At 35.0% G+C, this 144,179-nt stretch overlaps 5 protein-coding genes and 7 long non-coding RNA genes across 14 annotated transcripts; 9 read left to right on the forward strand and 3 right to left on the reverse strand.

Annotated features, from left to right (window-relative positions):
- Positions 1-4,521: 4,521 nt before the first annotated feature.
- Positions 4,522-78,837, reverse strand: LOC133195594 (uncharacterized). 2 transcript variants are annotated; one of them, XM_061331478.1, is made up of 12 exons: positions 78,790-78,837; positions 37,375-37,501; positions 29,528-29,712; positions 17,276-17,477; positions 17,001-17,037; positions 15,647-16,111; positions 15,283-15,525; positions 14,399-14,968; positions 10,673-10,773; positions 9,135-10,316; positions 8,938-8,974; positions 4,522-6,709 (listed from the first exon to the last, which is right to left on the reverse strand). In XM_061331478.1, the coding sequence occupies exons 2-12, from the start codon at positions 37,438-37,440 to the stop codon at positions 6,126-6,128; spliced, it is 3,672 nt and encodes a 1,223-aa protein (XP_061187462.1). In that variant the 5' UTR covers positions 37,441-37,501; positions 78,790-78,837; the 3' UTR covers positions 4,522-6,125. The 2 variants fall into 2 exon arrangements, with proteins under 2 accessions (XP_061187462.1, XP_061187464.1); XM_061331480.1 differs by lacking the exons at positions 17,001-17,037; positions 17,276-17,477; positions 37,375-37,501; positions 78,790-78,837 and having other exon boundaries at positions 29,528-29,697.
- LOC133194221 (uncharacterized) lies at positions 20,009-28,643 on the reverse strand. The gene is made up of 10 exons (XM_061330224.1): positions 28,399-28,643; positions 27,351-27,595; positions 26,652-26,832; positions 25,634-25,719; positions 25,395-25,532; positions 24,729-25,125; positions 24,311-24,566; positions 23,363-23,502; positions 23,063-23,247; positions 20,009-20,858 (listed from the first exon to the last, which is right to left on the reverse strand). Exons 1-10 carry the CDS (start codon positions 28,641-28,643, stop codon positions 20,059-20,061), a joined length of 2,673 nt encoding a protein of 890 aa, XP_061186208.1. The 3' UTR covers positions 20,009-20,058.
- Positions 50,166-52,202, forward strand: LOC133194483 (uncharacterized). The gene is made up of 3 exons (XR_009722092.1): positions 50,166-50,467; positions 51,311-51,705; positions 52,086-52,202. It is a non-coding gene; the product is annotated as an uncharacterized LOC133194483 (long non-coding RNA).
- LOC133194484 (uncharacterized) lies at positions 54,166-56,202 on the forward strand. Its single transcript, XR_009722093.1, has 3 exons — positions 54,166-54,467; positions 55,311-55,705; positions 56,086-56,202. It is a non-coding gene; the product is annotated as an uncharacterized LOC133194484 (long non-coding RNA).
- On the forward strand, positions 58,166-60,202 carry LOC133194485 (uncharacterized). Its single transcript, XR_009722094.1, has 3 exons — positions 58,166-58,467; positions 59,311-59,705; positions 60,086-60,202. It is a non-coding gene; the product is annotated as an uncharacterized LOC133194485 (long non-coding RNA).
- On the forward strand, positions 62,166-64,202 carry LOC133194486 (uncharacterized). The gene is made up of 3 exons (XR_009722095.1): positions 62,166-62,467; positions 63,311-63,705; positions 64,086-64,202. It is a non-coding gene; the product is annotated as an uncharacterized LOC133194486 (long non-coding RNA).
- LOC133194488 (uncharacterized) lies at positions 66,166-68,202 on the forward strand. Its single transcript, XR_009722096.1, has 3 exons — positions 66,166-66,467; positions 67,311-67,705; positions 68,086-68,202. It is a non-coding gene; the product is annotated as an uncharacterized LOC133194488 (long non-coding RNA).
- Positions 70,166-72,202, forward strand: LOC133194489 (uncharacterized). The gene is made up of 3 exons (XR_009722097.1): positions 70,166-70,467; positions 71,311-71,705; positions 72,086-72,202. It is a non-coding gene; the product is annotated as an uncharacterized LOC133194489 (long non-coding RNA).
- LOC133194490 (uncharacterized) lies at positions 74,166-76,202 on the forward strand. Its single transcript, XR_009722098.1, has 3 exons — positions 74,166-74,467; positions 75,311-75,705; positions 76,086-76,202. It is a non-coding gene; the product is annotated as an uncharacterized LOC133194490 (long non-coding RNA).
- An 8,101-nt stretch (positions 78,838-86,938) lies between the features above and the next one.
- On the reverse strand, positions 86,939-107,742 carry LOC133195595 (pre-rRNA-processing protein TSR1 homolog). Of its 2 annotated transcripts, none has more exons than XM_061331481.1 (20): positions 107,592-107,742; positions 107,435-107,505; positions 105,820-105,906; positions 105,485-105,597; positions 104,891-105,086; positions 104,455-104,525; positions 104,044-104,200; positions 103,595-103,753; positions 92,373-92,523; positions 91,810-91,904; positions 91,321-91,428; positions 90,463-90,533; positions 89,803-89,895; positions 89,309-89,453; positions 89,135-89,186; positions 88,805-89,010; positions 88,422-88,524; positions 88,126-88,266; positions 87,489-87,563; positions 86,939-87,169 (listed from the first exon to the last, which is right to left on the reverse strand). In XM_061331481.1, exons 1-20 carry the CDS (start codon positions 107,704-107,706, stop codon positions 86,979-86,981), a joined length of 2,400 nt encoding a protein of 799 aa, XP_061187465.1. In that variant the 5' UTR covers positions 107,707-107,742; the 3' UTR covers positions 86,939-86,978. The 2 variants fall into 2 exon arrangements, with proteins under 2 accessions (XP_061187465.1, XP_061187466.1); XM_061331482.1 differs by having other exon boundaries at positions 107,435-107,501; positions 107,588-107,742.
- A 51-nt stretch (positions 107,743-107,793) lies between these two features.
- On the forward strand, positions 107,794-116,627 carry LOC133195596 (histone acetyltransferase KAT2A-like). The gene is made up of 17 exons (XM_061331483.1): positions 107,794-108,001; positions 108,230-108,353; positions 108,819-108,964; positions 109,116-109,205; positions 109,438-109,619; positions 110,033-110,224; positions 110,561-110,667; positions 110,895-111,059; positions 112,027-112,172; positions 113,044-113,252; positions 113,482-113,608; positions 113,915-114,025; positions 114,682-114,825; positions 115,104-115,252; positions 116,051-116,117; positions 116,210-116,294; positions 116,397-116,627. The coding sequence occupies exons 1-17, from the start codon at positions 107,807-107,809 to the stop codon at positions 116,588-116,590; spliced, it is 2,433 nt and encodes an 810-aa protein (XP_061187467.1). The 5' UTR covers positions 107,794-107,806; the 3' UTR covers positions 116,591-116,627.
- A 12,216-nt stretch (positions 116,628-128,843) lies between these two features.
- LOC133194222 (GTPase IMAP family member 4-like) lies at positions 128,844-130,198 on the forward strand. The gene is made up of 2 exons (XM_061330225.1): positions 128,844-129,030; positions 129,588-130,198. The coding sequence occupies exons 1-2, from the start codon at positions 128,844-128,846 to the stop codon at positions 130,196-130,198; spliced, it is 798 nt and encodes a 265-aa protein (XP_061186209.1).
- The last annotated feature ends 13,981 nt before the right edge of the window (positions 130,199-144,179 follow it).

The raw sequence follows: 144,179 nt of genomic DNA on the forward strand, positions 1-144,179 counted from the left end.
TATCCATGGCTTTTCCGATTTATCATTGTTACATTTTATGAACAAGAGGCCCGAGGGCCTTAACGGTCACCTGAGTATAATATAACAATTTAGAGGATCCATAGAGTATAAATGAACTGAAAGGTGAAGTTTTGTTGCCAACAGCAAGAAAAATAGGGTGATCAAGATCAACAAAAAAAATTAGTCTAGTGTTCATTAACAGATCATAAATTAGGTTCTAATCTGTTCCCCATTTATCACTATCACCATACAGTATATTAACAATCCATCAGTGCTTCTGTACTATTTTAATTCCTTGTTGAAATCTCTTACATTGGACTCTCTTGGTCTTTGATGAACATTGAATAAGACAAGTTGCTTTTGTCTCATTTTTATTTATCTATTACTTACAAGTCTACCTGATCATTAAAACTATGAAAATACTTTTTGTATTATACAATAAAAATTCTTGCATAATTCTCTTATTCTATTTACCTTTCAAGTACATTATTTACAGTGATTAATTATCAAAAGTAAATGGCAAAGGGGAATAACTCCTTTCAGAAGAATACAAATTAATAGAGCCCTGGCCAGGACCAGAACACTTGACCAAATGGTCCAGATTTTCAAAAATCTTTATCATAACTTTTACTCCTTTTAGCCTCCGATATGCAGAAAAGATTTTTAAAGAAATAATGCATTTTTACTACAGATTCACGATATTATCAATAGAGCCCACCCAACCCCCCCAACCGAGAAATACCAGAGCCTCTCACCCTGGGACCAGAAGTTTGCTCATCATAAGATATGACTTTGTTTATCTTCTTAACACTAAGGAGCAGACAGGATTATTTAACAATATTAATGCATTTTCACTATATTATCAAGAGCCCCACCCTTTCACCAGCACATCTGACCCATGGGTCATGCAATTCACTACTCTAGAAGAAGCACTCTTCCTCATCATAACTATTCACTTAGCTTTATGCTTTTTAACCAGAAGCAGAAAAAACATTTTCAAAGAAATTTTGCTTTTTCAGTATGTAATCAATAGAGCCCCAACCCCCATTTTTCCATCAGAACCCTTGGCCCTGGGGCAATGAAATTCACAAGTTTGGAAGAGGCAATCTTGCGTATCATAACAATGTACTTAGTTTCTTTAAATAATACCCAGGGGAGAGAAGAAGATTTTCAAAGAAATAATTTACCTTCACTATAGGATCTATATAGCCCCACCCTAGGGCCATTAATTTCACAAGTTTGAAGGAGGCATCCTTGCTTATCATAACTATGTCTTCAGTTTGTTTAAATAAGACTCAGGAGCAGAGAAGAAGTTTTTAAAGCATTAATGCATTTTCACTATATGATCTACAATGTATATAGCCCCTCCCTAGCACCAGAACCCCTGACCCTGGGGCTATGAATTTCACAATTTTGGTAGAGTCACTCTTGCTTATCATATCTATGTATTTAATTTGTTTAAATAATACCCAGGAGTAGAGAAGAAGATTTTCAAAGAAATAATGCATTTTCACTATATGATCTATATAGCCCCGCCCTAGCACCAGAACCCCTGATCCAGGGCCATGAAATACTTAATTTTGGTAGAGTCAATCTTGCTTATCATATGTTTTTGGGCGTCTCCATATGAGTGAAAAACTCTCGAGAGGGACGTTAAACAACATACAAACAAACAAAATCTATGTATTTAATTTGTTTAAATAATACCCAGGAGTAGAGAAGAAGATTTTCAAAGAAATAATGCACTTTTACTATATGATCTATATAGCCTCACCCTAGCACCAGAACCCCTGACCCTGGGGCCATGAATTTCACAATTTTGGTAGAGTCACTCTTGCCTATCATAACTATGTATTTAATATGTTTAAATAATACCCAGGAGTAGAGAAGAAGATTTTCAAAGAAATAATGCACCTTTACTGTATGATCTATATAGCCCCGCCCTAGCACCAGAACCCCTGACCCTGGGGCCATGAATTTCACAATTTTGGTAGATACAATCATTTGGTCAATACAATCATACCAACAGTTTGACTGCTTGATGTTCAAGAGTAAAGAAGAAGATTTTTAAAGATTGCATTAATTTTGGTGGTTTTAGCCCCACCCCTATGGTCCCAGGGGGGGGGGGGGGGAGGGGGGGGGAACATGAAATTCACAAGGTTTGTTCCCCTTCACATATAGATGCCATATGCTAAATTGGCTGAAATTGATTCAGCGGTTTCAGAGAAGAATCTGAAAATGTTCAAATATTTTAAAACACACGACGGACGACGCACGATGACGGACGAAAACAGATAGCAATAGGTCACCTGAGTGACTCAGGTGACCTAAAAAAATCTAAATTGGCCGAAGAATGATCTAGGTACTGCCTCAATATACCTGCGTTGGTGTCACAGCAGTTTTCAGTAGCACGTCAGTGTTGGTTGCCACCTGTGTTGAAGAGGAAGCTGGAATGTCTGCCCTCGTTGACGTGATTGTTTCGCTTGTGTGCTCTCGAAATTTGTGACAGCCCTCTCTGAGGAACTTCGAGGGAATTGAGAATTTTTGCAGATACTTGTGTGATGAGATTTTTTACAATTCCTGCATTTGAAATGTGACTGACATTCATTTACTTTGTTTTCCAAAGCAATTTAAGCAGACTTTCTTCTGTTTGATGATCGATATTCTCTTATCATAATACTGGATCTTATGGCAAGTTATGGTGAATGATTTCCATTACAAAACAAGCATTGCTTCACAGAATTTTCCAGCATGCTAGTCTTTTTATGGCTTGACCCAGCAACAAAGTTAGCTGTTGGAATGAATTCCTAGGTTTCCTGTTTTGATTCCATTGCCTGTCCAGCATCTTGAACACATAGCTTCTTCTTAATGGCTCTCCTCACTGAATTCAATTCCCATTGATCATCTCCGTTGTCCCGGGGAATGTTCTTCCGAATGTCTGCTGGTGGTTTGTTGTATATCATTAGAGTTAAAATTGTTCCATACGTGGTTTCATCAGTTCCTAGAGATTTATAATCCTCTAATGCGGCACTCCATTTTGTCAAAGAAGTTTCTCAAACTACATGTATCAGGATTAGACTTGGGGTATGGTTAGTCAATTAAACTCTGGATATGGGTATTAATGATTTTGTGATTTTGTCCATGAAACATATGGAGATAACGAAAAGTATTCAAGCTCAAAAGTCCATTAAACAATACAAAATAGGAGCAGAGCAAACACGGACCTCCAAACATTAGAGGTGGGATCAGGTGCCATGGAGGAGTGAGCATCCCCTGCCGACCGGTTACACCCGCCGTCTGCTCCTTGTCATGATCGGGAAATAACGGAAAAATCCGTCGACAATTCAGCGAGTAAATAACGGCCTAACAATTAGTATAAAAAACGTCAGTCAGCATTTGACTCAATGATAAATTGTATTTGCTGACAAGGTCATTGTATCGACCATAGAACTTGCGATATGATTACTTTAAACGAGACAGCTGATATTCTTGTTTCATCAACTTGTTTGTCAATAATTTAACTCGTTTTAGAAATTTTACATACGTAGAGCATGCTCTTGCGTATCGAATCAACTGAGAGATGTATACCCCGTATGCAGGTGATGAAGGTATATTGCTGCACAAGTAAGATAAGTTTACGATTGAAAAGTTAAAGTCATCACGTTTATCATAAAGCTTGGTTGTTAGATTACCATTAACGTCTTTTTCAAGTAAAATATCCAAATATGAAACAGATGTGTCAGACTCTGTGGTATCTTTTTATCTGAAGCTCACCGGGATATATCGTATCGACATAAGAATGGAAATATCCATATCTCTTGAATAAAACATCTATTGCTTGTCTATAGTTGGTATCAGTCAAACTAAATCCTGATAAAATGTGAGGTGCATCCCCACATAACAGCGATCGAAGATAGCTAAATTTTTCTACATCAGATAAACTGTTGCTTCCATGGATACTTGTTTCAAAACAATCCCAAAATGTTTGCCATTTAAGTAGGTCTCCAGAAAAAATGGCAGGTTTAGTTTTGATTATTTATGACTAGGAGTCTTAGGGTTTCCTATGCTAAGTTCTAATGAGACATTGCTTGGAATGAACTGCGGTGCATTTACATTTAAATTCATGGCTGTAGATCGATGAAAATTCTCAGAAGCCTTGTTAGATGAAGCATTCTTTGTCAATTCTGCTAATTTTAGTCTAAAATCTAACATGTACTCATCTTAATCATCAATCTCCGTTTGAATCTCCTCTTCATTCATTATTTTTTGTAGAATCTCCCTGTTAATTTTCTCTAATATGTCCAACTTCTCCTCCAGTGCCTTGATCATTTCAGCTTTCCCATTTTCATCTCTATTCTCAGAAATTCTCCGCAAAAACCCTTGTAATTACTCTAATTACTCTTACTGAACGCATCGCCTTCAAATTAGATACATCCATTTTGCATATGAACTGTAATCCTAGTCACAGCACCAATATCGAGATTGTACAGTGGTTAGTTACTTCGAGTAAGATAAAATGAAAACACTTTGACTTGTTTATCTAGACTGCCTATTCAAACATAGCATGGCATTGTAAAGTTACCATAATGTCATACTTATGATGCCGTTATAATAGGAGTATAACTTAATGTCACATGCACTTTAACGTTACATATAGGAAGATTTTCATCAACAAATACTGTAAACCAACTATTATTCGCGACATCTATTATTCGCGACACTTCAGTTTGAAATCCATCCGCGACTACTAATTTTCGCGACTGTTTGAGGCATCATTGTACATACATTGGTGAATAATTGGTTCGCGACGAGAAATATTCGCGAATAATCGCGAAAATTTCTTGCTCGCAAATAAAAGTTGGTTCACATTAATGATAAAAAAGAATTAAAATAAGAAAATAACACTATAAAAGTATTTTTAAAAAGTATAAATTAAGTTAATGTAAAAGAAAATTGAGATTCTGCGGACTCTTTTTTAGTCTGAATTTTAATTTCGAAATGGATAAGCGTCAGTTCACAATCATATTACTGACACATCCTAAAGAGAATTAAAGCCAACACATGTGCAATCGTTATACATTGTAATTATGCATTAATTAGACCAAATGTCTGTATATTTTCGATTGAATTGAAAATAACTTGCCTTTAAACATTAAAAAATACATTTGAAAATTAAATAAAATAAAACAATTTGAATTTTAATACGTGAAAATATCTTAATTCACCATAAAAAATCTAAAATAGATACTAAACTTTTCTCTGAATACCTTGATTTATACAACAAAAACTTTGATATTGATTAATTACAAATGGTAAATTACAGTTAACTGTGCTAAACTAAATGCAGTCTAATTTTATAGAAGGAAAACAATCGTTCGCATTATTTATTGATTTGGATTAATTACAGTACATTAGCTTCAGAAGAGCACTTTGTATTGGAAACAAATTCTTATAAAGTAGTTCCTTTATAATCCTACAAGGATAGGGAACTGAACCTTATGCATGATAAAAAGGTATTCAGATAGAATGTACCCATCACAGGTAAAGTTTTAGCGTACACATGTATGGGGGGGGGGGGGGGGGGGAGAGAGAGAGAGTGTGTATCTGTTTTACTTATCAATGTTATTATTCCACATGAGCCATTTTACACCAAAAACTTCTATTCAAAAGGAATTCCGAGTATAATATATTATCTTTTGGCTCTATATTCTTCCTTTTAACAATTTTATCGTCAGATATTAATGATTTTAATTTACTGTTCTGGAATATAATGATACATTCAGGAAAGTCTAGGAATTAAAGTTTTATAATCCTTAAAACCTGTTAATTAAACCTACATTCTAAAAAAACTAAATGCGTCTTGAACCATTACTTTTGAAACAGATTGGAATACACGTTTAATGTTCTTGTATCCGACACTAGGGCACTCAATAACTTTTTTTTTTATCAAACTGCAAAATAATTGCTTTAAGGGCACAAGTTAGAAAACAAAAATTGGAAACATGGATAAGTGTATCTTTTTGGACTTATTTCATTACAAAGATATCACAATTTACAAAAATATATGTGATTAAATCATTTAAACCAAATAAGCTTATCGTATTTCCCCGTTGAAATGCTAGCAGTCATATGACAAAATCGGTGTTTCGTTTTTTCCAGTCGATATTTAATTTTTCTATAATATCTCTCCTTCCTATGTAATTTAAAGCAGCGCAAAGATTTTGTCTATTTAAAACGTTTTCTTCAGAAAGACACTTCAGTGACTGGAGCATTACTTTCTGTGGATTCCTTACTTCTTCTTCTATTCTTTCTCTTTCATACTCCTTCAAACCTAAAAAACGCAAGAGTCTTTTCCGTTGTTTTGTTACAGTTTTGGCTACTTGCTCACACTCTGCTGACTTAATTAGTTCCCGTGGTCTGACAATTGAGGGGAATGAATATTTCTCCTTAGTGAAACATTCAATATCATCTACAAGCTGTTTATTTTCGAAGGTATCAAAAATAAGGTTTTTTAATTCTCCTATGTGGTTGATATGAGGTTTCATCTCCTTCCACGTCTTCAAAATTTGGAAAACCTGCTCCTCTGGAGAAAGCGTCATTTGCGTCATCAGGGCGTCAGCAATGTGACTATCTCCAATCAAACAAGTACATAAAACAAATTTTTCCTTGCACAGCTTTCCGGAAACAAAGTCGAATAATAACATCGTGTCTGAAAATTAGAGATTGGTAATTAATGATTTAACCATCATAAAAATAACGAATTTTCGCAGGTGTATTAAGGGAACATACAGATATTCTAACTTGACTAAATCAGTGATACATTATGACCTCATAGTAGGCGAGATGTCGTCAATTTATTTTTAAAACACAAGTTTTCATAATATTGGTATTTAGAGATGTATTAAACTCCAGAAAATGAATAGAAATATTGAAATATTAACAAAAATAAAATGCTTTTTTTATGCTGTATCTGTCACTTTGATTAAAATATTCGACCGATGACGTCATAAGTGTTCATCAAGTAACTTGGGAATTGATTGATTGATTGATTGATTGATTGTATATTGTTTTACGTCCCATTCGAGAATTTTTCACTCATATAGAGACGTCACCATATACCGGTGAAGGGCTTCAAATTTTGACCTTTACTCGGCACTCAGGGCCATTGAGCAGTGAGGGATCTTTATCGTGCCAACGCCTGCCGTGACACGGGGCCTCGGTTTTTAAGGTCTCATCCGAAGGACCCGCAACTTTCACTTCAAAGTGCCGAGCGCATGGCGAAGGAACAGTTGCTACCTATTTTTTATCGACTTAGGTCTGTCGCGGCCGAGATTCGAACTCACGACCTCCCGATCACGGAGCGAGCGCTCTACCGACTGAGCTACCGTGAACGGTACAACTTGGGAATTGATCTTGTTGTGTAAAGAGAATTTGGCTAAGACGGCATGTATAAAGATACATTAAAGGGCGTTTAGAAGCAAATACCGTGAATATTATTTGCGATTCATATGGAGTTAAAGTTTATTAAACAGGTATGCTAATTCATTTTCATCGATTATATTTTCGTTTGAAGACAGTCAGATATTTACGTATCCCGGTCGGCCTTTCTCTGTCATTCGAGTCAACAATAACGCAAAAGAACAACACTAAGCTGCGTCAAAACATAAGATTTATACAGATCGAAAGCTTGCCTTCCATTATATTTGGAAAGTGATGCTACAAATCGCGAGGTGAGCATGGTTTGAAGAAAAATCTCGGGTTATATGTATAAAATTCAAAACATCGGGTAAGGTTTCGTGCGAATGTGTGGAATAATTAATTTTACCGACTGGACAGTGGAGTCCTAGCAGCACTTTTTAGGCATAATAGATTTTTTTCAACTATATTATTTACTCATAGAAGTTATTACACCCCGGGGTAGTGTTGTTCTGTTAGCTTTTTTATTAAGGGAGCCGACTGGGGTTTTATTGTGTGAAAACTACTATAGAGAAACTCATTAATTTTATACCTTATGTACCTTACATTGACTTCGGTATACATGCCAAGTTTAGTGAAAATCTACCGTCTGGTTATTTTTTAGGGACCATCTCAAAATACAGATACATTTACTATAGGATTATATAGGAAAATACCATTTTTTCGCACTTCGGAGCAAATTATACAAATGCTACTATAGACTTTTTGCTCAAATTATATTATTTGATGGGAAATACTATACTGTACATTTGTGCAAGAAACACAAAATTCTACCGTCTGGTTTCCAGAGGGGGCATCTAAAAATGTCAAAATTCATGATATTTTCCTGTTTTTATGGAGTACAACAAAACATGACAGATACCACAGATTTACATAAAAAAATACAAAAATTATTGTTAGATTCTCAATTTCCTGTGTTTAAAATTTCAAGAGCATGTATTTTATACTTTTTATTTTATGGCATAATTAATGACCCCGCTTAAAGAACTTCGGTTATTCATAACGCCAAAAACACACTATGACGACGTCTATCTGGCCATCATTTGAAAAATCGTTTAAAAAATCAGCTATTTTAAAACGTAATTAGATTTTTTAACCTGAGATTTCCTAAATTTGTTAATTTTTATAAATTATTTAAAAATAGTTGCTTTAAAAGAGTAAATACGCTTTATTTTAATATGCTGCGCAAAGTATTGCGCAATTAAAACCCCAGTCGGCCCCCTTAAGTAATATTTCGCTATTAATAGCAGTCACGTGATGACGTAGTGGTGGTGCACTTCTTTGCCTCAGACACTCTTTTGTCTTTATACAATAATTAATAATAGTTTACGATTTATCAGGGGCTTTGATAAATTATCAAACTTAATTTTCTTTAAAAAGTCTAAATTTCCCGAGAAGTGATTTGAATGCGTCCTTAACATATCCGCGTTATAAGGAACAATTCATTTCTATCAAAATTACCTTCTTTGTCAGTCATGCTAGAATCTTCATCTTTGATCTACCAAAAAAAAAAATGTCAATTATGATAATAATATAGTTACATAAATAATGCATAATCATGATGTATGTATTAATTGCCTTTCAGTATTCTTAATTTATATAGGACACATTATTATTACTAGCATTACTATTTACGAAGAAGCATTTTCCCTACATACCATTTTCCAGTCTGAAACCAATTCCTTGACATTTATCCTCCTTTTTTCTCCTACTGGACAACCTTCACAAGTAATGTACTCTTTCGTGTAATCGATATCATTTTCAGGTATAAAGCAATTGTTAGTCTTATCGCAAAAGGTTGTATTTTTGCACTTGTATCCACAAACAAATGAAAAACTGCAGTGGATTGTATTTGCTATATCATTTAGTTTGGATGTGATGGCATCCTTTACTTCAATATTTTCTGCAATAGATTTTCCCTCATCATAACTAAGCAATTGAATCTGTATGATATCGTGCATGCTTCCTACAGCAATCAGTCGATGATTATGATCAAATATAACCACATTCTGGTATAAGCAAAAATTTCCCTCTGCTTTTGAAATTGGCCATAGTTTATTGGCAAGCACAGTTGCGAGTCGCTGGAAGATCAGATTCGCAAGAGCAGGTAGCTGAATACAGAATATCGAGGTTTTCTGACAGTTTTTGAATATTTCAGGTGAAAACTGAACTGTATTCATGCATGGAACTATCAAGAGTGATGCGTCCTCTGAATTTCTTTTCGTTACTTCAGTAAGTAAAGAAAGTTCTTTCATGTACAGAAGCAGATCCTGCTTGTGTTCCATGAATGAAGGATTCCAAATTGCATCTAAAAGAGAATGAGGAAGTTCCCCTTTCTCTTGAAACGCTATCCACAGTTTGTGGAAACTCCTGGTAACTTTTGGTATAGCATTACTTTTCACTGTAATGATACATTTAAACGCATCTTTGAAAAAGTTTACATCAAGTACAAAGAATTTCTCTAGATCCTTAACGTCAAAATACAGAATAAATAAAACTTCATGAAAGAACTTCAACATGAACTTTAGATCCTCATTTTTTAATCTCATGTCCTCTGGAAAACTGACTTGTAGCTCCTGAAGGTCTTCAAACGTCATTAATTTTGTATTGTGGTTTGTCCTAATTTCTCTAAGTTTTTGTTGAAAGAGGGTCCATACATTAGGAACTCTTCGCTTCCAACACTCATTTTCTTTGGCAATTGTTTTAATACACTCTTTGATGTCATTGATAGTGCGGCTGGTTTCAAACGAGACTGCAAAATTTCTATCATACGATAGCATATCAAGGAGCTTTTTTGCTTTAACTCTGCTTCGAAGGTAGATGAAATATTCAGAAATCTCCTGGTAATAACATTATTGCAATTTTAATTATTATATAACACAAAATGTACAATGAGCATTCAGAGCCAATAATTAAAATTAAAGTTAATAAATTTACTCTTGATTTTCCCTACTTGGAATAAAAAAATTCGGTTCAATTTGAAGATTACATGTAATTACATAATATATGTCATGCAGAAACATTTCGTTATCCGTTGTCAGTACTAAATATAATTATTTTTTTTCAATAAGATCTTGTCAATAGCTCCAGCAAAAGTATATACAAAAACCTGTAAAATTACTCATATTACTAAACATCTGAATTTATCTAAATTATGATTTTAAATCATCGGGAAAAAAAAAGAAAAAATACTTACGTCCTCTGATTTGCCTTCTGCATGAGTGCACACCAAAATGACTGATGGTTTGCTACCTCCAGAGAAAGCCTGTATAGATTCTAGCCAGAAGTTTAAGTATTCTGTAACCATATATGTATTTGAATGTATTAAAAAAGTAAAATATATAAATAAGGACAAATTAAGCAAAAAAAAAAAAACAAAACAAAACAAGAAAAAAAAAACAAAAAACAAAAAACAAAACAAAAAAAAAAAAAAAAAAACAAAACAAAAAAAAAAAAAAAAAAAACAAGAGGCCCAATGGTCTTAACAGTCACCTGAATATAATACAACAATTTAGAGGATCCATAGAGTATAAAATGAACTGAAAGAGAAAGCTTTGTTGTCCAAAAAGCAAGAAAAATAGGGTGATCAGGATCAACAAAATAATTAGTTTGGTATTCATTAACAGTTCATAAATTAGGTTCTAATCTGTTCCCCATTTATCATTATCACCATACAGTATATTAACAAACTATCAGTTCATCTGTACTATTACAATTCCTTGTTGAAATCTCTTACATTGGCCTCTCTTGGTCTTTGATGAACATTTAATAAGACAAGTTATTTTTGTCTCATTTTTATTTATCTATTACTTACAAGTCTTCCTGATCATTAAAACTATGAAAATACTTATTGTATTATACAATAAAAATTCTTGCATAATTCTCTTATTCTATTAACTTTTCAAGTACACTATTTACAGTGATTAATTATCAAAAGTAAATGGCAAAGGGGAATAACTCCTCTCAGTAGAATACAAATACACAGCGCCCTGGCCAGAACCAGAACACCTGACCAAATGGTCCAGATGTTCTGGTAAAAATACCCTTCCTTATTAAAACTTTTACTCTTTTTGCCTCTGCCCAGGTGCAGAGAAGATTTTCAAAGAAATAATGCATTTTTACTACAGATTCACTATATTATCAATAGAGCCTCCCCCCCCCCCTCCCCACCGAAAAAAAAAACACCAGAGCCTCTGATCCTGGGGCCAGAAGTTTGCTCACCATAAGTAATCACTTTGTTTATCTGCTTAACACTAAGGAGAAGACAGGATTATTAAATAAAATGAATGCATTTTCATTATATTATCAAGAACCCCAACCTTACATCAGCACATCTGCCCCAGGGGTCATGCAATTCACTACTCTGGAAGAGGCACTCTTGGTCATCATAACTTTACACTTAGCTTCTTTGCTTTTTAACCAGAAGCAGAAAGGAATAGTTTCAAAGAAATTTTGCTTTTGCACTAAATAATCAATAGAGCCCCCCCCCCCTTTTCACCAGAACCCTTGACCCTGGGGCCATGAAATTCACAATTTTGGAAGAAGCATCCTATGTATTTAGTTTGTTTAAATAATACCCAGGGGCAGAGAAGAAGATTTTCAAAGAAATAATTCACCTTCACTTTAGGATCTATATATCCCCGCCCTAGCACTAGAACCCCTGTCCCTGGGGCCAGGAATTTCACAATTTTGGAAGAATCATCCTTGCTTATCATTACAATGTACTTAGTTTGTTTAAATAGTACCCAAGAGCAGAGAAGAATATTTTGAAAACGTTAATGCATTTTCACTATATAATAAATAGAGCCCCGCCCTAACACCAGAACCCCTGATCCAGGGGCCATGGAATTCACAATTTTGGAAGAGGCATCCTTGCTTATCACAAGTATGTATTTAGTTTGTTTAAATAATACCCAGGGGCAGAGAAGAAGATTTTCAAAGAAATAATTCACCTTCACTTTAGGATCTATATATCCCCGCCCTAGCACCAGAACCCCTGTCCCTGGGGCCAGGAATTTCACAATTTTGGAAGAATCATCCTTGCTTATCATTACAATGTACTTAGTTTGTTTAAATAGTACCCAAGAGCAGAGAGGATATTTTGAAAACGTTAATGCATTTTCACTATATAATAAATAGAGCCCCGCCCTAACACCAGAACCCCTGATCCAGGGGCCATGGAATTCACAATTTTGGAAGAGGCATCCTTGCTTATCATAACTATGTATTTAGTTTGTTTAAATAATACCCAGGAGTAGAGAAGAAGATTTTCAAAGAAATAATGCACTTTCACTTTATGATCTTATAGCCCCGCCCTAGCACCAGAACCCCTGACTCTGGGGCTATGAATTTCACAATTTTGGTAGAGTCACTCTTGCTAATCATAACTATATATTTAATTTATTTAAATAGTACCAAGGAGTAGAGAAGAAGATTTTCAAAGAAATAATGCACTTTCTCTATATAATCTATGCAGCCCCGCCCTAGCACCAAAGCCCCTGACCCTGGGGTCATGAATTTTAAATTTTGGTAGAGGGTTCAATGCGTATTCAATCATGCCAACAATTTGACTGCTTGATGTCCAGGAGTAAAGAAAAAGATTTTTAAAGATTGCATTAATTTTGGTGGTTTTAGCCCAACCCCTCAGGTCCCAGGGGGACAGGGACCATGAAATTCAAAAATTTTGTTACCCTTCACACATAGATGCCATATGCTAAAATTGGCTGAAATTGGTTCAGCGGTTTCAGAGAAGAAGCTGAAAATGTTCAAATGTTAATACACGACGGACGACGCACGACGACGGACGAAAACAGATAGCAATAGGTCAACTGAGTGACTCAGGTGACCTAAAAAGAAAGAAAGAAAGAAAGATGTCCATGGAATACGAATGCCTCGGTCAATGGTGAGCTTACAAGCAAAACGAATATAAAATGAAGTTCAATGTCATGAAAAAATCAGATAATAAAATCTCGTTAAAGTTGAACTGGTCTCACCAATTTGGATCAGTGCCTGTAGTTTGATAAAATATCTTGAATACATGCAGTGTGGTTCAGGGTCATATATAAAATTTCATCATATCATATATTTGCATTTTTCTTTTAAAAATCTACTTTTGTAAGAAGTTTGATAAAAATGTGATTAAAAGTCCAAGGTTGAAAGAAATGTCAAGTTCAAAAAATTATATTATGGGCGATTTTTTCCATTATGTACATGTATGTATCTTTGTACAAAGTTAAAAAAAAACAATACTGTGAAAAGTGTAGATCAAGGCAATACGAAAGCACATCAAAAGTTACCAAACAGCTTACCCTGAACTACTCTTATAAATATGTACCTTTGTTTAAAGTTTGATATAGTCCTGATAAGTTAATATCAAGGTTTTCCGAAAAGTTAAGGTCAGGAAATAAATCCCAAATGACTTCTCACCAATTTGTATCAATGTATGAAGTTTAACTGTTTCATCAAAATATCTAGAACAGTTTCTTTGAAACTAAAGTGAAGACGGTATGATGAAAACTTGGGTCATGGTTATAGACAGTAAAATATATATATGCTACTGATAAATTGCTCTCACAAGCAATTAGAATTAAATATCGCTTAATTTCGCGAGAAACGTCACTCGCGAAATAATATTACTCGCTTTTATTTTTATGGTGCTTAAATCCATGTAAACTCTCTTGATTAACCAACCACTCGCGAATTGTTGTTCTCGCGATTTGACGTAAAGCCATTTCGCGATGACAAGTACTCGCGAAAAAATAAGGAATCAACAGTTGCATCATGTTAAAAATTTCAATTTCTTCGAAACTGAGCTAAAACCAATCCAGTTGAGAGTGAAATCTATATAACCAAAATAATATTGTTATTGTCATGGAATGATTTAAGTGGACTCAATGCAAACTGTTCACTTAGAAAATCTTACGTTCATTTGTCCAGCCTCTGAACATCATATCTCCCCGATGATCCTCCAGATCAGCTTTTTCTGTCCACCTTTTTCTCATGTCTGTTACCAGAATATAAAACGCACTACGGCGTAGATATATCTGATGTGTAGCATAGTACACATATTGTCCTGCGAAATCATAAAAGTCAATGGTTTGATTAACGTCGCCTTCTTTTCCTAATACTTCTGGCATAAGCTGAAGGAGAGCATTGGATTTCAATTCTTTATTTTCTTCTCCTGGCCTGTCTTTCCCGCTTTTTGTTCTACTTTCACTTGTGTTTCGCAAACATTCCATATTCTGTGTACCTTGTACGTTTTTGTTTTCTGTATCATCGTCATTTGTGACGATAGTATTTTCTAATTTCAGATCATGTCCGTAATTAAAATTTCTTAAGTTGTCCATTTTCTTCGCGATTTTGTCTTCTCGTTTTGATTTTCTGATTGAAATGTTCTCTTTCTTTGGTGATGTTCCAATCTCTTGATGTTTATCCGTATGTAAAATGGTAGAAATATCAATTTTCATTCGCTTGTGATCATCAGATTGCAAGGCTAAAAGACAAACATAATATATAAAACAAAATTCTAGTAGATAATATCAAATTCAATTTAGACCTGTCTACAAGAGCTAGGTTATTTACTGACAGTATTGAAAACAAACAAGTATTTGTTAACAGCATTTATGATCTACAGATATTTTCTTAGATGCAGTGATGGTGCCTCCTTCCAGATATATTAGATTTTATGAACTCTTCATTCCCATTTTAGAGAAGTCTTTATTATTGCTTTCCATATGAACCGACACTATTCCTGCTAGAGTCAGAATTAACATATTTTGGTTCAGATATATGTGAAATGACAATTACCAAGTAAAGAGCAAGCATTAGTTTGATGAATATCAACACTTTGTGTAGATTGCGTGGACGCTCTTATTTCGTCTATGCTCTCCTCTGTAGTCAATCTTTTAACCAACGTTGTTTTACCGGCGCCCCCGCATCCAAGTATCATCACTGAAGCATGAGAAATTTCACTTTCTTCTTTTCTCAAAAGGTCAACAAACCTACTATAACCTTCTCTTCCCAAGGTGAGAATTTCTAATGGAATGCACACTAAAATTTGGTAGAGTAAAGAAACACATTAGCATACATGTACCATAATTAGATAAACGACCTTTCTGAATTTTCCTTTTAGCCATTATTCATAAATTAAAATTCATTTAAATGTACTAACATTTTTTAGATATCATTTGATGTATACTGGAATCTTCTATGGTAGGATGATCCAAAATTTCTAAACCAATGCGGTCAATCAGGTCTTCGTTAAACGTTGAGTCAATGCGTAAGATTACTTCTCCGGGTTTTTGTACATACTGTGACGTCCTGCAATACTCTATCACTGAATTTCTGTCCGCATGCATCAAAAATATTCTCCCATACTCTGGACAGTCTACAGACTCAATCACTAGATCCCGTTCACGTTTAGATAAGAAAGTGACGACTCCATCTGCACTGACTGTCAAGTATTCATTCAGAGGACGTACTCGTAAAGTATTCACAGAGTCTGGTAAGTGCAAGGCTTTCCTCAGTTCCTCGAGATTCGAAAGCCACTGTTCATCATTTTCCCTTCCTGTATAATTTGTCATCAGCAAAACGGAATAAAGAAGAAGTTTAGTATTTTCTTCCAGATTAAATGTTGCTGAAAAACAATAACAGTTTTAATCCCTTTTCTCTGACAGACTTTTAGATTATTTCTATCCAGTGCATTTTCTCAGCTTAGATTTGACACAATCTTCTAAAAAAAAAAAGGCATAACAAAATAGTATTGCAAATAATCGTTTCAATAAGAGAGTATACTGTTTACAAAAACAGAGAAAGGAAAAAAGCAAAAAAAAAAAAAAAACAAAAACAAAAACAAAAACAAAAAAAAACCCAAAACAACTACAAAAAAAAAAAAAAAAAACAATAACAAAATAACAAAAAACAAACAAACAAACTAAAAAAAAAATAATTGTGAAGAAATAAAAACTAAATGTTCAACAAACTGGAGTTTTCCTGGATTCCCAAAAATCATATAGTGATAATTGATTGCAGAGCTATGTATGGCAAGGGCCCTTATGGGGTCTTTGATTTCCTGTTTGAGGAACTCTGTCTGATAGCATTTCAAAAGTTTACTATAAGCTTGTATTATAGAACTGTTTTACAATAAAAATGACCATTTCATTGGTGATATAAACAAAGGTCTCAAGAACATCACTATCTTTTTAAATTTCAGTTTCTAAATTTTTATTTTTTTATATAAATCTTAAAGTACATTTTAATCCAATGTCATAGACCAAAAACATTTTTTCTTTAAAAAATTATATATTAATGCAATATTTGAAGACTCATTTTGTTTTGTTTTTAATCAAAGATAGACTCTATAAGCTTAAGATACCTATATTTCATCTATCTAAATATTACATACCCATTATTTAATCATGTTTATTTAAATAAGCTTTATTTATGCACTGATTTTATTTTTCTAATGAAATTGATTGATTTGAAAACGAGAAAAATTGTGCAAATGAAAAAAAAAATACAGATACCTTCTGAAGACAAATCATCACTGCTTGTGAAATTGTCCTACAACAACCAAATAAAATCATTCATTAAGAAGAATGTACATGTATGCAGAATACAAGTCCTAAGAGAATGAAAATAATGCACAATGTATATATATATCGAAGTTGCTAGAATGTATGAAACACAGTACTGATATTGAAACGAGTTTCTGGTTAAATTTGCAATGATTTACTGTGAAGTTATCTCCCCTATACATATACATGCCTTTTTAAAACATGTGTATCTTTAAAATTAATACCTGAAGCTGGTAAACTTCAATAGTTCCATCACTCCGACGTTTCCTTGAGAATTGTGTTTTTGCTCTAGGTGTGTCAGCTTCTATGAATCTGTTCTGTTCTAAACATTGTAGAATTGCTGGTTTGTATTCTTTTTTTCCATAAACATTAATTTTGATTTTGAGGCAAGACATAGGAATGGTCCTATATTGCGGGCGAGTGTATCTGTGTAATGATTAAGACAAAATGATATTCCAACTTTACTTGAACCATTTTTTTTTCTCCTACCAACTAAATTTAGAAATATAGACAACTGAAATGACATGTGATATACCGAACAGTACTCATTTTCACAAGTCTAACTTAAGCCATACATATTGAGAGCTGAGCCAACATAGACCTCTAAAAACATCAGAGTTAAGAATGGGTACCATGGAGAAGAAAATATTCTTTGTTGACCTGTCACCTTCCCCGTGAGCTCATTGTTTGATCGGGAAAACAAGCAGTCCATAGACAATTCAAAAGAAAATAATGGCTAACAATTTTATGAAATATATGAAATACATATCCACATTCCACCTACCGACAGGATGTCATTGCAACAAGGTCGTTGTATAGATTTTGTGAATTTAAAAGTTCAAAAAGATTGTAGATACCTTTGTAACATCAATTTATTTGTCATTAGCCTGTCAGGGTTTAGAAATTGTTCATAACACAGAACAGTTTTTTGTGTATCAAATCAACTGGGAGATATGAAAACCTTATATGCACGCTATAAATGTATAATGCTACATGTACATTGTACACAGATAGTCAATGAGGAACATTAACAAGAGAAAAATTAAACAGGTTGTACCAATCTTGTGCTCAATCTCAATCTAACCCTTAAGCCTTTGATGCTTTCTATGTTTAAGCTGTAAAATTCTTTGTTGAAAATATGTTTTATTTTTAAAGTAAAATATGTATATTCTGTCTTCTACAAATGCAAAAAATGTATTAAAAAAAAAAAAAAAAAAAAAAAAAAAAAAAAAAAAAAAAAAAAAAAAAAAACCTAGTAATTATAGAATTCAAAATTTTTATTTTTGGTGACCTACGTTATCTGTTTACCTTTAATACAGAACATTTAAGGAATTTAAATCATTCATTTAAAACTACTTAATTTAATTTATCAGAACGACTTCAGAATCCTGTAATTTTTTTAAGGGTCAAATAATCACCTGTTTTATGAATTACGTTACAGTGATTTACATTACATTTGATTCATGTAATATCATAATTATCCAGGGCCTACTTCTTCTGTTACAATTAGTATTTAATCTTAAGGTATACCTTTACTCAGAATAAAAAAAATTCCACTGATAGGAGGGACAAACCAACAAATGTACATTAAAGAACCCCAATAGTAGTGTCATTTTCCACTTTGGAATATCTAGGTCAATGACCTACTTTTTTTGCTATTGGCCTCCCAAGATTTCCCGGAAAATTCCTCCAAATTCTACACTATAGCCATTTTTTTCTTTTCAAGCAAAATATGAGTAGTATCATAAATCTTTTGGAATATAAAATGTATTTTATCATAGTAACTGGTGCAAAATACCAAATAATTTTCAGATTTGGGTCAACCAATTTAAAATTATTAAAGTCCGAATTTCCTCTATTATTTTCAAAATTCCACCAGTTTTTCATCAAGAATTTAAAAAAATCCCACTGATAGGAACAATAAATAAATCATACTTTTATAAGACTTAAATTCTCTTTATTTTATTGGTATAAAATGTATATGGGGTCAATGGTCAAATTTTTCAGAAATTTCCACTTGAAAATTTTTTAATCAGTTTTTTTTCACATTGCCAACCACTATATTTTTATTTAAAATAAAGTATGAAAAATATTGATAATTTTTTAACTAAATAAGATTTTCAAATGCATCACTGTATTAGAAATATACAGCTTTGTAAATATATAACAAAAAATCTTGGTTTTTCATTAAATTGAAAAGTTTTAATCAGAATTTCCTCTGTCATAGCTTGATTAATAAGTGCAATATTTTGTACAACAACATTTTGATATACATTTTTTGATGACTTTAAAATGTAAGAAAATGTAATAAAATATTTATACATGTATTTCAGAGATATAGTACTACACCTGTTGCAATGTTAGATTTCAAAAAAGTTATGCACATAAATATGAATTAAATTCAATATCTATATGTTTTCTTTTTGTGACTTTTTTTAATTACATAAGAAAATGCCAGGAATAAAAAAATTCAACATGTTAATTACCTAATCACATCTTACAAGATTGATATGGATTTAAAAAGTGTAAAATATCTTTAGAAACAGACTATAACTTATAAATTGGAGGCAAATTAACTTATATAATGGGCTTTGCACAATTATATTATCAGTCCATTACCTCTTTGGGAGGTTATATCATACTACATAAGACTACATTAGGCAAGTCTCAATCACTAATTACATGTAGGTATAAAATGTAATTGTGAGATGAATATTGGTAATCTATTATTTAACAGCACACATCAAAAACCTATACAGATCGATGATTTCAAAATGAAATCTTCATACATAATGGATTTGTCAAAAAAATTAAATTTATTTATAATTTCACTTAGATTGATTCTCTATTTCAGGAATTATCATGAACATTCTAGCTGTCAATTTCTTACATAAACTGGTAAATAATAAACTTGCTAAATTTGTTTTAAAAAAAACTGATGGAAATAAATTATTAATCAAATTGAATTGCTTTTCTTTAAATCAAGACATTGCACATTATAATATATTTAACTTTCATTTAACGACAGAAAAAAAGAGCTCACAGCCTCAATAATTTTGTTCGACTTTGTCACCCTCACAGAACTGTTGCTACACACTTCAGTAAACAATGCATGGATACCAATCTGATCTCTAGAGTAAGCTAGTTTCAAACTATCAAAATCTAATCCACTTCCAGCTATTCTTTTAGCCATACACACACTCAACACCTTTTTCTGAACAAGAATTTGTAAGGAAGGAAAATTTTTGTCAACTTCCTTTTGGTAAGATAGTACATTCATAGCATAATCAAATGAAAATGTTGCACACTTATGCTTATCATCTGATAAATTCACTAATTCTAGCAACTTTTGCAACACTAAAATATCTTCAAGGGCATTATGTGCTTCATATGAACATGCAAGAAGACTTTCTGCAAGATTTTGCTGGCTATAAGAGCTCAGGTTTGGATGGGATATTCGAAATAAAAGCTTTGTATCCATAAATCCCTTCACTTTTCTTGAAAATCTTGATAACATAGAACATGATTCAAGAGCTCTAAAAAGCACTGGACAATCAAACACTTTAATGTTGTGACCAACTAAAATGATATTGTTATACTTTTCGAGAAATTTCAAGAAAGAATCCAATGCAGCCATCAGAGAAATGCCAGTCACTTCTTCGTTGTTATGGTAGAGTTTTCCATTCCTAACAGAGAGTCCTGTTATCTCAGAAGCTGTTGGCGTTATGGACTTCTTAGGAATAATGTATGTAGAAAATCTATCCTCATTCTGTACAGCTGCCAACTGAACAATATGAGAAGTGCGAGCTAAAAGAAAAATATCACTATTTATGTCTAATGAACAAATAAAAAACATTCTCACAAGGCCAACTGACATTAATAATTGCTAGTGGAGTATATGGATTTATACAGAAATAAATTCCACCACATGGCATGCCTATAAACATTAAATAGAGACTTAAAAACATCATGAGTAGTTGCTGAGAAAACAGAGACAAAAATTTATTGAAAGGTGCACACACAGAAACTGACAGAAACTTTACAGGGGTAAAACTGTATACATCATTTTCTTCCGAGCAGGGATATAATTATGGTTCTTTTGAATAAACTGAATTTGAGAAAATATCTATATAAACTTCTTGCACAAAAAACATAGGTAATCAAAGATTACGAAGCTCACCTCGACGAATGTTATCTACATGTAAGGCAAATTTCACATCATATTTTTTTTCTAGTTAGGGTACATCCCAAGATCAATATCCATGCAAGTTTGATTTAATTATAGACCTGCTCAAAAAACTTTTGACCTGTTTAGTAATCAAGAAAATTTTGGTCAGTTCCAACATCCAAAGCAAGTCTGGAAGTTTTCATCCTTAGATGCACCATCTATGCAAGTCTAATCATAACCACATGATAACAGGCCATAATATTATATAGCTACTCCAAAAAAATTACCCTGGTCATTCATCTGGAAAATGTACGTCAGATTCAGAATCCAAGACAAGTCTGGAAGTGTCCATCCCTAGATACATCATCCATGCTAATTTGGTTAAAATATGGCTAAAATTCACTCATGTGGAAAATCTAGGTCAGATCCAGCATTCAAAGCAGGTTGGTTAGTGTACATCCCTAGATGCATCATCCATGAAAGTTTGGTCCAGGTAGGGCTTATAGTTACTTGGGAACGAGACTACTCCTAAATCTAAACCTGGTCACTCATCTGGAAAATCTAGGTCAGACCCAGCATCCGAAGCAAGTGTGGTAGTGTCCATCCCTAGATGCATCATCCATGCAAGTTTGGTCCAGGTAGGCTTATAGTTACTTGGGAATGGACCTGCTCCTAAAACTTTAACCTGGTCACTCATCCAGAAAATCTAGGTCAGATCCAGCATCCGAAGGAAGTGTGGCCATGTCCATCCCTAGATGCATCATCCATGCAAGTTTTGTCAAGGTAGGGCTTATAGTTACTTGGGAATGGACCTGCTCCTAAAAATTTAATCTGGTCACTCATCCAGAAAATCTAGGTCAGATCCAGCATCCGTAGCAAGTGTGGTAGTGTCCATCCCTAGATGCATCATCCATGCAAGTTTGGACAAGGTAGGGCTTATAGTTACTTGGGAATGGGACCTGCTCCTAAAACTTTAACCTGGTCACTCATCCAGAAAATCTAGGTCAGATCCAGCATCCGAAGCAAGTGTGGTAGTGTCCATCCCTAGATGCATCATCCATGCAAGTTTGGTCCAGGTAGGGCTTATAGTTACTTGGGAATGGGACCTGCTCCTAAAACTTTAACCTGGTCACTCATCTGGAAAATCTAGGTCAGATCCAGCATCCGAAGCAAGTGTGGTAGTGTCCATCCCTAGATGCATCATCCATGCAAGTTTGGACAAGGTAGGGCTTATAGTTACTTGGGAATGGGACCTGCTCCTAAAACTTTAACCTGGTCACTCATCCAGAAAATCTAGGTCAGATCCAGCATCCGAAGCAAGTGTGGTAGTGTCCATCCCTAGATGCATCATCCATGCAAGTTTGATCCAGGTAGGGCTTATAGTTACTTGGGAATGGGACCTGCTCCTAAAACTTTAACCTGGTCACTCATCCGGAAATCTAGGTCAGATCCAGCATCCGAAGCAAGTGTGGTAGTGTCCATCCCTAGATGCATCATCCATGCAAGTTTGATCCAGGTAGGGCTTATAGTTACTTGGGAATGGACCTGCTCCTAAAACTTTAACCTGGTCACTCATCTGAAAAATCTAGGTCAGATCCAGCATCCGAAGCAAGTTTGGTAGTGTCCATCCCTAGATGCATCATCCATGCAAGTTTGGTCCAGGTAGGGCTTATAGTTACTTGGGAATGGGACTTGCTCCTAAAACTTTAACCTGGGACGCCGACGCTAACGCCGACGCCGACGCCGACACCGACGCCGACGCCGGGGGTATAGCATAAGCTCATCTCGACTTCGTCGAGGTGAGCTAAAAATTGAAACATTTAAATTGTGTTAAATGCATTACCTAATCCTGTTGTTTCTAAATCAAATAAGATAAGTGTGTGATTTTCAACATCAACTGTTTCCATCTGTGGTCTTGGGCGTGGGACTGGAATTTCTGTAATGATGTTAGCTTGTTGAGGAGCTAACCCTATTCCAGATTCATATGTGGATCCTTCATGAATTTCTTTACTAGTTGTACACAAGGATCTTTAAGAATGAGGAAAAAAATGCTTAGTCTATAAATATAAATTCATGTATTTCAAAAATCAAACTGATAACTAATATATGTTTGCATCATTCAAGAGAGCTTATTTTACATTACCTCCTAGCCTTCAGCTCACGTCTTCTTCTCTTCGCCTCCTTAGTTTTGGCGATCGCCTTTCTCTTCCTGGACTGGGATTCCCTGAGATAGCACAACTTCCTAGTAAACCTTCCAGGAGATAACCCGATCTTTTTGTTTACCTGTTAGGACAAAAATAACATTAAACATTAGGAGGGAGGTAGTGCTACAGCTTAGTGCAAAAGCTATATGGTTTGCTTGTAATGTTAATTTAATTACAAATATTGCTCATACACATATTTATTATATAGTCTATTTATAGTCCCTATATAATCTATACAAACACAAACAGTTCAAAACACTACATATTCACTGGTTTTGAAGCTGTATTCACCGAAGGGTCGGTGCGCGTTCAGCGGCATTGCGACATCACAATCAACACCTCAAACAACGTTCTAAACAATTGGTTGCAACGGCCGGAGCCAGCTGTGTATCTGAGCAGGAAAAACATTAGCCAAGCCTATTGCAGGGTTATTTTCTTAACATTTCGATGTCTTAAAAACAGCAAAAAGCTATAACTTGTGATCTGGACATTTTTATTTTAATTTTTCCACGACAAAAGTTCGTAAATGAAAGTTGTATCATCATGCAGCCTTCAATGTCTTATTTATTCAAATCCGGACTATATAATAAAACAATTATGGACTCTTTCGGTGGTGAATATGGTTTGTTATTCACCAGAATAATATCAATATTGACCGAGGCAAAGCCGAGGTCAATATTGATATTTTTCTGGTGAATAACAAACCATATTCACCACCGAAAGAGTCCATAATTGTATAATATCTTATGATCAATTTTTTTCTATTTTTTAAGCATCTTTGTCAAAGTTTTACAGCTTGAGATTATTTTCCATTTAATATTTATATAACATTTTGGTACATAAATTTTCATAAAATAATATTTTTTCATAAATTTATATATACTCACAGCAACAAGATAAGATGCTCCAGAGTTTTTTTCTGCTACAGATGCTGCTACTCTGTAGCTTAAGCTAGCTGAGCCGCTAAAGTAGTGGTTTTTCGGAGCTTTCAGTGACACAGTCCTATTGAAGGACTCATTTGGTTGGGTGCTTCCCAGACTGGAGATCTTACAGCTGTTCTGCTTCCATTGGTTGCATATTGAATGTAGTGAATCTTGAAGGTCCGAGTCTTTTAAGGGCTTTCCATAAGGCAAGGAAGAGTACCTTCAATTTATTTTGAACATATACTGAATCAATTAAATCAGGGTTAGGAAATGGACGAGATGAAGCTTGCACATAATAAATGTATATGCAGATACATTATTTCAAATTGATACTGAATTACATACTAATTATGTCCATACATAGTCATATGTATAATAGTACCTTTGCTTCGGATTGTTAACATGCTGACACCAGGAATCGCTGCATGACTCATGGTTTCCAAAAGGGTGATTACAGAGGGCATCAAGTGCCTTTTCTATTCCTCTTGGGTTTCCCTGGTTTTGTGCTAGTAGATAATTGAAGCACTTTTGAAGGTAGTGGATTACCTTTGTAGTTAAGGACTTGTGTTTTTTCTGCAAAGCATATAGACTTGAGGAAAAATTTTTTCTAATGTGGTTCTTGTCGCATTTTTTTTTAATGTTTGGGTTTACACTTTGTTTCAAGCGAGAAATGGTGGTGGTGTCATCATCAGCTATAACAGTGGACACCTTTATTCCTTTGTCCTGTTTTTTCTCTACCATGCTGATAACCATACTTGGCTCCATAGATTTAGAACTTCCTAAAAAAAAAAATCAAAAAACAAATTTAAAAACTAAGTTAATGAAATTTTAAGTAAGATTAATATTACATTTGAAAATTAAATTCAAAGATATGTACAGGTGCATTTCTCAGTTTCAAAAATTGCTATTTTAGCAGGTTAGTAAAAGTTCATTCAGTTTATTTAAAAAAAAAATAAACAATTACATACATATAAAACCAAAAGGTAACAATTAAATCCTATTCTTAATCTCAAATATAAACACTCATTTCAATTGAAGTATCTAATACCTTGCCAATTTTGTCTACAGTCATGTTCCTTTGCTTCTTTCCCATTCCTCTTAGCACTCTCACATATCCTGCATATCTTGCTACGAACTTCATATCCTATTACTTTCCCGGTGTGTTCTCCAATCATTGAGCAATGTCCTTCAATTAAAATGAAAAGGAATTTAAGGTAAAATTATTACTTGGACCTCTCATATCATGTAAATTGCAGACATTATGATTACAGACTAACAGCTAGTTACCAGAAAAGCTATCAAATGAGTGACCACTCCCCCTCTTCTGCCATCCAGCATCTACGCTTACCGTTAATTCTTCAGCTCCTTCAGTTCTGAAAAAAAAAATGCTTTTTTTTTGGTTTTTGTTTTATTTTTTGAATTTTTCTTTATTGTTATTATTATTACTCCTACTATGATTATTAATTATTTTGAAATACTGATTACAACAAGAGGTCCATGGGCCACATCACTCACCTGAGCACTGTAGCTAGGAAAAAAGCAAAAATCAGTTCTGTATTGAAAAGCTTAAATGCATTAGTGGTCTCGACCTACCCCTAAAAAGGGGAGAGGGTAGGATTTAACAAACTTAAATTTATACTAAGTAAGGATGCTTACATATTTCTTTGACTAACTGTGGCTTTTTTCCTGTAAGTTTAAACTTTCATTGTGGCCCCACTCTTCCCATGGTAGTCATGATTTAAGCAATCTTGAATCTACATTACCTGAGAATACTTCCACATAAATATGACCAATCATGTCTTTGCTGTTCTTGAGAAGATTTTTCCTATATGTTCCTATGTAAAACTTTAATCGTCCATTGTGGCCCAACCCTGTCCCCAAGGGTCATGATTTGAACAAACTTGAATCTACACTACCTGAGGATGATTCCACATGATTTTCATCTTTCCAGGCCCAGTGGTTCTTGAGAAGAAGATTTTTAAAAGATGCCATTAATTTTTCACTTATTCGTAATTATCTCCCCTTGGAAGAGGGCGTGGCCCTTTATTTGAATAAACTTGAATCCCCTTCACCCAAGGATACTTTGTGGCAAGTTTGGTTGAAATTGGTCCAAAATCTGAAAAGTTTACAGACAGATGGACAGACGGACAGACAGATGGATGCCAGACGAAATGTGATCAGAAAAGCTTACTTGAGCCTTTGGCTCCGGTGAGCTAAAAAACCCAAAAATTAGCTTTGTGAGGAAATATTGTGGCATATTAGATCTACCATCACTTTTTATGGGTGTAAACATGTATATACTTACTCAACTGTTGCTAGGATTTCATCTTGTAAGACCTGTTGGATGGTGTCCTCAGCAACTTTTTCAATGGCCAGCCCTGTCTCTGTTTGTCTATTCTGGATGGTCTTCGTACTTATAGCAGGGATATTTATAGATGTTAAAAGGTCATTTACTTGAGCTGGGCCAATGCCAGCATGAATCATTCCTATTAAATTGTAAAAAAAAAAATGTTACATGATGATGAAAATTAGGGCTGGGACGATATATCGAGATATCGATAATATCGATTCTTTGTGAAGACGATACGCATATCGATACATATGTAGAAATATCGAAATATCGCAAAAAAAATTCTGACTGCTGTTTTTCTCTGTTTATTTAACATTTGGCCAGGGGTTTAATATATAAAATAAATAAGCAAAATATAAATATAGATATGAAATAAATAATAATTAACACCACTTGAGTAAAATATTTTTGTTTTACAACATATAAAAAACTATTTTGAATAAATAATTTTTTTTGCAAAGAAATATTTTGTTTATTTCAATGCCAAAAAAGATTTTATAACCAATTACACATATCGTGATACATATCGTATCGTGGCTCAAATATCGTGATACATATCGATATAGAAAAAGTTGTATCGTCCCAGCCCTAATGAAAATCAATTAACACACAATTTGAATACATACTTTTTAAATTGTATGCATTTATTTATACCTGTAGCTAACTTAGTATTAGCATCCCATATGCGACCATGGCGTTTTCCTGTTGGAATCACATTGACATGTCCACACCATAAATTTCGACACCGAACCTGAAGAAAGCTACCTAAGCCACAATCGCGTATTCCTTGGGTGTGAGACAACTGAAGTGGCAATCCACACTGTTTACAGCCAGACAATCCATCAGCCAGAACCCCAAGCTCCACCACCCTCCTTCCTTCCCTCCATGAAGAATCATATCTAATATAAACATTTAGATAACTTTAATATTATATTTTTTTTAATCTGTTTTTGTTTAGGTAGACATGGAGTTCTGTTTATCATTTTGATGGCTGTGCAATTTATTATCCTCATCTAAAAATTATCATATGATAAAGTAGAAATATGTGAATAACATTAATTTGCGCATTGTAACTAAAACTACAATAATTTTTAAAATAATAAATGAATTACAAAGTTCAATATTAAAATTACCCTCATGATTTCATTTCACTAGTTCAGTACTATAATTAATATTATTAAGAATTTGCACACAAAATTTACAATCAATTAAATCATTTAAATTCAATAAAAATTTAGGACTTTGAAAAATTGGTGAATTTTTTTAAAAAAAATCATACATGTGTATTGTTTGAATGCATGTTTTCAGCTGCAGATCCAGTGTTTACATATTGTACTTAATTTTTTAGTACACACTGACACATTAGGCCTATTTCTAGTCAGAGTAAGACAATGTAAGACACCAGCTATTACCATCACACTGTCAGAAACTCTCTCTCTCTCTCTCTCTCTCTCTCTCTCTATTATTTCTCTGAGGAAAAAATGTAAGATATTTTTATTTCAACATAATTTTGTTTTTGACTGTATTATTTTTTTTATTAGGCAGGAGTGCGTGAAATTAAAATTGAGAATGTTTAGCTCGTTTACAGCATGCATGCATTCACCCAACAGATAGATCGTGAAATTGAACAAAAATATATGTGATAATCATATGAACGCAGATACATTAGATCACATGCATGGTCAATATTCATGTTGCTTACCCAGAACTCTCTGAATGAACAATCACATCGCATCCAGCTGTGTGGGGAACTTCACGATCGTTGTACGTGTGGGGTACTTGATCGGAATTAGTTTCCTTGTTGTCCGTGTGGGGAAGATGATGATGATCGGCCTGTGAATAACTGTGGTCGTCCCGGACGCACTTCCACCGAGATTTTAAGATCTCTGAGTTTTTTGTGTATTTGTTATTCTGTTTTGAAAACCCCTGTCGTTTCCACCGCGTCATTCTTTCTAACAGACGACTGTTTACATTCGCCGCGAAATTTACGGCATGTCGCAAATAACAAATTGCATATACCGGATTGTTAAAAAAATTTATATTATTCTTTACTGTTACGTTTAATTTAATATCAACACTTTATTTTCTTAATGTTTTCTATATTTAATATATCATGACGTCACCGATTTTACAACATCATATTCTACGGCGACCCGTTTGTGTTAACTGTAACGTTGAGTAAACGTAATCCTTAAATGGTCATTGGCACAACTTAAGTGACGTAAAGTCATCGCTTTTAAAATTACGGTTTGTTGTCAGTTTGCCTATAACGTCTTTCTCTTGTAAATTTCCAAATACAGATGCCAGACTCTGTCGTGTATCTTGTTTAAAGTTTAGTAGGATATGCCGCATCAACGTATGAATATACATGTAAGTGAATACTACAGCATCCTTAACTATAAAATGTCGATGATATATCCAAATGTCGAACTAAAAGAGGACGTTAATATAAGAGTACAAAATCAGGTCTGCTGATAAAGGGGCACAATAAGTGTTTGTGAAAATTCCACCAGATAGTTGGAAGAACTAGTCTCTAAAAATTACATAGATATTGTCAATCAGAAACTCAAGCATCTTTTTAAAATAAATACTTCATTTGGAATCAGAATAGTTTTTTTTTGAAAAAAATGTAGATGACCAATCACAAGATATGAAAATCAAAGAGTTCCATTTTTATTGAAGAAGCAGTTACCTGTAATGTCAAAAACTTGATCCTTAATTTATCATGAAAATTGGTTGTTCAAAGTGTTAGATTGAAAAGTCATTTATAGAATAAAATCATTTTTTGCTTCTTTTTGTTGACAACATCAGAATTCCCCAGCAATACTTACACGATGAGGTGATTGATTTGAATGACGTCATCTTTAAGTAACTGTGACAGTGCCGCAGCTAGCTCTTTAAGGAGATGTCCCACCATATCTCCCTCCAGACTCCTGACCTGAATAGCATTAGGGTCATCTTCATTAAATGGATCCCTCCACAGTACAAGCTCTGTATTTTTAAAAGAGATGTTGTCCTGCAATAGCACACAGAAAAGCATAGAAAATAAGCTATTAAGCTAGGAAATTCGAAACAAAGTTGATGCTATAGACGTTGCGCACGGTGTTGGTACTATAAAATCTGACTCTTTAGATGTCATAAAGAAACTGGCGTTTTCAAGATGATAAAGATACTAGAAATTAAAAATGAAATTAATTATTTTATCCAAGGTAATAAATTATTCTAAAAATTCTCTTTTTAATAATATAAAAATATCTTAGCTATGATATGGCTTTATTCATTATTGGTTATTACGGCGAAATTCCCGTGTCCAACGTTACATAAATTATTGTTCGCGCAACTACAAGATATAAAAAGATCCACTTCCAATCCTCTAAATTAAATAAAATTTAGGAAATACAATAATATGTATGCATTCTTTGTGATATTGTTGAATTTTTAGCATCATTTTCTCAATTTCACGAGTTTGGGCTGTATCTACAGTGCGTAAGTAATATGTCCAACAGGAAAAAATCGTTTCCTAAAGTTGACATTAGCCCGCATGGCGATGTGTACTAGACATAAATGCCACACAAAGATAAATTTTGATGAATAATCTTTAAGTACATATGTTTCTAAAATTAGTTATGTTGATAATTGCTATATAACTGCTGATACGTTAATATTAGTAAGGCTTTGTTAAGTGTAGCCATTTTGTTATGCACGTACGAGTCGCTGTACTATTACTTAATATGTCTCAGTTACATATCAAATATACATAAATTAATGTCATATATATACCAATCATTACTGTATCTTGAAAGAACATTTCATACTGTATTAGATAATAACATAATTTTTACGGTTATCATCTACATGAAATAAACGCAAGCATTAATATAGATGTAGCCATTTTGTCACAGGTACGAAAAACGTCATTTTACACACTACATATATACGAATGACGTCGGGAGCGTCAAATTGTATCGCCGTGCTTTTTTTTCCCAATTTTCTGCAGGTCCGGAGTACCAAGTAGGGTAAAAAGTCCTTCTCCAATTATTTTAGAACAATCTTTTGTTTTAAATATTCTGAAAATTTTCATTCAAAGGCCGATACCCCCTTTTTATTTTGCTGCAGCAATATCTAAACATATCACGTTATTGTTCTCTCTCTCTCTCTTTGCTAAAATGAGAATGAGAGCCCCCCCCCCCTCCACGAAAAAGTAAAAGGGTTTCTGAATTTTATTTTTTCTGGCTAGTTTTTTTTTTCTTCAATTTAGTAGGGTTCTTAATAGCGAAACATCCCCATCCCTTCTTTTTTGCATGTCAGTACCCCCCCCCCCCCCATTTATAAAGAGCTTAACTACTTGGGGTGAAGAAAAAAAAAACAAGAAAAGTTTAATTCAGTATAAGGCCATTTAATTTTTTTTCCCGTTTAGCTATCTCCTATAATTCTAGAACCTATCTACCGATTCAAAAAACATATCAATACAAAAGCCCAAAATTAAAACAAGAACTTTATACCGGTCTTTCCCCTCTTTTTCGGAAAACTGGCTCTTGAGTATAATTTCCCCTTCATCAGAAATCTCACACCACATTCAATTTTCCGGGAAAATCCCTACTCTTTGTAACAGTTATAAAGTGCGATTCCCTCAAGAGCCAATTTACCCCTTCTGCTATAAAATATCATGCCAGTACTTATATATGAGGGGGAGGGGGCGACATATGGTTACAAATGTACTTTCTGTAATTTTTTCACAGGTGCTCTCGCAGTAGACAATTTTAATGAAACTTCACAAAAATTGTAATAAAAAAAAGTCTAGTTGTGTCAACATTTAATTTTTTTAAAAAAAGAGGAATTTTATTTTTAATGGATTTTTTTTTCTCCAGTTATATTTCATAAAACTACATGTGCATAATATTGATTAAGTGTCTCGCCAAGTTTCTGGGGTTTAAAATAGCTATCCAGTATTACACCTCTGTGGTCGAGGGGTCATACCTATCCTACGGCTTGCAAGAGCAGTGCTTCTTGTATTGTATTTTTTTAACTACTAAAACTTCATACTAAAGGATGTTTTCGTTATAACAAAAGATTTGACCTATAGGAGAGAACAATTTCCTGAAAAAGTCACATTTAAAAATCAATGTTCTTTAGTTGTTTTCTATCGTATATTTGTCTAAATTTTTCAAATTTGCATTTTGAACCTTTTTTTTTTTTTTTTTTTTTTTTTGCAACTTTGAAATTAACCTACAAAGTTGGTCAAGACAGTATATTATCCGTTAAAGCACTAAATTTTGCGTAAATTTTGGAATAGAAGTCCTTCAGGGCAGGCCTACCCCTAATTTAAATTATGAAATTTTGATAGATTTTGATCTGAAGAATGATTTAAAACAAGGTTTTTTAGGGACACCCCTGCCCTAGGGTCGAAATTCGTAAAAAACTACAAAAAGCGCGAAAACCTATTTCTATCATACTGGATTATATTTATGTCAGACGTATGTTCTCATAGTTAGTATAGCTCAGAGAGACAGACCGTAGACTTTCACCATGGACAATTTTAGCGTCCTGGTTCGAATCCACCTGTTGGCACACTTTTATTTTTTCAAATTTTTCACCTGTATAAACACGAATTTAATTTTTCATACAGGCTTTTTCATTTTACTTCTATTTTCTTCCTTAAATGTATATGTTTGCTGTTGATATAAAAGACATTTATAGAAATGCAGATCATAAATTCTCTTTAACTAAACGCAATCAACCGGAACTATACCTCAGTGTAAGCACACTTTGTTCGAGGACACGAATCATTCACTTTGTGTTACTCGATACTGCAGGTGTCACGAAAAAAAAAATCATGCCGAGCAAATATTGCTGTGTTTGTCTTTCAAGAACATCTCTGGGTAATAGTACTGGTGTGCCACTGGGAGAGATACTGCGCTATGCAGAGTATAGATGCAGTTCATTCCTCGGGAAAATTGTGTGCATTGGCGACATGTTATGTCAAAAATGCAGGGGACGTTACAGATTAGAAAAGAATGTGGTAAGGTCAGTTAAGGTTTTATGTCCCGTTGCCATTACCCAGGCATCAAGTAAGGACCCTCGTATAAAGGATGTTTCTGTAAATATCGATGTAGGGTCATATGAAGACAGTTGACTAGAACTAAAACGATACATGAGAAACAAGAAACTACACGCATGTGGCCTAAAGTCAGGGACCGGAACGGATATCGATAAGCTTTCTCTAAAGACTGAAACCAATATCGGCCATATAAGTCAACGTATATATTTACCTGGAAGTGATCCTTTGAAAAATTTTTGAGCGAAAACACTCATATTTCTATTAAAAAACCAGTTGACTTTCATATAAACTTTAGCAATGTCGATATGATTTAAGCATTGATAAAACAGGGGAAAACCTACTCTGAGAGAGAAAGAGAGGAAAATTAGCTCTAGTGTAAGATTCCTGAGTATAGATTCCGGGGTGGGGTGGAGGGCTGGTTATGGGGGAAATCCTATTTTGTACAGCGGTTGTCATAAAAATTACATCATTCATATGTTTTGATTTCATAATTCCATTTTTCTCGTAGAAAGACATATTTTCTCTATCGTAGAAAAATATATTCCTTCGCAAAATCAAGGCTGTAAATGCTAGGTACATTTGTACCTGATTTAACATATTAGAAAAATATAGAAAGAAAGTTTCAATAAAAAAGGCAGGCGGGGGAAGTCGGGAAGGGGGTTCCGGACCCCCCCCCCCCTGGGATTTTCAGTTATATTTTTTTTGCTTGTCAAAAACTTCGAGTGTCATATTTTTTTAATTGGCTGGACCCCCCCCCCTCGCAAAATTTCCCGGAACCGCGCATTAACCGATTTTCTGTGCTTTTCTCTGATCTTGGTTGTCAGAAACCAAGGCGCATGCGGGGCTTGATAGAAATAGAAAACTTGAAATGATCTAATGGAAAAAAAATGAAGGAGAAATGGTTGAAAGAGAAAGCTACTTGATGTGTTTTTCTCTTTGCAAGACAGAGCGTACAAAGTGAGAAAAAAGAAATAGAAAGAGGAATCAAGAATATGAATGGGGATATGTATGCCTGTGACAATTTCATAATAAAAATCTGACAATTTATTAAATATTTATAAGATTATAAGATTTTTAGTGTACGTCTTAATATTTTCAACAAAGATTCAAAAATTGAAAAGTTTGTGCTCTGTTATTTTATTTAGATTTTTAAAAAAAAATTAATAAATAGAATTCACATTAAACAACTAAAATTTTCAATTAACGTTTAAAACGTTGTAACAACGTTATGACTTTCATAACGTTATTTTGACGTAACGTCAATGTGTACCAACACCGTGCGCAACGTCTCAGAATTCAACTTGAAACGTTCGTTCACTGATGCAATATGATTGATTGATTGTATATTGTTAAACGTCCCATTCGAGAATTTTTCACTCATTTAGAGACGTCACTGTATGCCGGTGAAGGGCTTCAAATTTAGACCTGTACTTGGCACTAAGGGCCATTGAGCAGTGAGGGTTCTTTATCGTGCCAACGCCTACCGAGACACGGGACCTATGTTTTTAAGGTCATATATCTGAAAGACCCGTGACTTTCACTTCTAATGCCGGGCTCTTGGCGAACGAACAGTCACTACCTATGTTTACGTCTTAGGTTTGGCGCGGCGCGGCGAACGAGAATCGAACCCGAGCCTCCCGATCATGAAGCGAATGCCCTACCACTAGGCTACCGTGATCGGTCACTGATGAAATAAAATTAATGCTAGTATAAAGGCTAGTATATAGACTTCCAAAATTTAAAAGGAAAATAAAACGACAAAAGTTTAAGAAGTCTTGAATAGTTTAGCTTGATACACTTGATCAATAGGCGCTGTCGCAGTTGAATTTTATTACGTTTAACAACCTTATTGCTCTTCCATGTCCGCTCTGAATGCCTCAATACAGTCTTTTTGACCAATTTTCCTCTGAGTTCTGACTACAACCCATTTTGTTTATGACTTTAAAATTTCATGAACTGATTTAAAAACAATATACAGGGCTCAAAGTAGACTTTGGGACAAGATAGCCAAATGGCTCCCTGCTTTAAATTTCACTGGCCATTCTGCGATTTAAGTCGCCAAGTGTAAAATTGTAGGTCGCCTTGTGACTGTACACAGGATTTGATCACGTACCAACCAAGTTCATTTTCCAGTGAACTTTTAACCTTGTTATTTATTACTTATATTTACATTGAATGGAAATACATGTATTACACCATGTACACGAACGGCCGGTCGTATTACATGTATACTATGTTGTGACACGCACTGACCTAGAAGTTGTTTGGTTTTGAAAAGGTTCATAGTTACATGTATAGTCGCCGACGGCAATATAGTCCAGGCAATTTAGCATGAGACATCAATCTACTTGCAACACAATTTCTTTTTAAAATTTGTTATAATAAACTCTAGAATGTACAAAATTAATCCAGTAGAAAATCTTAACAAAATTGGATGAGTGGAAAGCATTATTTGGGGTTTATTAATTTTCTATGAAAATTACTATTAAAAAAGGCCATAACTCTTATCAATTTAGTAAATTTTGATTAAAATTTTGGTACATTTTTCTACCTTGATGAAAGGGGTAGTGAATTAAACTGTGTATTATGATATTTATAGGTCAGTTAAACCTTGAATACCTTGGGAGAAAAATATTACAGATGTTTAGACACACTACAGAGTTAATGTTGCATTTCATCGCCTCATAATAATAAATTTTTAGGGTTTTAGTATAGTGACTTGTTCAGATTTTTTTAAAATTTTTCTCGATGTTTTTTTTTAATTATATTTAGTATTTATGTATTAACGAGGTTCGCTCCTGAGCTTTTGAGCAGATTTTCATTTGAACCTATATTTAAAAGAATTCTGGATAATGTTTTAATTCTTACAATAAATTTGGATTCTACAATGCCAGATAAACTATATTCAGTTAAAACTCCATGATTAAATTCCATACCAAAAGCTTTAAGTGAGGAACTATATTTTGTGGCGGAAGGTTTTTTAGAAGAAAATGATAACTTTTTCTCTTTCGAAGTAATTAAAGTATGTTAAGTTTGCATTCCTATTTTTACATGCAGTCTGCACACATAGTTATTTTGTGCAGTGAACTGTTTTATACTGGTCCTAAATTATATATTTAATAAACTGTCATGAATTCTATCATCATATTTGATAAATATAGCAAATATATTGTGAAAATCAAGAAAAAAATAGCCCTAATTTAAGCTCGAAATTAGCACTTTTTTAATAATATCTAAAAATTAACATCACAGACCCCCACTTTTAACTTTCTTTTCTGAATATATAAGATACTTTTAACCACTCTTCTTAAATTCAGTAAAATGGCATTACTTTTTACTGAGTTGTTTGCTTGTTAAATTATTAATGCTAGCAAAATGAAATTTTTTGAGTGCAAAAAGGTCAAATAATTGAACATGCGAAGTAATTTGAAATTTTTTTCGTTGTCAAAAATTTTAATGTGTCTATTCAAGATGAAATAAGACTGTGTTTGTTCCCATAACTTATTTGATTAAAAAAATATTGGAGGAAAACTGTAAAAAAATGATTTATGTGTAAGACGTATTTACAGTGCAAAAAGGTCAAACTAAAAGCTCTGTAGCGCCAAAAGAAGCGCATTGACCCCCATTTTTTGTTTTGATTTTTAATTAAGCTATGTGTATAAATTCTAAAAATATACTTGATAAAAAATTCTCATTACTTTTGATGTCAGGATCCAACCTCCTTAAATGAATGATTTATGCTTACTAAATCTTAATATAAGGGAAATTTATTTATTTTTATTCTTTTTTAAGGTCTATATATTCACTATCTATAAAAAATGCTTATTTTTCCAAATTAAAAAAGTATGAAATTAAATTCAAAATATCCATTTCAAATTTATATTATCTATTTGAAATAATGATCTATTAAATTGTATCAAGAGAGTTAAAATCAGGTTATGATTTCAAAAAAAAACAGGATTTTTTTTTTAATTTTTTTTTTATTTATTTATTTTATTTATTTATTTATTTTTTTTTTTTTTTTTGATTAATTCAGCAAAATATTGAAAGATTTTACAGAGTTGTGTCCCTTTTCTATAGTAATTCCCATAGCTAATTAAATGATAAATTTATGCTTTCGGCACATCAGATTTTCTTTGAATTTTTACTACAAATATTTTGTACATGTTAGATTTAATTTATGACTTTATTTATTTTTGATTTATAAAAATAATTTAAATAATCTGTGCTGCAATTAGCTTGACGTTGGGTCCATATTTTCGCTAAATTTACTGGACTAATAGTAATTAATATGTACAAAACGACCATATGTACAGTGAGGATAGGTTTACAGTGTCGCCGATGGCAATATGTACAAAACGACAATATGTTCCGTCACAGGGCCGGACGTAAGAATGTCGGTTACCAGCATGTCTTGTGTAAGGTTTAAAGCCTGTGATGGGCAACATCGGATTCCATATTGATTTCACAGATTTTAATTTGTATTCTAAGTGGTGTTGAAAAATTCAGATACTTCCAAGGCAACAGTGTAATGTGTGTGATCTAGACAATGTTTATTAAAATGAAGTAAAGTATTTGATTTGAAGAGAGGGAAAGTTTAAAAAACGATGTTTTTCCTACCTTTCCAGGATAATGACCAACACCAACGACCTCTGTTAATATCTGGCATACGGGCTGAATGGTCATGATGGCGTTTAATTTTAATAAGTAGAGCTGGTGTTGTCATAAATTGGCACCCACACACAAGCTGAAAATAGCATTTATAGATATGGTTACTGGTCACCCAGAACTGCGTCTATTTCCCGTGGGGCATGCATGCAGCCAATACTTGTGACGAAAAATAGGTGATTCAGTTAAACTCGAGCAAGGAACGGCTGTAAATTTTAATGTAAATCTTGGAAATTTCTTTGCAGTGACATATGATAATTTGTACAGGGTTTATGAAGACAAAGGACTTGCAAGAAGTTCAATCATTGATTGGATTTATGGTTTAGTGAAGGAAGGGAGATGGTTAAAAATTATGTTTGATCTTGAGTCCAGTGAAAGTATGCTGGAATAGAGATGCGTCTTAAGTTTAGCAATTTGTTACAAAAGATCGCCAAGTTAAGTTAGAAAAATAGTTGAATATCTTAACAATAAAATGATAATTAAATCCCCAAAATATCATGTAACTTACATGTAGATTTTAAACATATCAGATATGATAAAGAGAATGCGCCCATACTAATGAATACGACACATCCAAGACAGAGGAGTCGGGTTGTGATGGTTACCATGCTCATTTTGGTCAAAGATATCCTTATCAACCCATCCTATTGCTGAGATTTGGCCATTTGTGACAAATGGACTATTCTTGTTATAAAAAAAATAACCTGCTTGGTAATAAATATAAAACCCGGAAAAAATCTTCTAGCTGTTGTGAACAGAACGCTACGGAGCATGTTTCGCGGTGAAGGTAGGAAACGTCTGTTAGCTGGGGGCAATGTGTTGTTGCATACAACGCGAGATCAAGCATTCAATTTCTGGATTTCTAAAGGGCAAATATGAAAGACGTCCTGGTGAAATATCTTGCAAAACATTCGCTGAACCACACTTATAAATTTTTCTTCTCTATTGAGAAGTTGATGGCTCGTTTTAATACTCCCCCTCAACTTCTCTACGAGAGGCCTAATACAAGCAGTTCAGAAATTGACTAAATGAAAAAACCAATGAAACCGGGTCCCACTTTGATCGATGTTTTAGGATTGATGCATTATCATAGACATATTTTGGATGCACAGATGTTGTTTTGCAATGGAAATGCGATTAAAAATACCGATTCTGCTGACTTAATAAAACATTTATCACCGTGACGGTAGATCACTTACTTGCGATATCTGTGTCGCCGGATTCGTTTATTCATTCAAAACTGCGTTTGAACCCGGGTTGACCTCTAACAAAGTCTAAAACTATTCCTCCGGATAACTATTTAACACTAAAACATTTAATCCAATTTATCCGGAAAAAAAAGTTTTAGACTTTTTTAGAGGCCAACCCGGGTTCAAACGCAGTTTTGAATGAATAAACGAATCCGGCGACACAGATATCGCAAGTAAGTGTTCTACCGTGATAAATGTTTCTAAGTCAGCAGAATCGGTATTTTAAATCGCATTTCCATTGCAAAACAACATCTGTGCATCCAAAATATGTCTATGATAATGCATCAATCCTAAAACATCGATCGAAGTGAGACCCGGTTTTGGTTCTTCATTTAGTCAATTTCTGAACTGCTTTTATTTGGCCTCTCGTAGAGAAGTTGAGAGGGAGTATTAAAACGAGCTATCAACTTCTCAATAGAAAATAATAAATTTTCAGAGAACCTAGTCCTCATGAATTACATTTTTATTGATCTTTGTCAGTAAGCCAACTCTTCTAATTAAATTCATTCATTTCTTTCTGATTATCGTTACTTTTGGAAGCTGATAAAAAAACTCTCAACATTCCAAATTAGACAACCTACTATTTGAAGTTCAATCCTTTGCAATACATAGTACTTTCGGCATACTAATTTTCGAATTATTTGATTGTCACTAGCGTAAGTAATTCATGCCCCGGAAATCTCGCGAAATGTAGAGTTTCCTCGACTTCGCCGCAAAAGAGCGGCGTTAAGTTAGATAACTGTGAGGTAATCGCGATACAAAGTATTAGTTCGCGAACTTTTTGATCACCCTTCGTATATTGGTAAAATCTTTAAAAATCTTCTTCTGAAGAACAGCAAAGCCTTATCAGTCATATTTATATGGAAGCATCCCTAGGTAGTGAAGATTCAAATTTCAGATTTGTTTAAATTAATTATGACCCCCTAGGGTAGGGTGTGGGAACTATGGGCAATCAAAGTTTTACATGGGTATAAATAGGGAAATATTTAAAATGCTTCTTCTCAAGAATAAGAAAGCCATGATGATTAACTATATTTATATGGAAGCATCCTCAGGTTGTGTGTACTCAATTAGTTCAAATCATGCCCCCCCCCCCCCCCCCCGGGCTAGGATGGGGCCACTATTGGCGATCAAAGTTTTTACATGGATCAAAAGAAAAAAAAATTAAATCTTCTCAACAAGATTAGGAAAGACATGATTAGTCATATTTATACAGAAGCTTCCTCAGGTTGTGTAGATTCAAGTTTGTTCAAATCATGACCTAGGGGTAGGGTAGGACTACCATGGGTATCAAAGTTTTCCATAGGAATACATAGGAGAATTATCTTAAAAAATCTTCTGATGAAGAACACCAAAGTCATGATCAGTCATATTAGATTTATATGTAAACATTTACAGGTAGTGTGTGTTCAGGTTTGTTTAAATCATGACCCCTGGGGTAGGATGGGGCCACTATGGGCAGTTCAGGTTTCCCTTAGGAATACATAGAAAAATCTTAAAGAATCTTTTTTCCTAGATAGAGGAAAGTCATGATTAGTCATATTATAAAGAAGCATCCCCAGATAGCGTAGATTCAAGTTTGTTCAAATCATGACCCCACCCCATCCCCGGGGGATACGGTGGGGCTACAATGGGTGGTCAAGTTTTATATGGGAATATATAGGAAAAAGAATCTGCTGAGGAAAAACAAGAAGGGCCATAGCTACTCAGGTGAGCATTGTTGCGCATGGGCCTCTTGATATACCGTGAAAGCAAAGAAATATATGTTGAAAGAAAAATAACGAATCTGGCTGGAAACTTTACAATTAGGACATCCTTAAAATAATGTTTTTTTAGCCCTCTCCCGAGTCAGGATAAAAAAAATGGGTCGGTAGGTAGGTGGGAAATTTTTTTTCCCTAGAAAATTTCAACACACATACTAACGGGATGAGAAAATTCAGAAATAAAAAGAAAAAAAAAATCGTTTCCTGGAGGTTAAAAAAAGTTTTGAGTCGAGTTGGTCGGGAGACGGCAAACTTTTTTTTAAGATGGCCTTAATATAAATTATGTAAACACTATCCATTACTAACATGACTAACCAGCTAACTGACATGTGTAAAGTATGCATGTACATCAGGGGCTCGTTTCTCAAAAAGGCCTACGACCAGGCGTAAGCTTAGTCCGGACTAAGTCAGTGACTAAACCCCAAAATCGGACTAAGTAGCGTTTCACAAAAAGGCGCAGACTTAGTCGAGACTAAAGTTAAGCTTAAATCTAGGCCTCCTCATGAGTAGGCTTAAGTTCTTAGTCTGTACACAACTTGAAAAAAGTGGCAAGTGTTTTGATCAAAAAGATATAACAAAAATAATCATTTTGTACTTATACGATAAAATACCTATTCATGTACATATATGATATGCGAAAAATCGTGAAATATACAATTATTATGTAGGTAAATAGAAAGACAGTAAAATCCAGCGAGGATGCAGACTTTTTTCCGTAAAAAGGTTTGATGAGCTAGAAATTTGTAAGAATTTTGAATTGTGAAACTGGGTAAGATATTAAGAAGTACCCGAGTTTTTAAAAAAGCAGTCAGGCGTAGTATGGTGGAGGGGGTTGCAACCTTCCCGTTTTTTTCCAGTAATGGTGTTTTGTGTTAAAAATTAAGTTGTAATTTAGGCTGACTTACACTTTCAGTATTTGATTTCTTGTACTGTTTGCTGAATATCTTGGTTACTCAATTACCTCCCTCCCCCCCCCCCCCCCACACACACACACACTGGGTCCCTGATAATGTGTTATTTTTGAAATAGATAATGTTTTTGAAAAAAAAAACTCAAACAATATACATTTTATATAGTTTCAATAATAAGAAATATTCGGTAATTATGCCATCAATTAAGTTAATACACCTTTTACCTTAGTTTCCCCTTTAATTAAATATGTTTATAGAACAGAAAAATATGAATTTGTAAAATGTTCCAGTAATTAATTATCTTGTCCTTAGTAGTGTTTTTTCCTATTTCAAAGGAGTAACTGTCATGGCATATAAGGCGTGCAGATGGGTCTATCATTATTTTTTAAACAGGTACTTGTTTTTAATTAATTTACAATCTATCGTACTTTTGTCAGACGAATTTTGTTTGAGAGTGTCTTTTGATCGATTTATGAACAGATAAACACTTTATATTACATGCATTTGAAAAGAAAATGGTCAATAACGTATTAAACATGTTTTTTTTTTTTTATTGTAAATGAGAAACAGTTTCAAATTTTTCTGTCATTTAATGCATTATACTCATAAAACGTATCAAGAAGAAGAAATTTTGCTTATGAATATGGAAGTCATGACTTGTTAATATCATTATATCTAGATGAAATCTTCAAGAAACATTCTGCATCTATAAAAGAAATACATGTGTTTAAGAATTGAGAGTGTTTGAGAATTCATGAGGACATGAAATACGACGCTTCACGCGTACGCCGGCGCTTCATGATAAATATGCAGGCGTGAAGCGGTGAAGTTCATGTGCCTCATGGATTCGCAAAAATTAAATTCATATCTTATATTTACATTATTTTTCTGATGACTTGCCACATATTTTTGTCATTCAACGATCATTTTTGAAAGAAAACAAAGTTTGCATTAAAATAGTTGACTTTAATCACATCACAATGGAAATATTCTTACTCATCCCACGGTAGTCCATGAGATCATGAACTTTTTTTAATTTGCAAAAGACGTTGAGGAAAAATATTTGAAACATGTAAATATAATATGATCATATTCTTAATAGAAATTGAAACGGAACTACTAGGTTTAACAGAAAAAGATGGTGATGTTGAAATTTGTACCGTTCACGATCTAAATAAATCTGATCCCGACTGGAAATTATTAAATGAAAATATTTCAGAAATTTATAAAAATACTAGACTGCTTGCCTGTAATATGGATTAGAAGAAATTAATTAACTATTTATCATATATATTTTATATTATTGATAAACTAAAAATACTCGATTGACTAATTAAGCTTTTGCAAACCTTTACTGAGAATGTGTGTGCTAATGGAAATGTTGTATATGCGTATTTTTTACATGGACTGTGTAAATTATCATATCGATATCAATGTTAATTGTTACACTGTATGTCAAAAGTGTAATACATGTATTATAATACATGTATCAGTTTGAATGCCAAGAAATTTTAATTAATTCAGTTAGAATTGATTGTTATGAAATTGTAAATTCAATACAACTAATAAATTTCCAAAAATCTCTTATCCATATTTTAATAATATATGATTTCATAATTGTTAAATTATCCACAGGTCCGTAGAACGCGGTGGGACCAGGGGGCCCCGGCCCTCCACTTTTTCTGAGTGTAGTATTTTGCTATATTAAATTTTCCTTCAGATGCTGGTGCCAACCCCTCCCCCCATCCCATTTTGTCGCTGTAAGGTCGATCACTGACAAATTCCATAATTCCATGACTTGGACAGTTAATTAGGTTTTTGACTTGGACAGTTAATGAAGTTTTTTTTTTTTTTTGGGGGGGGGGGGTCCTCAACTTTTGAAACCGTTGCTACGAACCTGTTCCAGGCCTTTGCCACTACCTTATGTGTATTTATCTTAATGTAAAACATAAATGAAAAGACAATATAGCTTATTTTCAAAGGAAATTTACTTCAGTAAAATTCTTTATGCTAAATGTACTCCAATTTTTCGCAAGTACGTATGCTATGTACAAAGTTTGGGTTTTAATGTACGATTGTATATCACAGTGGAGTACATGCATGTTTATGTTTTTCTAATGTAATTTGTACCCATAAAGATTTTTTAAAATTTATCTGAGTGTCACAGAGCTATCCCCCAAGTTAATTAAATGTAAATAAATGAGAGAGTTAGAAGGTCTGATAAGGTTGCAGGTGCACGACGCAGGCGTTGTAGCCCTGTTTCCCATGGGTGTCATTTTAGCTAGTTAGAGAGAAAGAGAGTTGAGCAAGCATGAATTTATAATTTGTTACTATGTCAGTTCTGTTGTCGTTTGTTTATTATGTTTGATAGAGTTCTGAGAGATGAAAGTGAGCATTAGGTTGATTTGTGTGAGAAACTGGAGAGTAAGAGATTTGGTATGGCCATGCCCTGAGAACATGTGATAACAAGAGTAGAGAATGAGTTTGGAAGTCAATGAGAGTGGATGTATCTTATAATTGTGAACTTTGTGTATTACTATAAATATATTGCGTGTGTTGTAAATATGTAAATAAACTATGTAAATAAAAACAATCGTAATTATTAATCAGTGCCAGTGACAGGGAGGACCCCCGTCACATATTATGGTGGCAGCGGTGGGATCACTTAACGGATATTTTGGAATATTAACTCTTGTTCAAATCTTGTGAAGAAAATGCCGCGGAAAAAGAGACAAGACCCAATTGAGGACGTTATTCCTGAAGTTGTTCCTGACGTAAGACAATCATCCACCTTAATAAAACCAGTTCCATTTTTCGGGAAACTTGAAGAGGATTTTGACTCCTGGATTAAAAACTTTGATCGAATATCTAGAGCTAATTTTTGGACTGATGAAAGGAAATGCATAACAATACCTGCATTCCTTCGTGACCAGGCAGCGGATTACTACGAATCCTTAGACGATGATGTCAAAGATGACTATCGCTTAGTTTGTGATGCTCTGCGAGAAAGATTTATTCCGAAAGAACTTCAATCATTGTATTATTCTAACTTATTCGGATACAAACAGGCAGAAATGCAAACTGTAGAGGATTATGCCACAAACATAACAAAGCTCGCTACACGTGCGTACATGGACATGCCTGGACGGCAAAAAGAAACCCTCACTAAGGAACATTTCGTTCAAGGGTTAAAGCCTGAAATCAAGAGGTATGTTTTACTTTCCAATCCTAAAACATTCGAGGAAGCTTTCAGACATGCAAAAAGAGAGGAGTGTAACAACTTCCTGGTGGATGCCCCGATGGCCAGAACAAAAGTGGCAGCTACGTCGTGCAGCTCTACAAGAACAGAGGAGCTGGAAAAGTCCCTTGCAGAACTCACAGCTAAAGTGTCGGTGATGGCTACCGAGATAGGACGATTTACCTCTAAGCGACAATACGTTCCGCCGACTCGGGGACAAAACCATCGAGGAAGAGGCCGTGGATTCCGTCCAAGACCAGACCGATACCTTAGAACTACCGACGGGAGACCGATCTGTAACAACTGTCGAAAAGTAGGACACATAGCGATCCGATGTAACGAGCAAAGAAACACCAATTCGGGAAACTAAAGTCCGCCCTTTTGTGTGGAGGTAAAGGATCAGCGGAGTTCAAATACCCTCCTAGAGAGAGCCAGTCGCGTAAAATAAAGGAAGAAAATTCCTCCGGGAATAGTGAAAAAAGTGTTGAAATTGTGAAATATGTATGTGAAAATATTGTGTCATGTCAGCTGAATCCTAAATTTTGTACCGCCAAAATTATAGGAGATGTGAATAATAAATGTGCTTCGATGTTGATCGACACCGGTTCTAGTGTCACGATTGTAAGCGAAGAATTCGCAGACCAGAGTAGTATGGTGCCGGCTGGGGGAGTGAGTATCACATCGGCAACGGGCAACCGTGTCGACATAATTGGAAAATGCGACTTTAGGATAAGAATTGGTGAAAAAAACTGATATTGTGTATAATGCATTTGTTGCTCGGGATTTCCCGTACAATTGTATTCTAGGCTTGGATATTCTGAGAGACTGTGCATGCTATATTGATGTTGCAAATGATTCTTTGTATATAAATGGTGAGTGTATTTCATTTAGTCCTGATGCAAGTTCAGTTAGTGAGAGTGTGCAAGATGCATGTAATTATGAGAACTTGAATGGGATTGAGATAAGTGAGTGTGTTGAGTCTGATGAGAAAGAAATAAGTGATTTCTGTGTATCGAGTGATTTAGATGAAACAGAACGCAAGTCTATTACTAAGGTGCTAGAGAAGTATAGAAAGGTATTTGCTTTCAATGATAACGAGTTAGGGAGGACAGATCTAGTGGAACATTCAATAGATACAGGGGACAGTAAACCTATTCACTTGAGGCCTTATAGGATTCCTCACAGCCAACGGAAATTACTGGAATCTCAGATAGAAACCATGTGCGCTAATGGAATTGTGCGACCATCTAAGAGTCCGTACTCCGCCCCAATCGTTTTGGTGCCGAAGAAAGATGGCAAGGCCCGCATGTGCATTGATTTTCGTAAAATAAATGAAGTCACCAAAAAGGACGTTTACCCTCTCCCTAGGATCGACGAAATGCTAGATGCACTAAATAAGTCCAAGTACTTCAGTGTCTTAGATTTATGTCAAGGGTACCACCAAGTTCCGATTAAGGAAAGTGACAGAGAAAAGACAGCGTTTTCCTTTTTTGGAGGGCATTATGAATATAATTATATGCCGTTCGGACTGTGTAACAGTGCGCCAACATTCCAGAGACTTATGGACTCTGTGCTTTCAGGATTACTGTGGAACACGTGTCTTGTGTATATAGACGACGTAATTGTCTTCTCGGAAACTATTTCCGACCATGTCGAAAGACTCGAGGAAGTGCTAAAACGATTCGAGAATTCGGGGTTAAAGCTAAAAGCGCAGAAGTGTTACTTCGGAAAAACGGAGGTCACGTTCCTTGGACACAAGGTCTCAGCTGAGGGAATATCACCGGACACGGAGAAAGTAAAGTCGATTCACAACTTTCCGAGGCCAACAAATGTGAGTGAACTTAGAAGCTTTCTGGGACTTATCTCGTACTACCGTAAGTTTATAAAAGACTTTGCTAGTAAGGCCGCGCCCTTACACAAGCTCTTAAGGAAAGGTGTTGAATTTATCTGGAACAATAACTGCGATAGTGCTTTTGAATTATTCAAATCGGCCTTGACAAGCTTTCCTATTCTTAGATATCCAGATTTCTCACTCCCTTTTGTCCTGTATACTGATGCATGTGACACTGGTGTAGGTGCAGTACTAGCCCAAGAAGGTCCAGATGGTGAGCGGACAATAGCGTATGCGAGTAGGAGTCTAAAACCAAATGAACAGAACTATGCAGTTATTGAAAAAGAGGCATTAGCCATTGTGTGGAGTGTGAAATACTTTAGACACTATCTATTTGGCCGGAAATTTACTGTGATAACTGACCACAACCCATTACGGTGGCTTATGGACATTAAGAATCCAGCTGGACGCCTAGCACGGTGGTCATTAACTCTTCAAGAGTATGATATAACTATAAAACACCGACCTGGAAAAGCTCATCAAAACGCAGATGCCTTATCTCGAATTCCTGCCGAATCCTCTGTAGCAGCCACCTGTGCTAAGGCAGACACAGATGTAATACCAAAAAGGTCATATCAGGACGTACGCCACCGTCAGAAAAATGACCCTCTCCTAGCAGCTATAATTAACTACTTAGAGAAGGGGGAGTTGCCTGAATTATCCTCAAAGGCCCGTGAAACGGTAATATTATCTGGTGATTATGAACTCGGACACGACGGTCTGCTATACCACCTTTGGCAGCCTGGATCTCATAGACGACGCCAAGCTGTTAGACGCCAAATAGCCATTCCAAGGAGTATGATAGACGAAGTCATGTATGCCTGTCACGACGACCTGACAGCAGGACATCTCTCCTTCCAGAAAACGTATGACAAGGTCCAAGAGAGATTTCACTGGAAGGGGATGTATTCGGATGTAGAGTTCTGGTGTAGATCGTGCGTAGACTGTGCCACCAAGAAATCGCCGAAGAACAGACCAAAGTTCCCACTGAACCCGCTACCAACGGTTAATGGACCATTTGACAGAGTTGCCGTAGATGTTCTTGGACCATTCCCGCCAACCTACAAGTCCAACAAGTACATTATTGTGTTCAGTGACTACCTAACTCGATGGCCCGAGGTATTTGCTGTAAATAATGCAGATGCAGAAACTACTGCACGACTTTTTGTAGAGGAGGTAGTGTGTCGTCATGGAGCGCCTAGAGAACTACTATCAGATAATGGTAAGAACTTTAGATCAAATCTGATAAAGGAAATCTGTAAATTGACAAATACCAGGAAAACCTTTACTACTGCCTACCACCCGGAGACCAACGGCCTAGTAGAACGCTTCAATGGGACACTCACAACGATGTTGTCAATGTATGTGTCTGGACATCAGCGTGACTGGGATACATTTATACCATACATACTGTTCGCATATAGGACCGCTATCCACGAGTCTACAAAGGAGTCACCCTTCTACCTTATGCACTTACGAGATCCTGTTTTACCAATTGAAGCTGCGCTATGCCCACCAACATTCTCATACGCCGTAGCAGATGACTATAAGGAGGAAGCAAAAGTCCGCCTTCAAGAGGCCTACACGCTAGTCAAAGAAAACTTACAAAAATGTCAACAAAACCAGAAGGAACGTCATGACCGGTCAGCAAAAGAGACTCATTATATTAAAGGTGACAAAATATGGTTATTCACACCTACAACTAAACCCGGACTTTCCCCTAAACTTACACACAATTGGCATGGGCCGTACGAGATCATTGAGCGATTATCTGATGTCACCTACAGACTACAGGATCCTGATCACAAATCAAGGACTTTGACAGCGCATGCTAACAGGATGAAGCCGTATCTCGATCCTAATGACCGTCCTGATCACGACTGTATCTCAGACGAGGACGTAGAATATGAAGATGAAACAGTCGACGACAACGGACCGATTGTCAAGGAACTGGATATGATGCGGTCGAGAAACGAGTCAAAACGTTTAGAAAAACATTATTTTGTGCAGTTCGAGAATGGACATACCCAGTGGCTGAGTGAAAACAAAATTAAAGACTTTAGAATTGTGCAAGATTTCATTCAGTCAAAGAAATAACTACTTTTAGTGTATATACGTAGAGTGTGTATATCTAAAATTCTAAAATAAACATTTATATAAAAAAAAATGTAAAGATAAAACTTGAAAATCAAAAGAAAAAGGTAAAACATGAAATGTGTATGCATGTTAAGCTATTTAATTATTTCTGCGTGTATGTGTGTAATAAGGTCACTATCTTCAGTTACTATAAATGTGTGATTCTGGTATAGATAGATAATTGTGTAAACAGTAGATCAAATTGCCATTATCAGTCTACTAATTATATTAGCGTGTCGGGACGCCACACTTAGGAAGGGAGGTATGTCACAGAGCTATCCCCCAAGTTAATTAAATGTAAATAAATGAGAGAGTTAGAAGGTCTGATAAGGTTGCAGGTGCACGACGCAGGCGTTGTAGCCCTGTTTCCCATGGGTGTCATTTTGGAAAAACACCAGAATTGCCTAGGTACAGGGGGCTGCCATCTTGGACACCCAAAGTTGTGCGGAGAAGAAAAGCTGACAGGAGTCCTGATTGGTCATTAAGAGAAAATCTTTGTGGTGGAATTTGACAGTTAAATATAAGTGATAAAAATTATATGTGATATAACAGAATGTGTGAAAAGATATAGGACTTGTAAAGGAAGACTTGAGATGAGGGGTGATATTTTGCTGGACAGTTTCATTCAGTGCGGATCTATACCAGTTGTAAACAGGCCAAAATTTAAAGGAAAAACGCAACGGCACGATATATTTTTCGTGGTGGAATTTTGAAGAAGAGGTGTTGAACTTTCTTTCACAGTGACTGATTTTTTGAATATTGATTATATAAATAAGTGACAGTGATTGGAATTTGTATGGAAGTCTATGGGAAAACATTTGGTGGTGTTTGTCCTATACAGAGGTGACAAGAACCAGTTTATGAGGTAAGTGTAAGAAAATAGTGCATTTTTAGCGCCATTTGTCATTTTGATTACAAAATGGATGCATTTTTTGATAATTTAAAAAAAAAGTTAAATCTTAAAAGTGAGCGGGGCCCCCAGGGGGGCACCTGTGTGTATTGGAGGGGTAGGATTTCCTCTTCTGGCTATGGGTTACAAACTGTTTACTGGCCAGAGGAGGGTAGAAAGGTTGAAAAGGCACACAGAGTTGCCCTTATGGCAGAATGGAAACTGACACGGAGTCAGTTTCCACGTGACAATGTCGAGTGCAGCCACTTATGTCACAATAAGCTTTGTGTGAACCCCCAGCACCTGGTAGTAGAGTCCCACTCTATCAACCAGGAGAGGATTCACTGCCAGTTGCAGGGGCTGTGCAGCAAGTCACACATGCCCTGGTGCATTTTATGTAATTATATTTTAATTACATGTAAATTTCATTTCATTTAGTTAGGGGTTTTGAATAGCTGTGCTCATTTTTTTTGCTTAACTTTTGAGATTTTTGGTCTTTAAATGACTTTGAAAACATCATATTCTTTCTGTAGTTTACTTCCTCCTGATGCTGTTCATAGAGTTTATACAGCTTTTTTCTTTTGATTACTCTAGTATTTCTATATTTTTTTGATTTCTGATATGTTTTTTGCCTTTCATAATTATTTTGAATATTTTTCAGAGATTGACTAACCCTCCCCCCTTCTGGGATGGGGGCACCCACACCAGCACACAAGATCTTTATGGATTCCCCCGGGCCATTATTTGTACTGTGAGCTGCACTGTGCGCCCGACCGTGAAAGTTGCGTGCAAAAGTGACATTCTTAGGCAGTGACCGCCTTAGACGCCTATTGAAGCTCTCCACTTTCTGTGTATTGGTATTAAGAATGGATTTGTCTAGCACTGACGGGGCAAGCCGCCTATTGACACAGGCCTGGAGAATCCTTGCATTGGCCCTGGAGTATGGAATTTTGAAGTTTCCATCAAGGTAAGCACTTTTAGCGAGCCAATTTTTCTTTCCACCCTTGCATACTAAGGAGTGTTTTTTGCATAAGGCATGTTCACCCATGTAGCAGCAAATTATGGCATCACTCACATAGGAGAGTTGCTTCTTAATTTTGCATGCATGACCTGTGCATTTTATTTGTGCCTGATTTATTTCACCAGTGCATCTGTCTGTAAAATCTATAGCAAAGTTATGTAGCAGTTTGATTCTTTCAGCTTTAGTATTTTTGGGCATAATTTTCTGTAAAGATTCATCTTTCTTGATGGCCTTTCTGACATTTTCAGCAAGATGCCGAGTGTCGACAAAATGTCGCGGTTCGTCCGATAGTTTGCCCTCGGCATACAAAGACTCTGCAGCCTTGAATATTGTACTGTCAGGGTCTGACGTAATGTCCTTGACATTTAAATCATTCTCGAGAAGGTCCTCTATGCCCTCTTTGGCCCAGGTGAATTCGTCACCAATGTTTTTGGTCATGGGTATATTTGCCCCACATGTCTGCTCAGTGCACACATGGCTTGGATTGTTCTTGAGGTGCTGTCGCTCAGGACATATTTTGTTTTTGGTCACTAAAGATATTATCTCGTGACTACTGGTCACATCTTCTGCAATTGAGAAGACGGTCTGTGTAGCAGGCTGGAAGGGGGTTTCCCCCACCCCGGAGTAGAGGGAGTTATTATACATCCCATCGCACTGAATTCCTATGTTGTTTGGGTTTGGGGCCCCCCGCAATTTATTAATATTAACTAATTTCTTACATCTTTTTTTCATATCACTCTTATTCAGGGTAACTACTTTTTGCATGACAGTGTTACTTGTCTTTTGTAGTGAAGACTCGGCTGGAGGTGGAGTGTTGGTGGCCATAAAAATTTTGCGCAGAGATGAACTGCCAATGGGGGTTTGACTTAGACCTACTTGTAGGCCATAGTTTATTGTTGCTGCTTTCCTTCCCCTGGAATTGGACTGCACTTCCACATAGAGCTTGTGCATTTCTGAAGTGTAAGGGCACCTGCTGCATTTCAGCCGTAGTCGAGTACCCAGGCCACGCCTCTCCTCAGAGTCCATGTCCCAGGTCAGGTTGCCGTCACATCCAGGGTTGGTCCTCCCATGTTCTTTGAAGGCTGTATTGAACAGCCCACTTGTCTTTTGAAGATGGAGCAGTCTGTGGGAGTCTGAATCACACCTACCGAAACCAGTTTTGTATCTGATCACTTCCTATCCAGGTAAGTTCATTTTCAGAAATTAGAGTTACTCCCCTTAGACTATACTTGTTTTCAGAATTGAGACAAAAGACTCATCACAGTCTGTAGAAACTGGTTTTGTAACTTTTTTCCTCAAATAAATGATCAATTTTAAAGAATGTTATGATAATTTAGAGAATTAATTAATTATGAGTTAATTAAGCTGATTAATTGGACATGATCTTAGGTATACCCCTTATTTCAGGCATATTGGCCTTATATGGGCCTATTCTAATAATTAGAAAATTTATTTACTAATTATAGAGGTTTAATTTCATTATTTATTAAATTTTAAAGAACTGTAGTTAATACCCCATGGATTCGGCCTGCATCAAAGCCTCAGGATTCTCTTTCTTTTTCAGGGGTCTTGGCCGCAGCAACCGGTGGCACCCAGGTCGCAGCATCATTTCCTGTTCCTCACTCACTGAGGGTGGATGTCTCACCAGTTCCAGGGTTTCCCGGTCTACTCTTGTGAATGGTGCAGGTGAGTTTTCTTCTTTGTTAAGTAATTTTCCCTTGTTGTGAGGCACATATTCGGGTTTAAAACCATAATTATTCCCTCTTTTGAATTTTCCCATCTTTGAAACCTGACTGAAAATTTTACTATGGATACTGTGTCTGAAGTGAAATTCACTTGTGATGTGCTTTTTCCATTGCTCTATCAGCATCATGTCAAGTTAAGGTGTTATCGTGCAATAATTTATTATCATGATAGGAATTAGCCAGCAACCCTCACTGCAAAATGTAGGTGTATTGAAGGGGGTAATGACAGTTTTACTGCTACAGAGAAACAACACTACTAGATCAGATTACCTCTCATCTCTTTTGATAACCTTCTCTTAATTGGCTGTCAGCTGCTTAGTGATTTTATTTTGAATTGTAAAATTAAATACATGTTAAAAACATTTTTTCTCAATAATTTGATTTTTTTTGGCTATTTTTTTTAAAACCGGGTACAATATACCCTGAATGTGAAAATTACATGTAATCCCTCAAATCCTCTTGAAAACATAAGAAATAACACTGTTAGTCAGTTAATTACATATTTTATTTCATAATCACTGTAAAAAGTCAATATGAAGTTCACTTTCAATACATCTTCATATCACAGTTGCATTCATTCTGTGTAGGGGGGTTACATTAAATAGATAGTCATAATTTACATGTTTTTACATGTAATTTCTTCAGGTTACATATTTTAAATGTACAATACACATGTTATCTAAAAATGTCAAATTGGCCACTTTTTCACTTTGTTATCCATTTGGTTATAGGAAAAACACCAGAATTGCCTAGGTACAGGGGGCTGCCATCTTGGACACCCAAAGTTGTGCGGAGAAGAAAAGCTGACAGGAGTCCTGATTGGTCATTAAGAGAAAATCTTTGTGGTGGAATTTGACAGTTAAATATAAGTGATAAAAATTATATGTGATATAACAGAATGTGTGAAAAGATATAGGACTTGTAAAGGAAGACTTGAGATGAGGGGTGATATTTTGCTGGACAGTTTCATTCAGTGCGGATCTATACCAGTTGTAAACAGGCCAAAATTTAAAGGAAAAACGCAACGGCACGATATATTTTTCGTGGTGGAATTTTGAAGAAGAGGTGTTGAACTTTCTTTCACAGTGACTGATTTTTTGAATATTGATTATATAAATAAGTGACAGTGATTGGAATTTGTATGGAAGTCTATGGGAAAACATTTGGTGGTGTTTGTCCTATACAGAGGTGACAAGAACCAGTTTATGAGGTAAGTGTAAGAAAATAGTGCATTTTTAGCGCCATTTGTCATTTTGATTACAAAATGGATGCATTTTTTGATAATTTAAAAAAAAAGTTAAATCTTAAAAGTGAGCGGGGCCCCCAGGGGGGCACCTGTGTGTATTGGAGGGGTAGGATTTCCTCTTCTGGCTATGGGTTACAAACTGTTTACTGGCCAGAGGAGGGTAGAAAGGTTGAAAAGGCACACAGAGTTGCCCTTATGGCAGAATGGAAACTGACACGGAGTCAGTTTCCACGTGACAATGTCGAGTGCAGCCACTTATGTCACAATAAGCTTTGTGTGAACCCCCAGCACCTGGTAGTAGAGTCCCACTCTATCAACCAGGAGAGGATTCACTGCCAGTTGCAGGGGCTGTGCAGCAAGTCACACATGCCCTGGTGCATTTTATGTAATTATATTTTAATTACATGTAAATTTCATTTCATTTAGTTAGGGGTTTTGAATAGCTGTGCTCATTTTTTTTGCTTAACTTTTGAGATTTTTGGTCTTTAAATGACTTTGAAAACATCATATTCTTTCTGTAGTTTACTTCCTCCTGATGCTGTTCATAGAGTTTATACAGCTTTTTTCTTTTGATTACTCTAGTATTTCTATATTTTTTTGATTTCTGATATGTTTTTTGCCTTTCATAATTATTTTGAATATTTTTCAGAGATTGACTAACCCTCCCCCCTTCTGGGATGGGGGCACCCACACCAGCACACAAGATCTTTATGGATTCCCCCGGGCCATTATTTGTACTGTGAGCTGCACTGTGCGCCCGACCGTGAAAGTTGCGTGCAAAAGTGACATTCTTAGGCAGTGACCGCCTTAGACGCCTATTGAAGCTCTCCACTTTCTGTGTATTGGTATTAAGAATGGATTTGTCTAGCACTGACGGGGCAAGCCGCCTATTGACACAGGCCTGGAGAATCCTTGCATTGGCCCTGGAGTATGGAATTTTGAAGTTTCCATCAAGGTAAGCACTTTTAGCGAGCCAATTTTTCTTTCCACCCTTGCATACTAAGGAGTGTTTTTTGCATAAGGCATGTTCACCCATGTAGCAGCAAATTATGGCATCACTCACATAGGAGAGTTGCTTCTTAATTTTGCATGCATGACCTGTGCATTTTATTTGTGCCTGATTTATTTCACCAGTGCATCTGTCTGTAAAATCTATAGCAAAGTTATGTAGCAGTTTGATTCTTTCAGCTTTAGTATTTTTGGGCATAATTTTCTGTAAAGATTCATCTTTCTTGATGGCCTTTCTGACATTTTCAGCAAGATGCCGAGTGTCGACAAAATGTCGCGGTTCGTCCGATAGTTTGCCCTCGGCATACAAAGACTCTGCAGCCTTGAATATTGTACTGTCAGGGTCTGACGTAATGTCCTTGACATTTAAATCATTCTCGAGAAGGTCCTCTATGCCCTCTTTGGCCCAGGTGAATTCGTCACCAATGTTTTTGGTCATGGGTATATTTGCCCCACATGTCTGCTCAGTGCACACATGGCTTGGATTGTTCTTGAGGTGCTGTCGCTCAGGACATATTTTGTTTTTGGTCACTAAAGATATTATCTCGTGACTACTGGTCACATCTTCTGCAATTGAGAAGACGGTCTGTGTAGCAGGCTGGAAGGGGGTTTCCCCCACCCCGGAGTAGAGGGAGTTATTATACATCCCATCGCACTGAATTCCTATGTTGTTTGGGTTTGGGGCCCCCCGCAATTTATTAATATTAACTAATTTCTTACATCTTTTTTTCATATCACTCTTATTCAGGGTAACTACTTTTTGCATGACAGTGTTACTTGTCTTTTGTAGTGAAGACTCGGCTGGAGGTGGAGTGTTGGTGGCCATAAAAATTTTGCGCAGAGATGAACTGCCAATGGGGGTTTGACTTAGACCTACTTGTAGGCCATAGTTTATTGTTGCTGCTTTCCTTCCCCTGGAATTGGACTGCACTTCCACATAGAGCTTGTGCATTTCTGAAGTGTAAGGGCACCTGCTGCATTTCAGCCGTAGTCGAGTACCCAGGCCACGCCTCTCCTCAGAGTCCATGTCCCAGGTCAGGTTGCCGTCACATCCAGGGTTGGTCCTCCCATGTTCTTTGAAGGCTGTATTGAACAGCCCACTTGTCTTTTGAAGATGGAGCAGTCTGTGGGAGTCTGAATCACACCTACCGAAACCAGTTTTGTATCTGATCACTTCCTATCCAGGTAAGTTCATTTTCAGAAATTAGAGTTACTCCCCTTAGACTATACTTGTTTTCAGAATTGAGACAAAAGACTCATCACAGTCTGTAGAAACTGGTTTTGTAACTTTTTTCCTCAAATAAATGATCAATTTTAAAGAATGTTATGATAATTTAGAGAATTAATTAATTATGAGTTAATTAAGCTGATTAATTGGACATGATCTTAGGTATACCCCTTATTTCAGGCATATTGGCCTTATATGGGCCTATTCTAATAATTAGAAAATTTATTTACTAATTATAGAGGTTTAATTTCATTATTTATTAAATTTTAAAGAACTGTAGTTAATACCCCATGGATTCGGCCTGCATCAAAGCCTCAGGATTCTCTTTCTTTTTCAGGGGTCTTGGCCGCAGCAACCGGTGGCACCCAGGTCGCAGCATCATTTCCTGTTCCTCACTCACTGAGGGTGGATGTCTCACCAGTTCCAGGGTTTCCCGGTCTACTCTTGTGAATGGTGCAGGTGAGTTTTCTTCTTTGTTAAGTAATTTTCCCTTGTTGTGAGGCACATATTCGGGTTTAAAACCATAATTATTCCCTCTTTTGAATTTTCCCATCTTTGAAACCTGACTGAAAATTTTACTATGGATACTGTGTCTGAAGTGAAATTCACTTGTGATGTGCTTTTTCCATTGCTCTATCAGCATCATGTCAAGTTAAGGTGTTATCGTGCAATAATTTATTATCATGATAGGAATTAGCCAGCAACCCTCACTGCAAAATGTAGGTGTATTGAAGGGGGTAATGACAGTTTTACTGCTACAGAGAAACAACACTACTAGATCAGATTACCTCTCATCTCTTTTGATAACCTTCTCTTAATTGGCTGTCAGCTGCTTAGTGATTTTATTTTGAATTGTAAAATTAAATACATGTTAAAAACATTTTTTCTCAATAATTTGATTTTTTTTGGCTATTTTTTTTAAAACCGGGTACAATATACCCTGAATGTGAAAATTACATGTAATCCCTCAAATCCTCTTGAAAACATAAGAAATAACACTGTTAGTCAGTTAATTACATATTTTATTTCATAATCACTGTAAAAAGTCAATATGAAGTTCACTTTCAATACATCTTCATATCACAGTTGCATTCATTCTGTGTAGGGGGGTTACATTAAATAGATAGTCATAATTTACATGTTTTTACATGTAATTTCTTCAGGTTACATATTTTAAATGTACAATACACATGTTATCTAAAAATGTCAAATTGGCCACTTTTTCACTTTGTTATCCATTTGGTTATAGGAAAAACACCAGAATTGCCTAGGTACAGGGGGCTGCCATCTTGGACACCCAAAGTTGTGCGGAGAAGAAAAGCTGACAGGAGTCCTGATTGGTCATTAAGAGAAAATCTTTGTGGTGGAATTTGACAGTTAAATATAAGTGATAAAAATTATATGTGATATAACAGAATGTGTGAAAAGATATAGGACTTGTAAAGGAAGACTTGAGATGAGGGGTGATATTTTGCTGGACAGTTTCATTCAGTGCGGATCTATACCAGTTGTAAACAGGCCAAAATTTAAAGGAAAAACGCAACGGCACGATATATTTTTCGTGGTGGAATTTTGAAGAAGAGGTGTTGAACTTTCTTTCACAGTGACTGATTTTTTGAATATTGATTATATAAATAAGTGACAGTGATTGGAATTTGTATGGAAGTCTATGGGAAAACATTTGGTGGTGTTTGTCCTATACAGAGGTGACAAGAACCAGTTTATGAGGTAAGTGTAAGAAAATAGTGCATTTTTAGCGCCATTTGTCATTTTGATTACAAAATGGATGCATTTTTTGATAATTTAAAAAAAAAGTTAAATCTTAAAAGTGAGCGGGGCCCCCAGGGGGGCACCTGTGTGTATTGGAGGGGTAGGATTTCCTCTTCTGGCTATGGGTTACAAACTGTTTACTGGCCAGAGGAGGGTAGAAAGGTTGAAAAGGCACACAGAGTTGCCCTTATGGCAGAATGGAAACTGACACGGAGTCAGTTTCCACGTGACAATGTCGAGTGCAGCCACTTATGTCACAATAAGCTTTGTGTGAACCCCCAGCACCTGGTAGTAGAGTCCCACTCTATCAACCAGGAGAGGATTCACTGCCAGTTGCAGGGGCTGTGCAGCAAGTCACACATGCCCTGGTGCATTTTATGTAATTATATTTTAATTACATGTAAATTTCATTTCATTTAGTTAGGGGTTTTGAATAGCTGTGCTCATTTTTTTTGCTTAACTTTTGAGATTTTTGGTCTTTAAATGACTTTGAAAACATCATATTCTTTCTGTAGTTTACTTCCTCCTGATGCTGTTCATAGAGTTTATACAGCTTTTTTCTTTTGATTACTCTAGTATTTCTATATTTTTTTGATTTCTGATATGTTTTTTGCCTTTCATAATTATTTTGAATATTTTTCAGAGATTGACTAACCCTCCCCCCTTCTGGGATGGGGGCACCCACACCAGCACACAAGATCTTTATGGATTCCCCCGGGCCATTATTTGTACTGTGAGCTGCACTGTGCGCCCGACCGTGAAAGTTGCGTGCAAAAGTGACATTCTTAGGCAGTGACCGCCTTAGACGCCTATTGAAGCTCTCCACTTTCTGTGTATTGGTATTAAGAATGGATTTGTCTAGCACTGACGGGGCAAGCCGCCTATTGACACAGGCCTGGAGAATCCTTGCATTGGCCCTGGAGTATGGAATTTTGAAGTTTCCATCAAGGTAAGCACTTTTAGCGAGCCAATTTTTCTTTCCACCCTTGCATACTAAGGAGTGTTTTTTGCATAAGGCATGTTCACCCATGTAGCAGCAAATTATGGCATCACTCACATAGGAGAGTTGCTTCTTAATTTTGCATGCATGACCTGTGCATTTTATTTGTGCCTGATTTATTTCACCAGTGCATCTGTCTGTAAAATCTATAGCAAAGTTATGTAGCAGTTTGATTCTTTCAGCTTTAGTATTTTTGGGCATAATTTTCTGTAAAGATTCATCTTTCTTGATGGCCTTTCTGACATTTTCAGCAAGATGCCGAGTGTCGACAAAATGTCGCGGTTCGTCCGATAGTTTGCCCTCGGCATACAAAGACTCTGCAGCCTTGAATATTGTACTGTCAGGGTCTGACGTAATGTCCTTGACATTTAAATCATTCTCGAGAAGGTCCTCTATGCCCTCTTTGGCCCAGGTGAATTCGTCACCAATGTTTTTGGTCATGGGTATATTTGCCCCACATGTCTGCTCAGTGCACACATGGCTTGGATTGTTCTTGAGGTGCTGTCGCTCAGGACATATTTTGTTTTTGGTCACTAAAGATATTATCTCGTGACTACTGGTCACATCTTCTGCAATTGAGAAGACGGTCTGTGTAGCAGGCTGGAAGGGGGTTTCCCCCACCCCGGAGTAGAGGGAGTTATTATACATCCCATCGCACTGAATTCCTATGTTGTTTGGGTTTGGGGCCCCCCGCAATTTATTAATATTAACTAATTTCTTACATCTTTTTTTCATATCACTCTTATTCAGGGTAACTACTTTTTGCATGACAGTGTTACTTGTCTTTTGTAGTGAAGACTCGGCTGGAGGTGGAGTGTTGGTGGCCATAAAAATTTTGCGCAGAGATGAACTGCCAATGGGGGTTTGACTTAGACCTACTTGTAGGCCATAGTTTATTGTTGCTGCTTTCCTTCCCCTGGAATTGGACTGCACTTCCACATAGAGCTTGTGCATTTCTGAAGTGTAAGGGCACCTGCTGCATTTCAGCCGTAGTCGAGTACCCAGGCCACGCCTCTCCTCAGAGTCCATGTCCCAGGTCAGGTTGCCGTCACATCCAGGGTTGGTCCTCCCATGTTCTTTGAAGGCTGTATTGAACAGCCCACTTGTCTTTTGAAGATGGAGCAGTCTGTGGGAGTCTGAATCACACCTACCGAAACCAGTTTTGTATCTGATCACTTCCTATCCAGGTAAGTTCATTTTCAGAAATTAGAGTTACTCCCCTTAGACTATACTTGTTTTCAGAATTGAGACAAAAGACTCATCACAGTCTGTAGAAACTGGTTTTGTAACTTTTTTCCTCAAATAAATGATCAATTTTAAAGAATGTTATGATAATTTAGAGAATTAATTAATTATGAGTTAATTAAGCTGATTAATTGGACATGATCTTAGGTATACCCCTTATTTCAGGCATATTGGCCTTATATGGGCCTATTCTAATAATTAGAAAATTTATTTACTAATTATAGAGGTTTAATTTCATTATTTATTAAATTTTAAAGAACTGTAGTTAATACCCCATGGATTCGGCCTGCATCAAAGCCTCAGGATTCTCTTTCTTTTTCAGGGGTCTTGGCCGCAGCAACCGGTGGCACCCAGGTCGCAGCATCATTTCCTGTTCCTCACTCACTGAGGGTGGATGTCTCACCAGTTCCAGGGTTTCCCGGTCTACTCTTGTGAATGGTGCAGGTGAGTTTTCTTCTTTGTTAAGTAATTTTCCCTTGTTGTGAGGCACATATTCGGGTTTAAAACCATAATTATTCCCTCTTTTGAATTTTCCCATCTTTGAAACCTGACTGAAAATTTTACTATGGATACTGTGTCTGAAGTGAAATTCACTTGTGATGTGCTTTTTCCATTGCTCTATCAGCATCATGTCAAGTTAAGGTGTTATCGTGCAATAATTTATTATCATGATAGGAATTAGCCAGCAACCCTCACTGCAAAATGTAGGTGTATTGAAGGGGGTAATGACAGTTTTACTGCTACAGAGAAACAACACTACTAGATCAGATTACCTCTCATCTCTTTTGATAACCTTCTCTTAATTGGCTGTCAGCTGCTTAGTGATTTTATTTTGAATTGTAAAATTAAATACATGTTAAAAACATTTTTTCTCAATAATTTGATTTTTTTTGGCTATTTTTTTTAAAACCGGGTACAATATACCCTGAATGTGAAAATTACATGTAATCCCTCAAATCCTCTTGAAAACATAAGAAATAACACTGTTAGTCAGTTAATTACATATTTTATTTCATAATCACTGTAAAAAGTCAATATGAAGTTCACTTTCAATACATCTTCATATCACAGTTGCATTCATTCTGTGTAGGGGGGTTACATTAAATAGATAGTCATAATTTACATGTTTTTACATGTAATTTCTTCAGGTTACATATTTTAAATGTACAATACACATGTTATCTAAAAATGTCAAATTGGCCACTTTTTCACTTTGTTATCCATTTGGTTATAGGAAAAACACCAGAATTGCCTAGGTACAGGGGGCTGCCATCTTGGACACCCAAAGTTGTGCGGAGAAGAAAAGCTGACAGGAGTCCTGATTGGTCATTAAGAGAAAATCTTTGTGGTGGAATTTGACAGTTAAATATAAGTGATAAAAATTATATGTGATATAACAGAATGTGTGAAAAGATATAGGACTTGTAAAGGAAGACTTGAGATGAGGGGTGATATTTTGCTGGACAGTTTCATTCAGTGCGGATCTATACCAGTTGTAAACAGGCCAAAATTTAAAGGAAAAACGCAACGGCACGATATATTTTTCGTGGTGGAATTTTGAAGAAGAGGTGTTGAACTTTCTTTCACAGTGACTGATTTTTTGAATATTGATTATATAAATAAGTGACAGTGATTGGAATTTGTATGGAAGTCTATGGGAAAACATTTGGTGGTGTTTGTCCTATACAGAGGTGACAAGAACCAGTTTATGAGGTAAGTGTAAGAAAATAGTGCATTTTTAGCGCCATTTGTCATTTTGATTACAAAATGGATGCATTTTTTGATAATTTAAAAAAAAAGTTAAATCTTAAAAGTGAGCGGGGCCCCCAGGGGGGCACCTGTGTGTATTGGAGGGGTAGGATTTCCTCTTCTGGCTATGGGTTACAAACTGTTTACTGGCCAGAGGAGGGTAGAAAGGTTGAAAAGGCACACAGAGTTGCCCTTATGGCAGAATGGAAACTGACACGGAGTCAGTTTCCACGTGACAATGTCGAGTGCAGCCACTTATGTCACAATAAGCTTTGTGTGAACCCCCAGCACCTGGTAGTAGAGTCCCACTCTATCAACCAGGAGAGGATTCACTGCCAGTTGCAGGGGCTGTGCAGCAAGTCACACATGCCCTGGTGCATTTTATGTAATTATATTTTAATTACATGTAAATTTCATTTCATTTAGTTAGGGGTTTTGAATAGCTGTGCTCATTTTTTTTGCTTAACTTTTGAGATTTTTGGTCTTTAAATGACTTTGAAAACATCATATTCTTTCTGTAGTTTACTTCCTCCTGATGCTGTTCATAGAGTTTATACAGCTTTTTTCTTTTGATTACTCTAGTATTTCTATATTTTTTTGATTTCTGATATGTTTTTTGCCTTTCATAATTATTTTGAATATTTTTCAGAGATTGACTAACCCTCCCCCCTTCTGGGATGGGGGCACCCACACCAGCACACAAGATCTTTATGGATTCCCCCGGGCCATTATTTGTACTGTGAGCTGCACTGTGCGCCCGACCGTGAAAGTTGCGTGCAAAAGTGACATTCTTAGGCAGTGACCGCCTTAGACGCCTATTGAAGCTCTCCACTTTCTGTGTATTGGTATTAAGAATGGATTTGTCTAGCACTGACGGGGCAAGCCGCCTATTGACACAGGCCTGGAGAATCCTTGCATTGGCCCTGGAGTATGGAATTTTGAAGTTTCCATCAAGGTAAGCACTTTTAGCGAGCCAATTTTTCTTTCCACCCTTGCATACTAAGGAGTGTTTTTTGCATAAGGCATGTTCACCCATGTAGCAGCAAATTATGGCATCACTCACATAGGAGAGTTGCTTCTTAATTTTGCATGCATGACCTGTGCATTTTATTTGTGCCTGATTTATTTCACCAGTGCATCTGTCTGTAAAATCTATAGCAAAGTTATGTAGCAGTTTGATTCTTTCAGCTTTAGTATTTTTGGGCATAATTTTCTGTAAAGATTCATCTTTCTTGATGGCCTTTCTGACATTTTCAGCAAGATGCCGAGTGTCGACAAAATGTCGCGGTTCGTCCGATAGTTTGCCCTCGGCATACAAAGACTCTGCAGCCTTGAATATTGTACTGTCAGGGTCTGACGTAATGTCCTTGACATTTAAATCATTCTCGAGAAGGTCCTCTATGCCCTCTTTGGCCCAGGTGAATTCGTCACCAATGTTTTTGGTCATGGGTATATTTGCCCCACATGTCTGCTCAGTGCACACATGGCTTGGATTGTTCTTGAGGTGCTGTCGCTCAGGACATATTTTGTTTTTGGTCACTAAAGATATTATCTCGTGACTACTGGTCACATCTTCTGCAATTGAGAAGACGGTCTGTGTAGCAGGCTGGAAGGGGGTTTCCCCCACCCCGGAGTAGAGGGAGTTATTATACATCCCATCGCACTGAATTCCTATGTTGTTTGGGTTTGGGGCCCCCCGCAATTTATTAATATTAACTAATTTCTTACATCTTTTTTTCATATCACTCTTATTCAGGGTAACTACTTTTTGCATGACAGTGTTACTTGTCTTTTGTAGTGAAGACTCGGCTGGAGGTGGAGTGTTGGTGGCCATAAAAATTTTGCGCAGAGATGAACTGCCAATGGGGGTTTGACTTAGACCTACTTGTAGGCCATAGTTTATTGTTGCTGCTTTCCTTCCCCTGGAATTGGACTGCACTTCCACATAGAGCTTGTGCATTTCTGAAGTGTAAGGGCACCTGCTGCATTTCAGCCGTAGTCGAGTACCCAGGCCACGCCTCTCCTCAGAGTCCATGTCCCAGGTCAGGTTGCCGTCACATCCAGGGTTGGTCCTCCCATGTTCTTTGAAGGCTGTATTGAACAGCCCACTTGTCTTTTGAAGATGGAGCAGTCTGTGGGAGTCTGAATCACACCTACCGAAACCAGTTTTGTATCTGATCACTTCCTATCCAGGTAAGTTCATTTTCAGAAATTAGAGTTACTCCCCTTAGACTATACTTGTTTTCAGAATTGAGACAAAAGACTCATCACAGTCTGTAGAAACTGGTTTTGTAACTTTTTTCCTCAAATAAATGATCAATTTTAAAGAATGTTATGATAATTTAGAGAATTAATTAATTATGAGTTAATTAAGCTGATTAATTGGACATGATCTTAGGTATACCCCTTATTTCAGGCATATTGGCCTTATATGGGCCTATTCTAATAATTAGAAAATTTATTTACTAATTATAGAGGTTTAATTTCATTATTTATTAAATTTTAAAGAACTGTAGTTAATACCCCATGGATTCGGCCTGCATCAAAGCCTCAGGATTCTCTTTCTTTTTCAGGGGTCTTGGCCGCAGCAACCGGTGGCACCCAGGTCGCAGCATCATTTCCTGTTCCTCACTCACTGAGGGTGGATGTCTCACCAGTTCCAGGGTTTCCCGGTCTACTCTTGTGAATGGTGCAGGTGAGTTTTCTTCTTTGTTAAGTAATTTTCCCTTGTTGTGAGGCACATATTCGGGTTTAAAACCATAATTATTCCCTCTTTTGAATTTTCCCATCTTTGAAACCTGACTGAAAATTTTACTATGGATACTGTGTCTGAAGTGAAATTCACTTGTGATGTGCTTTTTCCATTGCTCTATCAGCATCATGTCAAGTTAAGGTGTTATCGTGCAATAATTTATTATCATGATAGGAATTAGCCAGCAACCCTCACTGCAAAATGTAGGTGTATTGAAGGGGGTAATGACAGTTTTACTGCTACAGAGAAACAACACTACTAGATCAGATTACCTCTCATCTCTTTTGATAACCTTCTCTTAATTGGCTGTCAGCTGCTTAGTGATTTTATTTTGAATTGTAAAATTAAATACATGTTAAAAACATTTTTTCTCAATAATTTGATTTTTTTTGGCTATTTTTTTTAAAACCGGGTACAATATACCCTGAATGTGAAAATTACATGTAATCCCTCAAATCCTCTTGAAAACATAAGAAATAACACTGTTAGTCAGTTAATTACATATTTTATTTCATAATCACTGTAAAAAGTCAATATGAAGTTCACTTTCAATACATCTTCATATCACAGTTGCATTCATTCTGTGTAGGGGGGTTACATTAAATAGATAGTCATAATTTACATGTTTTTACATGTAATTTCTTCAGGTTACATATTTTAAATGTACAATACACATGTTATCTAAAAATGTCAAATTGGCCACTTTTTCACTTTGTTATCCATTTGGTTATAGGAAAAACACCAGAATTGCCTAGGTACAGGGGGCTGCCATCTTGGACACCCAAAGTTGTGCGGAGAAGAAAAGCTGACAGGAGTCCTGATTGGTCATTAAGAGAAAATCTTTGTGGTGGAATTTGACAGTTAAATATAAGTGATAAAAATTATATGTGATATAACAGAATGTGTGAAAAGATATAGGACTTGTAAAGGAAGACTTGAGATGAGGGGTGATATTTTGCTGGACAGTTTCATTCAGTGCGGATCTATACCAGTTGTAAACAGGCCAAAATTTAAAGGAAAAACGCAACGGCACGATATATTTTTCGTGGTGGAATTTTGAAGAAGAGGTGTTGAACTTTCTTTCACAGTGACTGATTTTTTGAATATTGATTATATAAATAAGTGACAGTGATTGGAATTTGTATGGAAGTCTATGGGAAAACATTTGGTGGTGTTTGTCCTATACAGAGGTGACAAGAACCAGTTTATGAGGTAAGTGTAAGAAAATAGTGCATTTTTAGCGCCATTTGTCATTTTGATTACAAAATGGATGCATTTTTTGATAATTTAAAAAAAAAGTTAAATCTTAAAAGTGAGCGGGGCCCCCAGGGGGGCACCTGTGTGTATTGGAGGGGTAGGATTTCCTCTTCTGGCTATGGGTTACAAACTGTTTACTGGCCAGAGGAGGGTAGAAAGGTTGAAAAGGCACACAGAGTTGCCCTTATGGCAGAATGGAAACTGACACGGAGTCAGTTTCCACGTGACAATGTCGAGTGCAGCCACTTATGTCACAATAAGCTTTGTGTGAACCCCCAGCACCTGGTAGTAGAGTCCCACTCTATCAACCAGGAGAGGATTCACTGCCAGTTGCAGGGGCTGTGCAGCAAGTCACACATGCCCTGGTGCATTTTATGTAATTATATTTTAATTACATGTAAATTTCATTTCATTTAGTTAGGGGTTTTGAATAGCTGTGCTCATTTTTTTTGCTTAACTTTTGAGATTTTTGGTCTTTAAATGACTTTGAAAACATCATATTCTTTCTGTAGTTTACTTCCTCCTGATGCTGTTCATAGAGTTTATACAGCTTTTTTCTTTTGATTACTCTAGTATTTCTATATTTTTTTGATTTCTGATATGTTTTTTGCCTTTCATAATTATTTTGAATATTTTTCAGAGATTGACTAACCCTCCCCCCTTCTGGGATGGGGGCACCCACACCAGCACACAAGATCTTTATGGATTCCCCCGGGCCATTATTTGTACTGTGAGCTGCACTGTGCGCCCGACCGTGAAAGTTGCGTGCAAAAGTGACATTCTTAGGCAGTGACCGCCTTAGACGCCTATTGAAGCTCTCCACTTTCTGTGTATTGGTATTAAGAATGGATTTGTCTAGCACTGACGGGGCAAGCCGCCTATTGACACAGGCCTGGAGAATCCTTGCATTGGCCCTGGAGTATGGAATTTTGAAGTTTCCATCAAGGTAAGCACTTTTAGCGAGCCAATTTTTCTTTCCACCCTTGCATACTAAGGAGTGTTTTTTGCATAAGGCATGTTCACCCATGTAGCAGCAAATTATGGCATCACTCACATAGGAGAGTTGCTTCTTAATTTTGCATGCATGACCTGTGCATTTTATTTGTGCCTGATTTATTTCACCAGTGCATCTGTCTGTAAAATCTATAGCAAAGTTATGTAGCAGTTTGATTCTTTCAGCTTTAGTATTTTTGGGCATAATTTTCTGTAAAGATTCATCTTTCTTGATGGCCTTTCTGACATTTTCAGCAAGATGCCGAGTGTCGACAAAATGTCGCGGTTCGTCCGATAGTTTGCCCTCGGCATACAAAGACTCTGCAGCCTTGAATATTGTACTGTCAGGGTCTGACGTAATGTCCTTGACATTTAAATCATTCTCGAGAAGGTCCTCTATGCCCTCTTTGGCCCAGGTGAATTCGTCACCAATGTTTTTGGTCATGGGTATATTTGCCCCACATGTCTGCTCAGTGCACACATGGCTTGGATTGTTCTTGAGGTGCTGTCGCTCAGGACATATTTTGTTTTTGGTCACTAAAGATATTATCTCGTGACTACTGGTCACATCTTCTGCAATTGAGAAGACGGTCTGTGTAGCAGGCTGGAAGGGGGTTTCCCCCACCCCGGAGTAGAGGGAGTTATTATACATCCCATCGCACTGAATTCCTATGTTGTTTGGGTTTGGGGCCCCCCGCAATTTATTAATATTAACTAATTTCTTACATCTTTTTTTCATATCACTCTTATTCAGGGTAACTACTTTTTGCATGACAGTGTTACTTGTCTTTTGTAGTGAAGACTCGGCTGGAGGTGGAGTGTTGGTGGCCATAAAAATTTTGCGCAGAGATGAACTGCCAATGGGGGTTTGACTTAGACCTACTTGTAGGCCATAGTTTATTGTTGCTGCTTTCCTTCCCCTGGAATTGGACTGCACTTCCACATAGAGCTTGTGCATTTCTGAAGTGTAAGGGCACCTGCTGCATTTCAGCCGTAGTCGAGTACCCAGGCCACGCCTCTCCTCAGAGTCCATGTCCCAGGTCAGGTTGCCGTCACATCCAGGGTTGGTCCTCCCATGTTCTTTGAAGGCTGTATTGAACAGCCCACTTGTCTTTTGAAGATGGAGCAGTCTGTGGGAGTCTGAATCACACCTACCGAAACCAGTTTTGTATCTGATCACTTCCTATCCAGGTAAGTTCATTTTCAGAAATTAGAGTTACTCCCCTTAGACTATACTTGTTTTCAGAATTGAGACAAAAGACTCATCACAGTCTGTAGAAACTGGTTTTGTAACTTTTTTCCTCAAATAAATGATCAATTTTAAAGAATGTTATGATAATTTAGAGAATTAATTAATTATGAGTTAATTAAGCTGATTAATTGGACATGATCTTAGGTATACCCCTTATTTCAGGCATATTGGCCTTATATGGGCCTATTCTAATAATTAGAAAATTTATTTACTAATTATAGAGGTTTAATTTCATTATTTATTAAATTTTAAAGAACTGTAGTTAATACCCCATGGATTCGGCCTGCATCAAAGCCTCAGGATTCTCTTTCTTTTTCAGGGGTCTTGGCCGCAGCAACCGGTGGCACCCAGGTCGCAGCATCATTTCCTGTTCCTCACTCACTGAGGGTGGATGTCTCACCAGTTCCAGGGTTTCCCGGTCTACTCTTGTGAATGGTGCAGGTGAGTTTTCTTCTTTGTTAAGTAATTTTCCCTTGTTGTGAGGCACATATTCGGGTTTAAAACCATAATTATTCCCTCTTTTGAATTTTCCCATCTTTGAAACCTGACTGAAAATTTTACTATGGATACTGTGTCTGAAGTGAAATTCACTTGTGATGTGCTTTTTCCATTGCTCTATCAGCATCATGTCAAGTTAAGGTGTTATCGTGCAATAATTTATTATCATGATAGGAATTAGCCAGCAACCCTCACTGCAAAATGTAGGTGTATTGAAGGGGGTAATGACAGTTTTACTGCTACAGAGAAACAACACTACTAGATCAGATTACCTCTCATCTCTTTTGATAACCTTCTCTTAATTGGCTGTCAGCTGCTTAGTGATTTTATTTTGAATTGTAAAATTAAATACATGTTAAAAACATTTTTTCTCAATAATTTGATTTTTTTTGGCTATTTTTTTTAAAACCGGGTACAATATACCCTGAATGTGAAAATTACATGTAATCCCTCAAATCCTCTTGAAAACATAAGAAATAACACTGTTAGTCAGTTAATTACATATTTTATTTCATAATCACTGTAAAAAGTCAATATGAAGTTCACTTTCAATACATCTTCATATCACAGTTGCATTCATTCTGTGTAGGGGGGTTACATTAAATAGATAGTCATAATTTACATGTTTTTACATGTAATTTCTTCAGGTTACATATTTTAAATGTACAATACACATGTTATCTAAAAATGTCAAATTGGCCACTTTTTCACTTTGTTATCCATTTGGTTATAGGAAAAACACCAGAATTGCCTAGGTACAGGGGGCTGCCATCTTGGACACCCAAAGTTGTGCGGAGAAGAAAAGCTGACAGGAGTCCTGATTGGTCATTAAGAGAAAATCTTTGTGGTGGAATTTGACAGTTAAATATAAGTGATAAAAATTATATGTGATATAACAGAATGTGTGAAAAGATATAGGACTTGTAAAGGAAGACTTGAGATGAGGGGTGATATTTTGCTGGACAGTTTCATTCAGTGCGGATCTATACCAGTTGTAAACAGGCCAAAATTTAAAGGAAAAACGCAACGGCACGATATATTTTTCGTGGTGGAATTTTGAAGAAGAGGTGTTGAACTTTCTTTCACAGTGACTGATTTTTTGAATATTGATTATATAAATAAGTGACAGTGATTGGAATTTGTATGGAAGTCTATGGGAAAACATTTGGTGGTGTTTGTCCTATACAGAGGTGACAAGAACCAGTTTATGAGGTAAGTGTAAGAAAATAGTGCATTTTTAGCGCCATTTGTCATTTTGATTACAAAATGGATGCATTTTTTGATAATTTAAAAAAAAAGTTAAATCTTAAAAGTGAGCGGGGCCCCCAGGGGGGCACCTGTGTGTATTGGAGGGGTAGGATTTCCTCTTCTGGCTATGGGTTACAAACTGTTTACTGGCCAGAGGAGGGTAGAAAGGTTGAAAAGGCACACAGAGTTGCCCTTATGGCAGAATGGAAACTGACACGGAGTCAGTTTCCACGTGACAATGTCGAGTGCAGCCACTTATGTCACAATAAGCTTTGTGTGAACCCCCAGCACCTGGTAGTAGAGTCCCACTCTATCAACCAGGAGAGGATTCACTGCCAGTTGCAGGGGCTGTGCAGCAAGTCACACATGCCCTGGTGCATTTTATGTAATTATATTTTAATTACATGTAAATTTCATTTCATTTAGTTAGGGGTTTTGAATAGCTGTGCTCATTTTTTTTGCTTAACTTTTGAGATTTTTGGTCTTTAAATGACTTTGAAAACATCATATTCTTTCTGTAGTTTACTTCCTCCTGATGCTGTTCATAGAGTTTATACAGCTTTTTTCTTTTGATTACTCTAGTATTTCTATATTTTTTTGATTTCTGATATGTTTTTTGCCTTTCATAATTATTTTGAATATTTTTCAGAGATTGACTAACCCTCCCCCCTTCTGGGATGGGGGCACCCACACCAGCACACAAGATCTTTATGGATTCCCCCGGGCCATTATTTGTACTGTGAGCTGCACTGTGCGCCCGACCGTGAAAGTTGCGTGCAAAAGTGACATTCTTAGGCAGTGACCGCCTTAGACGCCTATTGAAGCTCTCCACTTTCTGTGTATTGGTATTAAGAATGGATTTGTCTAGCACTGACGGGGCAAGCCGCCTATTGACACAGGCCTGGAGAATCCTTGCATTGGCCCTGGAGTATGGAATTTTGAAGTTTCCATCAAGGTAAGCACTTTTAGCGAGCCAATTTTTCTTTCCACCCTTGCATACTAAGGAGTGTTTTTTGCATAAGGCATGTTCACCCATGTAGCAGCAAATTATGGCATCACTCACATAGGAGAGTTGCTTCTTAATTTTGCATGCATGACCTGTGCATTTTATTTGTGCCTGATTTATTTCACCAGTGCATCTGTCTGTAAAATCTATAGCAAAGTTATGTAGCAGTTTGATTCTTTCAGCTTTAGTATTTTTGGGCATAATTTTCTGTAAAGATTCATCTTTCTTGATGGCCTTTCTGACATTTTCAGCAAGATGCCGAGTGTCGACAAAATGTCGCGGTTCGTCCGATAGTTTGCCCTCGGCATACAAAGACTCTGCAGCCTTGAATATTGTACTGTCAGGGTCTGACGTAATGTCCTTGACATTTAAATCATTCTCGAGAAGGTCCTCTATGCCCTCTTTGGCCCAGGTGAATTCGTCACCAATGTTTTTGGTCATGGGTATATTTGCCCCACATGTCTGCTCAGTGCACACATGGCTTGGATTGTTCTTGAGGTGCTGTCGCTCAGGACATATTTTGTTTTTGGTCACTAAAGATATTATCTCGTGACTACTGGTCACATCTTCTGCAATTGAGAAGACGGTCTGTGTAGCAGGCTGGAAGGGGGTTTCCCCCACCCCGGAGTAGAGGGAGTTATTATACATCCCATCGCACTGAATTCCTATGTTGTTTGGGTTTGGGGCCCCCCGCAATTTATTAATATTAACTAATTTCTTACATCTTTTTTTCATATCACTCTTATTCAGGGTAACTACTTTTTGCATGACAGTGTTACTTGTCTTTTGTAGTGAAGACTCGGCTGGAGGTGGAGTGTTGGTGGCCATAAAAATTTTGCGCAGAGATGAACTGCCAATGGGGGTTTGACTTAGACCTACTTGTAGGCCATAGTTTATTGTTGCTGCTTTCCTTCCCCTGGAATTGGACTGCACTTCCACATAGAGCTTGTGCATTTCTGAAGTGTAAGGGCACCTGCTGCATTTCAGCCGTAGTCGAGTACCCAGGCCACGCCTCTCCTCAGAGTCCATGTCCCAGGTCAGGTTGCCGTCACATCCAGGGTTGGTCCTCCCATGTTCTTTGAAGGCTGTATTGAACAGCCCACTTGTCTTTTGAAGATGGAGCAGTCTGTGGGAGTCTGAATCACACCTACCGAAACCAGTTTTGTATCTGATCACTTCCTATCCAGGTAAGTTCATTTTCAGAAATTAGAGTTACTCCCCTTAGACTATACTTGTTTTCAGAATTGAGACAAAAGACTCATCACAGTCTGTAGAAACTGGTTTTGTAACTTTTTTCCTCAAATAAATGATCAATTTTAAAGAATGTTATGATAATTTAGAGAATTAATTAATTATGAGTTAATTAAGCTGATTAATTGGACATGATCTTAGGTATACCCCTTATTTCAGGCATATTGGCCTTATATGGGCCTATTCTAATAATTAGAAAATTTATTTACTAATTATAGAGGTTTAATTTCATTATTTATTAAATTTTAAAGAACTGTAGTTAATACCCCATGGATTCGGCCTGCATCAAAGCCTCAGGATTCTCTTTCTTTTTCAGGGGTCTTGGCCGCAGCAACCGGTGGCACCCAGGTCGCAGCATCATTTCCTGTTCCTCACTCACTGAGGGTGGATGTCTCACCAGTTCCAGGGTTTCCCGGTCTACTCTTGTGAATGGTGCAGGTGAGTTTTCTTCTTTGTTAAGTAATTTTCCCTTGTTGTGAGGCACATATTCGGGTTTAAAACCATAATTATTCCCTCTTTTGAATTTTCCCATCTTTGAAACCTGACTGAAAATTTTACTATGGATACTGTGTCTGAAGTGAAATTCACTTGTGATGTGCTTTTTCCATTGCTCTATCAGCATCATGTCAAGTTAAGGTGTTATCGTGCAATAATTTATTATCATGATAGGAATTAGCCAGCAACCCTCACTGCAAAATGTAGGTGTATTGAAGGGGGTAATGACAGTTTTACTGCTACAGAGAAACAACACTACTAGATCAGATTACCTCTCATCTCTTTTGATAACCTTCTCTTAATTGGCTGTCAGCTGCTTAGTGATTTTATTTTGAATTGTAAAATTAAATACATGTTAAAAACATTTTTTCTCAATAATTTGATTTTTTTTGGCTATTTTTTTTAAAACCGGGTACAATATACCCTGAATGTGAAAATTACATGTAATCCCTCAAATCCTCTTGAAAACATAAGAAATAACACTGTTAGTCAGTTAATTACATATTTTATTTCATAATCACTGTAAAAAGTCAATATGAAGTTCACTTTCAATACATCTTCATATCACAGTTGCATTCATTCTGTGTAGGGGGGTTACATTAAATAGATAGTCATAATTTACATGTTTTTACATGTAATTTCTTCAGGTTACATATTTTAAATGTACAATACACATGTTATCTAAAAATGTCAAATTGGCCACTTTTTCACTTTGTTATCCATTTGGTTATAGGAAAAACACCAGAATTGCCTAGGTACAGGGGGCTGCCATCTTGGACACCCAAAGTTGTGCGGAGAAGAAAAGCTGACAGGAGTCCTGATTGGTCATTAAGAGAAAATCTTTGTGGTGGAATTTGACAGTTAAATATAAGTGATAAAAATTATATGTGATATAACAGAATGTGTGAAAAGATATAGGACTTGTAAAGGAAGACTTGAGATGAGGGGTGATATTTTGCTGGACAGTTTCATTCAGTGCGGATCTATACCAGTTGTAAACAGGCCAAAATTTAAAGGAAAAACGCAACGGCACGATATATTTTTCGTGGTGGAATTTTGAAGAAGAGGTGTTGAACTTTCTTTCACAGTGACTGATTTTTTGAATATTGATTATATAAATAAGTGACAGTGATTGGAATTTGTATGGAAGTCTATGGGAAAACATTTGGTGGTGTTTGTCCTATACAGAGGTGACAAGAACCAGTTTATGAGGTAAGTGTAAGAAAATAGTGCATTTTTAGCGCCATTTGTCATTTTGATTACAAAATGGATGCATTTTTTGATAATTTAAAAAAAAAGTTAAATCTTAAAAGTGAGCGGGGCCCCCAGGGGGGCACCTGTGTGTATTGGAGGGGTAGGATTTCCTCTTCTGGCTATGGGTTACAAACTGTTTACTGGCCAGAGGAGGGTAGAAAGGTTGAAAAGGCACACAGAGTTGCCCTTATGGCAGAATGGAAACTGACACGGAGTCAGTTTCCACGTGACAATGTCGAGTGCAGCCACTTATGTCACAATAAGCTTTGTGTGAACCCCCAGCACCTGGTAGTAGAGTCCCACTCTATCAACCAGGAGAGGATTCACTGCCAGTTGCAGGGGCTGTGCAGCAAGTCACACATGCCCTGGTGCATTTTATGTAATTATATTTTAATTACATGTAAATTTCATTTCATTTAGTTAGGGGTTTTGAATAGCTGTGCTCATTTTTTTTGCTTAACTTTTGAGATTTTTGGTCTTTAAATGACTTTGAAAACATCATATTCTTTCTGTAGTTTACTTCCTCCTGATGCTGTTCATAGAGTTTATACAGCTTTTTTCTTTTGATTACTCTAGTATTTCTATATTTTTTTGATTTCTGATATGTTTTTTGCCTTTCATAATTATTTTGAATATTTTTCAGAGATTGACTAACCCTCCCCCCTTCTGGGATGGGGGCACCCACACCAGCACACAAGATCTTTATGGATTCCCCCGGGCCATTATTTGTACTGTGAGCTGCACTGTGCGCCCGACCGTGAAAGTTGCGTGCAAAAGTGACATTCTTAGGCAGTGACCGCCTTAGACGCCTATTGAAGCTCTCCACTTTCTGTGTATTGGTATTAAGAATGGATTTGTCTAGCACTGACGGGGCAAGCCGCCTATTGACACAGGCCTGGAGAATCCTTGCATTGGCCCTGGAGTATGGAATTTTGAAGTTTCCATCAAGGTAAGCACTTTTAGCGAGCCAATTTTTCTTTCCACCCTTGCATACTAAGGAGTGTTTTTTGCATAAGGCATGTTCACCCATGTAGCAGCAAATTATGGCATCACTCACATAGGAGAGTTGCTTCTTAATTTTGCATGCATGACCTGTGCATTTTATTTGTGCCTGATTTATTTCACCAGTGCATCTGTCTGTAAAATCTATAGCAAAGTTATGTAGCAGTTTGATTCTTTCAGCTTTAGTATTTTTGGGCATAATTTTCTGTAAAGATTCATCTTTCTTGATGGCCTTTCTGACATTTTCAGCAAGATGCCGAGTGTCGACAAAATGTCGCGGTTCGTCCGATAGTTTGCCCTCGGCATACAAAGACTCTGCAGCCTTGAATATTGTACTGTCAGGGTCTGACGTAATGTCCTTGACATTTAAATCATTCTCGAGAAGGTCCTCTATGCCCTCTTTGGCCCAGGTGAATTCGTCACCAATGTTTTTGGTCATGGGTATATTTGCCCCACATGTCTGCTCAGTGCACACATGGCTTGGATTGTTCTTGAGGTGCTGTCGCTCAGGACATATTTTGTTTTTGGTCACTAAAGATATTATCTCGTGACTACTGGTCACATCTTCTGCAATTGAGAAGACGGTCTGTGTAGCAGGCTGGAAGGGGGTTTCCCCCACCCCGGAGTAGAGGGAGTTATTATACATCCCATCGCACTGAATTCCTATGTTGTTTGGGTTTGGGGCCCCCCGCAATTTATTAATATTAACTAATTTCTTACATCTTTTTTTCATATCACTCTTATTCAGGGTAACTACTTTTTGCATGACAGTGTTACTTGTCTTTTGTAGTGAAGACTCGGCTGGAGGTGGAGTGTTGGTGGCCATAAAAATTTTGCGCAGAGATGAACTGCCAATGGGGGTTTGACTTAGACCTACTTGTAGGCCATAGTTTATTGTTGCTGCTTTCCTTCCCCTGGAATTGGACTGCACTTCCACATAGAGCTTGTGCATTTCTGAAGTGTAAGGGCACCTGCTGCATTTCAGCCGTAGTCGAGTACCCAGGCCACGCCTCTCCTCAGAGTCCATGTCCCAGGTCAGGTTGCCGTCACATCCAGGGTTGGTCCTCCCATGTTCTTTGAAGGCTGTATTGAACAGCCCACTTGTCTTTTGAAGATGGAGCAGTCTGTGGGAGTCTGAATCACACCTACCGAAACCAGTTTTGTATCTGATCACTTCCTATCCAGGTAAGTTCATTTTCAGAAATTAGAGTTACTCCCCTTAGACTATACTTGTTTTCAGAATTGAGACAAAAGACTCATCACAGTCTGTAGAAACTGGTTTTGTAACTTTTTTCCTCAAATAAATGATCAATTTTAAAGAATGTTATGATAATTTAGAGAATTAATTAATTATGAGTTAATTAAGCTGATTAATTGGACATGATCTTAGGTATACCCCTTATTTCAGGCATATTGGCCTTATATGGGCCTATTCTAATAATTAGAAAATTTATTTACTAATTATAGAGGTTTAATTTCATTATTTATTAAATTTTAAAGAACTGTAGTTAATACCCCATGGATTCGGCCTGCATCAAAGCCTCAGGATTCTCTTTCTTTTTCAGGGGTCTTGGCCGCAGCAACCGGTGGCACCCAGGTCGCAGCATCATTTCCTGTTCCTCACTCACTGAGGGTGGATGTCTCACCAGTTCCAGGGTTTCCCGGTCTACTCTTGTGAATGGTGCAGGTGAGTTTTCTTCTTTGTTAAGTAATTTTCCCTTGTTGTGAGGCACATATTCGGGTTTAAAACCATAATTATTCCCTCTTTTGAATTTTCCCATCTTTGAAACCTGACTGAAAATTTTACTATGGATACTGTGTCTGAAGTGAAATTCACTTGTGATGTGCTTTTTCCATTGCTCTATCAGCATCATGTCAAGTTAAGGTGTTATCGTGCAATAATTTATTATCATGATAGGAATTAGCCAGCAACCCTCACTGCAAAATGTAGGTGTATTGAAGGGGGTAATGACAGTTTTACTGCTACAGAGAAACAACACTACTAGATCAGATTACCTCTCATCTCTTTTGATAACCTTCTCTTAATTGGCTGTCAGCTGCTTAGTGATTTTATTTTGAATTGTAAAATTAAATACATGTTAAAAACATTTTTTCTCAATAATTTGATTTTTTTTGGCTATTTTTTTTAAAACCGGGTACAATATACCCTGAATGTGAAAATTACATGTAATCCCTCAAATCCTCTTGAAAACATAAGAAATAACACTGTTAGTCAGTTAATTACATATTTTATTTCATAATCACTGTAAAAAGTCAATATGAAGTTCACTTTCAATACATCTTCATATCACAGTTGCATTCATTCTGTGTAGGGGGGTTACATTAAATAGATAGTCATAATTTACATGTTTTTACATGTAATTTCTTCAGGTTACATATTTTAAATGTACAATACACATGTTATCTAAAAATGTCAAATTGGCCACTTTTTCACTTTGTTATCCATTTGGTTATAGGAAAAACACCAGAATTGCCTAGGTACAGGGGGCTGCCATCTTGGACACCCAAAGTTGTGCGGAGAAGAAAAGCTGACAGGAGTCCTGATTGGTCATTAAGAGAAAATCTTTGTGGTGGAATTTGACAGTTAAATATAAGTGATAAAAATTATATGTGATATAACAGAATGTGTGAAAAGATATAGGACTTGTAAAGGAAGACTTGAGATGAGGGGTGATATTTTGCTGGACAGTTTCATTCAGTGCGGATCTATACCAGTTGTAAACAGGCCAAAATTTAAAGGAAAAACGCAACGGCACGATATATTTTTCGTGGTGGAATTTTGAAGAAGAGGTGTTGAACTTTCTTTCACAGTGACTGATTTTTTGAATATTGATTATATAAATAAGTGACAGTGATTGGAATTTGTATGGAAGTCTATGGGAAAACATTTGGTGGTGTTTGTCCTATAAGCTAGTTAGAGAGAAAGAGAGTTGAGCAAGCATGAATTTATAATTTGTTACTATGTCAGTTCTGTTGTCGTTTGTTTATTATGTTTGATAGAGTTCTGAGAGATGAAAGTGAGCATTAGGTTGATTTGTGTGAGAAACTGGAGAGTAAGAGATTTGGTATGGCCATGCCCTGAGAACATGTGATAACAAGAGTAGAGAATGAGTTTGGAAGTCAATGAGAGTGGATGTATCTTATAATTGTGAACTTTGTGTATTACTATAAATATATTGCGTGTGTTGTAAATATGTAAATAAACTATGTAAATAAAAACAATCGTAATTATTAATCAGTGCCAGTGACAGGGAGGACCCCCGTCACATGAGCGTACAAAAATAGTTATTTAATTTTTATGCTGTAACCTTGAAAATATGTATACATATTGATTTGCATAATATATAAATGTATGTTTGAAAGATGGCGAATAGAGAAAACATGCACGCGCACTAGTGCTATCCGTGCCTTACTTCTGTATTTTGGTTTAAATTCAATATTAATTTGATCCGCCACATGTAATTATAGTCTCTAAACCAAATAAAATACGATCTGCGCATGCTTAGTACTTAGCGGAGAGGTCTTTGTCTTAGGCCTAGTCTTACGCCGCTTTCTGAAACGCGATTTAGGCCCGTCTAAATTTTGGCGTAACTTCCTTAGTCGGACTAACTTAGGCTGAAATCTACGACTTTTTGAGAAACGAGCCCCAGAGGCCTGAAGTTGTAAAGACTGAAAAGTGAAGTTCTGCATATGTCGAGGGTATACGAATTCACCTACAACCAGGCCCCTCGCTTTGAAAGGAGCTGCAGTTAAATTGAAATATACGCATTGTAGGTCACGTACCAGATCGATAACATTTTGTAATGTAGTTCATCTTTCAAAGCTTAATTAGAAAATCTTCTATCTTCATTAAGAGTATCTGCGAATGACTCCATATGACCGCGTTCTCAGTAGTTCATTAGGCCTATCCATAAATTAAAAAAAAATGAATATAGGAAATCCCCTGTGATATAAATTTAGAATTTTCGCCGTTAACTGTAAATAAAGACCATGATGAACTGTATATAAACAGTTAAAATATACTTTCTTAGAAACTCAAAGAGTACAAATGTATAATTTACTGTGCACACGTCTAGATACAGAACAACCCTCAAAATAGCTGTATTTTATTGTTGTAAACACCTTGGCCGACAAGGTCGATCAAGCGTTTCGGCGGAAACTTTAAACTCTGCTAGTTATTGTCTCCTAAATAGAAATCAACTCAATGAAATCTAAAATCAATTCTAAAATAATTATAATACAACGTACCTTTGAGTTTGCATTCCATATTACCCCGAAACTTACATGGCTTGCGATCGTGCGAAGCTCAGAATTTTGAATTGTGGCTTATCGTGCGCATTGCAATGCATAGAATAGGTTTAAATAATGTGGATTGGAATGAGACGAAAAAAAAAATACTGGATGGAAATTCAGAAAGAAACTTAACTAATACCCCCCAATATATATATATATATATATATATATATATATATATATATATATATATATATATATATATTGGTATTATACATTTTCATATAAATGAAAACCCAAGCACCTAGATACTACATGTACCATTCTCTCTCCTAAAAGCATCGCATGTTAAATTAAACTTAGTTACATGTACTTAAATTGTTAATACATGTATATGTACAAGTAATGCATGACGAAGTTTTTTTTTCAAACCACAGTATGATCGAGTAAAAAGATTCCCAATCCCCTTGATTTAATTTTCTTACATCCTTCCATTAATCGAATTTTTTTTTAATTTTAAAATTAAAGAGTTGTTAACTATCATTCACATACTAGATGTACCTTATTGATATTATATAGATTACAATTATATTTTTTTATTCTAAATAAAACGAGTTTGATATATTTCTTTTTATTGAAGTGAAACGTTAGGTTAAAATAACTCATGATGGATCGATCAATGACACACTCTATTCCACTCCACTAGCGCTCATATCTATCCTACTCCACATAGTGTTGCCCTTCGTCAAAACAGTAGTTACGTAATATGCGCACTATAATAAGAAAATCTCTAGCGTTTCTCTTCAGAATGTATCCCGGCTGACGGTTTCATGTTGGTGTGCCCCAGCTGAAAACCCTCTCCCCCGATCAAACCTGTCATACCAATTCATGTATATAGGCTCATGAGGCTTATGACGAATTTTAAGGCTAGGGGAAGTGACCAAGTGAAATTCAGCAGCTTATTCTAAGCCATCTTCGCTAGCAAAGGGTTTCCGATCCGAAATCTACTCTGTAGATTTCGGATCGGAAACCCTTGGCTAGCGAAGATGATTCTAAGCTACATCATGTACATTGTATTATATAGAGTTCACTGGAATCCACGGGAAAACTCATATGTACATAGACCATATAAACTCTAATATTGTATGTCTACTAGAGCATATTAGAGGCGTTCGGCCGGGGAGAGAGAGAGAGAGAAACAGGGGCGGATCCAGGGATTTTTTCCGGTAGGAGGTACGTGTTCCATACCCACAAAAAATATCCATCTGAAAATTTTATTGACAAGAAAGAAATTAAAATAATAAAAACTTGACCAAACCTGAAAAATCTTTTTATGATGGTGATGGTGTCTTTGTGGGGGGGGGGCACTTTTCTTTTTTCAGGTACATAACTCTTCTTCCCATTTTAAAAATGGTCCGTGTTTCGAATTGGGTCCGAGGAAGTAATTTTTCGTTAATTATACATAGAAATTTAATAACTTTGAAAATCCCAGCGCCCCCCCCCCTATATACCCCCACCTTCTAGATTCGCCCATGGGGAAAGTGACTGCTCGGGAGAGTTAGGATATAAGTCTGATAACAGTATGGAGAATGGAATTTACAGAGAGAATTTCTGAAAAATTTTAGGGAAAGATCATTAAGAGCTAGAGTTTGGAAACTGTATGGAGAAAGTTCATCAAGAAAGTCTACAATATGGAGAAAGAGAGCGGTAACAGTAGGGGGAATGCTTAGTGAGATCCATGTGTCTGGATTGGAGGATCTAAGGGATTTTGATTTGAAAAAAATTGACCTACATGTACTATTTGTAACATATTTTTGTGCAGATAAATGTAATTCATATTTAAAAGGGAATTTTATTATGGTATATACTGTTAGATAATACAATTCCTATTTTAAAAGAAGCTGAGAATAGTTGTGTATAATACTGGTATATATATTTAATATGCATATAGTTACAATTCAGAGGAATGTCGAATAGCCTTTCCTCTTTAGTCTGTAAGAAAAATCTATTTCCTTATATACCAAAAAAAAAAAAAAAAAAAAAAAAAAAAAAAAAAAAAAAGAGGCCCAAGGGCCATAACGGTCACCTGAGTATAATACAACAATTTAAAGGATCCATAGAGTATAAAATGAACTGAAAGGTAAAGCTTTGTTGTCCAAAAGCAAGAAAAATAGGGTTATCAGGATCAACAAAATAATTAGTCTAGTGTTCATTAACAGTTCATAAATTAGGATCTGATCTGCTCCCTATTTATCGCTAACACCATACAGTATATTAACAAACTATCAGTGCTTCTGTACTAATTTAATTCCTTGTTGAAATCTCTTACATTGGACTATCTTGGTCTTTGATGAGCATTGAATAAGACAAGTTATTTTTGTCTCATTTTTATTTATCTATTACTTACAAGTCTACCTGATCATAAAAACTACGAAAGTACTTTTTGTATTATACGATAAAAAATCTTGCATAATTCTCTTATTCTATTAACCTTTCAAGTACATTATTTACAGTAACTAATTATCAAAAGTAAATGGCAAAGGGGAATAACTCCTCTCAGTAGAATACAAATTAATAGAGCCCTGGCCAGGACCAGAACGCTTGACAAAATGGTCCAGATGTTCAAAAATCTTTATTAAAACTTTTACTCTTTTTGCCTCTGATATGCCCAGGTGCAGAGAAGATTTTCAGAGAAATAATGCATTTTTTTTAATACAGATTCACTATATTATCAATAGAGCCCCCCCCCCCCCCCCGTCCCCACAGAGAAACACCAGAGCCTCTCACCCTGGGACCATGTAAGTAATCACTTTGTTTATCTGATTTACACTAAGGAGCAGACAGGATTATTTAACAGAATTAATGCATTTTCACTATATAAGCAATAGAGCCCCGCCCTAACACCAGAACCCTGACCCTGGGGCCATGAAATTCACAATTTTAGAAGAGGCACTCTTGCTCATTATAACTATGTACTTACTTAGTTTATTAGTTTATTTAATACCCAGGGGCAGAGAAGAAGATTTTCAAAGAATTAATGCATTTTCACTATATAATCAATAGAGCCCCGCCCTAACGCCAGAACCCCTGACCCTGGGGCCATCAATTTCACAATTTTGGAAGAGACTCTCTTGCGTATCATAACTATATACTTGGTTAGTTTATTTAATACCCAGGAACAGAGAAGAAGATTTTAAAAGAATAATTGCATTTTCACTATATAATCAATAGAGCCCCCCCCCCTTTTTCACCAGAACTCCTGACCCTGGGGCCATGAAATTCACAATTTTGGAAGAGGCACTCTTGCTCATCATAACTATGTACTTAGTTACTTTATTTAATACCCAGGTGCAGAGAGGAAGATTTTCAAAGAATTAATGCATTTTCACTATATAATCAATAGAGCCCCGCCCTAACACCAGAACTCTGACCCTGGGGCCATCAATTTCACAATTTTGGAAGAGGCACTTTTGCTCATCATAATTATATACTTTGTTAGTTTATTTAATCCCCAGGAACAGAGAAGAAGATTTTCAAAGAATTAATGCATTTTCACTATATAGTCAATAGAGCCCCCCCCCCCTTTTCACCAGAACCCCTGACCCTGGGACCATGAAATTCACAATTTTGGAAGAGGCAATCTTCCATATTATAACAATGTACTTAGTTTGTTTAAATAATACCCAGGGGCAGAGAAGAAGATTTAAAAAAAAATAATGCACTTTCACTATATGATCTATGTAGTCCCGCCCTAGCACCAGAACCCCTGACCCTGGGGCCATGAATTTCACAATTTTGGTAGAGGGCCCAATGCTTATTACAATCATGCCAACAGTTTGACTGTTTGATGTCCTGGAGTAAAGATGAAGATTTTTTAAAGATTGCATTAATTTTGGTGGTTTTTGCCCCATCCCTCAGGCCCCAGGGGGGCAGGGACCATGAAATTCATAATTTTTCTTTCTCTTTACCCATATATGCTTTATGCCAAATTTGGTTGAAATTGGTTAAGCGGTTTCAGAGAAGCTAAAAATTTTCAAATGTTAACGCATGTCGCACGACGCACGACGCCGGACGAAAACGGATAGCAATAGGTCACCTGAGTGACTCAGGTGACCTAAAAAGGGAAAAAACAAAAACACCCCCCCCCAAAAAAAAACCACTTGTCAAACAAATAAATAAAATAAAATAAAATAAAAACAAGCAAACAAACAAACAAACAAAATAATAAATAAATAAAAATAAATAAATAAAAATAAAAGATAAACATTCAAAATAAAAACAGTCTGGGGGTGTTTATAAACATAGACCTTTATTTGATAATAGTACACAATGGTGATTTTAAATAAGGTGTAGGAAAGTCGATCTCTTCCCCTTCATAGAACCGGTATGTCACATTCTTCTTATGTAGGAAAGTCAAGAGAGAGAGAGAGAGAGAGAGAGAGAGAGAGGTGGGATTTGAAAATTCCCTGGTAACGTTATTTTTTTTACGAAAGCCTATTAGATTCAAACTACGGTAAAAAAAAAAAAAAATTAAAAGGCGTTATAACGCCTTTTGGAAAGGCGTAATAACACCTTTTGGAAAGGCGTAATTACGCCTTTTTTCGCGTTATAGCGCCGTTTGGAAAGGCGTAATTACGCCTGTTTCTGCATTATTACGCCTTTTTTCGCGTTGTAACGCCTGTTATATATATATATATATATATATATATATATATATATATATATATATTTTTACCGTAGTTTGATCCTAATAGGCTTTCGTAATTTTTAAACATTTGAATAAAACAGTAACAATTTGACATTTGTTTTATATACATTCAAAATTCATAAAGTCATTCTGAGGATGAACATGAAATTAAAGTGATTTTGTACCATTTAATACACTCATCAGATACATGTATGCACTTGAATTATGCATTAACCAGGTCTACAACGACCGTGATATTTTCCAAATTCCCCAGGGTCTGGCACACAGATCAAACCATGAGCACAAGGACACTGTTCTATTGCGTGCTGGACGTAGCAGACGTCATTCTCCACCAACAAAGGAGCGCAGTAATTGGTCACTCTCCGATGACGTAATAGCATGGTGTCATACAGCCCTCTTTTCCCGAGATCATTCCAAATATGGAGGCAACACTCATTTACTCCACATTCAGGATGACATTTGTACCAATCAAGATTTTGGGAATGAGAAGAATGAATAAAGACCTAAAAAAAAAAACGTTTTGGAGAAATGATCTATGACCTATATAATTATATTCCAGGTTCAACTCTGTCTTACTGCATTGTTTGACAATTATACACGATAATTCTACTTTATTTTTTAGATTTCTCATATGTAATACATTGTAAATGTGTACTAGAAGATTAATTTATGGAAAAAGGCGAATGAAAATATCCTTGGACCAAGATATATATTCGGGGGAGGGGGGGGGGCTGTCCACTAGCACCCGTGATTTGGTCTTACTAGAAAAAACAATCACTCCAAATTTATCTAGAATTATAACCAAATGCTTGCGTTTAGGTAATTTTGACGGATAGAAGATATATGTACAACAATGTTATGTCGCCGTAGCTGTTCTTAAATTGTTTAATTATAGCATCCCCCGAACCACAACCAACAATCTCGGCATCCAACTCTCTCTTTTCGGAAAAAGTCACAGCTAGGTACTAGTGGACAACCCCTCCAAAAATTGACAAGCTATTGGGTTGTATAATTGGGTGGGAGTGCCAAGGAATGAGGGTCTGTCCAAAAATATGTGCCTGTGAAAAAAAAATTAAACACTAACGTTAGACACAAGTGCTTGTGGACAGGACCCCCCCCCCCCTAAAAAAATCCCGTGGGTATGATTTTTTTAACATGTTTAATAAAACGATAATTCTACGGTATTTATGGGATTTTTCATAATGTAATACATTGTAAATGTGTACTTGAAGATTAATTTATGGAAAAAGACGAATAAAAATATCCTCGGAACCAGGGTGTATATATTCGGGGGAGGGGGGAGGATCCTGTCCACAAGCACCTGTGACGTTAGAGTGTTTAACCATACTGTAAAAACAGTGGGGGCCGACCAAATTTCAATTAAAAAAAATGTTCACACTAAATTAACAGCAAAAATTTATTCTCCAAAGGGATGAGGGGTTAGGGGCAAATATCATGTACCTTTACGAATGAAGAATCAGACGTAAATTTTCGCAACTGAAAAGTCATTTGATATACACCAATCTTACTTATATCTTAAGCTTAAATCATATTATCTAAAATAGATATATATAGGTATAACTAAAATTTTCGTATATATTTGAAATGCTTACCAAAATATTGACGACCAAAACAAAGTTTAGAAAGAACATGGAGACTTAAAATCAAGGTGGTTGACACTGTGGAATTCCTGTATTTTATCTAGTCCTGATAAGGTAATGCGTGCAAAGATACATATTATAATAGATAACTTTAACACGATATATACACAGGTCACTATTGAAGTCCATGTCTTATACATTTAGAAACCTCCGTTCACAAGAATGCGGCAGTGCATGTAAATGAAAAATTGTTAAGCATCACTAGTATTTTATGTGGAAACTTATAATGAAGTCCTTTCGCAGACGTGCATCTTCAATTGTAGTGTGTGTGTGTACATGTGTATGTCTGTTTGTTTAACGCCCCCTCAAGAACTTTTCACTCATATTGAGACGCCACTATTTGCCGGTGGAGGGCTGCCTATTTAGACATGAACTCGGCATTTACGGCTTTGAGCAGCGAGGAATTTTTTCGTACAAACACCAACTGCGACATGGGACCTCGATCTATACGGTCTCATCCGAAAGTCCGATCTCCATGTCACGCGTGGACTCGAACCCACAACGTAAGGATAATCCCTTACTCCGCAGGCCTGAAGAACGCAAGGGGGGGGGGGGGGGTATAGTATTTTGCTGTAGTAATTTTTTCTTTAATGTGCTGGTTGCCCCCCTCCCCCCACTTTTTGTTGTTGTAAGGTCGAGCACTGGCAAAATCCAGAATTTGGACATAAAATTAGGGGTTGGGGGGAGTTGGCCCTCCGCTTTTAAAACCTTTGCTACGGGCCAGCTCCGCTACTCTAGAGCAAAAGCTTTAACCACTGCGCCATGCGTGCGTGTGTTTTTACATTAGATGAGATACTCATGAAAGAAAATGATGAAAGAACCTCCTCATGAAGTACCAATGCTGAGGAGTACACTTATAACTGTAGGCCCGTAGCAACGGTATTAAAAGGGGGGAGTGGGTGTCAACCTCCAAAAAACTGAACAATAAAAAAAACCTTAACTGTCCAAAAGGGGCGGGAGCAAATTCCAAAATTAATATGAGAAGCAAAAAAAACCTCTTTAACTGTTCTAATCCCCGAATTTTCCAGTGCTCGGCCTTCAACAACAAAAAGTGTGATCGGGGATGGGAGAGGGATCTAAATTATAATTTACTATAGCAAAATTATACCATCTCGGAAAAAAAGCCCCCCCTCCCCCGCGTTCTACGGACCTGGACTGATAAAGCAGTTGAATAAATGAGGAAATAAATGTTTGTTGAGGTTACTTAATTGGTAAACAAATGTACTGTACTTAAAAGTATGTGCAGCTCGACTATAGAAAAACTGAAATCCTGCGCATCCTTACATACAGTTGAACTTCGGTATCGATCTCGAACACCGATATCTAGAATACAACGGATATATGGAAGTGATTTGGAAGTCTTTACATACATGTTACTTCAAATCTTAAACCAACGGATAACTTGAATATTTTTCTCTGTACCATCGAGTTTGGGATAACGAAATTCAACTATACTACAAAACTGCTACTTGCACTATACCTAGTTTCAATTTCGACATAAATATTACAGGTAAAATTTCTCATTTACGTTTCTATCCCAGTACATGAAAAAACATGAATATTTTCAAAATTTCTCCTGCAATATACTGTATATTCATGTATATGAAATATGTTATAGATATTCATCAATTTTATATTTATAATTATATTTATTTTAACAGAAATTGGCTTGGCACGGAGATTTTTGTAAAGGCTCTTTACGTACGATTATTTGTTACATAATTCTAAGCGTTTTGCTTTTAAAAATACACTTTCATGGACTTTTTTCTGTAATCTAGCAACTCCAACAGCTAGAGATTTTCAAGCTTTTATTAATACATATTACAACAAAGCATTTAATCATCAAACAACTGATATCCTGATGGTTCTGTTGTCATAGCATTGGAACTCTCCAGCATTGGAGGCGGGTTTAGTACTGTGGGATTGTAAGACCATTTGGGAAACATTCTCTTGTACAAGTTCATCAACACTGTGTCCTGTGATTTCAGATGTCCGTCAAACACACACTTCATGTGGCCATGGGTTCCTATTAATAAAAATTGTAAATTTTTGTACCCTCATACAGAAAGTTAAAATATATGGAGAAAAGTTTAATTTCAGTTTGTTGAATCACATATCTTAAATAAATTGAAATAATCTACAGTAAAACTTGTCTGATCCAATATTGTATATTCAAAGTTTCTTTCTTATAATCAATCATTAAAAATTTCGCATAATCCAGAGCAAATGACTATGGAACCAATTGTGTCCGAATCATACAAGTTTGACTGTAAAAGGTTTTATAACATGTGTACATGTATTTGACACATGGACTGAAACATATGCAGATATAATTTTTCACTAACCTAGAGGTTCTCTGATGTGACCTCTTCTTCCCCATTTTGTCCGAAGTTCCACGGGTTTGAACCACTCAATGTCCTCTGTAAATTAAACAAATGGATACATTAGTGCACAGGAAAATTTTTAAAATGAAATGATGATACAGTTATGTAATTCTGCTTAAGGAAACGTGCTGAAAAGTCTTAAAACAAAATCATATGTACATGTATATGTAGCTACTTTACAAGGAAATGCATGTACATGTACTGTATGAATTTTGTACATTTTTTTTCTGTAAGATACAATGCTACTTTGAAATATACATGTAGATATACATGCATAATGCAATGTAATTCAGTTGTTTTTTTTTTTAAATTCACAACATGCCTTCAAAAACTGAACATATATAACACGCCCATGTTGTCTAACAAATGAATAACAGACAGTTAAAAAAGTACAGTGAAAATTATCTTATCTGACACCTGTGTAATCCGTTTTACTGTGAATTCCAATAATAATTTTCATTTCCACTTTACTATTTTCCATGTTCTTTACTGTGTTCAATCTGACATTCTGTCTTTTCCAACAAAATCTGTCTCCCAGATCATGTCGGATTAGACAGGTTTCACTGTACTATCAGTGAAGATATCAAGAACCACCCACCTCTGTTGAAGAACATGTATCTGACGACTGCTGACCGTTTGTTGATTTTGAAGGGATGACCACTGAGTACAATACGTTTGGTGATGATTCTGTCAGGATCTACCGAGTGTAAACTTCCAGTAGCTACCAATTCATGTTGTCCTATCAAATAAATATTAATATAGATATACAAAATATACCTGGTGCTTTAAGTTTAAGGTTAAACAGGTAGATGCACACTTGAAAAGTTTTCACGGAATTAAGCTTAGACTAGTCCATTACACATTTATTTCGAAAGCAGAAATACCATATCTCACCATCATGCTGTTCTTTAAAAACCAGGACAGGACAAGGAGGAAAAGATATGGGCGCAAAAATAGTAGCCATGGTAACAGTATCATGGGCAAAAAATCTTTCAAACTGCAACAAAATACACAACATATTGCAAAAGTTTACACCATTTCAGATTTGATACTGAGCGGTACAAAAGTAGCATTCAGTATCAAATCTTACACTCTCTAGAAATGCATCTGTCTAATATAAAAGTCAATTTGTATATACTGGTACATGTAAATCCTGGATTCAGTCTAATTACTAACTGTATTAGTTAAGAGTAAGAGATCGTGACTTGATTCTGAAGTGTTAAGGCCATTGTAAATATATATGTTCTGCTACAGGAACAACTTTCTCAGTTACTAACCTTGTGCTTGTTAGCATTAGTGTGCTGTGAGAAAATCGGACATGCCGAGTATCTCCGAAATCCAACATGAAAGATAAGCCTGTCCTTGGACTTGATGGGTGGCCTGTAATCTGGTACCCGCTTTAACAGGAAGTTAAGAACGGACATCTTGTGTTCATGTGGCAGCAGGCCAAAAATCACAACAGGTGTTCCAGGTTTATATGACGCTGAAATACAGACAATGCTGAGTAAAATCTGACTTCAGAATTGGATGGTTGATCTCAACATTTTAACTCTCTCCTTCTCTCCAGTTCAGGTATTATTTTGATGAATGATGATTGATCTACTTACTTATAAAATCTTTTGGCACATTGGAAATATGGATCTGAATATACCAGCCACTCTATAAAAATATCAAATTAATAAAAAAAGTAAACTCCTAAATCATCATGAATCAATTTAATAAAACATAAACTAGTACTAAAATAATTACAGATTTCAACATTTGTCAACATGATGACCTACCAAGACTCCCTCATCTTCTAAATTTTTTAAAATCCTCTTCTTTGTCCTTTTGAAATCCTTAAATTGGAAAATTCTGGCATAGTCAGAGGGGAGGTTTTCTTTGGGATCCCATGGGGAGGTCCTGAAACTCTTCAATCCCCGGTACCTGTAATAGGGAAACAGATAGCTCTATCAATTATAAAGGTCTGTATTCATAAATAATACATGTATTATGAATGCTTCAAATGAGAATGCATTACATGTACAATATATTGAATTTTCCTTATTTCTTCTTTGCTAACAACTAAAATTAAAAGCAAAATTTTGGTTGAAAGAACTTAATCGTTTCATTTTTTTCTAACAATTTAAAAGAAATCAAATTTTTACTGTTACAGAGAACATGGTTAATTAAAATGACAGAAAAATTTTTTTCTTTTTCTTACATTTGTCAATGAATATGAGAGTCACAAAGGGGAAAGGGAAAGAAATATATTACATAGGTGTTATTTTCATACCTTTGAAATCTGTCTCTTGCATCCTTCTCTCGTGGGGTGTCAATTTCATCTGGAAACATAACATGACTTCTTTCCTCTTTAATTTTCTCCAGTCTAAAAATGTACGATATATCAAATTATTTTTAAATATTTTTTTATTGATAATTCAATAATTTACTTTAAACTTTAATTCTGCAATTAATTTTGTTGATTTCCACTTTTGTTTTACTTTCACTGATTGTGACAATGAAAAACATATAGTTTACATGCAGTGTTTGAAATAATCATATGCCTGAGACACAAAAATTTTGCTGAGGGCAAAGAAATTTGCATGTATTGCCATTCGGCTTGAGATGTTAAAATTTCCAATATATTGGATAAACCTCTCTCAAATCAACTTAAAGCATCGGTAGCAAAGTGTAACAAGCTTGGGGTCAAAATTTCTCAGTCTTTAGATTTGGATCAAAGTTATAGTGATCTGGTCTCAGTCATATAATCGCTAAAACCGATTTATAAAGACAATCATGTTCTCAGGCTAGTAGATCTTTGGCAGGGCTGACAACTTTTACTAGCCATCATCCCTGCATGTCTAGCTAATTTTATAGTTAGTTGCAAACACTGATACATGTGAGTAGTTTTCTTTAAAAAAAAAAGGATAAGCAGGTGACATGTAATACTGACATCCTCTCTTCTTCATCCATGTCAATTGTCTGGTCATAGTAAGCCACATCTCCAGCTTCAGTCACTGTCAACTACAAAGTACAGCTTTGGTCAAATCACAAATAAAGCTAAATAAAGTTAAAGAGCAAGGTCACTTAGGGCTTTTTTTGGCCCTGTGAATTCCTGAAAAAAAAACAAAACTGCTCAGTTTTGGTAGACAACGCACTTAATATCACTTAGAACATTGGTGGCTGCATATCTATTGACAATAATGCAATTTTCTCCCTATGTACTACTGTACATCTATACCTACTAAAGGTGTACAATATAAATTCCTGTGTACTAACTGTACATGTGTACTAACTGTACATGTATACCTACTAAGGTGTACAATGTACCGGTAAATCCCTGTGTATCATCTGTACATGTGTACCTGCTAAAGTTGTACAATGTAAATCCCTGTGTACTAACTGTACATGTGTACCTGCTAAAGTTGTACAATGTAAATCCCTGTGTACTAACTGTACATGTGTACCTGCTAAATGTGTACAATCTAAATCCCTGTGTACTGACTGTACATGTACGCCTGCTAAAGGTGTACAATCTAAATGCCTGTGTACTTACTGTATTATATGTATACCTGCTTAAAGTGTACAATCTAAATCCCTGTGTACTAACTGTACATGTGTACCTGCTAAAGGTGTACTATGTAGATCCCTGTGTATCAACTGTACATGTGTACCTGCTAAAGGTGTACAATGTAGATCCCTGTGTACTAACTGTACATGTGTACCTGCTAAGGGTGTACTATGTAGATCCCTGTGTACTGACTGTACATGTATACCTGCTGAGGTGTACAATGTAAATCCCTATACTAACCGTGTCGTACTCTACTTCCTCTTCTGATTCAGACCCCGAGGCATCGACAGCCATTATGTCTTCTTCCTCAATCTCTTCATCCTCGTCATCGCTTTCATCATCCTCTATCTAAAACGTGCGATGATTAAAACAAAGAAGGAAATTTTATAAACTATCTATCAACTCTGTTCTAAGGAGGTAAGAAAATGTTTACAAGACTAATCAAGACATTTTATTTATATTTGGATGAGTTCTTGAACATATCACTTAATCTGCTGAGTCTTAGTGTTGACAGCTATAAATCAGATTTTAGATTTATGCAATGGTACAGTTTTTTGGTGAAGTGAAATAGTATGGTCATTCTACACTTTAGATTCAGTGTAATTAACTGCTTTATTAGCAGTCAAGAAAGGATCAAAACTAAATTATGCCTTCTTGCTATGCTTTAAAATTTCATGCTTGTATAAATAAGATGGCCACTAGCCTCCTTCCTCTGTGTACGATAGTTACCTCTTCTTCCTCACTGTCCACAATCCAGGATGCCTGATATTCAGACGTCCCCTTGGGAACCCTTTTGACCAATTTAGTCTTAGCCTTTAAAGCAGCTGTTCAAATCATTAATAAAAAAATCATTTCCAAAAAAATTTACCAGTAAATAATGTGCATAAAGTATCTTAACGTAGAAAATCTCTTGAATTAATTGCCCCCAGAGAAGGTTATTTATATGTATATATATATGGAAGTTAATTGTACAGTTAATTGCATATACAATACCAATTTCATATTTCTAAAATCAGTTGAAATCAAATGCATTAGGTGCTCTTATTTTGAGAATTCTTTCAAATGAAATAATTTCAGGATAATGAACAAACAGTAAAAACTACAGTAATTTTTGGCAGTTCTTTAATTTCAAAACATTTTGAATTTGAATAAATATTAAAAATGAAACACTTTCGTCACCTATTTTCAGTGGCTTGTAGAATGGGATTTCAACCAGCACTCATTTCAGAATCTACCTCCAAGGGATCAAATGAAAAATCAGATTAATTTCTAGTGATACAGTGATGACTGACCTTCAGCTTCTGCCATCTCCTCCTCTGTGGGCCAGGTCTGCTCTCCCTCCATCTCTCCGGGGACGTTCTCACTCTGTAGGGACTCCTGGCGACCGGGGATGGCCCGCTCCAGGACCCTGGCATCTTCAGTGTCCTCCTCCATAGTTTCCTCCTGCAGCGGGTTAGAAATCAGTGATTCAAGACATGTCACCCTTAACACCATCTGATTTTAGTAAACTTCAGTATATCCCAAATAAATTCTAATTTTGATAAATGGGAGTCACCTAAGGCTTGTAACATACATGTAAAAAGAGAGATCTGCCTGAACTACTACTTCATAAAACTAATAATTAATAGCTACATGTCTTCTGCTGCTGGAAAAAATTCTATTTTTTTATGGACTGAGAATATCTTATGTTGTCATCTACCGTATTTGGCCGAATATAATACGCATTGGTGTAAAATACGCACCCCCCTTTTTGAGCCTGAAACTGGGGAAAAAACGCAGTTCGGTTGTATTATACGCAGCAGAAAATTTTACCAAGCGGTGTTCTGAACTTTTGAAAATCGAGGTAATTTGCTATGAAAATCGGCGCGGAGATAAAGTGCCGAAAATTTACAGAACACGATATTTTATTCAAATGCGTTTTTATTTTTTAATCTTGACTTTCCATATCGCGGCAATCTGGAGGAAATTATTTATTTTAACAAAGCACGAGATAATGTTGCATTAAAGTATTAACAGAGTTTATTTTTAATTTTTTTTAGCAAACGATGAAATTGAAATTTTACGTCGCCGTATTCTTACTATTCTTTGTGGAAATAATTTTATTTCAACAAAGCACGAGATATTGTTGCAAGTTTAACAGTTGTCATATTTATTTTTAGTTAACGGTAATCATGTTGAAAATTATGTAAATTTAACAGGGCAAGGGATATTGCAACATCGAAGTATTCATAGACTATGTTTTTCCTCTTTTGAACTTGAAATTAATTAATTAAATAAATAGCTGATGTTATAAAAATAAAATCAAAATTTAACAAGCGTATAAAGTGTAGTTATCAACACACCTCCAAAGTTGTGAAAAATGATGTACAACGGTGGGATATATGTCTTCATACATCGAGGTAATCTTCGTGGATATCCTATTTTCTACAGAGCACGAGTAAATGAAAACACTTAAGTTTCAACATACTTCATATTTCCTTTTTTAACTCTCAATCATTTTAACACGAGGCAGATATAAGATAAAGTAAAATTACATTTAACTAGTATTAATTGTAACGGGGACCGTTACAGATGTTCCCCAAATGCTCCCCAACTTCCTTTTGGTGTCTTATTCCCTGTAAGCTTCATTAAATAAGGCAAACAAGTATATTGGGGTTTTTTTACGCATTACACAAGCGCGCACTGGCATGCATGTACAAAATGACCATGTCAACTTGTCTACACTTTTAATACATCTTTATATTCAAATTTCATTAAAAGATAAAAAAAATTCGGCTATATTAAGTATATCTGTCATTTTACGCATTGCACACGCGCGCACGTGCATGCATGTCCATGATGACCGTGTCGTCTTGTCAACACTATAAATATATCTACATATTTCGGGTATCAAATCATTTCATCAAAAAGTATAAAAGTTACAGCTATATCAAGTATATTGGTCATTTTAGCATTGCATGCGTGCGCACGTGCATGCATATGCATGTTGACAATGTCGTCTTGTCTACATTTATAATATGTCTATATATTCTGAGTATCAAAGCATAACATCAAAAAATGTAAAAGTTATGGCTATATCAAGTATATTGGTGATTTTACTCATTGCACGCGCACGCACGTGCATGCAAATGCATGCATGTGTGCGCTGATCATGTCATCTTGTCTACACTTCATATATATATTTATATTCTGAGTTTCAAAGCAATTCATCTAAAAATATACAAGTTAAGTCTATATCATTCGTATAGGTTATTTCAATCATTGCGCATGCGCACACGTGCATGAATGTGCATTTTGACCATGTCATCTTGTCTACACTATTAATATATCCTGATATCCTGAGTATCAAAGCATTTCATCAAAAGAGTTGAAAGTTATGGCTATATCAAGTATATTTGTCATTTACTCATTGCACGCGCACGCACGTGCACGCACGTGGATGCATGTGTGCGCTGATCAAGTCTTCTTGTCTACACTTCTAATATATATTTATATTCTGAGTGTCAAAGCAATTCATCAAAAAATGTACAAGTTAAGTCTATATCAATTGTATTGGTTATTTTAATCAATGCGCATGCGCGCACGTGCATGCATGTGCATTCTGACCATGTCATCTTGTCTACACTATTAATATATCCTTATATTCTGAGTATCAAAGTATTTCATCAAAAGATATAAAAGTTATGGCTATATCAAGTATATTGGTCATTTTACTCATTGCACGCGCACGCACGTGCATGCACGTGCGCGCAAAATGACCTTCGTTCCGCAAATCTACATAACATTCCTATTAATCCTAAAAAGGTTTCAACTCAATCGGATGTATAGTTTCGGAGATCACTCACGGACAAAAAAGTACCCAGGAAGAAAAATAATAATAACTAGATGAGATCTCGTTGCGAGCAACGAGTAGGTCTTCCGTCCGATTTTTCGAAAAGATGAGATATGATTTTGACTATGATCTTTGTCAAAAGATAATAATTAATAGACTTCCCTAATTAGATTTCACTCTTTTGATTTATATAACATTATCAAAGAGCTATAGATGACATGCTTTTGGCCACTCTGAGCCCCTAGTTTTAGGGGTCAGCCCCTTTTTCTTGATATCAATTGAAAGGTCTTGTGATTTTAAAAACGTTTTAATCAAGAAATATTCAGAGATTTCTTTTCGTTGTGGAGATATGCTGAATGGAAATATTTAAGGGCCATCCCTAAAAGTCCTAAATGGGGCCGTTTGACAAAAATTGAAAGGGTGCATATTGTTAAGAACATAATTCTGACTATCTTTTGTTCTGTATTGCTTATCAAAATATTCCCCCTTTAAGAGATATAAAACGTCAAAGATTCAGCATTCTGGCCCCTTTTGACCCCTTATTACGTAACGTATGATCAGTATCTTATCATATATTGATGTAAATCGTTAAGATAAGCATGTTTGCTTCAGTAATGTACTACAAATTATTGATCGTTAAAGAGTTAAAGATGAAAGATTTTTGGCCCCTCTTAGCCCCTAATTTGAGGGGTCAGCCCCTTTTTCTTGATATCAAATGAAAGGTCTTGTGATTTTGAAGACTTTTTGTTCAACAACTATTCAGAAATCTATTTTCGTTTTCGAGATATGCTGAATTATAATATTTAGGGGCCAGCCCTTCAAGTCCTTAATGGGGTCGTTTTGGAAAAATTGAAAGGTTGCATATTGTTTAGAACATTATTCTGAACATCTTTTGTTCAATGTTGCTTTTCAAAATATTCCCCCTTTTTGAGATATAAAGCATCAAAGAATTAGCATTCTGGCCCCTTTTGGCCCCTTATTACGTAAAATATGATCAAAATTTTAAAACATATAGTTGCAAATCGTTAAGATGAACATTTTTGCTTCAGTAATTTATAACAAAATATTGATCGTTCAAAAGTTATACATGAAAGACTTTTGGGCCCCCTGAGCCCCTAATTTAAGGGATCAGCCCTTTTTTCTTGATATCAATTGAAAGGTCTTGTGATTTTGAAGATTTTTTGTTCAACAACTATTCAGAAATCTATTTTCGTTTTCGAGATACGCTGAATTGAAATATTTAGGGGCCAGCCCTTCAAGTCCTTAATGGGGCCGTTTTGCAACAATTGAAAGGTTGCATATTGTTAAGAACATTATTCTGAACATCTTTTGTTCAATATTGCTTTTCAAAATATTCCCCCTTTTCGAGATATAAAGCGCCAAAGATTTAGCATTCTGGCCCCTTTTGACCCTTTATTACGTAACATATGATCAAAATTTTAAAACATATAATTGCAAATCGATAAGATGAACATTTTTGTTTCAGTAATTTATAACAAAATATTGATCGTTCAAGAGTTATATAGAAAAGACTTTTGGCCCCTCTGAGCCCCTAATTTGAGGGATCAGCCATTTTTGTTTGATATCAAATGAAAGGTCTTATCATTTTACACATCTTTTCTAATACATGTTTTAACAAAATATTTACAGGTAAAAAGATATAAAAGAAAACGTGTCAAATTTTGCGAGATATTTATGAGCCTATTTTTCGAGCCCAGGCGAGCTTCAACGCCATTTGAGCTGGAAAGATATAGATGCCCAATTGCACATCTACAATCTTTCCTCTATCTTCACTGAAAATCTTAACTCAATAGCTTTAGTCGTTTAGGAGGAGATTCCAGGACAAGCTGACCCTCTGAAAATCAGAAAATCGTCAATATCTCACGACCGGAAGTGACGTCATCAAAAAACAAAAAAACCTATCAAGATCAATTGAATCTCTTTTACATCTGAAAGTTTGGTGTAAATCGGCCCGGCCGTTTCTGAGAAATCGCGTGCACAAAATCGGTTGGAAGAAAAATAATAATAATAATAATAATAATAATAGGGAAAAAGAAACCGAACGAAAACAATAAGGTCTTCCGTTGGAGACGGAAGACCTTAACTAGAAACTCATTGCGAGCAATGAGAGGTCTTCCGTGTGATTCTGAAAATAAAAAAGAAAAGTCAAGCTGAAAAAGTGATAAAAGAAATTCAGACACTCTGGAGATTTAACCCTAATCGTTAGCATGAAAATCCAACGTGCTAACCATTAACCATTCACTTTCTTACATCACTTCCTTTCACGACCGGAAGTAACGGTGATGCAAGATTTTCTCACGATTTAAATAAACTGATGACTGAATATCAGTCCTGAAAGTTTTAGTCCTCAGTCGTTTACTGTTGCCGAACAATATTGTGGGACTAAATTCTAATTCTGAGAACAGGTAAACACACAACCGGAAGTGAATTTTATAAAAATCTCTGACTGGTCTCTAGACATTTGCAGTATCTACAACATGCATGAAATCATTTCAGGTACTTCATTGATACGGGATATTTATGAGAAAGTTAAATATAAGAATAACGTAGTTTATCTCCTAAAACCGGAAGTTGACGTTTTTGTTTCCGGTGGAATCTAACATATTTCAAAACAGCAAAAGAGATGCAATAAAGTCATGTAAGTTTTAATTTTAAAGAGAAAAGTTAAAATTTTTGTTATCTTTGATCACTTCCTGTGACAAGCGGAAGTGACGACTGACGCGTTTAACCCAAATGGTTTCACCTACCCCTCAACGTCCATTACTCTTAAAATTTTGGTGTTTTAATCTTTTACCTGTTTTTGAGATCTCGCTCAGACTTCTCATTTTGAGGACAGGAAAACACGCGACCGGAAGTGAATTTTTGAAAAAATAATTAAGATTACTCTAGACATTTGCACTCTGAATAGCACATTTAAAATTCATTTCAAATACTTTATCTATATAGAATATTTACTGGAAATTAAAAAACTCAAATTATTTAGTTTTTCTCTTCTAACCGGAAGTTGTCGTATTTGTTTCCGGTGGGACGAACATCTTTCGAATCTACGAAAAAGATGCAATAAAGTGATGGAATTTATAATTAAAAAAAGAAAAGTTGAAATTTTCGTTTTCTTTGATCACTTCCTGTGACGACCAGAAGTGACGACTGACGCTCTTAACCCAAATGGTTTTGCCTACATCTTAAGGTCTGTTGTTCATAAAAGTTTGGTGTCTTAATCTCTTACCGTTTCTGAGATCTTGCTCACACAACTTCTCATTTTGAGGACAGGAAAACATGCGACCGGAAGTGAATTTTACAAAGATATTTGACGTTACTCTAGACATTTTTAGTCTGAATAACATATTTAAAATTCATTTCAAATACTTTATCTACAGAAGATATTAATGGGAAAGAAAAATACTCAAATTATGTAGTTTTTCTCTTATAACCGGAAGTTGTCGTTTTTATTTCCGGTGGGACCAACATCTTTCGAATCTGAGAAAAAGATGCAATAAAGTGATGCAATTTTTAATTAAAAAAAGAATTGTTGAAATTTTCGATTTCTTTGATCACTTCCTGTGACGACCGGAAGTGACGGCTGACGCTCTGAACCCAAGTGGTTTTACTTACATCTTAAGGTCTGTTGCTCATATAACTTTGGTGTCTTAATCTCTCACCGTTTCCGAGATCTTGCTCAGACAACTTCTCATTTTGAGGACAGGAAAACACGCGACCGGAAGTGAATTTTACAAAGATATTTGAGGTTACTCTAGATATTTGCAGTCTAAATAACATACTTAAAATTCATTTCAAATACTTTATCTACAAAGGATATTAATGGGAAAGAAAAATACTCAAATTATGTAGTTTTTCTCTTATAACCGGAACTTGACGTTTTTGTTTCCGGTGGGACCAACATATTTCGAAACTACAAAAGAGATGCAATAATGTGATGTAAGTATTGATTTAAAAAAAGAAAGTTGAAATTTTACGATTTCTTTGATCACTTCCGTAAACGACCGGAAGTGCCGACGACGAACGAAAAGGCGATTCTGCAAATTTAGAAGTCACGTTCTATGCTCTCCAATAAGTCTCCAGTTCATATCTTTAGCCATTCTTGAGAAAAAGGGGCGACAAAACTTCATTTTAAAATCAGGAAATTGCCCGTAACTTGGAACCAAAATGGAATTTTCCAAATTTTCCTTGTGATGAACAAAGTTCATACAATGACTAATTTTTCCTGAAAGTTTCATTGAAAACGACTGAATACTTTTCGAGAAATCGCGTGCACAAAATTTTGTCAAAAAAAAGAATAATAATAATAATAAGAACTAGATACTTATTGCCTAGGCAATAACAGGTCTTCCGTTTTCTTGACTTCTTTGAAAAAAAACCCCACAATCATCTCAATAAGATTACTCTAAATAATAACAAAAGTTATATCAAGGCTTCCAAAGATATGTAGATACAGATAAAAACAAACGGAATTACTTTTCTGTTTTCTTTATGTACTTCGTCATGAACGAAAGTGCTCCAAACGAATAAAATGTATAAAAATAATTTGCATAGTCATGGTCTATCTAACATCTGCATTAGCCAAACATTTCTGCAAAAAGAAAAAAACTTTAAAAATTCAATTTTTGCTTCGCTTCCTGTCACGACCGGAAGTGACGACAACGTACGATTTTTACATGATGTAGATAAACTGGTAACTAACTATAAGTTCTGAAAGTTTTTGACTTCAGTCATGTAGTGTTTTTGAGCATTTAGGTGAACAAAATCTCAACTTGAGGACAGAAAAACACGCGACCGGAAGTGCACTTTCCTAAGATGGTTGACTTCACACTAGACAATTGCAGTCTCAATAACATATGTAAAAATCATTTCAAAAACTTTATCAATAAGTGATATTTTTGGGAATGTTAAAAATCCCAATAACATAGTTTCTCTCTTATAACCGGAAAGTGTCGTTTTTTTGTTTCCAGTGAGATCAACACATATAGAAACTGTGAAAGAGATTCAATTATATGATGCAAGTTTTATTTCAAAAGTGAAAAGTTTAAATTTTTGATTTCTTTGATCACTTCCTGTAACGACCGGAAGTGACGGCTGACGCTATTAACCCAAAGAGTTTTGCCTACTCATTAAGCTCTATTACTCATATAAGTTTGGTGTTTTAATCTCTTACCGTTTCGGAGATCTCACTTTGACAAGTTCTTATTTTGCGGACAGTAAAACATGCGACCGGAAGTGAATTTTACCAAGATATTTGACGTTACTCTAGACATTTGCAGTCTAAATAACATATCTAAAAATCATTTCAAATACTTCATCTATAAGCGATATTTATTGGAAAGTAAAATACTCAAATTATGTAGTTTTTCTCTTATAACCGGAAGTTGACATTTCTGTTTCCGGTGGGACTAACATATTTCGAAACTGTAAAACAGATGCAATAATGCGATGCAAGATTTATTTAAAATAAGAAAAGTTGAAATTTTCGATTTCTTTGATCTCCTCCTGTGACGAACGGAAGTGACGGCTGAGGGATTTAAACATATTCTGCAAACGTACTTGTCATGATCTATAATCCCTGAAAGTTTGAGGTCTTAATCTTTTACCGTTTTTGAGATATCGTCCGGACATTATCTCTTTTGAAAAAAACGGAAATTGGACATATCTGACGACCGGAAGTGAATTTTTCAAAATCCTTAAAAATGTTTTTAGTTTATTTTATTTGTCATAATCCCTGAAAGTTTCAAGAAAATCCAACAAGCCATCTCTGAGAAATCGCTTGGACAAAAAACGGGAAAAAAATAATAATAATAATAAACAGTAGAATCACTATAAGGTCTTCCGTCTGAAACGGAAGACCTTAATAATAAGAAACAGTAGAATCACTATAAGGTCTTCCGTGAAGACGGAAGACCTTAACTAGAAACTCATTGCGAGCAATGAGAGGTCTTCCGTCCGATTCTGAAAATAAAAACGAAAATTCAAGCTGAAAAAGTGATAAAAGAAATTCAGACACTCTGGAGATTTAGCCCTGGTCAACAGCATTAAAATCCAACGTGCTTACCATTAACCATTCACTTTTTTGCATCACTTCCTGTCACGACCAGAAGTAACGGCGACACACGATTTTCATACGATGCAAATAAACTAAAGACAGACTGCCAGTCCTGAAAGTTTCAGATTCCAGTCGTTTATTGTTGCCGAGCAATTGTGAGAAAAAATTCTAATTTTGAGGACAGGAAAACACGCGACGGGAAGTGAATTTTATAAAAAAAAAAAAAAAATCTCTAACGTGTCTCTAGACATTGCAGTATCTACAACATGTATTAAAACATTTCAATTCTTTTTCTATAAGCGATATTTATGAGATAGTTGAATATTGAAATAACGTATTTTATCTCCTAAAAGCGGAAGTTGACGTTTTTGTTTCCGGAGGAGTCTAACATATTTCAAAACAGCGAAAGAGATGCAATAAGGTAATGCAAGTTTTAATTTAAACAAGAAAAGTTTAATTTTTGGATTTTTTTTATCACTTCCTGTGACGACCGGAAGTGACGGCTGACATTTAACCCAAATGATTTCGCCTACTCTTCAAGGTCTATTATTCATATAAGTTTGTTGTCTTAATCTCTTACCGTTTCTGAGATCTCACTCAGATATTTTCTCACTTTGAGGACAGAAAAACACGCGACCGGAAGTGAATTTTGCAAAGATATTTGACGTTATTATAGACATTTGCAATCTGAATAACATATCTAAAAATCATTTCAAATACTTTACCTATAAAAGATATTTATGGGAAATTAAAATACTCAAATTGTGTAGTTTTTCTCTTATAACCGGAAGTTGTATTTTTTTTTGTTTCGGGTGGTACCAACACATATCAAAACTGTGAAAAAGATACAATTATATGATGCAAGTCTTATTCCAAAAGAGAAAAGTTGAAATTTTCGATTTCTTTGATCACTTCCTGTGACGACCGGAAGTGACGACTGACGCTCTTAACCCAAATGGTTTTGTCTACTCCTCAAGGTCTATTACTCATAAAAGTTTGTTGTCTTAATCTCTTACCGTTTCTGAGATCTCACTCAGATATTTTCTCACTTTGAGGACAGAAAAACACGCGACCGGAAGTGAATTTTGCAAAGATATTTGACGTTATTATAGACATTTGCAATCTGAATAACATATCTAAAAATCATTTCAAATGCTTTACCTATAAAAGATATTCATGGGAAAGTAAAATACTCAAATTGTGTAGTTTTTCTCTTATAACCGGAAGTAGTCGTTTTTGTTTCCGGTGGGACAAACATTTTTCGAAACTGTGAAAGACTTGCAATAATGTGATGCAAGATTTGATTAAAAAAAGAAAAATTGAAATTTTCGATTTCTTTGAACACTTCCGGTGACGACCGGAAGTACTGACGTCGAAAACCAAGGTAATTTCGAACATGTAGAAGTCATGGTCTATCATCTCTAACAAGTCTCCAGTTCATATCTTTAGCCGTTTCTTAGATCCTTCGAGGACAAAATTTCATTTTAAAATCAGGAAATTGTCCATAACTTGGCACTGGAACCGAATTTACCAAAAAACGGAATTTTATATAAAATTCATATAAAGACCTTTTATCCCTGAAAATTTCAAAGAAATTCATTGAATAGTTTTTGAGAAATCGCGTGCACAAAATTTTGTCTAAAAAAAAAAGAATAATAATAAGAAGAAACAATAGAATCACTATAAGGTCTTCCGTGGAGACGGAAGACCTTAATAATAATAATAATAAGAAACAGAGTAAAAACAATATGTTCCCAAACTTCGTTTGGGGAACATAACAAGCGTTTAACTGTTTAATGTGTCGTAATCAACACACGCTTATACATACGAAAGATCATAAACCAACCCCCGATTTTTAACAAAGAAAATAATCAAAGCCATTAATAAGGGCAGTACATAATCAGTGCTCTAACTGTAAAAACAATGCTTTGGAGTCGGTAAACAATTTAATTGCCTGGAGGGGTGTTGGGGGGGTAATTATCAAGTGACAAGCGCGTGTGTTCACAACATTGGCTTCCATTCATTGGGACGTATAGAGGGGTGTTTTGAAATGAATTTTCACTGAGTTATTTAAAACCTAAAATAAATTTTATTGTATTTCATTAAAAAATGACATTACTTTTTTGACCGAGTGTCTGACTGATTAGCTATAGGTACATGTGTACTATGATTACGGAAGCACGTGGCAAAGGAATGTGTGAACATCTATAAATAACATCGTTAATGGCGGCCTACACGGAGACGATGAACATGCAGCTCAAATTAATTTTAACTTGCTTTTAAATTTAATTTAACTATCAAAAGGTTATAAATATAATATTTTTAACAAGTCTACATTCCAACAATAACTTTCCGAAGTTTTAAATACGGCGATAAACAGCAAGAAATTGCACAAGTCTCTAGGTAATACTACGGTATGTGCGTATGATAGCCGTGTTTCACATGTCATTGAAAGAAAAACCTATCAAAATCCCACTGTGGTGTAAAATACGCACCCCTTTCTCACAGAAAATTATTTTGGGAAAAAAGTGCGTATTATATTCAGCCAAATACGGTATATACCAGTGGAAGTTCTACATACATGAAAGAGAGATGTACTAAATACAAACCTTCTGTCTGTCGGCCTTTGGATTAAGGGGGTAGGGGTCATTCCTAGCATCAATTTGCGTCATTTGGAAGTCTCCCCAGCCCACAATATGAACAAGAGAATTCGCCGAGAGGCTTCTCCCTCGCAGGAACCCGGTCACCTTTAGAGTTCCAGTAGGTGCCTGAAATTTACAGGAGTGTTCATTTAGCATTTTACATTTCCCTCTCAACCACGGAGCTTTTTCTATGATTTCTGTATAATAAGGCATGTCAAGAATTTCCTTAGATGGAATTGAATATATTTCCCCAAATAACTTTAGTTTAAATAATGTCATAGAAAATACTCCCCCAATTTATTAGACAGGTAGTTACATCAAAAGTGTACACCATATTGATCACTTATATTTTTTCCCTATAGACTAATATTCTCAAGCAACACTAAAAACAAAATATCCCATAACATAACAATCACCTCTTCATTGTCTAGCTCAAACTGAATTTCCTCTGCTATCAGGTGTGGTCTGTTATCTCTGTAGTGTACTGCTTTGATTTTCTGGTTTGCTACATTCCTCATAATCAACAAGCCATCTTGTTCTGAGTCAAGGTTATGAAGCTTTTCATGGGGAAACCTGTTTATGTAGACATGAAAGAAAATTCTGTTTTGATTGCAATGAAATTTGACAAAATTTACCTGAAAAGAGGAAATATATGATGCACACAAGAAATTTACATTTTAATATCTTGAAGGAATAAAAAAATTTCATTTTTAATAGTAACAAGAAAAGAAAAAAAACCCAAAAGATCACAAAACAATCTTTAAAAAGGTCCAGAGAGAGAGAGAGAGAGAAAGAGAGAGGATAATGCATGGTTTAAGTTTACACACCACTTTTCAATTTTCTTCTGTAGAAATTTTCTGGCCTCTGATTGCTTTTTCCCTCCCATTTTTTTCAAACCCTGAAAAAATAGATTATCAAACACTCACTATCAGTTATCAATGATCATACAAGTCTTTCTGTTGGAAGGTCACAAGGAGTATACATAGAATACATCATTAACCATTATTCTTTCTATACATATGTCACTAATCATTATTCTTTCATACTGAATGATAATAAGTGTGAAACTAAAATAAGAGCTGTTATACACGTACATGCATCTTTCAAAAATTAAAAAAAAAGGAAAGAAAAAAAAGGGCTGTAACCCATCAATTATGATTGATTTCTTAATCTTTCCATTTGTACATTAATTTCATTTTCTAATATAAAATTCTTCATGTTTCTTTCACATTTACTGGTACAGTGTACCATTAATTTCCAAACCTGTGTCACAAACGTAACAGATGGGATTCCCTGAGCAAACAAACATTTCAACACTTGTTCTCCATACTCGTCAATTCCTCCTTCCGGAGAGAGGACACACAGCAAGGAGTCGGCCACTTTCACCGAATCCATAACAGCGTACAAGTTTGCAAACTCTGGGACGTAAAAGGATATTCTCTGTTTAAATCGGGGTACACTGCAGGTGAAACATAATTAATAATAATTAAGCAAATAGTGAAAGTATTTCAATTGGCAGTTTCTAGAGGAATCTATAATATTGTGAACATTTAAAATCATATGTAAATCTCAATACTACATTTAGACTTTGGAAAAATTTAATTTGTCAAATTTTCAAGCAATAGACAAAAAAAAAAAAAAATGTACCAGTATATCAAGGCATTATACATGTATTTTGCTGTATTGCTAGTACATATACAGTGACTGTGTATATAAATTATCATAAATATCAGCAACAGTGTCATTTTTTTTATATATAAAAACTCAAGATAGTGGATTCTCTTTTTAATTCTATCCACAGTCTTAGTTAAAGAGTACATGTATGTCGGAGACTGGTATATGATTTCTGCTTTCTACCTGACATGGATGACCCCTTGTTCATTCTGTGTGACAACAGCAGACTCATCACATGACTTCAAGACTTCTAACACACTACTCACATCCAGGCCTTCATGTAGAGATAGTACCACCTGTATCAAAGTGGATACTGGAAATCAGCTTTCATAGTTCATACTAGTCGATTCACACAAGATATTATCTTCAGTTGTTAAAATTACTGGTAAATAATCTTCAAATCCTATGTCTTTTATAGTAAATTTAACTATTGTTAACCCTTTCAAATTTTTTCACATCTTTTGAAAAATCTCTGACTGACTCCTTAATATTTAAGATAACATATTTTTCTTACTGACCACAAAATAAGGAGGTGATAGGTTGCCTCCCCTGCTCCTTTTCTGGCTTAAAATCTCTTCTCTCTTCTGTTTTCGGACTTGTGCAACCTGAAAAATATACTCTCTGTAAGAAAACACTTTTTAGATAATTTTTGCTGTTGTTTCTTTCTAAAATCTTGGATTCATCCTACATACGAAGGTTTTACTAATACTGGACAATCACTGTCTATTGAAATTGTTTAAAATAGCTAATTTATATACATGTTTATATACCGCAGATTTAGCTATGTCATCACAACTCATGCAAATCAAAATAGCTTGCTGTAGTTATTTTAGCCTACATTTCAAGTTTTCATGAGAAGTAGACAATTTCCTGACTACCTGTCCTTTTTCTATTGTATTGCTATTCTCTATGGAGAAGTTGATGGCTCGTTTTAATACCCCCGCCCCTCAACTTCTCTATGAAAGGCCTAATAAAAGCAGTTCAGAAATTGACTAAATGAAGAACCAAAACTGGGTCCCACTTCGATCGGTGTTTTAGGATCAATGCATTATCATAGACATATTTGGGATGCACAGATGTTGTTTTGCAATGGAAATGCGATTAAAAATACCGATTCTGCTGACTTAAAAAAACATTCATCACAGTATTATATATAACTATTTAACACTGAAATATTTAATCCAATCTATCCGGATAAAAGTTTTAGACTTTCTTAGAGGTCAACCGGGTTCAAACGCAGTTTTGAATAAATAAATGAATCTGTTGACACAAATCTAGTGTGATGAATGTTTTTGAATGTCTATGATAATTAGGGCTGTCATGGTTCCAAAATTTTTAGGGTAGGGTCGGTTCTGTAAATTTTCGGTTCCGTTTTGGGTTTTTCAGTTTGGTTATTTATATCTATTTTAAACCTTAATTTCAAGAATTAGACTTGAAAATTTTTTATCTGTTACATTTAGGACTACTAGGCCGAATATTAGCTCCAACCTGACGCCTCTTTCTCATTTTCATAATTATCCCATCCTTTCATGACAAGTGTTTTGTCATGGATGAAGTAAATTACAGTAGTGATGTTTATTTATCACTGTTATCACCATCATTCTTTTGATTTTGACACCGTTTTTGTATAATACAGATTCTAATAATATAAACCAGACCCGAATCGAAATCTGGAAAAATGGAATCGAAACCGAACTGAACAACTTGGACCACGGTTTTCGGTTATTTTGGGGAACCGTGACAGCCCTAATGATAATGCATCAATCCTAAAACACCAATCGAAGTGGGACCCAGTTTTGGTTCTGCATTTAGTCAATTTCTGAACTGCTTTTATTAGGCCTTTCGTAGAGAAGTTGAGGGGGAGTATTAAAATGAGCCATCAACTTCTCAATAGAGAATTATTGTATTGCATGCACTAAATCTGAGATTTCTTGGATTCTTACCCCCTTTTTTAAATTTCGACATCCTCCCTTACGTTTCAAAATATAAAGGCAGGGATAAGAGTCAGAGAAATCCCGGATTAAGCATGTGCGTGTATTTTACCTGGACCAGACAAATCAATGAGAAGACTAGACGCACAGTGATGAATATGATGCGAGACTAAAACCTTAGAAAATGAAACTAAGAACTTACATGGTGTTTTCTGTCCTGTTTTCTCTGTTGAGCTTTGTTTTTCTTTGTGGACGTCTTTACATTGACTCTCCCTTAAACATGTTAAAGAAATGTAAGTTTACGAGGAAATTCGAACTGGCTCTGGAAAAAAAAATCATTCAAACGATACTCTACCTACCTTTTGTTTCTTTGTCAAGTTGACCTTTACTTTTGTGTTTCCCGTGTTTATGTGTTTTGTTTTGTTGTTTAAGGGCGCCCGGACGATGGGCTTGCTGCTGTACATCCGCAGCCATTCTGTCAGAAATTCCAACACGTGTTTTTGAACCGGAAGTTTTGATTTTCTGCGAACCCTAGCGGCCTTAATTTTTATTTTTAATGATATAAGCGACTGGTATGGCCGACGAAGAGAAGCCTCAGCAAAATGACCAAGATGCACAAAGTCAAGGAAAGCAACTTCTTACACAAGGAACAACGGGTGAAATGTCGCGTCCCAATAATCTACAGCGCATTGCACAGAAAAAGGCGATGGTTAAAAATTATTCAAGAACGAAAAAATTGGAGAAATTGGCCGTGTATTCATCCTGCAAGGTACATAATTTTGTAAACAATGGAGTTATCTCCCTGAAAATAATCTATTTGTTATATGGAATATAATTTGAATTAAATGAATAATTCTAAGAACATATACACAGCATAGCCTTATATTTTAGACTTGTAACATTTTTAACATACCTACATGCATTTACTTCCACCTTGCATTAGAATTTTTCAAGCATTTGTTATGCAGAACTTTGTATTTATGTTCTTGTTTTTTAGACAGAGAATTGTAAGTGCAATGGTTGGAAGAATCCCAACCCCCCTCCTACCCCTCCTCGAGTTGACGTATCACAGCCACTGGCCAATCTGACCGACCCCTGTAGAAGTTGTAACCACACACTGAGTTTGTATCTAAAATTGTTATATTTCAATAGTAGTATAGTACACAAAATGTAGCTACAGAACTGCTTTCTGGAAAAATTTTCAGACATATACTAGGTTAGAGAGCTACATATCTGAAATTGTAAAAATCTTTGAATTACAGCATAACATCTTTTGTCACAAGATTCAGTATTATTTGTTGCATTAAGTGCATTCCTCTGCCAGTTTGTCCGAATTTTCTAATTCCCAGAGAGCTACAGTTCTGCAGCTTAAGAAATTTGTGGCGTTTGTTCATCATGTTTTTAAAATCTTTTTATATGCTGCAAACCAGCTCAGATTAATAAAAATTTTAAATGTACATGTATGTTAATGTTGTATTTAGGTTGAATTTTTTGTTTTGAGATTTCATAATTATAGTTTTTCAATATAATGATCCTGGTTTGATGTCTGTTTGATACTTTTTTATGCTTATTGCCCTTTTATGCAGGCGCTCATGTTTCTCATTTGGACAACACACAGGAGGAGGAGCTAAATCGCCTGCTTAGAATTGTGGTGGACGTCGAGAACTTGTTCATGTGTGTTCACAAAGAGGAAGATGCGGAAACAAAACAAGTCTACTTTTTCCTGTTTAAAGTAAATATGCCCAGGAGAATGAAAAGGATAACTGCAGAACTATTGATTTGAATTTTTGTTTGCTATCAACATGCCTAATATATTTATGTTATTATTTTTTTTTTTATAGTTTATGTACAGTTCATTGATTTATTTTATTTGTATATCACAGCTTCTAAGAAAATGCATCCTCAACATGAGTAATCCCACCATAGAAGGACCATTGGGGAGTCCTCCATTTGAAAAGCCAAGTATAGCCAAGGTGCGATATTAATCAGTTGATATAAATAATGATATAGATGCAAAACTATTCATCTAACCTTCTAATACAAACAATTTCATGTTTTTAGATAGGTATCAAGAATACACTTTATCCTTAAAATGTTTCTAAATGTAAATGGCTCATTTTCTATTTTGTGTGTAATCAAATTTTTAGGTAAAAAGCAGCAATACGCAAGTATATATCTTTAAAGAATATCTGGTCTTTGTTTCAGGGGGTGACAAATTTTGTGGTATACAAATTTGGGCATCTAGCGCAGCGAGAATGGCAGACTATGTATGATTTAGCTAAGATGTTCCTACACTGCCTGAATCACTGGAAACTAGAGACTCCAACAAGTCGACAACAACACGCCGGACCAGAGGACATGCAAACCTATAAAGTCAACTACACAAGGTGATGACTTTTATCATAGAATTTTTCAGTGTTTGCTGTATCTTCCAAAGTGTCTTGTAAACTCAAGGGAGGGAAAGGAGGCTTATTGATGCATGCTGTGTATATTACAGAGTATATCAAAGATATGATGTGAAATAAATTTATTGTTATGATACAAGGAAATCAGATATTTAAAGAGAATGTGATGTTCATGTATTATGGCTAGGTTTATGTCAAAGTGACAATTAATTATCCACATTTGTAAATAAATTTAAAGCTTCTTATATAAAAACAAATTTAAAGAAAATGAATAGGAATTTTCAGAATTCTTCCTTTTTTCACCTCTCCAGTTTGACTTCATAAATGCTGTATAGAATGTATGGTGATAATCATATTCACTTCAGTGAAAGTGTAATTTATACATGTCCTTGCAGATGGTTGTGTTATTGTCACGTGCCAGCGTTCTGTGACAGCCTGCCTCGCTATGAGACCACCCTGATCTTTGGAAGGACTGTGCTGCGCTCTGTTTTCCAAACCATGAGAAGACAACTGCTGGACAAATTCAGGGCAGAAAAAGAGAGAATGCCACCAGAGAAAAGAACTCTAGTTCTTACTCACTTTCCAAGGTGAACATAAGATTGAAGATGAAGCTGAATGTGGGTATAAAGTCATTTTTGTGGTAGATAAATGAATCATATATAAACATGTCTATGCAGGTTGTACTGAAATGACTTAGCTATGGTCCATGAAATAGCTTAATTGGGAAAGGGAGGCTGAGATTGTAATTTAAAGACTGAGGAATTTGAATTAGCATTACAGATCACTCACTCAAAAATTCACAAGTCTAGATCAAAAGAGATAAAAACTTAGCATACTTATCAGGTATTTGATGTTTTATTCAGTGTGGGAAAAAAGTATATGGAGTAAATTCATTTCACATATCATGATTGATATGTTTGTAGATTTTTATCGATGTTGGAAGAGGAGGTTTATGGCACAAATTCTCCAATCTGGGACCCTGACTTTTCACAGAATGCGGCTAATGTTGCTGGTTCACCTCCCACCACACGTAAGTGATAAGAGACTACACATAAATGTACACATCAGTGTGCCTTAGAGACTGTGGAAATCATCCTGTATTCACAGAGCAGGGAAAAGAAATTTTTCTGTTGGTGTGAAATTTAGGAAATTGAAGGGAAAAAATAAACTGATTTAAGTTAATTCATAGTATTATTATAAAAAAAAAATTGCATTTCCTTAATTGTATGTAGGTTTCTATTAATATTATAATTATAGCTACAACCCCATCCTCAGCTACTGGAGTAAGTGGTTTGAACAGATTTCTGTCCACAGGGTCAGTGCCCTCTACCCCTACAGCTAAGGAAGTGGGGGAGAACTTCACCTCCATCAATCTCAGCCCCGGGGTAGTGGCAGCCCGGCGATCTTCAAGATCAGACACAGGTAGGGAAAAACAAATTTCTGTTTGTCTCAGTCAAAGTTGCTAGTGCACAGTGTATGATTACTAGGCTTATGAGAGGAATATGAAAATTTCTTTGTACCGAACTATTTACTAGCCTTAAAGATACTTGGACACAGATTTGAAGTAAATATTTTCTCAAATTTTCTGTATAATTTCATGACTTATAAGTTACTTTAGCATTTCATACTAAAATATAATAAAAATCTTATTTCATCTCGAAGTTATTAAAACTTCGAATTTCTGGACACATTGGATTGACACATCCTTGCGTTTTCACATATTTTAATTTTATTCTTAATACTTAAGAAAAGTGACAATTTTGTTGTGTCTTAATGAAAAAATATTAAAACTATAACCCAGAAAATTCAGAGTAGAAATGTTCGAAAACAAAACCCACTCGCAGTATTGTAAGTCCGTGCTCAGTGGTGTGTGCAGAGTTTAACAATTGAACACAATTGAAGTGAGTTGGTTTTGCTTTCGAACATTTCTACTCTGAATTTTCTGGATTATAGATGTAATATTTTTTATTAATACATAACAAAATCGCTTCTTTTCTTAAATATTAAGGATAAAGTTAACATTTGTGTAAGTGCAGAGGTGTGTTAATCAAACGCGTCCAGGAATTCGCAGTTCCAATAATTTCCAGATAAAATAAGTTTTTAATTATATTTTCGTGTGAAATGCTATTGCAATATGTAAGTCGTGATATTATACAGAAAATTTAGAAAATGTTAATTTAAAATCTGTGTCTAAGCACCTTTAAGTAAAGAATATGAAAAACTCTGTGCACCAAATTATTTTAATGATTTTATATGGGGAAACATACAGGTTACTTTCCTTTTAGAAAGACATTTGCAATTTGTATACATCTAAAATGTAGCTTCCTCTTAAATGCGTGTTTATTAGGTGAATGGACACAATAATCTTAAAATATTCTAATCTTAACAGGGAGTTCTGAGCTGAAGCGTAAACTTGAGGAGTCGTTTGGTCCTGAGGATGTAAAGAGGAAAAGAATTGAGGGCGATGTGTCCTCGGAACTGGTCACTAGTATAGTAGCCACCATCACTGAACCGGAACAGATGGTGGGACCAGATGTAAGTATACTGTTATACTGGTCACTAGTACTGCAGCCACCATCACTGAGCCAGAACAGATGGTGGGACCAGATGTAAGTACACTGTTATATTGGTTACTGTATTGTAGCCACCATCACTGACCCAGAACAGATGGTGGGGCCAGATGTAAGTATATCCTCAGAACTGGTCACTAGTATAGTAGCCACCATCACTGACCCAGAACAGATGGTGGGGCCAGATGTAAGTACACTGTTATATTGGTCACTGTATTGTAGCCACCATCACTGACCCAGAACAGATGGTGGGGCCAGATGTAAGTATATCCTAAGAACTGGTCACTAGTATAGTAGCCACCATCACTGAGCCAGAACAGATGGTGGGACCAGATGTAAGTATACTGTTATACTGGTCACTTGTACTGCAGCCACCATCACTGAGCCAGAACAGATGGTGGGACCAGATGTAAGTATACTGCTATACTGTTATACTGGTCACTAGTATTGTAACCACCATTACTGAACCTGAACAGATGGTGGGACCAGATGTACATGTAAGTACAGTTAGACATGTACTTTTTACTGAAGTAATTATCAGAATAGAAATTTTGTGCTCAAACAAGCATTTAGTAATTTTGAAGTATTTTTTTAATGCAGAAATTTTATTTACATTATTTCTTAAGCTTTATACTTTGGGAATTCTAACTGTACTTCTATCTAGAGTTCAAATTGAAACTAAGAAAACTACTATTAATTTAATTATGGTACATTGTATATTGTAAAAAGCAGTGTCGAAAATAATGCTCATCAATATGATTAGAGATAAAATTTATCACCAAAATTTAATGGTAAGGTAACTGTCTTTAACATGTTATTTTTCTTGTTCCCTGTAGCCCACTTTGTTCCCTGCCCATGTGGCTCGAGATGAGGCAGCCAGGAGAGAGGAGAACAAGGGGGTGATTGAGTTTCATGTGGTGGGGAATAGTCTCAGTAAGAAGCCCTCCAAACAGACGCTGGTGTGGCTGATCGGCCTACAGAATGTCTTCTCCCACCAACTTCCCAGAATGCCCAAAGAATACATCACCAGACTTGTATTTGATCCGTGAGTTGTTAACTTATTGGTTTTTATATATAAATAAAATGTTGATATGCATGAAAGTCCTTGTCTGTCGATGTTTATAAAAAATCCTGGCTTGCAAATCAGTACAAACTCTGAATTTCAGAAGTGCAAATTAGTACAAATTCTAGATTTCAGAAGTGCACTTTGAAAATAAAATTCATAGTTTGCAAAGAGATGGAAATTAATGTAATTTACTGACATTTTATGACAGGAAGCACAAATGTCTGGCCCTCCTGAAGGACAACAAAGTGATAGGAGGAATCTGCTTCAGAATGTTCCCCACCCAGGGATTCACAGAAATCGTCTTCTGTGCTGTATCCTCAAACGAACAAGTCAAGGTAAGAAAACACTGCAATGATCAAGTAAAGATAAGAAAACTCAAGTAAAGAGTTCCCCACCTAAGATTTTACATATATAGTCTTTCAAAATGTATCCCCAGAGAACAGGTCAAGGGAAGAAAACTTCACTGAAGAGTTGCATAATTATACATTAAATTTCATCTCTATAGCCAGGCTTTGTAATACATGCATATGAATTATTTATTGCTCTGTGTCTACATATCTAAAACGTTGAGTATTTATGATAATGATCTTGACAGTGAATTTGTGAAAAAAAAAAAAAGTTTTGTTAATTTATTTTCTCAGGGCTATGGTACCCACATGATGAACCACCTGAAGGATTATCACATCAGTCACAGTATCTTACATTTTCTGACATTTGCTGATGAGTACGCTATTGGCTACTTCAAAAAACAGGTACTTCCAGAAGATTGTCAGTGGTTCTACTAAGGGAATTATTAAAAAATTCATTTAAGAAATGAGGTATCATTTTTAATCATCTATCGGGATATAAATATGGGTTGGTCATGAGATCAAATTCTATAAAGAACGAAGGGCTTGATGGTAAGTTTGATCTCGTACCAACCCGTGTTTACATGTATATCCCGATAGATGTTTTAAAATGATACCTTATTACTTATATTTACATTTGTGACTTATTCATATTATAGCCTGATTATATCCTTTAACGCGTGAAATGTTTTATTTTTTCAAACTCAATGGCATGAGTTTGATCTATTGATTGCGCGTCGACCCTTTATGATGTCACTGGGAAATTATGTCGAACATTTATGACACAAGGAGCTCGTGTTTATACGGATATAGATACGCGTTGCTTTTAATAGTGTTGTATAAAAGAAAACATTTGCAAATGTAAATATTGTAAGTTAAAACTGTTAAATGTTATCCAAAGCAAAAATGTTGTATTTTACTTTACAGAAAAGATATTTTCATAACCAAAAAAAAACTAACATATCCTAGGTGATCTATATACAAATAAATGCATACATGTCTGTATAGTTGAAATGATATGCACAACCGGTAAATGAATTGATGATTAATTTTGTTTGAAGGGGTTTTCAAAGGAGATAAAATTAGCCAAATCTGCATACCTGGGGTACATAAAGGATTACGAAGGGGCCACACTCATGGGTTGTGAACTGAACCCGAAGATCTCGTATACAAACTTCTCAAGTATAATACGCAAACAAAGAGAGGTAATTTAATTGATATGTTACAATAATTCTCAGATCTTCAAATTTAATTAAAAGTAAATTACATGTGCACTGTTCATGGAAAAATTGTTTACAACTAAATGTACATGTATATATGTCTTTGAATTAAATACAATATATACATGTACATATAGGTAAAAAAAAATGGAGAAGGAAGTGTATTAGATCTGTTTTGACAAATTCATTCTTATATTATTTTGCAATCTATAATTAATAAATAATAAAGCAACATGTCTTGAATTTATAATTTGATCTTACAGATCGTAAAAAAGATAATAGAAAGAAAACAGCAAGAAATGCAGAAGGTGTACCCTGGACTGAAGTGTTTCAAGGAGGGAGTGAGACAGATACCTATAGAGAATATACCTGGTGTCCTGGACAGGGGCTGGAAACCTGACCCAGACAAAAGGTAGGAAGGAGGGGGGGGGGGGCATTTGATGATCAAAGGCAAGCATACTTATATGTGTAGTAAACTGTTGAACATTGCCCATAGATGTAACAGATAAAAGGATTAAAAATGTGACTCGGGGTAAACAGGGTGAAACACAAACTATGGATTGATAATAGGTAGAACACATTGTAAACATCAGCTAAGGAGAGTGTTTGTGAAATTTGACTTCAAAATACTGAGCACAGACAAATTTAATGATAGGCAAAAAAAATAGATAAGAGTTAGAGGTAGAACAAAAATTTAATGGTTATAGTGTAAGTTTGAGAGGGAAAAAATGAAAGAGAGACACAGAGGGTAAGGTAAAGCTACTCAGTCAAAGGCAGATACATGTAAATACTAGTACAAGATACAGTATAAACTAGTTTATTGTGTAATAATGATCATTTACAAATTTAAAGCTTTTGGATTTCTGTAAGCTCGTGGGTAAAAAGTTGTGAAACATGTTTAGCTAGTACCAGTATTTGAATTACCCATATACATGTATATTATGCAGAAGAACATATTCATTTGTTGAGTAAATAGTTTTATAAGAGATAATAAACTCTTGCTACTATAGATTTGAACAATCAAGGATAATATTTTGAATATGTAGATCTACATGTATATATGTTCAGCTTGTTTTAGGCTTGAATAACCATCTGAAAGTTAAATTGACTTATAAATTTTTGATTACATAAAAATGATTCATTTTATTCCTACAGGCCGTATCAAATGCACTTCTATTAATTAACAACTGCTATTCAAAACTTTTTTCAGCAAAGATCCCCCTATGGACCCTGATCAGCTACAAAATACTCTGAAGACCATCATACAACAAGCCAGGGTAAGTTAATTTTATCCTATTGTTATATCAGTGCATTTTGATGTAGTGTAGATATGGGAGTATTGATAAAATCATTTCTACGTGACTTACAGAGTCATGCAAGTGCCTGGCCCTTCCTAAAGCCAGTTGAGAAATCTGAGGCTCCAGATTATTACGACCATATTAAATTTCCCATGGGTTTGTACTTTTGGACATTTCTAGAAAGTTGATTTTTTATTATTGATTTCACAAATTACATTAGAGTAATTTTATAGTTTGTGCTTCTAATTTTATTTTTAGATCTGAAGACGATGGCTGAACGTTTAAAAAACCGATACTACTGTCACAAGAGACTGTTTATTGCTGACATGACCCGGATCTTTACAAACTGTAGATCTTATAACAAACCCGACACAGAGTATTATAAATGTGCCAACACACTGGAGAAATTCGTCATGGGTAAAATGAGGGATGCTGGACTCGTGGAAAAGTGAATCTGTCAATGTGCAATGATTTTTTTTTTCGACAAACATAATTATATACCATTTATTATGTTATTGATACATGTACATATCTTAATTTTGCTTAATATTGAATCTCATATGTACATGAATAAAACGTCCCACATGTACATTGTTTTAGTGAATTATGTATACTAGTAATCCTCTTGGCCTCAAGTTTGTAACCAGCTGTATCTTGTAATTAACCATGCGTGTCTTGCAGTTTTCATCAATCTGACATTCACTTATTGTTAATTTATTAGCTAATATACAAATTAAAATTAGCAAAAACATGATGTACTTCATAAAAGAATAAGCTGATCTTTTTTACCAACATTAAAGCTGCAGCTGTACATTCCATGGTAAGAAAACCAAACTGAATACATCCCAAAAATATTTTATAATGAATATGACATACATGTATGTAAGTAATCCAAAGGATATACATTTTGTAATTTTTGTAAAGTGTCCATTAAACATCATAAAGAGTTTGACTGCTAAAAGTCCATAAGATATTTGAAGATTGGATAAATATTTGAGATCACCTAAGCTGAATCTCAAGTGAGCTTTTCTGGTCACCCATTGTTGTCATCTGTATGTCTGTCTGTCCATCTGTCTGCCCGTCTGTAATTTTTCACATTTTCAAATTATCTCAAGAACCACAGGGTCAATTTTAACCAAAGTTGGTACAAAGCATACCTGGGTAAAGGGGATTCTAAAATGAAGGGCCAAGCCCCCTACTAAGGGGAAATAATAAAAAAAAAAGGCAAAAATGGGGGAGGGGGTCATTAAAAAATCTTCTCAAGAACCACTGGGCCAGAAAACTTGAAACTTTCCTGAGGTAGTGTAGATTCTCAAGAACCACTGGATCAGAAAGGCTGAAACATTTGTTGAAGCTTCTTAAGATAGTGTAGATTCTAAATTGTTCATATCATGGCCATCAGGGGTAAGATTGGGCCACAATAGGAATTCAAAATTTTACATTGAAATATATAGGAAAAATCTTAAGAACCACTGGGCCAGAAAGACTTTTGTGAAAGCTTCCTAAGGTATAGTGTTGATTCTAAATTGTTCACATCATGGCTCCCGAGGGTAGGGTTGGGCCACAATAGGAATTCAAAGTCTTGCTTTGAAATATATAGGAAAAACCTTTAAAAATTTTCTCAAGAACTGCTGGAAGAGGAGAGCTGAAACTTAATATGTGTAGGGCTTAAATTCCTGAAGTAGTGTAGACTAAATTATTTAAGTCATGTCCCCAGGGGTAGGGTTGGACCACAATAGAGGATTATAGTTTTACTTTCATTTGAAGTATATTAGAATTGTTCAAATCATGGTCCCGAGGGGTAGGGTGGGGCCACAATAGGAAATCAAAGTTTTACATTGAAATATATAGGCAAAACCTTTAAAAGTTTTCTTAAGAACTGCTGGACCAGAAAAGCTGAAATTCTTGAGTTAGTGTATATTGTTAATTGTTCAGATCATGGTCCGGGAGTAGGTTGGGGCCTCAAAAGGGATTATATAGAGGAAAATATTTAAAACTCCTCTACTCAAGAACAGCCAAGCTGTGATGAATTGTATTAAAGTTGAAGCATCTTGTGGTAGTGTAGATTCATTTTTGTTCGAGTCATGGTCCCAGTATATAGGATGGAGCCACAAAAGACGATCAAAATTTTACATAGGAATACATGTGTATTGGGAAAAAAGTTGATGCAGAACAGCAGGATCAAAGTGACTCAGGTGAGCGTTGTGGTCCATGGGCCTCTTGTTATACTTGTATCCCAATAAGATTAATGATACATATTACTCAAGTTAATGGTTCCACATTACCCACAAAACTGGTTTACTTGGATGAAAATAGCAAGATACCCGAGAAACTCAAGTGACCTTGCAAATTAAAGACACTGTATTCGTTACAATGTACATGTGAAACGTAGCTTTGTCTAAAGGCCGGTATACACGGTAAGATTTGTATAATAATACTTGTATCATACTACAAAATCTTATCGTGTGTACACTCTGAATACAGTGTATCATAAGATTTTTCGAATCTTATGAAACTGTATTAAGAATAGAGCAATGTTCCATTTCTTAAGGTGCTTAGACACAGATTTGAACTTAATATTTTCTCAAATTTTCTGTATAATATCACGACTTATATATTGCAATAGCATTTCACACGAAAATGTAATTGAAAACTTATTTTATCTGGAAATTATTGGAACTACGAATTCCGGGACGCGTTTGATTAACACATCTTTGCACTTGCACAAATTTTAACTTTATCATATTTAATATTTAAGAAAAGAAGCGATTTTGTTATGTATTAATGAAAAATATTACATCTATAATCCAGAAAATTCAGAGTAGAAATGTTCGAAAGCAAAACCAGCTCACCAGTATTGTCAGTCTGTGCTCTGTGATGTGTACAGAGTTTAACAAATTGAACACACCCGTAAACGTAAACTGTTTTTGTAAACAGGGCACGAACTCTGTTATTGTTAATGTTTTCGATTCACCGGGGGTGTTCAATTGTTAAAACTCTGCACACACCACTGAACACAGACTTACAATACTGTGAGTGGGTTTTGCCTTCGAACATTTCTGCTCTGAATTTTCTGGGTTATAGTTTTAATATTTTTCATTAATACACAACAAAATTGTCACTTTTCTTAAGTATTAAGAATAAAATTAAAATATGTGAGAGCGCGCAAGGATGTGTCAACCCAACGCGTCCAGAAATTCGAAGTTTTAATAACTTCGAGATGAAATAAGAATTTTAGTATATTTTAGTATGAAATGCTATAGAAACATATAAGTCATGAAATTATACAAAAAATTTGAGAAAATTTTAACTTCAAATCTGTGTCCAAGCACCTTTAATATAAATCTTAGCTGACATTTCAGATGGTTCTGTGTGTATAGAAGGGTCATGTATTACATGCAAACATCATATTTTTATCTAATTTACCTGTTGATTTGACTTCTTATTAAACAGTTTAAAGAAAACAGAATCTCTTTCTTACAAAGAATATCATATTATTTGCCATAAACGTCTTCCTCTTATTTAAGCGACTCGGATAAATGCAAAAATAATGTTTGTGCTATAGTGGCAGAGAGCTAAAAAATAAAATAAAGGAATTGTAACAATGAGTGAGAGTGGTTCAAAACCCTATTGAAATTGTTTTAAGAAAAATAGTGGGGGAAAACAGCAGATGATTTTATCTACGTTTATTTACAATCTTATAACATTTGTATTACCGTGTGTACAGAAAAGTACTGTACTACAAAAAGTATTATAATACTTGTGTTATGATACATGTACAAATTTCACTGTGTGTACCGGCCTTAAGACCCGTGTAAAATCGAATTCACGAAATTGGCCAAGTGCAATTTGTTCAATGCTATTTTGCAAACAAGTTCTTGACTTTATTTTTACTCGAAGATGAAGATTGAAAATACAACGCAAGCACTGCCTTTGTTACAATATACGGCGAATAAAGGATGACTGCACTTATGGACATGCGAAAATTGCGACAAAATAAACTTTCAAAACAAGCATTTTTCTTTTAATTGCACGAATGGTCAACATCTAATCTACAACTTTATGTAATTACATTAAATAAAAGTACGTATTTACGAAGTACGAAGCTGTTTTCTAAGGCGAGGGTCACTACAATTCCTTGATTCTCCGTACGATAATGAGGACGTCCACTTTTTTACTGACTTTATACATAGTCAGCGCATGTTTGTCTATTGTTCTCCGTTTAACAGTAGTTGTATATTTGCTTTAACAATGTTGTGTCAAAAGGAGATTAATAGACAAACATGCGCTCATGGTTAAAAAGAGAAAAAACTGCTTCTTCTTACATTCGCTCTCTCTATTGTAACCAAGGGCTGTGACATGTTGAATATTATAATTCACCACGTGATTTCTTACCTCAGGTAACTCTGTGAATACTAAATTCCGTCACGTGACTTGTAAAGTAGCATGTTTTGTGCTAACTAGGACAAAGTGCTCGAACATGTTAAATTGTTAGGCATTGATTTAAAAGATTCTTTACATTGACGTCGCTCATATTGTTAATTTCTTTTCTGAAACCTCTGAAAATAGTACTTGTGCCATACAGAATAAAGAGGGAATGGGAAAGAGTGATCACGTATTTTCATTGTTATTTATCTAGTCTAATTTTAGACCAATTCTTACAATATTAGCTCCACCTCTCATGCATACCTAATGTATAATCAAGGGCAGGTAAGTGTAAATTCTCTATATTTGGAAAGAGTAAGGGCAGAAAACATAGAATCGTTTTATTGTATCACAGTCTAAGATCATTTTAATATTTAAATTCGGCTCGAAATTGACAGGATTCTTTCATAAATATCTAAAAATGAAATGAGATTGTGATATAAAAGCAACAGAAGCGACCGAAAAAGACCCAAAACCCGGCGTTAAGTGCAGTCATCCTATCCTAAATCTACTGAAGATAAATTTTGATAAATAATTTTATCAAGTATTAAAAAGGAATCATTTTATTAATAAATATCATGGAAAAAGATTCTGTTAGTTTAGATGTGTTCAAAAATAAAGTATATAATTTTCTTATCAACTGAGACATAATTCATGGAGAGAAATGTCGCCTTTTCATTAACGAATTTCATTTTTACCCTTAACAACGTATTTCATTACTTTTTTGCACAGATAATGTTTTGTTAAAGTAATACAGCACTATCGATCAAGCATTTAAAATGTGAAGTTGTTTTTCGTAAAATACAAATTTTAATCGATTTTTTTAAAAGGAAAATAAATAGTTGCACTGTCATATTCAATAACTATTCTAGCATAGCTCCATAATCTCTGATGTATTTCAAAACAATACCGTGCATTTTCGGAATATCAGTTGCTATGTTAGCTGTTGCTAATAATAACATTCACAAACAAACTTTAACATTAAGGATTGATCTTGGTTTAAGGTGAGCAGAATTTTTTTGTAACGCAGTTATCAATTCAAACGTAATGCATACTGTTGTGGTATTAATTTATATTAAAAAATAATTTTCTCAAAACTTTAAATTACTTAATTATAGTACTTTCAATTAACGAACTGAAAGAATTTTGCGTAATATTTATATATATGCTATATATAGCTCTTTATTGAATTGTGCTAAAAAAAACGTAGTTTCACCTTGAACACACGTGCACGTTTTGGCATGTTATATATACGTTACTGGGTCACTTGGTGTTTTATGTCCCACTGATATCACAGGGAACCTCTAAATATGAATATTTTATTATTATCATTATTATTACATGTATTACCTGTGTATTGTTTTTCCTCTGTGCGTTTCAATATAAGTTAGATTTAAATGTTTGAATATTTGTCTTTTCCGTTTGGTATTATATAAATACTGCATGTAGTTGAGTGTAAAATTGAAAATATTTTACCCCAAGAAAATCGGCTGCGCCTCGGTTGACAATGGTTTTCTTGGGGTGAAAATTTTCAATGTTACACTCAACTACATGCAGTATTTATTATATTATATTGAATGTTTTATACAAATACAAATTACAGTTAACCTTGCGCGCATAAATTCTGCACAGTCAATATTTTTGGAATATCACCCGTCGTCAAGCAATGTCGACTGTTGCTATGTTGGAGGGCGTGGCTTCATTATTCAGCGGGTAATAGTGTTTTTTAACAACTGTTTCTCGACAAATCAGATTCAACTAATTTACATGAAAGTATAATAATAAATATTGTATCATGATCATTCAGATGAGAGTAAAATGAGTAGCATAAAGAATGAGTTACTGTGTACTTGTCGGGAACGTCTTTCTTTAAATACTTTCTTATTTCCAATGTTTGGTATTTTTAGGGCCTCGCTCTGTGGGTGCCCTTGGTGATCAGTCTGACCGTCCGTCTAGCTGTCTGTCCGTTCGATTTGATTTGTCCAGAGCATATTTTCTCTCCCCTTGGTTACTTAAAACCTCAGCCAAAGATTGCCCATGGGAAGAGAGTATGTAATGACCTTTAACCAATTTTTTAAGATCAAATGTCAAGTTCGAAAAACCTCTCTGTGTAAAATCCTTGTCATGAGTGGACTATGCATATTCTCAACCCTAGGCCCAGTTGGGCTCATACTTTACCCATGAAGTGTCCTTGGGTAGAGGGTTTGCAGTAACTTTAAACCGATTTTCTAGATGAAAGGTCAAGGTCAGAAAATCTCTGCATTAAATATCCTTGTCTGAAGCATATTTTTCACTCCTCCTGGACCAGGATTAAACTGCACCCATAAAGTGCTTGTGGGTAGAAAGTGTGCAGTGATCCTAAACCAGTTTTCCAATTAATGGTCAAGGTCGAAAAACCTCTCTATGTAAAATCCATGTCTCGATCATATATTTTCTCCCCTTGGTTCAGTTAATCTCATACTTCATTAATAGAGTGCCCATGGGTAGAGGATGTGCACTGACCATGAACCAATCTTCTAGATGAAAGGTCAAACTCAGAAAACTTCTGTGTGTAAAATCCTTGTTCAGCGGATATTTTATCGCCCCTGACCCAGTCAGGCTCAAACTTCACCTGTAGTGTACCCGTGGTAAAGGGTGTGCTGAGACCTTTAACCAATTTTCTGGACCAAAGTCAAGGTCATAAAACATTTGTAGAAAATCCTTGTCCGGAGGTCATTTTTTCTCCCCTGGCCCAGTCAGGCTCAACTTTATTCTGTTGAACTGTTGAGTTCACTTGGATAGAGAGGATGCAGTGACCTTGAACCAATTTTCTGGATCAAAGGTCAATGTCGGAAAATCTCTCAGTGTAAAATCCTTGTCCGATCGTATTTTTTTATTCTCTCGGCCCAATTTGATCGAGTAAATGAAAAAAATTCGTAGACAATTCAGTTTGAACATTATGACCTACATGTAAGAAAAACGTCGGTCAACATCCGACTTAATGATAGATTGTATTTGTTAACAAGGCCATTTTATTGGCAATGTAGTTTTCGAAATGTTGATTTCAAATGAGACTGCTGATATCCATGTATCATCATCTTATTAGTCAATAGCTTGCCTTATTTTAAGAATTGTTCGTAGGTAGAGCATTCTCTTGCGTATCGAATCAACTGGAAGATATAAACTCCATAATTATATAGGTGATAATGTTGTATTGCTACATAATTAAAGGAAATGGACAATAGAACAGTATAATTTGGTTTGTTTGTTTGTTTAATGTCCCTTCAAGAATTTTTAACTCAAATTGAGACGCCACCACTGCAAATTCAGATATGTACTCGGCACTTACGGCCTCTGCGGCACGGGGCCTCGCTTTATAGGTCTCATCCAAAAGACCGGTCTCCACGTTCTGCAGTAGGATTCGAATTCGCCACGCAAGGATCATCTCCTTACACCACGACTCTAGAGCAAGCGCTCTAACCACTGCGCCACGTGGGCAACAAGATTAAGTTGAAGTTACATTAATCATAAAGTTTAGTTCTGAGTTTGCTATTATGTCTTTCTCAAACAAAAAAATGGAATACGAAACACGTGTGAAACTCTGCAGTGTCTTTTATTTCGAGATCAAAGGGATATACCGGTATCGAATCAACGAGGAAATGAATGTGAATACATGTATAGTCAATTTATGCAACGTCCTCGATACATGTATATCTAAATATCGAAATGAAGTACACAGCAAGGATTTCTTCTGAAGTTTCTGAATAAGCTATGCTTCATAATGACTGCTAACAAAGGGGCATAACTAAACCAATCGAAATTCCGACAGATTGTTGGAAGGCTACTTAAATAACATGAATAAGAAACACCAGCATCTTTTAATATCAACTTTAGAGTACTTGTGTATTGAATCAGAATAATTTTTAGGATCGACCCCCCCCCCCCATTTTTTTTAGTACTTCAATGAAAACATTCTTAACTAGGACTATTCAACATCAATACACGAAACAAACATGAACACAACATAATTTCATTCATGTTGTTCAAGTTAATCACAATCCACGTTTTCCCCTCTTAATGCAATTGTTGGGTATTGTTGTTGAATTGCAAAATTTAAATGTTATCTTCATTTGTTCGTTATGTATTTGAATATATCTGAACTACAAAGTACATATTTACATGTACTGGTATCTATAGTGACTATAGAATTTATAAGAATAATTTCTGTACATACAGGTAGAATGCTTTAACCTTACAGTTAGAGATTTACATTATAGACATAAAATCTCAGTAGTATGAATTAAATTTTTAGAATAAATTAAATTTGTTTCAAGGTGTTAAAATAGGATGTTAAATGAAAGACGTTGAACAATTTATACGTACTAAGAACTTCAATTTCTCCAAAGATACGCTTGTTGGATTTGCTCGAAACGATTGACATCAACTCAAATTAAAAACTGCAATACAATTAGTTTCAAAGCGATCTTTCAACCTAGAAGTTTCAAACAAGTATTCTGCATGTAAGAATGTTGGGTTTTAAATGAAATTTTATAGCTGAAAATCAATAGCCTTTTCCTAAAAGAGTAATGATTTTCTTGAGAATCTCAAATAGCATGAATAGCTCTTTAATCCAGTGCAGGCATGGCACACAATATAAATACCGATGATTTTTTTTTATAATAAAAACATGTTTATTTGGTCGGTGTTTTTTTTTATAGAACTTCTCCAATATCGAACAAAGATAATTCTTAGGAAAAGTTTAACGTTAAGGAATTAAGATTGGTCAGATGATATGGTAGTCACATCGATTTTGGAAATAAAACTTTAATATTTTTTAATTATTTTTCTTCCGAATCATTATTGCATAGGCGTTATTAAGTTAAAACTCAAAGTAAGTTTATTTGAATAATAATAAAAAAAAATCAAGAGTAAATTCAAATTCATAGGCGAAAAAAGCTGAAACGCACCATGATCGATTTCAAAAAACCTGCAACCAATACAAATCTGTGAACAGGATATAAAACACGGAACCCTGGAAATTTCAGAGGTGGATAAGGTGTCTGTGAGAAGTAAACATCCCATGTCGACCGGTCAAAACCGATGTGAGCCCTTATTGATCAGGTAGATGGAGTACTCCGTAGTCAAATTTAGCATAAAAAGCAATGACCTAGCTAACAATTAGTATGAAAATTTATCAGTCAAAATACGACCCACTAATAGATTGTATTTAGTAACAATGTTTATATATGGACCGTAGAATTTTCGAAATACTGATGGAATATCTTAAACATCAACTTATTTGTCACTATCCTTTCTCTATTTAAACATTGATATTACTCAAATCATGTTCTTGCGTACTGAATAAGTTGGGAGACATGAACACCACATGCAAATAATAGCGGAACATTATTACATAATTAAGGAAAGTTGATGATGGAAAAGCTGAGTAATTTTCCCTTGTCATACAGTTTAGTTGTTAGTTGGCCCTTATCGTCTATAGTCCGTAAATATCCAAATATGAAACAGATGTGACATACTCTGTGGTGTCTTTTGTTCGAGTTCTCTGAGGTATATGGCATCGACATGTTGAATGTTAATGGATGATTTCCATCAAAGTACTATTTCCCTAATGAAAATATACTATGGATTACTATAGTTTACAATTAACTATAGTATCAAAGTTTTCACTATAGTAAATCAAAGTATTTTACTATGGATTTCAGATTGTTATTTATGGTCTATAGTTCAAACATGCGTATTAGTTATATTATATGGAAATATTACTTGAATATTAACATATTATTTACAAATTTTACATCAGTGGTATTGAATTTTAGAGATTTTAAACATTGAAAATCTCAAAAAAGTTCTAAAGTTAAGTTTCATAGTAAATAAAAGTATCAAAGTATTTACTATAGTTAACTATAGTAAACTATAGTTAACTATAGTCACTATATATAATCACTATAGTACATTTTTGTTAAAGTTTATTCATTTGTTTTGTTTTTCACATAACAAAATAATAATTGACTGTGTTTTCGGGCAACATTGATTATGATCATGTAGCTCCCTCAGGACGAAAATATTGCTGCTCTGCGTCGGGCAATATTTCCTCCTTCGGGGCGTAATAATCAATGTTGCCCTCAACTTCAGTCAATATTTATAAAGTATATCACCAGTGCATTACATCTGAATTTAGAACAGATGATTTTTTTTTTTTTTTTTTTTAAATATTATGTCTTTTGATTTGACAGTGATGAGTGAGTTCCATTGAACATTCCTTTGGTAAATATTTGCAAAACAACTTGAGTTATAAGTCACAAAAAGCCCCTAAAATTTGATCCGAAAATTGTAGATCGTCTGTAATCGAATATCATGCAAAGACAATTATACTACTTTTGATAAAAATATTTATGGATAACTGATAGGGTGATGCTCTGTTCGGCACGCTATGTGACTTCTTCAAGCATAATCATAACACATTCTTTATGAATTAGAATGGCCATTTATTGAAAAAATAAATGAAAGTTTTCAACATAGAGAGCAATGTACTTAATAACAGTATTATACAAATCATGAAAATTCTGTCATATACAAAGAGTTGTCTTCAGTGACTTAAAAAGTAAAAGATAATACAACAATGATGACAAAGATGGTTTGAAAAAATAACAAGTTCATTAAAAAAAAAATTTACAGATTTCTGAATTTCCGAAGAAAAAAAATGCAATAAAAATTCTTTTATTGATAATATTTTCAATGTTTCAGCGATTCAACTGTATATTAAAATTTTGATTGGCGATTTTAAGCGCCATTGCTCTAGCCTTAAAAGGGACTGAATGGCGTCTTTCATTTCTGTTGGGAAACATATAAATTTTCACAGTATGCAAGGATCCTGGCTTGTAAAAAAGGCTCTTAACTTCAAATACTTCCGAAGGAAAAAAACCAAAACCAAAACAAAACAAATCGTTCAATTTAGTCGCTGATCCAAGTTATAAATGGCTTCCTTTTTGTCTTCCTGGATAATTAACTAATTCTCAGCTTTTTTCTCTGCTAGAGGATCATACTTAAAAGAAATAATTTCCATGAGAAAAGAAAGATCATTCAGTTCAAGTTTATAATTACTGCAGTCTTTCTGTAGGATTGATTAATTTAACTTCAAAATCTCTTCGATCTATTTATTTTAACAATCAGATATTAGTGAAATTACAGCGAGGACCTTTTATCCCCCAATCAGGACGGTATTTCAAGCTAATTAAACGTACATTGTAAAATAATTATAATATGTACTATGTAGCAAAAAAGAATGTTGTTTGCTAAAGACGTAAATAACTCCCCGATATAAAAATTGAAATTTTGAGGTGTTATTTCAAAATATTTTTTATTTAAGTCACAGCTTATCGCAAACTCGTTGATACAATATTTCTGTTGGTATGTTCGCTTCAAAGGTAACTTAATATATGTATATTACAAGTTTAACATGGTCAAAGGGAAATGATCTTGATTGATACGTGATGAAATCCTGAGAAGTGTGGATTTTATCATGTCCACATTATTTAAAGACGCCAGAAGAGAGTTGATATAAATCGTCAAAAGCGCCCAATTGAAATATTTCGACCTCGATCGCTTTAATTTGCTCCAGGACAGTAGTTTCTTTATTGAGACCACTTAAAAACGAAGACGTGTGTACATGCTGTGCTTTGTCTTTTCAACTATTTATATATAAAAAAATACTACTCAAATTCTTCGAAGTATGTTATCAAAATGTTTAGGAAGTTACTTATATTGAATTTTACTTAAGAAAGGGACATTGCAAGCTAAAAACTGGAAGTCATAATGTAGGATAAATGGAGAATTGCGCATGGAAATTGATAGCAAACTGGGCTGTACAAAATTAATACAAATTCTCATATATACATGTGCTGAATTAAAAAATAAAGTAAAATAAAATAAATAAATAAATAAATATAAAGGGTATTATAAGGTAAGGATGTGTTTTTCTTTACAAAAATCATCTTTATCATGTTTATTTTTTAAAAACAATCTTCATTTTGAGTAATGAATTTTATTTTTTGTTTAAGCCTTGTCTGGATGAAACAAGGTTTACATTTTTATAACTTAAACATCTTACAAAAACTGTCAAGGAATGTAGTTGAGTTGATATAGCCCGAAATTATGAAATTTCTTTAAACTGAAAGGAAAAAAAAATTATAATTTTATTTAAAGAAAAAAATTACTTTTCATACTAAGTAGATAAACATATTTCTATATATTTTTTCTTTTGCAGATATTTCCTTCATAAATATGGAAAACGAAACAATCGAAACATTTTTAGAAAGATTGGATCTGAAAGATGACATCAAAAAATTCAAACGAGAAGATATTGATATGGAGACGATGAGTTTTATAACAGAAAGCCACTTGGTGGAAATGGGCCTTTCCTTGTGGAAACGAAGGAAAATCTTAAATGCAATAAAATTAAGAGCAAAAGGTTGTTATTATACAGAAGTTTGCTATGAGGATTCATTTTCATTTCCAAATCAATCTGTGACATACATTTGTAACATTATAAAATGTTCAAACTTGTCTTTTCTTAATAATATTCTAATGATAAATAGAGTACTTCTTTAATGTACGTAAAATTTCTTATTGTTCAAATGTCTCTAAGAATTAAGAAATATTTATGAATTGAATGTTAAAAAATTCTGTCACAAAAATATTTGCTACTCTATGACAATTCGAAGACATTTCAAAAGGTTCTGAAAATTGTAAAGGATAGTGTTATTGTTTAAATACTTTTTCATCAGCGTTATTGTTTATACCTTTTCATTATTATTATTGGTATCATTTGCATTCATTTCCCTTTAAGAATTTTTCACGATAATATTTGATTCAGTATTTAGACGTTTTAGCGTATCAAAATCGTACAGTTTCACAACCTATGTAAAAACTCGATAAAAGGGTATTTCAGCAGTTTAATGATAAAATTTATAAGATGGGGAAGTCCATTTTAATTTTCTAAATAAAAATTTCTTTATTATATTACAGAAAACGTAGAAGAGATCAGACTAGTACTGATAGGAAAAACAGGCAATGGAAAAAGCGCCACTGGAAACACAATTCTCGGAGAGAAGTTGTTTGAATCAGGTGTCTCTGGATCATCCATTACGAGCAAATGTTCAAAAAGATTCGCTTTTCGATTTGGGAAGAAAATTATTATTGTAGATACTCCAGGTATTTTCGATACTAAAATATCAAACGAAAAAGCCCAGGAGGAAATTTTTAAATGTTTAAGCATCATATCACCGGGTCCTCATGCTTTCATTTTGGTTCTTAGTATTACTAGATACACAGAGGAAGAACACAATTCAGTCATGCACTTTGTGAAACATTTTGGGGATGAATTCTATAAATATTGCATTGTTTTGTTCACCCGAAAAGATGATCTAGATGAACACGGAAAGACATTATCGCAACATATTCAATCTCTTCCCAGGGAACTAAAATCATTTATCGAAAAGTGTAGTGGAAGAGCTATAGCTTTCAATAATAAACTGAAAGGGGAGGAAATGAATTTGCAAGTTGACCGCCTATTGTCAATTATTTTAAGAATCAGACGAGTGAATGGGAATAAATGGTACTCATATTCAACGCGATGAAAAGTCGAACGTGTTCTCAAGGAGGAGGAGGAGAAGAAGGAAAAGACTGAAAGAACCTCAAGAAAACAAAAGAATGAAAACATATTGGATGTTCCAGTGAAACTTCTGTTAGAAAGGATACAGATATGCATTGTCTACCATTAAAATTTAATGAATTGTCATTTAAGGAAGAATGTTTCATCTTAATTACTTTACAAACATGTGCATAAAATCTCCAATAAAATTATCAAATTTGATTTCTTTCTTGACCAAAAAAAAAAAAGAAAAATAATATAAAAAAAAAATTTAAAAAAAAAAAAAACACCAGAAAAAAGTTTTCATCTTGTACCTGGCCATGGGCTTGTACTTAAAATAGAAACTACTGTACAATAACTCAGATTGAAAATGTAATTCAAAGGCTTTTAATGATAAATTATTTTGGCGTTACTGGGAATGAAATTAATACCATATATGGTAATGCCATTTGAACAATTTTGAAAATGAACAAAATTTGTAATAAATATTTGTTTTTTAATTGAAATATCGAAATATCGAGAGAGAGAGAGAGAGAGAGAGAGAGAGAGAGAGAGAGAGAGAGAGAGGGAGAGTTGTAATCGCCGAAACCATTCGAATTTTATAATGTGAGTGTAGGCAATATGAGTAAATGAAGAAGTTCCAAAATCTTCCAGAAAAAAAATACAAATCAAACGAATAATGTGACATGTTATTAACTGTTTGATTATGTCAACGTTATTCCTTTTCATTCCTCAACTTTTTGAGTTTTTCGACATATATTCAAGTTCATTTTTCTACGAAAAGGAAAAGTGGGATGAAGGGTTCAAAGATGTCGAGAATACCAGTAAAACGTATACTTTGATAAATTGAAATTAAAGAAAAATTCATTGCAATGTGCTATCTGATTTGACAGGTAACTGCTGTATATACTGAACTAACATTTAATAATGATATATACTAACCATAACTTTTTTAGGATCTTCATCGTCTTTGTGACATAATATCGACAAGCAATTGCATTTTCTTGGTGAAATGGATTATTTACGTTTCACTTTCATATCCAAAAGGGACTTACAATGGGACATGATAAAGTTCTGAAATCAAAAGAAACGTTCATTTAGCAATTTCATTACGTGACAGCCAGCTCCAAGGGGGAGATATTGCACTAGAAAATAAGTAGTGACAGATTTATTTCCTCAAGGTTAATATATGCAATGATTTCTTTGTTGTATTTCCTTTCAGTGTTAAATCATTTGAATGTCGAATGGAACAAAAACCTCTGTGCAATTGGGCTCTATTCATTTTTTTAAATTTAATACTACATGTACTTGAGTACGCTCTGCGATTGAATATCTGATAAATTGATTTGACACGGTATTCACTACAAGAATATTAAATTAGAAAAAAAAACCCAAAAGTATTCTTAATTAAATATGCGTAAATCTATATTATTATGTTGTATAGACTCAAAATGATGAAGATAAAATGCAAAATTTAAATCAATATTGATTTAAAGCAGGCCAATGCAATTAATGCGCCTTGTCCTCACAGCACAAACTATGACCCTGGATCCAAGTTCTTAAACCTTTTATTCATCAGACACCTACACTTAAAAGTCCTAATCCATATCTAAATAAATAGAAAGGCTTTCAAGTTAGATAGCACTGTAAATAACTGAGATGTGTTGCAGAAGATATCACCACCGTCGTACATGTACAAAGTTTGTTAAAAAATCAATACTCTCCGCACGTTTTCAAAAAAATTGTATTTGGCTCAATATATTTCAACATAATATGACAGAAGTTTTAAGTTGGCAGGTGCATAAGAAGGTAAATATCAATAAAATTGTAGCAAATTAGGACATATATCCAAACTAGGATACATTGGAATTTTTCAGGAAACAATCAACTTGACCAGTATTTGTGACGTCTTTGATGCAATTAATTTAATGTCCAATTATTTTACTGAAAAGCATTATAAGAATATTAAGAATACGAAGGTTGTCCCAGATTGTCCCAACATTTTTTGAATACTACATAGAAATTTTATTAAAGTATCTCAATAAATGACAATTTTCTTTGAGTTAAACGGATCTAACATGAGTTGTTGGCGCAAAACTGACGATATCAACACATAGCTCGCGGCGCCTTTGAAATTAAATGGGAATCTTGAGTCTTTTATTCAGAAGTATAAAATAAAAAAAAAATCTACACTACAGTCAGTTTTCAATTAGAAACCCACTGTATCCATCTCACACATACTAAAGTCTTCGAAGGATCGCAGAAATTAATGTTTTGATAGCCAATTTTCAAATCAGGATACAACTTTTTAAGTAGCTAACGCCACGTATGGTTTTTCAGTTTATAATCAATTTTTTTGGTCTACCAAGAGCTTCGTCCATTGCATAACCAGTCATAATTCTTGAACCTCATTTGCCAGGTCAAGTTATCATCTAATCTCCAAGACATGTTTGTGATGTTCCATCTCATTTTCTGTATGGACAGAAAGTATATTTGACGATAATTAACACAAAGTGTTTGTACATATAACGTCATATAATTAAGAAGAAAGAGGGTATGGCCCTTCATTTGAAAAAAAAAAAAAAAAAAAAAAAACTTGAATACCCTTCACCCAAGGATACTCCGTGACAAGTTTGGTTGAAATAGGCACATTGGTTCTGGAGATCAGAATATGAAAAGTTTATGACAATGACGACGGCATTAACTTAAACCTTCGGCTGAGGTGAGCTTAAGACTGAAAATTTTGCGATGCGCCGACCCCTATATTAAAATGCGTCAATGCCGTTAAATATATCCATATGACAATACAACCTCATAATATTTTGTCAAAAAGACTGAAGTATCAGTTCCAGGCAAATTATAAAAAATGAATTATTTTGTTTAGGTTGTTTCCAAGGAACGTTAAGGAAAGTCCTGAGTTCTAATTTTTCAAAGAATGCAAAATCCCACCAATTGATAACAATACTGTCTAGTATTTAGAAACAAATATAATGTCATATATGACGTCATTGAGATGTTTAATTAAATAAAAATAATCGTCAATTTTTCAATCTAATCAATAAGACTGAAAACAAAAGATTTCCAAAAACAATTGTGCATATAAATAATTTAGCCACACCATATAAAGCTGCACAGCGCCAGCAAATGTAAAGTAAATCACTAATATGATTAACATGATCCCAATTAATAAACCTCAAAAGATAAAGGCATACACTAAATTGTTTAAACTTAAATAGGGAATATCATTTGCTTATATCATGAATATTTTAAAAATTGCTGGGAGTTGATCCTGGTCTGAAGAATATTTTATTAATTCAGAATAATTCAATCAATGGTCGATACAATGACCTTGTCAGCAAATATAATTTATCACACTGAATTGTCGACGGATTTTTCCTTTATTTCCCGATCATGACAAGGAGCACAAGGCGGGTGTGACCGGTCGGCTGGGGATGCTCACTCCTCCATGGCACCTGATCCCACCTCTGATGTTTGGACGTCCGTGTTTGCTCTGCTCCTATTTTGTATTGTTAAATGGACTTTTGAGCTTGAATACTGTTCGTTATCTCCATATATTTCATCATACAGTCAAATGCTGACTGACATTTTTCATACTAATTTTTAAGCTATTATTTACACATTGAATTGTCTACAGATTTTTCCATTTTCCTGATCATCAGGAGCATACGGCGGGTGTGACCGGTCGGTAGGGGATGCTCACTCCTCCATGGCACATGATCCCCACTCTGATGTTTTAGAGGTCTGTGTTTGCTCTGCTCCTAATTTGTATTGTTTCAATGAACCTCTGAGCTTTAATACTGTTCTTTATTATATACCAAACTGTTTGTCACTCAGTTTTACTGTTGAATTTATGCAATCACGTGACGGTGTGATCCGACGTTCCGGATCACCACACTGTGGTTTTTTGAATCCATATCACCCCTCTCTGAAATTGATGACGTAGTACACAGATAAATGACGTTTGTTTTCTCGCGCATCAAAAAGTTCCATGACAAAATGGTTTGTTAAATGGAAAAAAGTTGTGTAATTCATCCAAAAAGTTCCTTTTATTATATTTTGCTAGTTGTAAAGGGGTGTATAATAAATTTATCATTATAACAGTAACTTGATCCGATATTATATTTGTAGAGAATTTTAAAAAGTTGAAGGGTCTAACCCTTTTCCTGAATGAAATTCAGCCAAATATGATTTTTGATATAGAATAATTAATCGTTTTGAAGCATAATTTTTATTGATTTTCATTCGATAATTAACGCGTATTTTTTTATTACAACAACAACAACAAAAACCCAAGATGAAAAATTCGTTTTTGTACCCCTTCTTTCGAAATCTATACCAAAGTGCACTTTTTATACAGAAGTAAAATGTGAAAACAAACATTGATCAACCTCATCAATCCAGTAAATAAAACTAAGCGTTAACAAGACCAAAACACGAACCTCTGGAATCACTAGAGGTCTGATCAGGTACCTAGGAGTAAGCATCCCTTGTTGACTGGTCACACCTGAGTTTTGATCGAGTGTACGGAGTACTCCGCAGTCATATCCAGTACAAAAAAACATGGCCTAACAAATGGTTTGAAACAAGTTAGACATGTACAACCCAACGATATGCTGCATTTACAAAGAATTTGCAAAAAGCTGACATTAAACGGAGGTTGCTGAAATCCTTGCTACTTCGACTTATTTGTAGGTAGCTTACATTGTTTTAAAAATCGATCATTCCAGAGCTTGCTCTCGCATATATCATGAGTTGGGAGATATAAAAATCATACGCAGGTGAAATTGGAATATTACTACATACATAAGGCAAATTGACGTTCATGTAGAAGTTGAAGTCATCCCGTTTGTCATACAGTTAAGTTATTAACTGGCCATTATCGTCTATAATCAGTATAACATGTGAATATTAAAGAGATGTTACAAACTCTGTAATGTCGAATCGACATAAGAATGAAAAGTAACTATTGTTAACTGATAAAATGTCGAGTTGAAGGCCAGAGCGCGAGTTTTCTTCTTCTCATATAGAAGTTTCTTAATAAATTCTGCTTCATAGGAATATAAAAACAGGTCAGCTAATAAAGGAGTAAAAGTAGTGCCCATCGAAATTCCAACAGATATTTGAAAAATGTGGTCTTCAAAGACTGCATAGATGTTGTTAATGAGGAACTGCAGCATTTTTTAAATATCAACTGCAGGGTACTTGTTTGTGGAATCAGTATGATTTTTAAAAATAATTATAAAGATGATTAACCACACGATATGAAAATTCACAATTTCCATTTTTATTAAAAAACATTTGTCTATAATGTCAAAAGGCCTGTTTTTTAATTTATCGTGAGGATGGTTGTACAAAGCATAGAGAAGACATATGTTTTGATGTTATAGGTGTGAAAAGTTTTGAGATTTTAAGTTTTCCAAAAGTTGTTTTGAGTGTTTTCGAATCCACATTTAATTAACAACACTTGTTATTCCATTATTTTCACACTGAATCGTCTACGGATTTTTTCGTTTGTCACAAGGAGAACACGGCGGATGTCACCGCTTGACAGGGGATGCTTACTCCCCCTTGGCATTTGATCTCATCTCTAATGTTTTTAGATGTCCGTGTTTACACTCCTCCCAATTTTTATTATTCCAATGGACTTTTGAGCTTGCTTAATTACTGTTCGTTTCTTCACATATTCATTCTTGAATTTGTTGTTGCAAAATATGTCTGAAATTTCTCATTCACATGTACAGAAGTGAATATTTTGGTTAGGATCGGGGATAGGGGCTTGGTTGAACATTTACTGGACCCTACCATTTATATTTGTTTGTTGGACAAAGAAATTTCAAATAATATTTGTTAATAATATTACATAACATCTGCTATTTTTAGAACAAGTGTAGGAATATATGTGTGCCAAATTTCATTCTGATCTGATTTGTGGTTTTGTAAATATAAAGATAGTTTGCGAACTTTTTGATCACCCCTCGTTTGAGAGTAAATTACATAAGTATTCTACCCAAAATAGGATGGCAAAAACTTTTCGCTGATAGTTAAGATTTTCCATCCCTAATAGGACATAATTCTCTGTTCTTAATTATCCATCACGTATATAATACTGTGATATTAGTTCAAAGCATTTTACAGTAGAAAAGGATTTACCAAGAGAAAGTTTCAAAATTGTAATTAACTAAGCAGCAATTCATTAAGAGATATTGCATTGAAGTCTATGGAGACAAGCGATTTTTTTAAAAATAAAAATTCAAATAAGAATATCAATATATGCTGTGGTGGAGAGATGCATTAAATCATTAGAAATAGAATGACAATGGAAAACATTTTTTTTTTACCGTATAGATTTTTTAAAACTTTTTTTATTTCTTAAAACAGAGGGAAATAACTCTTCAACAAAGGTCAAGGTCATAAATTTGGACACGTTCCATTCTTACATGCTAATATTAATAAATAGGAATTATGTCTAAATATACTGAGTATTCCACCCGTACATATATGTTATGTATTAAAATTCATTGAATCTGAGGCTATTAGGGATGGAATACCTTAAGGGAAAATTTCATTTTCTTACCTAAAATAAATATAAATATCTTACATCTTACTGCCTTGTATACTGTAATCACTTTTTCTTCGCGAGAATTTTTTTCCGCAATGACTGTAATTTACAAATGGAATAGTTAAGATATTCTCTCACACTCTTAACAAATATCAGAATTATATTCTTTCAAACTGAGAACAAATATCAAAAGTGCGACAAAACTCTCGATTCCCCTTCCCTTTACGAAAAGTATGGTTAAAATACTCCTTAAACTGAGAGTAATAAACAATCTTGACAGGGGTTAAACTGCCTAGTATGCTGTTAAAATTCATGTATTCAGTATTTAATCTCAATATATTTTAGAAATGGCGTCTCCTGCGCTTGACTATCAAAGCCTTACGAAAAGACATAAGCAAAGGCAAAATGTAATAAACAAAAAAATTCAATATTTTATAGTTTGATAACTATGGAATTTTTTTCTCTCGTGAAAAGGATTTTTCTTAAAAAATATTTTCACCTGTGTTTCGCACTCATTAAACATCAACAAATCCTTTCCCACTCGTGAAATAAATTCGATCTCCACCTACAAAACATTGAAAATCCTCTTTGTACAATAACAACCATAATTCCTGAAGTTATTTCTGACATGACGAGAAAAAAGGTATCTCGAAAATTTGGAAATCTACAGTTTAATCTAACTTGCTTATTCACAATACCAATTATTTCATTCACTGATTCTGTAAATATCATGATTAGGCTTAACACAAACTTTTCAGAATGGGTGGTCTCAGGCATCGTACTCTGCCTATCAAAAGTACATGTATATTGTCTACGTTTTACTCAAGTTCAATACAAGAATACTTTATTCCTTTTAATTTTCAACATATTTTAGCTGAAATCATTTATGTGTTTTGAAATAGATCAATAGATCTTGGTTTGGTGATATTTTTGAATTACCGACTGTGGAACATTGTTACAAACAATTTAAATTTTTACCAAAATAAAACACAAAAATAATTTATAGAAGCACCAATAAAATCAATATTTTTATATTGCACTTTGTATAGTCTTGCCATTCGTACTAGTAATGACCTTCTCTTACAAAAGCCTTATCTGTTATGCTCAAAGTATCTAAAAATGTTTTTTTTTCTTTTTGAAACCAAATTAGGCTAAAGTTTTAGCCAAACCGTAAGGATAACAACTGTCAATATTGACTGAATTGCTATGGGTTACAGATGGCGTTTGTCGTTGCTTCTGACAACTTATTCATTTGCTGCTCACTGGATTGTGCAGAGGTAAGACAGTATTTAATTCATTTAAAAGAAAAATATCTATTACAAACAATTTAAATTTTTACCAAAATGAAACACAAAAATAATTTATAGAAGCACCAATGAAATCAATATTTTTTATATTGCACTTTGTATAGTCTTGCCATTCATACTAGTAATCACTTTCTCTTACAAAAGACTTATTTGTTATGCGCAAAGTATCTAAAAATGGGTTTTTTTTCTTTTTGAAACCAAATAAGACTAAAGTTTTAGCCAAACCGTAAAGATAACAACTGTCAATATTGACTGAATTGCTATGGGTTACAGATGACGTTTGTCGTTGATTCTGACAACTTATTCATTTGCTGCTCACTGGACAAAAATATCAATTTTTTACCCTAACTATTTTGTGTTCATGATTCCAATGTACGAATCAGTTCAGGAATGAATTTTCAAGTTAAGTTAAAATATCCATGTATATTTTTACAAAATAACCTTATATTGACCGTTATATACAATATATAAGGTTCTTTTCCTCTTCCATTTGCTGAAATTATTGACAGTTTAAACTTAGCTCCTTAGTGTATGGATTATTTTACAAAATAACCTTACATTGACCGTTATATAAGGTGTTTTCCTCTTCTTTGAGAGTTTTAACTTAGCTCCTAATTGTCTTGTAGACCAATGAAAAAGATCCTTTTCGTTCTATATCTGTATTTATAAAAATTACAGATAGACCGCAACATACAGACAAACAGGAGACAGGCGGTAAAGGTCTTAACCTTCACAGTGGTCAGTTATTAAAATATTGTCTATCTTTGTGTTTACTTTGAGCTTGTCTTATAATAGTTTTAGATAGTTTTAGAGATTTGATTCCATATGAACAACTAAGAACTTTTGAAAATGATGTTAAATTACAGTTTTTCCTCATTTGTTTTAATGAATCATGCATTTTGTTGCTCTGCATATCTTGTTTTAATTACATTGATATCTATTCGTTATCTTTACGTATTACATGAATGTCTTCGAAACATACATCAGCGCAAAACTATATTTTTTTAATCAAATATTTGTCTTGCAAAGTGTCTTAAATACGTTCATGTTCAATATATATATAAAAAGGTATGTTGAAGTCTGAAGAAAATTGCATGTAATGTCAATATTTTCTTAATCGCTATTGGAAACCGATGACGCGCTGCCTTGTCCATTATATGTTTCTACTGGCACTGAAAAAAAACATTCGTTGCTAACTGGATTGCTAGAAGGTAAGGCATATTTACAATTATTTAAAAAAAAATACTCACTTGACAAATTGTCCTAAAAGATGATGAATTATTAATACATTTTATGCTTTTATTCAAACGAAAAATCATGTGCATATTAAAAAATAGGTTGTAATTGTCCATAGAATAAAATATATTAATGTCCTTTTTTTGAGAAATCCCCAACACTGTAGATAAATTTAGAGTAATTCCTAAAGATGATACGCAAATAAAAAAAAATTGGTTTTAATACATGTTTATAACTTCATAGACAATGTAATCCGTACACTCATTAAACTTCATTTCAAGTTATATAAGCCATGGGGAGATTAGATACGCTAAATTTGTATTCAAAAGTTCAGCACACACCTACATGTACCGGTACGATCTTGCATAATTTAATGCAACTAGCAGTCACAATTGAAGATCGTCGAAAACAACTCATTTCATTTATTTCATTATCAATTAATATTCATTGAATTACTTATGAAGTTTGAAGAGGATTGAAGCGCATGTGACCATGCACTATTTGCTATGAGAACTTCTCGACACCTGTAAATCCGAATTTCTCGAATGTGAAATCATTATGTAACGATCTTGACAAACAGTTGTTATACGACGTCTTGGCAGTGGCAGTTGAAAAAGGTCAGCAACACTTGAAATATCCGGCACAACGTATTGATACTTTCATGATGCAACTGTCCATCAACCTGCATTTTTTGTATGTGAATTAATGCACAAAATACTTGTAATCAAAATTTAACCTTATTATAGTAATACATGTACAACAAAGTAATAGAAGCAACGCCTGCCCTTTTTAATGCTGCCACCAACTGGAAGTTGTATCATATCTATGACTCTTCCACGCTCCTCAGGGAACATACGCTGCATTTTATTGCAAATGTTTTGTGTTTTTTAGCAGAAGAAGAAGAAGAATTATACCCTTATTATCATGCAATTTTTGGATCAGATTGGTACACCCTACCCTTCAGATTGCTCAAAAAAAATTAAAAAAAAAAAGAAAGAAGAATTTTAGGGATTCAAATCATGAGAAAGATACGGCCACATATTTCATTATTATTAAAGAGATGAATGATTTTTAACAAAATAATTTTGCAAATGACCAATTGCAGGGTAAGTAAATGTACGAATTTCATATTTGTGTCACCTGCGGAGCAGAGCGACTCTTAGGGATCACTTTACCCGGCGTCTGTCTGTCTGTCCGTCCGTCCTTCTGTCTCACCCTATATCTTGAGAACTGTAAAAGATATGGATTTGATATTTTGCACATATTTTGCTTGGCACTTTGGCTTTTGTAAAATACCATGTTTGTACATCTTCTGACCTTTTAACTTAACCTTTGACCTACTTTTCAAAATAATTCATTGTGCCGATATACAGCATATTTTTGGACATTTAAGCGGTAAATTTAGGTATTTTACATTTGTACTGTTTGACATAAAACATCATGAAAATTACCAGCGTTACAATTAACTTGACTTTTGACCTACTTTACACAATGAATAACTTGAGACTTTTTGATTTTGTAAGGCAGTGTTTTGATATTTGCGTTATTTTTTATGTTAATAAACTTATGACACTGTATTTTAAAACTCTATGCTCTACAGTAACCACAGAAACTAATTTAAATACTAGAAAAATACATTGGGATTGGTATACCAAAAGGATCGTTGTAGACTGATAATGTTGCAGTACAGAAAAACTGAAATCTCTTTTAGAGGATTATCGGATTAAACACGTATTTATCAAGATTTAAAATAAAAAAAAAGTATTTCTAATTTCATTTCAATTTCATCATTGTAATGCATTCTTTTTGGATTTTGTAGAGTTGAGAAGGAAAACAATAACAATCAGAATAAACAAACAAATTTATTAATATAAGATAAAAAATAACAAATTCTATGCCACTCACACAGGCTCAAACTCAGAAAATGAAATAAATATAAATTGTTAACTCAGTCATTACAAATTCTGATACTTTACATAATTTCAATATTAACTGCTATAATTCTGAATTGGTTAGTATCAGATATAATACCAAATGAATGAAATATATGGAGGTAACGAACAGTATTCAAGCTGTTCACCAAGTTTGTCTTTTTAAATAATATTCCGAAAAAGCTCAATTAACTTCTATTATTATTAATAATATATATTCCAAAAAGATAATTTCCTTTTTTAAAAAAGACTGAAAGTTACTCAAGAGTTACTATATCACAACTGCTGAAAGACGTTCTCCGGAAGTCACAGAAATCGTGCATCAGCCAAGTCGAGAAATGTCTACGTCCCGCAACGTTCTGTCGTCACCAGGTGGTAGTTCTTGTAATCGCAGCCCCGGGTCTATACCCTAACAATTACTGTAGTTAACTATAGTTACTATAGTTAACTATAGTGAAAACTTTGATACTTTGATTTACTACGAAACTTTACTCTGGAACTTTTTTTGAGATTTCAAAGCTTAAAATCTCTAAAATTCGATAACAGTAATGTAAAATTTGGAAATAATGTGTGAATATACAAATGATATTTCAATTTAATATAAAAAATTTGCATGTATGAATTGAAGAACAAAAAAAATGACGATCCAAAATCCATAGTAAAAATACTTTGATTTACTATAGTGAAAAAACTTTGATACTATAGTTAACTATCGTAAAATGTAGTTAACTATACCACTTTTTTTGTCAGGGTAGCCTCCAATTATCCTTCCAACCATTTGCAGCCTCGACATTAGGTATGACACATGTGGCCCTCCATTCAACGCTCGTCAACCGACCCTCAGTACCTAACAGCCATCAAATGATCCTCAGCACGTCCACCTAGGTACAAATCAGTCTCCCAGTACATCACGCATTGAAATGAATCTACCTTTGTAAAAGTCTAACATAAATAACTGAAACCGGAAATTTATAACAACAAGCCAACTTTACAAATTATTCAAAAACTCTTACCGGCTAGAACTGCAAATAATCCATCTACACACGCTATATGGCTACCCATCAAATTCAGTGCTATTTCTCACCGAAATATTCGACACTTGTATAAATCATACAGTGGAAAATGGCAAACATGGCATACATCCGACTGGACACGCTTCCGGACACCAAATTCGATCTGACCACTCTGACAAAACCGATTCCTTTATATGCTCGTAACAAAACATCCTCAACAGTATGGAACCCCGTTATAACAAAAAGTAAAACAATATTAAAAAAAAAAAATTAACCTTGTCATACACGCCCCCATTTACTTTCTAACGCTCTGTGATCTGACTCTATGATGAAATGCTAACCATAAAAATAGTTCTGCAGACACTGCACCGCCCATACAATAGCATAGCATTCTTTTTTCACAAGTGGCCTGTACTTTGTCTGAAGTCGGTCTTTCCTGACCATTCCCGACCTCATATCCAAGGAATTACAATTCCAAAGAATTCCAAAATCGCACTTTTTCGGATTTGCTGTCAATTCTGCGTCCTGAAAAGATTTTAAAAGTAACTTAATGTGTTCAATGTGACTAGACAAGTCCTTACTGAAGATAATAACATCGTCAATAAAGAAATCTGAATACTCCTGGTGACGTGGTAGTATTTGTCTAACCAACCTGTTAAAAGTGGCTCCCGAAATTCATCATTCCAAATGGCATTACAATGAACTGATAATGACCAAATGGAGTGATGAATACACTCTTTTTCTTTGGCGTCATTCTCTGCCAATAACCCTTCGTCAAATATATCATACTAAGATACTCAGTCTCACCTAGTAGATCAACGATATCCTCAAGAACTCCGCACGCTAACTCTCGATTCCCGCCTACATTACACCCATGTAATACAATACTAATGACAATTTTGCCGTAAAAGTTTTGTTGAATGCAAAGAAATATTCAATGGTAATTGACTGATAATTTTAATTCCAGTGTTAAACAGTTAATTACCCCTGATTCCAGCTCTTTAAATAAGAGGGGTAGACGATATTTTAAATTGAAATAGGGCTTTAAAGCATTACCATATTTTAAAATATTCTTGGATATGAATAAATGTTCCTTAAATCTTTTCTTATGTTTTACTCATATAAAATTAAACATATATTATTAATAAAATACAATGTTTTTGTTGTGAACCCCTTTGAAATTGGTGAAAAAAAAGCATTTTTGTAGGTTTTTGTTTATAAACATACCCCCCCCCCCCCCCTGTGAAACACAAAAAGCTTTGGTATAAATTTGTGAAATGACAGTCCATATTACCTGTAAATAGGAATTTTTGTTTTACGGAGGGAGGAAGGAGATGTTTTAAAAATATTTTCCGTTTTCCATTGATTTCTATAGTGAAAAACACAAGTTCTACCAAAATTATAGAGTTATTTCTCATCGTTTTCCCAAAGAAGTAATGTTTTATGAAAATTCATATAACTATCTATATACATATGAAAAATCATTGAAATGTGTTAACTTTTGAAAATTGACTTGGAGGTAGGCGGGAGATCAATACTATCGTTCGCAGTTCTTTGAGCCTTAGGTCCTGGATCGAACACAGTAATCTGGTTTAATTTCCTATAATCTACAGAAAACCTGATACTTTTGTCCTTCTTAGGTATAATAACGACAACGGATGCATAAGGACTAACTGAATTTTTTTTTACAATACCTGTTTCTATCATACAGACAGTTCCTTTTTCACTTCGTCTCTCAACATATGTGGAATCTGATATGGCTTTTGACACACAGGAACATTACTAGCTGTTACCACCTAATGTTTCAGTAAGCTAGTTCTACCTGGTACATTTGCCAACACACTACTGAACTTTTCTAAACAACTCTGTAACTCACCTTTCTGTTCAAGCGTTAGCGTCT

This window comes from Saccostrea echinata, unplaced genomic scaffold (assembly GCF_033153115.1).
Source record: "Saccostrea echinata isolate AGI-Se365-2 ecotype Australia unplaced genomic scaffold, CSIRO_AGI_Sech_v1 ptg000029l, whole genome shotgun sequence".
Taxonomy (NCBI): Eukaryota; Metazoa; Mollusca; class Bivalvia; order Ostreida; family Ostreidae; genus Saccostrea; species Saccostrea echinata.

Excerpts from the sequence above, each read along its gene's own strand:
- LOC133194221 (XM_061330224.1), bottom strand. The coding sequence starts at position 28,643 with ATGACGCGGTGGAAACGACAGGGGTTTTCAAAACAGAATAACAAATAC. Across the intron at positions 25,126-25,394 it reads CTGTAGACAAAATTGGCAAG|GAAGTTCTAAATCTATGGAG; the intron begins GTATTAGATACT and ends TTTTTTTTTTAG. Across the intron at positions 24,567-24,728 it reads GTTAACAATCCGAAGCAAAG|GTACTCTTCCTTGCCTTATG; the intron begins GTACTATTATAC and ends AATAAATTGAAG.
- LOC133195594 (XM_061331478.1), bottom strand. The coding sequence starts at position 37,440 with ATGACCATTCAGCCCGTATGCCAGATATTAACAGAGGTCGTTGGTGTT. Across the intron at positions 17,478-29,527 it reads CAAATCAATCACCTCATCGT|ATACACTCGCCCGCAATATA; the intron begins GTAAGTATTGCT and ends ATCATTACACAG. Across the intron at positions 14,969-15,282 it reads TAATGCTTGCTCTTTACTTG|CCTTGCAATCTGATGATCAC; the intron begins GTAATTGTCATT and ends TTTGTCTTTTAG.
- LOC133195595 (XM_061331481.1), bottom strand. The coding sequence starts at position 107,706 with ATGGCTGCGGATGTACAGCAGCAAGCCCATCGTCCGGGCGCCCTTAAA. Across the intron at positions 89,896-90,462 it reads ATGGATGAAGAAGAGAGGAT|ACTGGAGAAAATTAAAGAGG; the intron begins GTCAGTATTACA and ends GTACATTTTTAG. Across the intron at positions 87,170-87,488 it reads TCACATCAGAGAACCTCTAG|GAACCCATGGCCACATGAAG; the intron begins GTTAGTGAAAAA and ends TTTTATTAATAG.
- LOC133195596 (XM_061331483.1), top strand. The coding sequence starts at position 107,807 with ATGGCCGACGAAGAGAAGCCTCAGCAAAATGACCAAGATGCACAAAGT. Across the intron at positions 109,206-109,437 it reads AAAAGCCAAGTATAGCCAAG|GGGGTGACAAATTTTGTGGT; the intron begins GTGCGATATTAA and ends TCTTTGTTTCAG. Across the intron at positions 113,253-113,481 it reads ACCAGACTTGTATTTGATCC|GAAGCACAAATGTCTGGCCC; the intron begins GTGAGTTGTTAA and ends ATTTTATGACAG.
- LOC133194222 (XM_061330225.1), top strand. The coding sequence starts at position 128,844 with ATGGAAAACGAAACAATCGAAACATTTTTAGAAAGATTGGATCTGAAA. Across the intron at positions 129,031-129,587 it reads AATAAAATTAAGAGCAAAAG|AAAACGTAGAAGAGATCAGA; the intron begins GTTGTTATTATA and ends ATTATATTACAG.